The following is a 144,179-nucleotide window of genomic DNA, read 5'->3' on the forward strand; positions in this document are numbered from 1 at the left end:
GTTTGCCAGGGATTAAGCACTATTAAGCTCTACAGGACCCACTTCTGAGTAAAAACCCACAGGACTGTGCCACAGGAACATTTAGAAGTACCATACCTGGTCTGCCACCGCAGCAGAGCAAAACACAACCAGCTTCAGGCAGATGGGCTGACTATGTGTCCTGCCTTATAAAAGACAGCCCTGAAGGACTGGCAGAGGACAGGCACCTTTTTGATAGCACCCTATCTTTGAAGAGCTGTACAGTTGGAGAAGTCCCATGAGAGGAGGAGGAGGAGGAGTTGGAGGAGTCCCTTGAGAGTCCCATGGACTGCAAGAAGATCAAACCTCTCCATTCTTAAGGAAATCAGCCCTGAGTGCTCACTGGAAGGACAGATCCTGAAGCTGAGGCTCCAATACTTTGGCCACCTCATGAGAAGAGAAGACTCACTGGAAAAGACCCTGATGTTGGGAAAGATGGAGGGCACAAGGAGAAGGGGACGACAGAGGACGAGATGGTTGGATGGTGTTCTTGAAGCTACCAGCATGAGTTTGACCAAACTGTGGGAGGCAGTGGAGGACAGAAATGCCTGGCGTGCTCTGCTCCATGGGGTCACGAAGAGTCGGACACGACTAAACGACTAAACAACAACAACAACAGTTGAAGTACAGTATAAAGATAAGCACCAGAAGGGACAGAAGGGGCTTGGAACCATCTTGGGCGCGAGTCCTAGAAAACCTGCTCTTCCTTACAGCCTTTTTTCACCTGGCCTGGGAGGGCGGAGCCTGACTGACTCCAGCCACAAACGCTGAGGCTGCTGAACCGACTCTCGGGTTGGGGTGTTGCTTGAGATTTTTTGTTGGGTGGGGGTTGTTGCTGTTGGTTTTTTGTATATTTATTTTGGAATTTGTTATTTATGTGGAGATTGTTCAGTTTCGTTGTGTATTTTTTAATGTCTTATTTACTGCTTATGACTACTTTTATTATGCTGTAGTTATGTCTTTCTTGATGTTGTAAGCCACATTGAGCATGGTTTGAATTGTGGAAAAGTAGCATACAAATAAAATTATGTATGTATGTAAGATGGCCATCAACAAATAGCACTTGGATATCAGAAAAAAAACAGGCACACAGACCAACCCCGGCTTACAATGTTCTCCACTACAGGAAGGTGTATTATATTTCTATTTTACTTATAGTAATTATTTCTAAATGTGCAACTACATATAGAAATTAATACATTTGGATTTTATGCAGAACTTTGTCCCCCTTTTCTGGTGGTGCATTTCTGCTTTTGGGGTGATGGGTTAGTGGCCACCACTTCAGGTGACATCATGAAGGCATTAAGCAGTGTTTGAATAGTGCAGAAAAACAAGTGTTGGCCCTATAATGTTGGCCCTATAATGCACACACAGGCTATGCTTCTAGCAGCAAACTGCATTGGGCTGGCACTACAGCTTAAATTAAAACTCACCTTCATTAACATATTGAATTTTCATCTCAGAAGCCTATCTGGTTGACTTTTCAAGAGTCCAGCCTCTTGATGTCTCTGCGATGTGTAAAATATTGATCTGTTGACATTACAGGAGGTGAGTAGTTTCTGTTTCTGCAATTCTTGAGTGGTTCTGCCTACTGAAGTTGGTGATGGATTTAGGACTAAGCAAGTGGTGTGCATGCACCGAGTGCTGAGCTGAGAGGGCACCATCTCAAAGTCCTGTAAGCAAGTCCAGTCCTAGAGTCCTCCACCGTCCTTCCCAAAGCCTAGTTAGAGCTTCCCTAGCTTTGGGGAGGAGGTGGAAGGACTGCAGGACCCTGGCAGAGCCCTTGTGCTTCCTTTCCAAAGCCAGGTGCTCCTTTACCCACTTTTGGGAAGGCAGCACAGGGGCTGGGGGCGGGCAACAAATTTTTGCCTTGCACGTTGCGTCCTAGTACCCAAGTATGCCACATGGTTGGGTTTCTATGTTTCCTAGAAGATTCGTATCCCTTCCATTCTTATGCTTGCATAAGGCACACCTGACTGAGATAGAACTGCTCTCAGCTTTGAGTGGTCTAGAGGCCATGTTGTTAGAGCCATATCAGACTGGGTGAACTGGAAAAAAAATATGAAATACTTTTTGAAATCTGTAAGTTTAAAGGGCATAACTCCATAATCCAGCATTTGTCTAAGCAATTCATACTTCACTATTTCTATGCTGCTTTTGTCTGGTTCTTTTTTGTGACGAATAGATTGCTTTTTTGAACTAAATGGCTTATAACCAAGCAAAACATGACAAATATTGTAATGAGAGTTCTATGAAAGAACCAGTTTCACACACACGTCTGATTGAACTGGTTTCTTGTGATATGCTTCTTCTTCCTTTAAAGGATCTCTTTTTGAGACTCTGTATCCCCTCCCCCACTGATAGAACTAAGAAATTTTGTAGACAGCAATTGAGAAAAAGTCCTTGCTAAAAGCTTCAGTTGCCTATAAAGGGCTTCGATGGATGTTTTACTTCAGTGCAAGTTCACCCAGGCGTTTAAAAGCACAAGAAGGGGGCAGGGGGAGAAAAAACCCCCTTACACTTACATAATTCCTTCTAGGCTAATGATGGGCAAGGAGATTTCCCATAAATCAAAAGCCACAAGATAAGGGGGAGTGGGATCCACACTGTGCAAGCACCCCATTTTACACCACTGCTGCACTGCTGATTCTTGAAGCATAGACTGGAGGCTTCTGTTTGGACTTTCATTCATCAGTTGCCCATCCCTTCATTGGACAGAACAAAGATAAACAGCCTAAGCTACTAAGACATGGGGGGGGGGGGCAAACTAATCTCTCTTTTACCTGCAATGCCACAGACAGCGCACATAGCTGGCCCCGCTTCCCTCTGTACTAAAGTCCTAAATTGTATAGGAAATGGAATGTTCATAACATTTTAAATTTTGCTGCAAGCAACAGCTTTTGATCTAGCAAAGCTCTCTCATAAAAGAAAACAGGCACGTATAATTGCATTGGAGGGCATATAGCTGTTTGGAACTAGTAAGAAAAAGAGAGAACTTGATTGGCCGCAGTCTGAAGTGAAAGTGAAGGGATGCCCTAACAAGCAATGTAATTTGTACAAACCATGTCTGAAATAGCACCTAATTTAGAAATGAATGGCAGGCCTTTCCCGACTCTTCAGAAGAAACAGTCTGACACAGTTTTTACACAACAGCAATTTGGCAAACGCTTGCGAAAGGATAAATTGTGATAATTGTTACATTGCTACTAGAATTTTTGGTTCCTAAATGTCTATCAGTTCGAAACATGCAACAAGGTGGATTCTGCAGGAAAATCCATTAAAGGGCCTGTCGTTTTCTTACCACCCCCTCTGCAGGACAAATATCATCTTGGCTATTATAGTTCCACAGACCTTCACCGGAGATTAAAAAATAGCACCATTAAATGTCTTTACAAAAGCAATTAAGGTGTATAAAAAAATTGTGTGCACAGTTATAAACTTTGCTCGTTCCTTGTAACTCAGAAATCTTGTGCTGTTATTTTCCATTACCCTGCATGCAGGTTAGTTAGGGTGAAGAAAAGCAGATAGAAAAAGAAAGGAAATAGTTTATAGGAGTATGAGAGACCATATACCAAAGTTAATTAAATATGGACTAGTCACCTCTTAGCTCATTTCAACTACCCTTTTGTGCATACAAATTAGAAGGATTTGTTTCCCCTACTCTTTCAGTGCATTTGAGTGGAGCATTGTTTTATTCTGTGCTGCTGATCATACCAAATCAGCAGTGCTGGGTATCAGGATTTATTCATCCATAATAAAAGGTCGTGGCCTCATGATTGTTTCTTTAGTTAACACCCAAGAGAGCAGATGAATGGAAGTCTCAGGGTCAAGCTACATATTACATTTAACATGTAGTTACATCTTGTTTTTCTTAAATTAATTGCAGTCAGAGGAGAATTGTTCCAGGGATTGCAGCATATAGGGAGAGGCGGTTTATCCCTCCCCTCTGCAGTTGCAACCCCTCCTGAAAGTCTGCTCAGACTGTGAGACTGAGCAGAAAGATTGTGGTAGGGTGTGTGCTTTGCATTCGAAGTCCCCAGCTTCAATTCCCACAATCTCCAGGTATGACTGGGAATGTCCTCTCTGAAATCCTGGGGGCCAGCTGCTGGTCCTTGTGGACAGTATGATGACAGATAGACCAATGTTCTGAGAGACTGATGCTGCATTTAAATCACATGACATCCCCTAAAGCAGAGGTTTTTGAGTCCATGGCTCCCTTGACCAACTACACTCTTTCTGTGGCACCCCTGTGGGGCTCAGGAGCCCAGTTATGCCACCCCTTGCCTGCAGAGCTGGTAGCCTCTCACCCTTTTTCAAACACCCTCCCTTGGGGAGTGTTCCCTCAGCCTCCTCTCCCTCTCCTTGGGAGTCCTCTAGGCAGCTGCCACCACTGGTCTCTGAGCTGTCCCCCTTGCCCCAAAGAGAGGTGCCTCCTCATACTGTCCCACGGGGCACAGGATTTGTCTGTCCATTCCCAACAGCAAGGGCAGGTGGACTGGCTGACTGGGCTCCCTCACCCACTTGCTTGCTTGCTCCGAGACCACCTCAGCTCCTGGCAATCAGCACCCCCTGGCCAGCCCCAGGGGCACTATTTGCCTGGGGAGCTTGTAGGCAGGGCTGCTGCAACAGCCACACAAGCCTTTTGGAGGCAGAGAGGACATCAGAAGAAGGAGGGAAGGAAAAGAACAGAGACCAGTGTTGCCTGGGCCACCCCTGACCACCATTCAAGGCACCCTAGGGTGCCACAGCACACTGGTTGAAAACCACTGCCCTAAAAAATCCTGGGAGTGGTGATTGACCTTCCACAGAGCCACAATTCCCAGCACCCTTAAGAAATGACAGTCCTGTGGATTTTGGGGGGCAAGCCATGTGCCTTCAATGCATGGTGGGTCTCAGTATAAGGTAGCATCTGATGTCCCTAGACATCCACTTAACTTGCAGCTTCACAGGGGGTGGTTTTCACCTTCTGTTTGTGTCATGGCTGGGATGGAAATGGGTCAACCTTCTCCCAGCTCACTTATTGCTGAAATCCTGGTATCACTCTTATCTCTTTTGTGGTTGTAATTAATTAAAGAGAGAGAGGGAGAGAGGGAGAGAGAGAGAGACTTAGCTGCATACTATGGCCAGATCCACTTCATACATTCAAAACACATTATTCTGCCCCCACCAAGAGTCTTAGCCCACAGCAGCCAATGGAGCAAAAGAACAACGCCCTTCTGAGGCATGAATGAAATCTCAAATTCTCAGAAAGTAATTGTTACTCTTACAGGAGAAAATGCCCACCCCTTTTCTAGAAGGACCTCACCTTACTCCTCCCTTCCAGATACTGCCATGAGGACAAATTCTTACAAAACACACTCTGCCAGACCTTTTCCTACATACATGTATTATATTCCATCTTTCTTACAGTTGCAGGACACGCGACCAAGAAGCTCTGAAGTAAAGGATTTGATTGCCTGGTTTCCCCCTCATTGTGGTCATGCTCAGAGCAGCTGTACAGCAGAGCTTGTGAGCCCCATGAGCTGGAAATCACATGGGAACTTTAAGCATGGAATTCCTGGCCCAAGCTTCTGGTTCTGACATCTACACACACATTACATCACTGCTAATCTATAACTGCAAGAGATCCTTGTGGTGAACTGTAGGTAAACCTTTAATCTTTTTCCTGTCTTCTGGAGTTTCGTGCCAAATTGACATGCTCCTACCCCTTTCCTGCTTCACTTTTGTAGTACTGTATAGCTTTCATTTTCTTCTGAGAATTGATTCTTTCCTTAAGGTTGTGAATGTGGTTGAGTATTAGGTGGGATGCACAAGGGAATTCATGTTTTTTTTTATGCTGCACTGTCCTGCTGTTAACAATACAGATGCTCTAGTATTCAAACCTGAGTTTTGTTGGTGTGGGTGCGAATTCCTGGATTCTGAATTTCCTAGACATGGTCTCAGGTTGGCATGTAGTTGACCCATGTAAAAGATTCCACCCTGATACTCTTGCCTTTCAGCTACAGTTAATTAAAATAGGGAGACGTTTTGAAATCCAAGGGTTGGTGGGCAGTAACAATATTGGCTTAGGGTTATTAGTGAAGTGGGGTTGAGTTGTGCCCCTCACAAACACTTTGAAAGAATGCATGGAGCACCACCCTCACCCAGCAGCGATGAAGTTGTGCACTCCTGGAGCTTCTCCACACACTGGCTGAATGTACAGATGCTGGGGTGGGGTAAGGTGGCTGCAAATGTGGCGATGGAGAGCAGCAGAGGGCAGGGCAGACCACCTGGGTCCTTCACCCATGGGGCTTCATCGAAGGCAAGAAGTGCACTGGCATTTGAGATCACAGGCGGCCTGCTGTTCTTCAGGAGAAACAGAAAACCCCCACAAGCAAGATGGTCTACATTGAAGAACATGTTGAAGACAAGATTGTCATAGGATTTTCAAACTACAATATTACAGCTGTATTAAACTCTATATACACCCAGGCTTTAAGAAGACAAGATACAGAACACCTTTGTTTTACAACAAACGATTCAGCTCTTTAAAAGCAACAATTTCAGATAACTGTACAAACATCCTGCTCATGTGGAGAAACTTAGCGCGTTTTCAGTTGAAATGAATTGCCCCAATGTGCCTCCTTCGACATTGTGCACTGCAATTTGACCTTAGTAATTTTCCAGTCATTTGTATTGTGATAACTTCATATACACATATATTCTGGTTCAATTGACCAGACACAGGAGACCTTAACCTGGCAAACATGGGTTCACAATAATAACTTCAGCTCTGGGTATAATGGCATATGGCCCTAACCCAATGAAGAGGTGATCAGAACATGATCAATACTTTCTGCATGGCAATTTCTCCCTTCCACTTATAGGATGTGTGGAATGCATCCAGCACTCGTGCTGACAGAGGATAGATCCACATGCAGCAGTCTGTGGATGCTGCCTCCCTCCCCCCAAATGTTCTGCTTGTAGCACACCCCAAACACTCTTGTTTCCTTCTCCTGTAGAGCATCTGTTTAGCACCAAGGAGGAAGTTAGGTAGATCCAAGGGGACCTATAGATTGCAGCATAAAGTTGTAAAGCTTTTCATAGTTATAGTCAGGGTAAGACCGTGCATGAATTTGAATGTGAAGCTCATTCTACTACTGTACACCAATACTTTGTATAATCTCCAAGACATCTGGTATCACATTAATCTACACAGAAAGAGTGGAACGGTACAATGTAAAGGTTCAGGACTACATTCTCCAGATTATGACAAAAAACCACTTTCTTGTGAAAGTTACTTAGATACAAAATTTGAAACAAGAAAAGAAAACAAAGATAATATACATCTACCCCCATTAATCTTTTAAAGATCTGCCGCCTGTCTTCCTCCAACCATGGCTTTGTTAGATGTAGGATATCAAATTTTTGTTATTGTTATATGGATTGGCAGAGGTTGTGCATTTCATCTTAATTGGATAAGATGCCGATTGAATTTTTTTCCCAGATTTTCTGCCAGTGCAGCTTCAGTTGCAAGAAAAACCTAGCAAAACCTTATGCATCACCTAGATTTAATGTCATTGTGAATCTACAATGCAGCATTTAATGTTGTTGTTTTAAAAAATCCTTCCTAGAGCATTCTGCTTCCCACATCCCCCACCCCCAAATGCATTACAAAAGATGTTCCAAACTGGACTGAATTAAGAAGAAAGGGGGAATAAAGGAAGTAATAGGTGTGGTCATGATTCTTGTTTACGTCTCTGTTCTTTACTCTCAAATCCTGGCAATGGGGCTCATTATTTGTTGTGGCATCAAACCTGAAATGTTTGATTAGAGTCAGAGCTGCAATTCTGTAATTGACTGAAAGCAAGATATAGCTCAAGGGGAAGTTGCTATTGGAGAAAGCAATGATGCCACCATCACAGCTCAAGACTGGAGTTCATTAGCACCAGTCCCTCTAGTGGGGAGAAAAGGTACTTGAGCTTGCAAAAATCCCAATTTCTTATTTCTGTTGAAAGAATTCAAGTTTTCCAGATAGTGCATGTAAGGCATGGGACCGGTTTCCCCTGAAGATAGCAATGGCTTCTTGGCTCCGATCTCACCATACAACTGTTTCTGTGGCCCAAAAATGTAGGGGAGGTATAAAGGTAAAGGGACCCCTGACCATTAGGTCCAGTCATGGCCGACTCTTGGGTTGCGGCGCTCATCTCGCTTTATTGGCCGAGGGAGCCGGTGTACAGCTTCCGGGTCATGTGGCCAGCATGAGTAAGCTGCTTCTGGCGAACCAGAGCAGCGCACAGAAATGCCGTTTACCTTCCCGCTGGAGTGGTACCTATTTATCTACTTGCACTTTGACATGCTTTCGAACTGCTAGGTTGGCAGGAGCTGGGACCGAGCAATGGGAGCGCACCCCGTCGCGGGGATTCGAACACCAACCTTCTGATCAGCAAGTCCTAGGCTCTGTGGTTTAACCCACAGCGCCACCTGCATCCCTCCAGGGGAGGTATAAGCTTATCCAAATAGCAACAAGGGCCACCGAGATGACATATAGCTAAAGGAAGGATGCTATTAACAATGGGCTACACTCAGATCTCCCCAAAAGCAGTTGCCAAGGGCAGCTGCCACCGGTGGTGGCTCTGATGCAGCTCCCCACTCCCCAGAGTTCTCCACATATTGCAGAGAACATGGGGAAGGACTCTTCTGTCGCACTGAGCTTCAGAAGAGACATACATTGATGTGTATCCCAAAGCTTTGCACAACTTGTGACTTCCTGCTCCCTCTCCCAAGTCTTCTGCATGTCCCAGAGGGCTTTGTGGGAATGGAAAATTGGAGACAACTGCAAAGAATGGCTAGCTACTAAGCCAAGCCAAAACCTGTGAGCCCCTGGTTCCAGTGATGCCACATTGAGGCACTGAGTCAAGCAACATGGAGCTTGCAACCAACCAGTTGACTTGAGTTGTTTGGCAGTGACCTTTCTTCTGCATCCAGCTCGAATGGTCTTTTTGTGTCTGATTTTCCATATGTGATACAAAAACAGGACAACAACAATAATATTAACAATAATAACCATATGAATAATACAAAATAATTATCATTATATTCTTTTTTGGAAAATTATTAACACAAACCAGCAAAACAGATTCCGCTCCCCACCGCCCTCTGCATTGGATTTAAAAAATGTGAAGATGTACACTTGTAGAAAGTTCTCAGTACAAAAAGAGGGGGAGACAGCTGGCAAAACGGATAGCTTTCTGTAAGGCAACACGTTACCTTTCTCCTACTTTCTCAAGTTACATTGGGATTGTTTGGTGTTTTTAGGAAATGTCAGAACTTGGCTTGCTTCAGTTTATCGATGTGGTAACAGAGTTTCAGTGCCGGTCCCAGCTTCAGGCCCAAATATTTCATGATCATGTCGCTTTTCAGTAGCAACAAAGCATTGCCGTCAATCTCCTAGTTTAAAAAGAAATGAGGAAGGAATCAAAAACGTGATGTGATTTTGACCTGTGTTGAATGGGAAAAAAGCTACTATCCCAATGAGCTCAAAAGGAATGGCCGGCAGCAGCTTGGATGGTGTTGAGTTGCTTGAAATTTAGGTAATTTAAGATTTCTTTGAAAATTTGGAGAAATCAGGTGAACTGCGGCCCTCAAAATCCTGAACGTTCCACCTGGCATCTATCCAACTAAGTACGGGAAATTTGTATTCTCCTAATTTTATCTGTTCTTTAAATACTGTAAGTCTAAAGTTAATTTCCACAACATTGAGACAAGAAAGTGACACAAGTGTCCTTGCCTAGTAGTATATCAGAACTCTTATTCATGACTTGGTGAGTATTTGGTGACATTTTGAGTGGTTCTAATAAAAGCACAGCCCGACTATGGATTTTGGAGCCCCTCCCCCTCCCCCTTGTAGACCAACCTGGCTGTCTTTGGTTTGTGTGAATTAATATCACTTAGGGCCATTTCAATGACTGCATGCACTTCACTGTTGATGCAGGTTGACTACAGCCATCTTCCCCAACCTGGTACCCTTTAGATGATTTGGACTACAACTCCCATCATCCCAGTCAGCACACACACACACACACACACACACACACAGAGAGAGAGAGAGAGAGAGAGAGAGAGAGAGAGAGAGAACCTGGAAATAAGTCACCATATGCATTTGTTCTAAAAAAAGTCACTAGTTGGCTCTTCACCAATGAGCCATCAAATGCTTATGTAATTCTTGGGAATGATGTTAATGCAGCTTTTTGTACTTCTGTTATTCTGTATGCTGCATAGTGTCAATTATACGGATGAAACTATATAAATAAAGACAACAACAAATAATACACGGGTGCACATATCAGGATTCAAAACATCCATGTGCCTGCATTAAGTAAGAAATCCATGTATTTCTTGATGACAGACTATTTTGAACTCAGGAATTAATACTCAGCTATAGAAAAAGTATGAGAGGTGCACCATTGAGTACATATTATAATAATTTCCTGATTGCTGCTCACATTTATTCAAAATGCTTCTACGCAGCTTTCCTCAGCTGAGCTTAAGGAGGCTAGCAACAATGAATTAGAACTATTTTAACAATTATAAAACAAAGGCAAAACATTAATAGCAGCAGTAAAACATGAGAATAGCTGTAAAGAACAACCTATTAAAAAAGGCCAGGAACCATTAACAATTTTAACCTAACAGACAGGTTCTAGTAAAGCTTTCTAATGAAGCCCACATGAGTTACTAGCCTTTGTTTTGTTTTGCTTTGTTTTGTTTTACTAAATACAAGGTTAGTAGCCTGCATTTCCATGCTGACGGCAGAAGAAAGGAATCCCACTCCTCCACAGCCAGCATAAAAATCCAGGATAATAGCAGCCTAGTTAAACACAATGAAAGAAAGGCTCTTTTGACCAAGTGGACTGGCAGAGCGGGGTTTGTGTCTGTGTGTGACAGGACCAAGAGATCCATCCCTTCTTTGGGATCCTGCTCAGTCACCTGCATGGAATTCCTGGCTGCTTTTTGCTCCCAGATACTGTCGTTTTCTAATCACCCAATGGAAGGCCAATAAAGAAGGGGAAAACCAAGCCACTCGTAAGAAGGAGCTTCAGAGCTTGGGCACAGACACGGAAAAGACCAACTCCCTTTTCCCAGCTTAAATGTACTTCTAGAGATCCTGGGACTCAGGCAGGGCGGAGGGGAGGGTTCTTGTATTTTACAGAGAACCACATATTTTAAAGGAATGCGTGACCTAAAATACATTTATGTACAATTCTCTCATGAATAGGGTTGCCACATCAGGAGCATCCTGGACCCTGCAATTTCACAGATTGAATCTGAGGCCAAAGACCATTCCCTGGTAGGGCCCTGGAAATGGAGGTTAATTGGAAGAGAGGAGCAGAAGAAGACAGACCTCACCCCACTCCACCAATAGTGCCTTTGCTCCTGTTGGGCTGAAGTTTGCAAGCTACAGCCATAGCCTTCTTTAATTATTATTATTATTATTATTATTATTATTATTATTATTAATTATTATTATTATTATTATTATTATTATTATTATTATTATTATTATTAAAGACGCTCATCCATCTGGAGATTCAAGCCCTCCACCTGCCCCCTTGAGGGGGCAGGCAAACCTGGAGACTTCAGGTCAGTCCTGGAGGTCTGGTAACCCTACTCTTGAAGGGAGAACACATGTGTTTTGCATTTAGGTATATATATAAACCTACAAAAGCTAGAGGAGGTTGTAGTCCTAAATCTGGCTGTGTAGAATGCTTCCAATCCAGAATTTTGGGGTTAGGAAGCACCTTATGAAACAGAAACAGCATGACATTTCATGACCTGCTGTGACTCCTCTGTCATAGGCCTGGTTCAATTATAGATCTGATCTGTAGTAATAATTTCTGTTGTGGTTTATAGCTGCTAAGGCTTATGACCTAGACTAGCTTCTCGGAGCCTGCTGGAAGGCTGCAAAAGAATACAGCATCTGGAAGTATTTCATGCTGCTTTATTAAGATCTAATCCTGTGAACACTGATGTCGAGCTTAGTATTTCAGGCTTAGTGCTGAACACTATGATAAGCCCACTGACCAATGCAAACGGATGCTAAATCTGGAGGCTTGGCTTCAGCGTGATGCCTTGGCATACAACACTGGGCTCGGTAATGAAAAATCCTTTCTTTTTGTTGCTACTGAAGCAAAAAAGATGGACTTTGCCTGGCAGTAAAATCACTATTCAAGAAAAACTGTAAAGGGAGGTAAGCTAATTGGAAGAAAGCTGAAATAATCAATACCAAGACGTATCAGGTTTATGAAACAATATGCGCTTTCAGTGATAATATCCATCATTGGAAGAGTCAGGATATAACTCTGAAAGAGCAAGTTTAATTGGCCTCAACTCAAAAGCTTTACTCTCCCTTCAATATTCATTTTTCCAGTTACAGATCAGAGCAGCCCGTTGCATTACTTTGCTCACTCATCTTGGATTGGCATTCTTGCTGGCTAGTTCTCCTTACTCTTAATCTGAATCCCACGTTGCTTCCCTTCAAATTCATTCACGCTCCTTTCTAGGTCCAATCCCTCCTGAAATTCTTCTGCACCTTCCTCAGAAATGCCAAGAGGGCAGCTGGCTAGCCAAGAAATCACAACTACAATTTGGGCAAGTGCCAGTCACCTTCTTTTACATCTGGCCATCCTGGAGGAATGAGCCACTATTTACTCATAAGCTTTTCTACTGACATGAACTAGGATTCCTTGCAGACAGTAAACATGTTGTTCGTCTCTCTCAAGGCAAGCTGTTTCTGTCTTAGTATGAAAAGCACCGGGAAGTTAAACTCACAAAGGTCATCACCACCTCATTCTGCAATCCTGCGCTTGTCATCAGCTGCAAAAGCAAGGATTTCAGGTGCCGGTTGGGAATGTCAGCAGCATTCAAGGCTTCCGACTAAATTATGCACCTGCTCCTTAGAATCATTTAACTCACAGGAAGACATGGCTAAGGTTAAAGGAGTAATCACTTGTCTCTCACCTCTGGGGTCTTCATGCTAATCCAGTTTAGAAATGAAGGTTAAACAATTTCAGGGAAATGGGTTATTCAAAAGCATAATTGAGCAGGATTGGGTGATGGCCTTAATCAAGCATCAGACCTCCTGTATATATCTCTGTGAAGCTGACTGAATATAAGCAGCAGGTTAGGGGTGCTTTGATATGGAAAATTTAGAGCCCATATTATGTTTAAACCACATCACCATTATCAAGGACTGCAGCATTGCACAGAATGCTAAGTTGTCGGCTACTGAGCTGAGAGCATAAGAAGCTTCCTGGGTCAGATCACAGATCCAAATGTCCAACACTGTATTTCCCAAAGTAGCCAATGAGATATTCCTAAGGAAGTCCACAAAAGGAGCATAGATACTCTTGTTGCAACTGGAATCCAGTAGCCATGGAACCTTGAGGTTCTCTTTAGTTACCATGGCTTAATCGCCATTGTTAAATCGATCATCAAGGATGCATCCAACCCCCTTTCAAAGGCTTCTAAGCCAGCAGCCATCTCCATGTCTGCTGAAAGCTTTTCTATTCCACTAGGACTAGGGCAGGTATTTAAGAATACATCCTTTCACAATGGTTTGTTGATGCCTGTATTTAACTTTTTGTGGTTTTTATGGCATGGTTTTATTGTTGTAAACCCCTTTGCTATGTTTTTAATGGCACAGTGGTATACAAATATTTTAATCAGTACATAAATAGTAAGAAGTGTCTGTACACCTATCTTCCTGGGAAGGTCACTGTTGGTCACTGTCAGGAAGAGACCTAGGTGGCTTCAGTCCTGGATTTCTTGACATTTTGTGTCCTTAAAAAACCTTTTTAAAACATTGCTTACAAGGCAGCTGGAAACACTGCAATGCACAGTGCAAGTGAGACCCTGCCTACCCTGAGGCATCTCTGCTCATAAATTGGCATATGGAAATTTTAAGGATGTGTGCCATGGACCCGTGCTCCAAGCCATTTAAGTACCAGGCAACACGTCTCATGTATCACGTAACAATTTCCCTAGCATTAGTGAGTGCAACAAACCATGATCCCTCGCTTAGGGCTAAACCATGATTCCTGGCTGGGATGCTTTCATTCCAAACAAACCTCAAGCCAAGATTTGTTCTTGGCTGACCAATTATAGGATTTTTAGGGGGAGGGAAACTAACCATGATCATTGGTTTGGATAGATCATTAAGCTAGGGATTGTGGTTTGTTGCTCTCAGTTGGGGCTGGCTTTAGGTTTGATGAGGCCCTAAGCTGCTGAAGGTAATGGGGCCCTTTATATGTCCAGCTGTCCTTTGTCAACAACAAATTGTCAGTTTTTTGTGTTGAATATATGCTATATCAGGCTTCCTCAACCTTGGCCCTCCAGATGTTTTTGGTCTACAACTCCCATGATCCCTAGCTAGCAGGACCAGTGGTCAGGGATGATGGGAATTGTAGCCTCAAAACATCTGGAGGGCTGAGGTTGAAGAAGCCTGTGCTATATGGTAATTTATGGACCTAATAGGTATCTAAAGCCATTTGCACATAACAAAATTTGTCTTTTATCAAAGTAATTGTTGAACTGAAATACAATTAAGAAGCATACACTGTATGTAGGTTTTATTTTATTTGTTTTTTTATCTTATATTTTGGAAATGTACATCCAGATTTTTTTTCTTTAATTTTTTTTGGGGCCCCCAAGAGAGTGGGGAAGTAAAAGAGGAGCGAACCATTAATTGTGAGGTGCAAACTGTTTCTTTTGTTTATTACTAGCCTGTGCAAGATGTGTCTCAGGAAGCCAAATGCAGGCCATTGGCCACGTATGGTAGTGTGTCAAGCACTTCACAATCCCGTTTTCACAGTCCCAGGTAAATAGCACACAATGTTCTGGTGGGCTTCATTGGCTTTGTGCAAATCGTGTTTATTCACTTGAACATTAGCCCTGGATAATGTAATTCCATCACAGACAAGTTCCTACATACGTGTTTTCTGAAGAGCTCCACGTGGGGTCCCAAAGCGTGAGGGTCGGCATCCTTTACAAACCAAACCACATCATCAACGGTCCAGGTCAAAGGATTCTTGCTTATGGGCCGAGCTGCATCTTGCCTTTCTGGTGAAGGACTTGAGGCTATTTGAGGAGAAAAGAAGCAAACGAAAGAACCCGGCACATTACAAATAAACACTGATTAACTTGTTTCTTCAGCAGTAGCATGGCAGTCATTACTTGCAAAACCAGTGTATTTGTAATACAAATGACCTGGGCTGCATTTGCATGGCTAGTAAGTTTCACAAATGTACTTTGTGCCGTTCATGTCTGCTAATCTTTGAACCGTTCACATGAAGGGAGCAGTGAATGCCAGGAAGGGAGTATATGACTTTTCAAAGTGCATCCACAGAGAGGATTTATTATGCTGCAAGAAGCAGACCCAGGAAGAGCTCAGGGATATCCATACATGACATGGGCTTCTCCTGGTAGGGTGTGGGGAAAGAGCCATCATTACAAAGTGCATCTCTTTGGCCTCCAAGCAAAGAGCAGTAACCTTTAAATTAGGTCTACTGGTTTTTCCATGCTATTGACCATTCCTATTTAGGTTAACTTGGAATTAAGTCCTCCTATTAAGTCCAATGGGACTTACTCCCAACGTGCATAAGACAGCCACCTAGTATCTGAGCCTTGTATGGAAGCAAGCCTAAGGCAGCCTTCCCAGCCTGATACAGTGGTACCTCTGGTTAAGAACTTAATTCATTCTGGAGGTCCGTTCTTAACCTGAAACTGTACCACTTTAGCTAATGGGGCCTCCTGCTTCCACCACGCCACCAGTGCACGATTTCTGTTCTTATCCTGAGGTAAGGTTCTTAACCCGAGGTACTACTTCCGGGTTAGCGGAGTCTGTAACCTGAAGTATCTGTAACGCAAGGTGTTTGTAACCCGAGGTACCACTGTACTATCTAGATATTTTGGACTACAACTTCCATCAGGTCAGTCAGCCTGATGAGAGTTATAGTAAAAAACATCAGCCACACACACACAGAAGGGCATCAGGTTGGGAAAGGCTGGCCTAAGAAGTGAGAAAGCAGAGAGAAGTTTGGACATTTTGGATTTGATTGCTCGGCAGAAGGCATGATGGTTAACCCTGGGTTATAAAAATGCAAAGGACTCACTTTCCTGCTGGGAGAGAGAAAATATGCCAGCTGCCACAGTCTGAAGGGAACAACCGCTGCTATCATAACCACAGGCAGCAGAGATAGTGGCTCAAGTAAGCACCATCTTCCCATCTGGAATTACAAATGTGAAGCTGCTAATGGAACAAAAGAAAAGGTAGGCAGGGACAAAGCAGGGCTTTGGCAAATGTCTCCTCTGTAAGCCTTAGACTGAGGGCTGCTTCACAGAAGATCTACTTTACAGGAGGGTACAGAACCACCACCAAGGCCTAAGCATGAAAGGACATGGGATGGACTGATTAGGTAGGCCTGGAAACTGGAGCACCTGGCAATGTCTAGGTTCGTGTCATCAGGGGAAAGGAGGCACTTTCCCTGTTCTCCACGCACAATGTGTGGGCACTTTCACCTATATTCCCATACCTGCATGCACACTTGCCCTACTTTTAAGAACACAGGAAGCTGCCTTATAGCGAGTCTGACCATTGGTCCATCTAGCAGAAGATTGCTTTCATTGACTGGCAGTGGCTCTTTCTTGGGTTTCAGGTGTGTGTGTCCAGGATTGAACCTGGGAACTTCTATAGGCAAAGCAGATGCTCTACCACTGACCAAACAGCCCACCTGTAAATTTGCATTTGCTCTGTGTAGCAAAAACGCATATTGCATGTGGGGCAGCCCTAACACTTTCTACAGGATCAGGATATCTTCCTGCTCAGTATCCTCCTAATCACCAGCTTTTATGATGCAGTGTCCCCAAAGAACACCTATTTGGAGAGCTACTAAAATTGCACAAAGATGAACGTTGTGCATGTGACTTCTTAATGGCATCAAGGCCGAGATGATTTAAGGTCGCATCAGCTCCTTTCAACATTAAATCAAGGCAATAAAGCACACTGGGATGAAAGTGCATTTATGTTTTTTATTCTTTAGTCTCTGCAGAATTATAAATCTCAGTCGCTATCTCTGTGCCGTTTCCTTCCCAAACTTAACCCCCTTTATTTGCTCCTCTCTCTCCTTGGCAGTGCTGCATTATGGCTGAACAAACAGAGCCTGTTTGGCTTTTAGCTATATCGCTGGTGTGTGTATTAAAGTGAGTATGCACACACGGAGAAGCAAAGGCAAATGAGCTTAGAAGAGGCGGCACAATGTGAAATGAAGTTAGCCTTGATTTGACACTGGTTGCTCTATCACTCCTTGCTATAGTGCCATTAAGAAGCTGCTGAAAACAGCACAAGCCGTTTGCACAGGAGCAGCTTCCCAGTTTGGTGTCTTGGCATGCAATTGAAAATGCAGGAATGGAGCAGGGGAAAGATGCCACCACTACATGGTCTTCTGCTGCGTCAACATCTTACAGTAGCTCTGCACTTTCTTTGGTCTGCTAGGTGGACTATAAAGAGCCATGTGGTATGTGGCTTATCAGATGCAGTGAAGCACCCAACATCAGTGCTCCCTCATATGTAGATGTCTGACAGACATCTTTAGGATAGATTGGGACAGCAAGATTGAGGATGCCAGTGGCACGGAACACTTAAATTGCAGAGTGGTTTAAGACAGAGGTGGGCAGACTTCAGGCTTGGGAGATTCCCTTTGTGTTTTACTAGAACCACAGGATCCACTGAGTTGTATCAGTGCAAAAGGCACCCACCTAGAATTAAAAGAACATGGTGCCTCTGAGCTGCTGCTGAACAGAGGGATCTGTTCTGAGTATCAGCTGAGCCAAGTTCATAGTCCTCCCCCACACAAATCCATTAACCCCAGCTTCCTTTACTTTGACAGTCTAATTGAGGTGTGAGTAATTTGATTGCCACTGTTATTAAACTATTGGGAATCAGAGATCCTTGCTCATCTACTACAAACTACCCAGAGATCAACCAATAGATCCAGATCAAACTTCTGCCCATCCCTGGTTTTGGAAAAGAGGAGCTAAGAGGTTCAAAGAGACTGGCGAGCCTGAATTCAGGAGGACCATGGAAGCATCTGAACAGGCATGGTCTTCAGCCTGTTTTTGGTTTTCTTGCACATAAGTTAGACTCTTGCACATGGTTTTCTTGCACATAAGTTAGACTCTATTGTCTTTATTGAGCAATCACTGTGATTTGTGTAGGGGGCTGTTATAGCAGTACTTTGATAGTGATCCTCAGGTATCAGAGCCAATGCAAAGAAGTCCCTGTGATGTTCCGTACTGGATGGTGCTTCATGCAAAAATGGGACTTTAAGCAGGGCCTTCCCAGCCAATCCTGAGGAGACGCACTCTGTCAGATACATTAGAGCCACACATAACATAAGGGACTTAATAAATTAAAGCCAGCACTTTGAATTGGGTTCAGAAGCTAATTGGTAGTCAACAAAGCTGTTGCAAAATTGTTTGACTCCTCAGGTCTTGCATGCTTTGTTGGAGGAGCCCTACCTGTATATAAATCCTGCATTAATGCATCTGAAATTTATTCACACCAGGGATTAAATACATTAATAACGATCTCATCTCTCTCATGTCAAAGGTATCCTAGGGCATTGTGTCATCAGAATTAATCAAGATGATAAAGAATGCTCAGATTACAAAGAGAGAGGATTCTTCAGTACCAATAATTATCCTTAAAGATCATAATTTAGGTAAAATCCAATTTCCTGGCTTTGGCAGGTGGCAAGAAAATATGTAAATGAACTGCGCTTAAAAACTTGTGACGCAGCTTAGAGGGATAATCAACCTATTTTTTATTTTATTTGTACTTATTTTTAGAAAGATTTATATCCCACCTTCCAGTGCTTGTGCAGCAGCCAACAATTAAAACAAACAATAAATGCAACAGCATTCCAGAAATACAATATAATAAAAACAGTGACAGATACAGCAGATAAAACAGAATCATTTGATTATATATACATATATCTTCCCAATAAAAGAAAACAGTTCACTGGAACTGTCTGGTGGTATCTGGAACTGTCTTTAGATTTAGGTAAAACACAATGTAACAGGACAGATTTAGGTAAAACACAATGTAACAGACAGAGGGCTTGACCACACACATGTTTATCTCAAGTGGTTTTACGTTTGTCTCACCACTTTCCCCAGGAAAACCCATTGCTTATCGCTGAATCAGAACAAATGTCAATCTGCATAAAAACGAACATTGTTATTTGTTCTGATTCATTGGTAAACAGCTGATTTTCTTGAGGAAAGTGGCAAGACAAGTGGGAAGTATGGCTCTGTCCTGAACCTCAGTCACTCAGGCCACCCAGTGGCTCCAAAGATGAGCTCAGGCTTGAATTTAGATTTCTCTGGGTCACACTAACCACACTGAACTCAAACAGGAAAAAGGAAATAAATGAAGACTCAATAAAATAGAAGTTTAATGAGAATTATTACTGAAGCAAAGAAAATAACCAAATGTGGTGTGAGACAACAAAAGGCCACAACAAGCTACAGCCAAGCAACAGGCTGAGGAAGAAAGTGCCTCAAACAGTACCTCAAACAGATTAGAAATATTAAGGGTTCTATTAGGCCCATTAATAAATTAGATAGGGAAAGATATTCATTACTTTAAAATGGCCAAGATACCAGGTTACTTGGACAAATCTTTCTTTGAAATGTAAAAATATATATGTCACATTTGACAAATTAGAAATGAATAAAGTTTTTGTTGTTGTTGTTTTTTAAAAAAGATTGCTACTGGTCAGACCATGAACAGAATTATTGTATCCAAGTGCAGAAAGGGAATTACTGCAGGCTCATTTAATAAAACCAAGGAACTGTTTTTGAAAAATTCTAAATAAATAGAAAGATTTTCAAAACCTAGAAAAAACGGTATGTAATTTCATTTTTTAAAAAGAAACACATATTGTACATGGAGTAATCTTGGGTTCTGTTAGAGTCTGGCACAGATCTAGCTCTTACGTTTTGCCATGGTTTTAAAAAACACAATATTCATTAATTAAGATTCAGTTTCTTTTCCTGGCTTGCAAAAAAAAAAGTTCATGTAATTATTCATAAACAGGTTAGTAAACTATTTTAATCCCAAGGTTTGAGCCTTTTGGAATACATATTTCAAATGTTTCTCTTCTTCTTAACATAAACAAAATGAAATAAAAAGAAACTGCTTTTTTATTGTAACTTATATGCTTACATCAGGCCCACACAACTTGTGATGCGTGAGTGACAATACAGCCCATCAGTATTGTGGACAAAGCCTCCATTTCAGGGTCATACTATACAAGGCTGCTGAGTTGCACTTGGTTGTGAGTGGCCTGGCTCATAAAATGATATACCGTATTTTTTGCTCTATAAGACTCACTTTTTCCCTCCTAAAAAGTAAGGGGGAATGTGTGTGCATCTTATGGAGTGAATGCAGGCTGTGCAGCTATCCCAGAAGCCAGAACAGCAAGAGGGATCGCTGCTTTCACTGCACAGCGATCCCTCTTGCTGTTCTGGCTTCTGAGATTCAGAATATTTTATTTCTTGTTTTCCTCCTCCAAAAACTAGGTGCGTCTTGTGGTCTGGTGCGTCTTATAGAGCGAAAAATACAGTAATCATGACAAGAGTTGGTCTTTAAGGAAGAATAGAAACTTCACAGTATTCAACTTCACAGGTAGCAAAGGAACTCAACACATCATCGGATAAAAATTGAATGTAAGATGTTACCACTTCTGTTTCCTTCCATGTAGGTTCCATTTCTGGTTGGGCTTGATGTCTGATGCCTCAGAGCTGCAGCTGATGGTCCTCCAGAGGCCATCTGGCCAGAGCGATGACTGCAAGAGGAAGATGACCCTCCACCGTGACGCCCATCGCCAGAACTCTGCCTCATAGAGTATACGGATCCCATACAATTAAAGGCAGAATCAGAGGGGTCTACGCTGTAATGCTTTGTGTTCACTGGATCAACCAGGTAGTCTTCAGGTATGACTGTTTCTGTTCGAAAAGAAAGGATCAGGGGTTAATGAAATAACATCATTGATTTTCTACCGAAGTGAAATTACTTTTATTTTTATTTTTTTCCTATTTTCACTCAGTCTTAAATAGCAGACAGGCAGCTAAAACCCATTAGCAAACTAAAGTGTGAACAGAATTAGAAGAAACTGCAGTATGTGGGATTTAATTTATCAATGAGGATTTATAATAGGAAATGGATTTGAATTAATTTATGGGATTGTGACTTTCTAGTTCTGAAATTAATAATATATGTAAGTCAACTTCACTCGAGGCTTTGGTTGACTACAGTGCTTGGTTTGCTTCAGAATGATTTTATGCAGTTACAGAAAGTATATGATTTTAAAGATGTTTATATATAGGCCAAATGGATTCAGGGTGTTGGGGTGAGGCTTGAGCACAAGGCTTATTTGCTTAATGCAGGGGAAGCTAACCTGGAGTTCTCCAGATGTTTCCAAACTACTATTCCCATCATTCATAGCGAAAAGGCTGATGGGAGTTGTAGTTCATCAAAACCTGGAGTTCCAGATATTTAATAATACACTCCAGGCCAAATAGTACAATTTGAGAAGACAGGGAATTAACCGGCCATCAAGTCCACTATTTACTTGTACTTACAACATGAAGGTGTAAATAAAAAGAATAATAATAGTACATGTGGCTAATTGATTAAAAAAAACCCTGATTGCTTTCCTCTCAAAATGTTACATATAATGCATGTGGTTTGTTTGTTTTTTTAAATTGAGACCATGATTTTAAGAACAAGTCTGGTGTTTCTCTGTGTGTTCTCTATTGGCTAGTTTCCATTCAAGTTTGTGTCCACGTGCTCCTTCCCTCACATCATTTCCCTTCTGTTGCATAACATGAGAGAGTGATTCTGGGTTTTGTTAAGCCCTTGTTTCCTATTACATCTGAACTGGAAAATTGTGGTTTAATCAGTGCTTACTCTCCACAATCTGATCCTAGTTTCATATTCTGCTTGTAAAAAAGAGTTTCTATGCTTGTACATAATGGGGAATTGCGGTTTAATAAATCCTGATAGAAGCTGGGCTGAAAGTGGACACATAAGAAGAGGAGGAGAACAAGAATGGAACACAACAACACAAGGTTTGTTCTCAGCCTAACTTATAATTGTTTATTAAATTCAGATAGTTAGTGTCTGAACTGGTCCTTAAACCATTGGCATAGGTCAAAGTTGCAATCCACAGGACTCATAACAAGAAGCTGTTAGCAGCTCAATCAAATGCTAACACAGTATTTGTGACAGTATTACAAGATTTAATTAGTTTTGTTAACACCACATAGCAGTACACAAATATTAGAGGTGGAAAAGTAAGCTTTAGAGGCTGAAGGAGATTTAATATGAAAAATATTTTGTGAAAATTGTGAGGAAGCCAATATTTCGCCTAAAATGATGAGTCCAATAAGTGGAAAGGGATACTACAGTCTCATGTATAGATCATCATTGTGGATGTCAAAAGAATATAAGAGGGAGTGATGAGCAAATTGGGAGACATTAATTCCATTTAACAGAGTTCTTTGCCATCTAGAATAAGGGCCCTTGTTCTAGTCCTGCCTTCTCCTCACTTTCTATCATCATTCTTTTACCAGTTCCCTAGCTGGCATTTTTAAATAACAACCACTAGCCATTTCTGAACCTGGGAGTTGAGAAGGACATAAGTATAAATATCTTTACACTCTATAATATCTACACGTACTCCAATTTTTGGTGCATAGATTATGCACATTAAGTATACACACAATTTGTTTTGTGCCTGCAGCACCCATGTGGGCATCAGGAGTAGGGCAAGTATGCAAGGCAGGAGATACCAGGTGAGAAAAACCTGCCAAGACTCAGTTTTCACCACACACATTTGATCAGCTATGTGCAGAGGCAATACAGATGTTAGACTCTCACCTCACAAACTGGATGTCCAGATCTTTAATGTAGGATTTCTCCACCACCATACACCAGGGCAAATGTTCCACAACTTATATTTTCATTTTTAAATACAGTATTTTGCACTATTTTTTGCAGGATTTCCTGATTTATGCTGTCTCGGCTATATTTCTCATGAATATTCCTCAGGTCCACATTTGCCTCTCTTTCTCTTCCCATTGCTCATAATATTTCATCCTGAAATCACCCCATGACCCCACCCCTCTACCTTTTAAAGTGCTATAATATTTTTCTTATAATGGGATGGCCAGATGTGGCCCATCTATTATCAGCCCTATGGTCACACAGCCCTGCCCTTCGTTTGAGCTATGCCATTGGCTCATCTACCGGTAATCGTCAGCTTCATCTAACCACCTTCCTTGGCATTGTTGGAAGAGATTAGAACAGCCTTAAAGCTGTATTCCAAAGACGGCCTCAATAAATAATATCTACTTTTATTTATTTATTTATTTACATAATGCTGAGACTGATTTAACATCTGTGTCAATTCTGAAGTCACCTTCAAATTCTTATTAGGGGATGCAATGTGTTGAAACAGATGGCCTTCCAACTCCCTGAAATCAACAAACTTCAACCCCAAACTCCTTGTTATTATCAGACTGGTGCATTAAAAAAATGGATTGGAGCAATAGTTTTACAGGAAGATCTTTATTTTGACCTTTCACCAGATGCGTGGAGATAGATCCTGAGCCATTTTGTACATTCCACAGAAGCAGCAAGAGAGGAAGCTTGATTGACTTCTTCCTCCCAAGTACTCACCCCAAACTTATGGGTTTCCTGGAAGAGGACAAGATTAACGCCTCTCTCACAGGGACCCAGGTATGACGAACATTTCTGACACAGGAAAGTGCAATGAGGATTACTTCAAGGTGTGACCCCTGTGAACATTATTCATTTGTTTGCTTGAAACATTTGTTTTCTGTTGTTCATCATGAATGATTCATTGTGTATGTGTGTGTGTTTCCTATGTTATTATTATTAATCATAATCACATAATTTATATACTGCCTTCCATTTCAAGAAGAAATACCAAGGCGGTTCACATACAAATAAAAGCCAACAGCAAAATAATGCAAACAAAACCAATTATAAAAAATAGCTACTTTTAATTAAAATGCACAGTAAAACAACTACATTAAAACATCCACAATTAAAACATAAAAAACAAGTTGATTAAAACAGTATAACAGTTAAACAAAACTCAAAGCAGGAGATTCAAATCAAAAGATCAGGGGAATGCTTGTCTAAACAGGCACACTGCAGAACAGAAATTTGGAAGCATCAGGTGAACTGGAGACCATAGCAGTTGTTGAATTATGGGGGCCTCACCTGAGTGACAGTTCCCTTGGCTACTGTTCCAGGATGTTCCAGGGAATTGTGATAAAATTTGAGAAAGGGGATCATGGACTGGGGCTTTGAATTTCCTACCTCTCCACCCCACATAATTTGAGCACTGATCCACACTTGCCTGTTGCTGCTTTGTAATGCTGCCACTCCTGCTCAGCATTAAAAGGAGGATCCCCACTTCCCCTTTCATGCTCAGATCTAGCCACCATCCTCACGCCCTGCCCCAATTTATGATAGCCTACACAGCAGTCTGAACCAGCCGGGTGATACTGACATTTCTTCTGCAAGCCATCCCTATCAGCAGTGTGAACTGCCCTAGATGTGCACACGTTAAAGCCCACCAGTGTGCCTGAGCTATGGGGATCAGTTACTTGCAATACTAAAAATAAGCATTATGCCATAAGGATTATGGTTTGTGCTGCAAGCAAACCAACACATGGTCGGATATTAACAAGAAAAATACCCAGCCTGGTTGAAAATTTGCCAGGCAGCATCCCAGTGTTGTTCCACAGGGACACTAGACAGCTGTCATGAATAGAACGTAGTACAGTAAATAAATGTCAGTTTCTACTTTGTGCAAAGTAGATGTTTACAAATGGCATATTATGCTAATGTAATGTCCTCTTCACTGAATCACTGTCAAGCAGTGTCTGAATTGGGGGTGTAAAGGTGGCAGTGCCATAACCCCACTTTTGACTGCAGCTCAGCTGTCAAAAGGGATGAAAAATCCATGTATACAATCATCACATTCCATCTCATTTCAAACACCGAAGATAACATAATGACCTCTTCTCCACAAACCTTTTTAGATCAGGCAAATAGTTTTCTATTAAATTTTGTTGTGGTTGAGTGCATTGCACAGATCTCCCATTCCCCCTTTAAATCTGACCTTAATATTTTATTTATTGTTTAAGGGATAATGTTCGTGGCAGAAGAATATATGAGGCAATAAATGGCTTGTGCAGGTAATTAAATGCTGAACCAAAGCCGAGACTACTGATAACCATAAAAGCCATTTATTTTGACTATGTTCCAAAGCCATGTACTGCAGTTATTATACAGGGGAAGGCAAAATCAAGTCTGCCACAGAACTAAATAAGAGTAAGAATAACACAACACATTTATTGCTTTTGAGATATTGAACTCATGTTGCCTCCCTCCTCCCCTTCAGAAGATCACTTTGAAATCAGGCAGGAGACTCACATGTCTATTTTTTCTAAACCTTATAAGGTTTTTAATAAAGTCCTTGATAGTCTAAAAATAAAAACTTTAAATGGCATAAGCAAAATAACAAATGACATTACAAAGCTTAGCTCTCAAAACACTCCACCCTCCTAGCTTGTATCAGTTGGGCATAACTGTGACAGTGTGACTTGAAAGAACAGTCCTCCAAATTCATACAGCAAGAGACAAAAAGCATGTTTTCATCTTTGCAAAAGGAGGCTGGACTTACTGTCCAAGATTCAGGATACATCAAAGTGTCATGTGTGTACAGTTAAGTGGTATAATATCCACTTCTAATGCAAATATAATACCTGTCAGACTAATAAATCTGTGTGTCTCTCCAAGATCTCACAAAGGTAGAGGGGAAACTAAACACTACAAGAGAAAAATTGGCCTCCGCGTGTTGTGTTTTCCTCATAACACTAATGTGGATTAGGAGGCAAGAATTTGCTGGAGATAGTAGGTGGATAGGAGATTTGAACCCTCCACACACTTGCTGTTTCTCTCCTGCAGATCTCTCTTTCTGTTTAAAACTGTTTCCCCTCAGCTGGGCTCTAAGATCAGAAGAGGTGTGGTTGGGAGGGAAAGCAGTATTTGCTGTGAAGAAAGAATAAGCAGGAATTTGTGAGGAAGAGTTAACGTGTGAGAAGGGTTAAGAACCTGCTGTCCCTGATTCTCCCTTGAAAATGGTAGTCCAACACACAGACATGGATTTCTTCAAATACATATTCAAAAGTCATAAAAAACCAACTGACCTGATTCCATCCGTCCATTTTCATATTCTTCAGGGTTTTCGGCAGTGTTGTATTGTGGGAAAGGTTGATTGCTGAAAAGATTGTCACACAATAAGCTACGGCAAAGCTTTTTGAGAAACCGCAAAACATAACCAATGCTGTTCACTACTGGCAGGCTCAAGAGGTGCTGTTTCCCATCAAAAGAAGCAGAAACTGGGGGAGAAATGAGGAGGAATTAGAGGGTTCTCCAATATAAGCAGTAGTTTCTTTCATAAAGCAGATGGTTCTCTTAACAGAGCACACATTCCCTTTTTTACAAGCCACACATCTTTTGAGCAAATGCTGATACCGTGACTCTTTAGGCCATTCACTAAATAAATACAAGAAGGATGAAAGTAGTACAGAGTATCATTGATTTTTGTTGCTTTAAATATTTCACAGAAAGGGAAGAGTCTGAATCTCTCTTCCAGAGTCACAATGTGGATTACCTTCAAATCCATATACAAACTTCTCTGTTACTTCATCTCTCTGTGCTGAGCTAAAAATCAAATCACCAGACTCTGATGAAAGCTGTACTCTGAATCCTAGATCGCAGGACCAATTCACTACTTTGGTGAAATTTCTACCCACCCAAACCCCAATGTATGGTGACATATACTTTACAGATGACAAAAGAGCATGTCACTGCTAATTGTCTTTTTAAATAATTTGTAGTGGCACCATTAACTGGAACCTTTGCAAAGAGGTAGCATACATATTTAGGCTGAGGTTTCAATTTTGTTTCAGGTTTATTCAGTTTATGCATTGCTTCCCACTAAAGAAGTTCCTAAGTGATTTGCCACCAAAGTAAAAAAACAAGCAAACAAAACAATTAAAATCACATAAATATTATTAAAACAGACTTAGCAATACCATGTTGTGTTATTTTAAGAAATAAATAGATAACTATATGGATCTGTAAAGTGGAAAATGTTGCAACGGACTGGAGAAAATAGCATGAAAAATGGTTGTGCCAACTGATCCATGGTATACATTCAACAGATTGGCCCAAAGTCTGAATGGGGACCAACATTTTTTTTTTTAAAGTACCGCAGATAAAGCTTGCGCCAGAAGCCAGTGAAGGCTGGTCCACATGGGCAAATGGAGCTCTCTCCTCAGCCAGCCCCTCACCCCACATGCCTTTTTACTTACAAGCAGTCCAGGGGTGTGACATTGCCTGCCAGCTTCGTCCTCCTAGGTTTTGTTGTTGCCCTTGTAGGACTCAGCAGGGAAGATTATGGGGACCAAGCTATCGTTAGTTGGCTCTACCTGTCAGTGGCTCTGGTGCCACCTGCTGTTGGCCTCCTTGCCTTCTGCCCAAGCATTCCCACTGCCAGAAGAAACGTGTCCAGTGGGGAACGTGCACAATACTAGCTTGCCGGCAGCAGGGGGAGGGGGAGGAGAGGTTGGTGCAGTTTGGGTGCACTAGCAGAGCCAATCTGGCACTCCTGCCCATGCATCCCCATCATCTCAACCTCCCCACCACATTGACTCTCCTGGTATGCATTGCAGCTTCCCACAGAGGTGGTTTTAGGGGAGCACATTCTATGCTGTAAAATGGAGTGTGAGAGGCGGGGGCACCCAGTTTTAGCATCACACAGATAGTCGGCCACAGCTTCCCCCCACTGTGCAAGCTGCTTTGGGCATGTGCCACGTAGTGATGTAGATCTATAGAAGTCCATCACGTCCATTTAGACCTGCTGGGAAGTTGTGCTGGAAGTTTATTAACATCTCTTCGGCTAGGATTTGCACTGGTAGCTTTTGAGCTTTGCCTTTTACTTCTAGCAGAGAACCAGCCAATGATCTCAACAAATATACTTATCTTTCAGCTTTAGTGCTTCAGTTTGAGTTTATTCAGAGGACCGAAGTCAAATGAATTACAGCCTGAGCCCATAAGGCTATCATCTCATTAATGTTAATAGGAATTTAATCATATCCATACAAGAAGAAATAATGGACTTTATTGGACACAACTGATTGGCATGCTTTCAGGAACAAGCTGAAATAATTTCTCAAACATGTGTAGCTTTTTGTTTCTTTCAACAAGGATGCAAACTGGGATCAGAGTGCCTCGGGGGGAAATGAAAGTGGAGACAGAATATAATTAAATGTTGCACAGCAGGATAAAGCTCAGGGTTGCACAGCATGGAGGAGGGTCCCAAGGATGCGGCAGCAATGGTGTGGTGATCACTGCCAAACATGTTTTATCTACATCCACTTTCAGGGAACTAAATAGTTCTTAACGTGTATTTGTTCTTCACCTTTTCCTTAGTAAATTCAGCTAAAAATGTTAATGCCCAATTTCCAAGTAACTATTACATAGCTTAAAAACAAAAACAAAGCAAAAATCTTGTAAACGTTTGAGTCAACTAACATAGAGGCTTAAACATTTCCATTATTTCTCTCTCTATCCTCCTCACAGAAACTATCAGCATTCTCCAGGAGGTCCAAGACAAGAGTCTTGTGGCACATTGAGGACTGGCAAGTTTATTACAGCACAAACTTTGATTGACTAGAGTCTATCCTCAGTTGGCAGATACATGTGAGTATAGAGCAGGGCTGGGGCACCTGTGGCCCTCCAGTTATTATCAAACTCTAACGCCCATCCTCCATGACCAATGGCCATACTGGCTGGGGTAGATGGAAGCAGGAGTCCAGCAAGATCTGGAGGACTGCAGTTTCCCCATCCACGGTGACATCCTCATCAGATGGACGTTAAATACAAAAACATACAGTGTGCGACAATTACCTTGCAAGAACAATGATTCAGAACAGCAGTAATTGATGCTCATTTAGTTACTCTACTTAGTCATTCAAGCAATCACTTCACCTACTTGTCAAAGCAAGACACACATGGCTTGGAAAGGAGCCAGGAAGGAGCCTGAGCACATCCGTAACTTCTTGTGGAGGTCCTGCCTCACAATATGAGGAAGTGACTGTGCCCTAAGGATACTTCCATATGGCAGATGATTGCCGACTTGGTACTGCTCATGCACTCAAGCTTTGTGCAGCATCCACGCAACCTCATCCTCATAACAATTCCATCCTGTATTATTTTCTCATTTAATTTCGAATTACCATTTATGCAGAAAATCCAATACATAACTAAATAACCCATAGTAACAGTAAAAGTATATTATATTGGGTGGGTGGAATATGAAGTGGCATTTTGAAGAGGACTTCTTATGGTCACTATGAAAATGTTGCATGCATGAACAGCGCCGAGACAACAATAAATTGTCACGTGCAAGTAACCTTACCGGTGGATCAAAGTAACATCATTAGTTTGTAATTTACCACTCAGCATTCCATTTGCTTCTCTTATTGCTTTTAATGCAACAGCTCCATTGAACATTAAAATATTGGCATGAAATTTGATACATCTGGGAAACAATTATGCATTTCAAGTTTAAATCTAGTGCCACCCCTTCAACCATCACCAAATGCAAAGTGCAATGCCAAGTAGAATAATTTGTTGATGCAGATTAAGGGGAGGATTTCAGCTCCCCCATCTCCTGATCCAGCTGCCAGCTACATGCTGTGATCCAGCAGTAAGGCCCAAGGAAACTCCTCCCGCCTCGCTGCACGCTCCTTGGGTATAGGAACCTGACATGTGCACCAAGGCCCCATTGGCCAGTGTGCACCCCAATGCACCTGACAGGCCCAAACACCACTCTGTCTCTGATATTAGTTGGATTTCCCCCCAAAATCCACTCATCAACCTGGAACAAATGCCAATTAGCCATATTCAGACAACAACCAAAAGTGTGAAGCAGAAGAAAAAGATGTGACACAGGCCAATTAGTTTCTCCCCAAAAAATCCTTCTCAGTCCCCTCAATGAGAAGAGGGAAGAGTGCAGGGTGGAACTGGCTTAAATTGCTGGATCTCCACTTTTCCCCTACAGGGAAAATCACCCCATTTGGTTGCCCACGTTACCCCTGCAGCAGAGTCCATCTCTCCTCTTCTTGCAGGGGTGGAGGGTGTGGCAAATGCTTCCCCCCTCACAGACACAGGGAAGGAACAGAATTCCAAGGGAGCCATGCAGTCCACTTTGAAGAATGCAACATAGAACGCTTGGTGCATGCTTAGAAAACTATTATAGATTTCATGTTTGAAGACCAGCTCATGCTCAAAAAAGGTTGCGTGGAAGAGTGCAAATTCTACTTTTAACTATGGATCGTTATAACGACTCTCATTTTACATACCAGTGAAAAAAGAGGATGTGCCCTGGAAAAAGAAGACATATGGCTACCCTAAACACAACATACATTCTCACCTGACACCATTTCACCTCCGTAGCCCTGCTTGACAAGTGAGAAGACGGTCTTTTGCTGGTGTGCACAGTCAATGCATGCCTGAACTGCCTGCTGTAGCACCATCGAAGGCCGCTCAGGTCCAAAGTGGTCTGGAAGTTGCTGCACTTTCTTTCGTTCAAGGTATGGCCCCACATTTGCTTGCTTGTTGACATAAATGCAGACTGAACAAAAGGAGAAAGATGTCACTGTAACAACAACAACAACAACAACAACAACAACAACAACAACAACAATGTGTGAAGACCCCCAAAACCACCCCCAAATGAAGACACAATAGACACAGATTTTAGTTTAAGGTTTTTGGCATTAAATTTTGGCTACAACTTTATTGATTACAGCATGTGAGTGGTTGCTTAGGCATTGGTTCCAGACTACCTGAACCTGCACGGTGGCAGGAACAGGACTGACACTGGGCACCACCATATGTCAGTAAGGGAAAGCATCCTGGGAGAGTGAGAACTCCTTCGATCTTACAGCTCACCCAGATGCTCCCAGGGACTCTGGCGTGGCCCTAGCCCCTTGACAGGGTTCAGACAAAAGCAAAACAAGCCCCTGGATTTCTTTAAGCCCCTGGATTCCCTAGCAGCAGCAGTGGAGGGGCAGGCACAGCCAACCAAAACATTGAACCAAATGTCTAACCGCCAACCTTACAAAGTTTTGCTACACAGTATGCAAATTACGATTTGCTACACAGTATGCAAAAACCAAGTGGCACCAACCAATCAGCCAAATGGCAAAATTCCTACCGGGCCCCTGCTCCAAAACAGATGACCCCTAGACAGGGATAGCAAGGCCATAAGAACAACCCTACATATAGGGAGAGGAGGGCGGGTGATCCACTGCACGTTGCAGGAAAGTGAAACTCTCCAGCGATGTGCAGCAGCTTAAGCAGCCCCTCAGCAGCCAATACCCAACCCAACTGACCAAATTTCTGCCCCAGCAACAGAGGGGCAACCAATGGAGTGTTGTGGCCATCCAAATGGTCCTGCCCCACAACAGGGAGGCAGTTTCTGGTGATCTCACCACAACACGTGCCCTCCATGATGGAGGACCTGACTAATAATAATTTTATTATTTGTGCCCCGTCCATCTGACTAGGTTGCCCTAGCCACTCTGGGTGGCTTCCACTAGTTGTCCCAGGAAAAAAACCCATAAGAAAATGAAACATATTTTTGGTCTGGCAGCACTGATTTGAGCAAAGGCAAACAGCTTTTGAATTGCCATTTTATCTGCTTCTAATAATAGGACAAGATAGTGGTTTGGATCCAGGGCTAGCTCAGGTTTGAGACGCCCCCTTCTTGTGGGGGCTCCCATTGCACTTACCTTCTGGTAGTAATATTTTATATCTCTGGTAGGTGATTGCTAGCTGCCCATTACTTTACCCACAGTACTATTGACATAGTGTTGTTCTGAGACACTGTAGGGAATTAAAATAGCAGGTGGGTCACAGAACCAGCTTTATGGGAAAGGGGAGAGGCTGGTTTAGAGGTTGGTCCTTCTTGGGCATGGGACCCCCCTCCAGCTGCTTAAGATGCTAGGTGCTGACTACAAAGACCATGAGGCACCCTATGTACACCTGTGGTGCTTCACTCCCAGGTTTGTATTTTAGACAGAAGTTTTATGTATTAAAAGGTACACATTTAGAACAATCGATACAGAATGCATTACAAGTAATTGTGACATTTGTTCAACCTTTTTTTGAAAACAAAAAAACAAACAAATGTTTTTAAGAGTTTTAATCTTCCTGCAACACTGAACTTTAATCCACAGGAGTGAATGCCAAGTGTTCATTTACAGGAGAAAATAAAGTGGCAAATAAACCATTGAAGGGGAGGGCTAAGCATATTTCCTGCTGAACTCCAGGGACCCCCCAACTATTGAGAATTAAGCCTACCAGTATTTGTGTAACCCTATCCTGGATAATTTCACTGATAATTTCAGTATATTTAATGTTTGCTCCCAATGTCTGTGCAGAAGTTGCTTCAAGGCTAATTTTAAAGTTTACATTCTCAAGAAAGAAGAGTTTGCACAGTTCTGCATGGCAGATTTCTCTGAAATCCATAAATCCACTTTTTAAAAAACCTCTTATCTGAGAGTGAAGGAAACAGAAATTGACCTAAGCTGTGTTCTGAGAAGAGATAGCAAACCGTAAGGAATTAATTAACAGGCTGAAGGTTCAGTGTGCACTATATTTCATCATGATATCCGCTGTTCACTGGACATATAATTCAGACTGCAGTGCTAAACCCTCTTTCCTGGGAATAAGCCCCTCTGAACCTGCTACTAAGTAGGCATAGGACTGTGTTGTAAGGAAAGCATTTGAAATGGGGAGAAATTAATGCAGTGGTCTACAGATAAGAATATGGTTAGAGAATACTGTCATTTGCACAATACAAAACTGAATTTATTGATGAAAGGCCGTTTACTAATAAAAGAAGTTTATTTGGTTTTTTTTAACTTACTTGAAAAGTCATATTTCATTTTCTGGTAGTGGTACACCTCATTCCTAGTATATGAGAAATCTTCTTGTAAGAAAGCACAAAAGCTTTCTCCCATAAAGTGCTTTAAGGATACAGTATAGGCAATATTCAATGATGTTCTCCAGCTTGCACACAGTTAACCTTCAGTTTCCCTCCCCCCAGCTCCCCTCCCCATGTGACCTCAATATCTTCTCTGGAGGATGCCCTGCACCAATGTTTTGGGGCATGCAGGGAGCAGAAAGGAAAGCCCAACGGCATGAGTGCAAACCTCAAACTATATTGCATCTCATCCTACGGGTCTGTACTTTTAAGAGGTTTAATTTGTGGTGTGTTGCAATTATATTATTTTATTGTCGCTTGTGATTTATTGAATTAGGTATGTAAGCCACCTTGAGAGGACATTGTTGAATAAAGCAGCCCAAAAACCTTTTAGTTAGTTAATTAGTTAATTAAGAGGCCACTAAAATGAACTACTGAGGAGAAAGAAAACCAATCTTTGATACTTATGCTGAAATCTATCAACATATATTTTATCTCTTCTCCTTGTACTTAAATGTTCAATAGAGGACAATGTTGAGGCTAAAAGGACAACCCAGCTTTTACATATTGTTGCACGGATTAATAACATGGTTTATAAGACGATTAGGCCTCTGTAGCATGAGAATCCCTGTTAACATTTTACATACCGGAACCTTCCTGTTTTAAGGGATAGCAGAGGTTCCAGTCTTTCTGGCATGCGTGCTTATTTTATAGGATTGTGTGAGTCAGCCTAAAGTAAGACACATTGTTATTGCTGGCTGCAAGCGTGCTAGAGTTGTCATCTTTCAGAACATATAGCATTACCCTGTGACAGAAATCAGATAGGTGACAAAAGAAATTATAACAGAGCGAAGGACGTGGATGATGGCTGAGCAGTGTTGGGGATAATATACAGTTAGTATCACACCATAATGAAAATCTAGTGCTTGAAGTGTTAACAGCCACTCAGCCTGAACAATAAAAAGACTCAAAGCAATCTATTCTGGGTAAATAGGACTATAATGGCAATAATAGTTAGCATTACATAGCACTTCAAGCCATCAAAAGGCCATACAAACAAACAGGAGAAACCATTACAAGCACGAACGAAGGACATGAACTGCATTACGGAGATCTGATGACAGATTTATTAATACAAAACAGCACAGATTTTTGCTTCCTACCGATGAGTGACACAGTGTTTCTTAAGGCAGAGCTGGGGTGTGCTTTGTTTATGTGTGCGCAGTTGATTTTCTATCATGTACAGACACGGTAGCCGGAAACAAAATTGAGAATATAAAGAGAATGAAGAAGAAATCTAGATAGATCTCCAGCAAACAATTGATAACTTGTCTTTGGAGTTCAAATATTTGCTTTACTTAAACAAGAATCACTGATGAACAGTACAGCTCAAAACATGTATAGGATAGTGGGTTTTTAAAGTTCAGTAAAATAGTTTTGATGGAGGGGGGTTGTGTCCTTATCTTACCTAAAGCTGGGAATTTTGCATGCACTTTATCCTAATATGTACATTTTTAGAATCAATTTTCCCCAGTTGAATGCATCTTTGTATGCTATTTTCACCAAAATGCATATTTTTGTGCACGTTTTCCCCTAATGCACACATTATGGTACATTATTTTGGTTGGAGCACTGCAGCACAGAATTTGCAGAGGTGCAAATTGAGAACGCAGCCACCTTTTAGTTCATATATTATATTGGAAAGTGAAGTGAATTGAATCCCCCTCTATCCCTGGGATCTGGTTGAAGAGCAGGTTAGAAATCCTTTAAATAAATCCATAAATGAATACTCCTGATGGACTGTTTCATTTCACATACCTGTGAGGGCTTGTGGGGCCGCTGAGTTGGGGATTGTAGCTGCATCCTGTGGGATTGAGCTAATATCAGGTTCCGGGGTGCTTCTTGGTGGGGAAATCGCTAAAGGAGTCATTAGAACACGAGATTTCAGCTGGAAGACAGAACCAATTTGGGTAATGAAAACACATGCAGAATCTGTTTTATTATACTACATATTGGAGCTCTTTAAACTCCCACACTACAGCAAATTACCACAGTATCACATTCATTCTTAGACACATTAATGCTTTCAAGGAATACAGGGAATGGAACTAAAATGTTAATGTATAACGCAATTGAAGTTGCAAGAAACAAAATATTATGCAATTCAAGGCATAGTTATTTACATCTTAGGAAAGGTCTATCAAAGTATTGCTTATTTGTGAAAAGATAACTTTTTCAATGCAGATGTAAAAATTTCTTACATAAAGTGCAATGCTGGAATGTTAGACCACACAGACTACTTGAAAATTGCTGGTGGTTTTAACAGACCACTTAATTATTTTTCTGCCTGCATTAGCAATTGTATTGCGCTGTGCTAGATGCTGTATTATTTTTAATTGTATTTTTTGCTTCTTTTACTTCTTATATTGTATTTATTGTATTAAAATTTGCATTCTATAGATTTTGAAGTTGGCTACAATAAAATCCAATCTAAGAAATAAAAATACTATTAAAAATCAATGTGAATATTTAATACAGACATACCATGGACCATCTGAATGAAACTTGCAGACCACAAGTGATTTATGGACCAGAGCTTGGGAACCCTTGACATAAAGTTGTCATTTACCATTTGACCCTTAGCTGCACACGTGTAACTCTCTTGCAGTTGCTGGTTTGTTTGCTACCTACCCTTTACCATTAGGTCCTTGAGTGGGTTACAACATTAAAACACAATATTTAAAACCGTTTACTGATTTAATCACAAAAATATACACCTCAAGTGTGAAAGTCATTTTTTATTTTGCTTTAATAAAAATGTATCCATATTTGCACCATATTAGCCCCATGCAGAAGGGAACCCTTAGGTAATGCAGTCATTGCACAACAAGCAGAGATTTAGACCCCCATCCAGTTTTTGGCATGTGTGTGTTTTAAAAAGAAGGCAATAAGATTTGTCAGACAGAAGGGCATAAGGCTTCATTAGCGTGAACTGACTATCCTTCCCTAGACACTTAAATCATGAATTATTTTTCTAAATTGCTGCATTTTGGACTGGCCCTTGTACTGCCAGTCTTACATGAAAAAGATAAATATTCCATTCTGCAAAAGAAAGGCATCCTGTTTGGCTTGTCCCTTAATGACATGGATTTGATGTGCAAGCTTCTCCGCAATGGTGATGTCCCAGAGTTTGGGACCACAGTAAGTCTAATTTACAATGGCTGCTTGCTTAAGCAGGGGACACTTTCTCTTGCGTCAGGAGAGAGCTCCTGATTTTTGCTAATTCCCCACTCCAGCTTTACCCGCATTCTACAGCCAACAGCATTCCCAGGGATCCCCACAGGAAAGTACAACAGAAAGAGAGACATGGGAAATTCTGTTTTACGAGCCCTCCTTGTTCTTAGAAACCAACATATAATCCTACCCGTTATGTTTAGAGACATAGACGAGCCAGAGTATCTGTAACTATAATAGGATCATGCCAGCATTGATAGTAAAAGTGAATGCTTGTATTATCAAATGTCATTATTGCCTAGTTCCCATGAGATGTTTGATCTCCCAACTATGCTGGGGGTTCAGACCTACATCACAATGTTGATGTAGCATTCTGCACCATTTCTGAGAACGAACCTTACATTCCGGCTAGTAATTGGTTTCCCTCCATTTATTGCAAATGACAAAATAAAAGATGCTGTAGAACAAATGCACGCACAAATGTAGGTTTGCTGGGAAATTTCAGATCCATTAGCTTTTAAACAAAATGTTTGCTATTCAGCAGCTATATCATGCATCGCTCTGGGTGTGAAAAGAAGGGGAGTCCCTACATTGTACTGAAAGCAGAGAACAACAAATAATAAAATCAACTCAGAATGTCTGAAAGGGCTTGTTCTCTCTCTCTCTCTCTCTCTCTCTCTCTCTCTCTCTGTCTCTCTCTCTCTCTCTCTCTCTCTCTGTGTGTGTGTGTGTGTGTGTGTGTGTGTGTGTGTGTGTGTTCAAGAATGCAAATACAAAGCACTGGGTCTGCTACAGATCAGAATCAAACCCAAAAAAAGAAAGGTCAGGAGAGCTGCAAAAGAACCGTAGAAGCAACTACCTACTTACCGCATCCAATTATATTTTTTATCATTTATTAAATTTGTTAGTCAGTTCATTTTGCCCAAGGCAAATCAAAGCGACTTCCAGCAAACAAAAGAAAACCCTACACAGATACATTAAAACCAAGGGTGCAGGACATTGAAAACATCCTGCCCACTTTTAAAAGACCACAGGCTTGGTTACAGAGGAAAGTTTTTGCCTGGTGCCTAAATATATGTAATGATGACACCAGGCAAGAGTATTCCACAAATGGGGAGTCACCACAGAAAAGGCCCGTTCTTGTGTTTCTGCCCTCTAGACCTCTCATGGACACACAAAGAAGGGCCGCAGATGATGGTTGCAAGTCTGGATTGGTTCATATGGCAAACTTTTACGGTTTTAGGGAACCAATGAGCCATGGGGTGATCTACATACATAAAAATTATCCAAGACTATGACATTTCCCCTACAATTCCAGCCTTAGCTCAAACAGTGAATCTGTAGCAGGCACAAAGGGATATTCCCTTCCCTTTCTTTCTCTTTAAGAAACAGAACAGTGATCTGGTTTGGACAGGGACTGGCAGTGTAGATAGGTCCACTGCTCCTTTGCCCTAATAGTATGTCTCCCACCGTGTCATTTCTAATCTAAGAAGGACCAATCCATCCTTTAAGGGTGGCCTTATAAAATAGACACCTTGAGCGCACTTCTAAGCACAAAGCCAGGGCTACTGTCAAACGCTTATGCAGAAAGCTAAATACTGTATTTCATCTTATTTCCCCCATCACTTTCCTGTCACTGCCTGACAACAAAATTTATGCCCCTATTTATTACCCATTAAAAAGTAATATGACAACAGATAATATGAAAAGGTACATTTTAAAAGTCAATTGACTGAAATCTACATTTTCAAAAGCACTTCTCCTGCCCTTTCAAATGCCATTCCTGGCACAGCATGTAAAGACCGCAATGAATTTATTGGAATAGAAATATTCCATTTAGCTGAAACTTGTGTGCTTAAAGTGGGTATAGGCATAGACGTATCCTTCTGAAATGAAAGTTCCTGTAAATATATTTCACCACATCTTCACAGGGGCCAACATCAATACTGGGGTGAGGGGGAGAGAGATGCATGTGTATTTAAATATCTCTCATCTTTACCATAAGAGCTACAAGATAGTTTTGTAATCAATAGATAAGGAGAACATGAAATGTGTATAGCAAAGGGCACTTTGACTCACTTGGGGGTTGTAGTCCAAAACATCTAAGGTTGGGAGAGAGTGGTCTAGTGTTTGACAGATGTTTAGGCTAAAAAATGGACCATCTTCTAACTAGAAAGCAGAGTGAATGGCACAGTTGAAAGTAGAAATGGAGGGTGATAACTTAGGGCTGCCATACGTCTGGAATTTCCCGGACAGACATCCAGGATTCATCCGTCAAAACTGGCATCCAGGTGGAATTTTTAGCAATCAGTTAAAATGTCGGGGGAAACCCGGGTGTATCGAAAGTGTTGATTTTTTGACAAATTCCCCCCAAAATAGCCGAAAAACTTCATTTTGTGTGTGTCCTGATTTTTACTTTTTGAAATATGGCAACCCTACGATAACCTTCTATGGTGCATGCACATAGCATTCCTTTTGATTCACTAAATCAATACAGCAGAAAGTGGAATGAGTTTTGTTTTTGTATTTATTATTGACTTATTGATTGCTTTCTATACAATTATCTAGGGAGATGTACAATTTTAAAAAAGAGGAAATAGTTTAAATACAGTTTAAAATGCCACAAGCAAAACCCAGATATATTTAAAACTAAAACTAGACACACATGGGGCAAGGATCCATTTATCTTGCTGGAAAAGCCCATTGGAACCAAAATGTCTTCAATTCCTTCCAGAAAGTGCAGGTAGTGGGCACCTGTCATGTATCAACAGGAACACTAAAAGTCTGCAGAGTAGGCATCTGAAATCTTTGGAACTTTGGAACTCTAGTCTGTTATATATTGCATGAGTTTGGAGTATTAATGCATTTGGATGACTTTGGGTGATTTTATTGTTTAAACTTATGCCAATAAAGGCTAATAACAATAACAACTTGCAGGAGAAACTCTCCTGCAAACTGCAGCAACCTGATAGGTGCATAAGGGATAAAGGGGTCTCTCAAGTAACCTGATCCTGAGTGGTACAGGGCCTTATATGTTATACCAACACCTTGAACTTGGTCTGGTAGCAGAATGGCAGCGAGGGCAAATCCTGACAGTAGGGTGTTGCATGCTGACGGGAGTCTGCCACCTTGAGCAACTGATCCGCCACATTCTGCACTGCCAAATGAACCCCAAAGTTAGCCCCACATAGAACACTTGTTCTTACCACAAATGGTAGTACTTCCTTCAAACTAACTTCAACTCTCTAGGCTAGGGAGAACTATAAAGTCTCCATGCTGAAGTTACTGTTATCTGTAATCTCATCCCCGGACAAATACTTTATAAAGAACGAGGTGATTGTTCAGACAACAAAAATTGTTTTATAAATTCATTAGCATTTTGGTGTACATTTCTCTTAATATGCACATTTTTGTATGTAAATTTGACTAAATATAATGCAATTTGTGTTATTTTCACTATGTATTTTCATGTATACTTTCTCTCATTTCTTGTGCTCCACCTTGGCCACTGAGATCTTCTCATGGGGCAGTTTTGGTGGTCCTCCATACCTCTGAGATTTGTTTAGCTTTTATGAGAAACTAAGTAGTCAGGGGGGCAGCTCCTGCCCTGTGGAACTCCTTGCCAACAAAAGTTCAACGGGAGTCATTCTTGCTTTCTTCTCAATGTCTTTTCAAAACTGCATTGTTCAGACTGGCCTGTGGAAATCTTCTACCAGCCAATTTTTATTTATATGTTATTGATTGTTTTTACTGGTGTTACTGTAATGTTGTGTTTTTGAGTTGAACCCAGATTTTTTATATCTTATATGAAAGTGTGATGTATAAATATTTAAGTGAATAAAATAAAAACAAGATATGCACATTAATGCACATTTTTTGGTTGGAGCACTGCCTTGCAAAATTCTGATGGATAGCTGTGTTTTGGTTCATTTATTGTTTCAGAAAGTGCAAATAGGGGAGGTTTGCCTTTAAATGCAACCTGAATGGAATTGCTACCCCACCCTTCCACAACACAGATCCAGTGTAAGGGCTCTGCCTTCTGCCTAAGGCTTCTGTATCTCTTGAGCTTAGGAATGATTTGAGAAACCTGTACATCTCTGCTTTCTGCGTAATAAAAATATATTTATGTAATAAAGACATGAGTATACAAAGCTGTGGAAAAACCTATCCAGTGTAAAGAGACTTTTCAAGAAGACAATCAAAAGCAATGGAGGAGAAAATTGCATGTTACAAGTCCTAATTTGGATCTGATGAAGACTTCACGGAACACAATAAATCAGTAAGTGAAATGATCCCTTTGTCTGAGAAAACGGAGATCACCGGATATAAGTAATGTGCTTTTGCATGCTCCCTCCTACCTCTCAAATACTTTTTTTAAAAAATCAAGCAGGAATAACTAAACAACTATTTTTACTCTGTTATGTTTTCTCCCTCCATCAACGGACATAAAGAAGAACCTATAAGGATTCCTTTGGACATGAAAATGTACCTGAAGGCCACTTGAGAACTTATGCTGTTGCAACTTGTTACATGGGATTTCAGGCTCATTGTCATTTTAAGCAAGACTTTAGTCACCCCTTTGGGGGTTGGCCCATGACAGAACCCTGCCACCTCACACTATGCCAGTACCAAATAGACGGTTCTTGAGATCTGGGAACCCACAAGTCATTAGCACCAATAGTCTCTGCAGCTACATGGGACACGGGTAGTGCTGTGGTCTAAACCACCAAGCCTCTTGGGCTTGCCGATCACAAGGTTGGCAATTTGAATCTGAACAACGGGGGTGAGTTCCCATTGCTCTGTCCCAGCTTCTGCCAACCTAGCGGTTCGAAAGCTTATCAGAGCAAGTAGATAAATAGCTACTTAATCCTCCAGGGGTCCTTTACCTTTACCTGCAGCCACACAGTTCTTAACACTATCCCAACTTTCTGTTGCAGCAAGGTGGAAAGGCCTTTAGGCAAAATTCAACCAGCAGCCAGGTGGCTGCAGGTGGGAGGAGACAATGGGAACCTTTACTGCCATGAAGTTTGTTAAGTTATCACAGGACCCAAACTTCATTGTCTCAGCTGCTCTCTTACATGTCCTTTATTAGTGCGGTTTGTTCCAACCAATATCCTAACACTTCATGTCTCAGCTGTTCTCAGTCACTCACAGAGTCTGCCAAGCTACTTTGTCACTGCCACAGTGGAAGTGACAGCTACCCATAAAAAGCAATAGAGAAAGGCAAGATTTTAGCACAGCTGCGATTGGATAGCAGTGTCTGCTCCTGTCAAACAAAGAGAGGACTTTCTTTTGGTGTTCAGCCTGGAAGCTCCCTCTCCAGACAGAGATGAGGTGCTCCGAAATGTTCTTACCTCTATGCTCCCAACCTCAAAGGTCCTGGTCCCTATCAGCCAATGTTTGGGCAGTATTATCCTTATTTCCTTTTAAATTTGAAAAAATTAAGGATATCCCATGATATCCTTAGGGAATCCCTTAGTCACATAGAAACCACTCTTATTTTGGGGTGGCCCCATACAGCCCCAAAGCATAGAGACACTTTACTGCAACTCTAGATGGGAAGTTATTATGCTAGAACCCAAAGAGTCATTCCATGAAACAAAGCTACTAACCAAAATGATGGGAGTTTATGTGGGAGTATCAAAATGTCCCAAGTTCAATCCCTAACATCTTCAGGTAGGACTGGGAGAGACTCTAGCCTGAAACCCTATAGATCTGCTGCCATCGGGGCAGACAATACCAAGCTTGATGGATCAATGGTCACACTCAGTGTGATTTGCTATGTTCCTAGAAACAAGGCTTCATAAATACGATAGATATTTTATGCCAGGGATGGGCAACCTGTAGCTCTCCAGATGTTGTTGGACTCCAACTCCCACCATCACCTTGACCAAAAGCCACACTGGCTGTGGCTGAAGGGAGTTGAAGTGCAACAACATTAGAGTGAGTGGGGGACTTGAGACAGGCATCATGGCCTTATGATAAATATCACACAGATCTGGTGGTCATTGTTGTTGTTGTTGTCATTTAGTCGTGTCCGACTCTTCGTGACCCCATGGACCAGAGCACGCCAGGCACTCCTGTCTTCCACTGCCTGCCGCAATTTGGTCAAACTCATGTTCGTAGCTTCGAGAACGCTGTCCAACCATCTCGTCCTCTGTCGTCCCCTTCTCCTTGTGCCCTCAATCTTTCCCAACATCAGGGTCTTTTCCAGGGAGTCTTCTCTTCTCATGAGGTGGCCAAAGTATTGGAGCCTCAGCTTCAGGATCTGTCCTTCCAGGGCTTTTTTCCTTAAGAATGGATAGGTTTGATCTTCTTGCAGTCCATGGGACTCTCAAGAGTCTCCTCCAGCACCATAATTCAAAAGCATTGATTCTTCGGCGATCAGCTTTCTTTATGGTCTTTCTTTCTGGTGGTCATAGCACATGTTAATGACCTCCAATTTGTCTGGAGCACTTATCCTGCCATTTGAAACGGCTTATCCTGTTTTTGTTTTCTTTAATGCTGATAGGATTTAACTTTTGATATGTTTATATGGTGAAGAGAATGACAGCACAAAAGACTACGCACAATACCCAAGGCACTTGCTCCAGTCAAGTGAAAGAGGCAATGTGGCGAGGGCAAGAAAATGACACATAGCAGAAGCCGTCAAAGCCAATGCATTCCTTCAGCCTCAGTTAAGAGAAAGGTTTAGGCAGGAGGGGAGGGGAGAGAGAAAAGCCATGAAGCTAAACAAAGGCAGACATTTACAGCGGTTATCTATTAAGCTAAACAGAGGCAAACGTTTATAGTTGTCGGCTGAAGGAATCTTGATAAAAATCTTGTAAGAAGGCTGGTGCCAAAATGAGTAAGTGTGGGTGCCTAATATACTGCGGCTGCTAAATAAATTTTAGCTAGTAGTAAGCAGCAGGTATAACATCAGAGGGAAGATATTGCAACAGCCGCTGCTTTCTGTACTGCAGAGGGAAAGAAACTTTTTTTTCTTTTTTGTATGCTGGGACTCCTATTGCTCCATTTCTATTCCATCTGCATGGGCTGCCTATTTGATTACAAGCTCAATTTATTGTACAGGTGTTAAACATTAATGGTATAAAAGGCTTGGGGCCAGATTACCTGAGAAACTGGCCTTCTCCCACCTGGACTTTAAAAGCAGCAGCAAAGGCCCTGCTCTCTGTCCCAGATACCTGTGAGATCAAAATGGTGAGGAGGAAAGACAGGTCCTTTCCAGCAGCAGTGCCAGCACTATGGGATGCTTTGCCAGCAGAGATCCACGACAGCTTCTTCCATCCTCTCCTCTTCTTCAGTGTGGTGTAGTGGTTAAGAGCGGTAGTCTCGTAATCTGGTGAACTGGGTTCGCGTCTCCGCTCCTCCACATGCAGCAGCTGGGTGACCTTGGGCCAGTCACACTTCTCTGAAGTCTCTCAGCCCCACTCACCTCACAGAGTGTTTGTTGTGGGGGAGGAAGGGAAAGGAGAATGTTAGCCGCTTTGAGACTCCTTCGGGTAGTGATAAAGCGGGATATCAAATCCAAACTCTTCTTCTTCTTCACCTGTTTTCAAGCAACTAATGAACACTGTTTTATGATGTAGGTTTTAAATTTATTCACTTGTTTATTAAATTTATACCCCAACCTCCATCCCAAAGGACCGCAGGGCTGCTAATGCTTTCAGATTCTTACCTATATCTGTTTTAATTATTCTGATGGTTTTAATGCAGGGCTAGAGAACTTACTTTTTTCAGCCTGAAGGCTACAACTTTCTATGGGCCTGGGCCTAATAATAATAATAATAATAATAATAATAATAATAATAATAATAGGTACGTTCTTCTCTCTATAAAATTTTGGTTAGTAGAAGGGGTTGGAGTGATGTTGATTTGGGGATAAATGCTGGCCATGCCTGCTGTGCTTGCTATTCTTCCCTGTAATATATACTCAGCCTATACATTTGCAAAATGGTTACAAAGACACCACCATGTACAATATTTTCTCCTTCGAAGGAAATTGATCCAGCAGTATCTGATTTATCTAAATGAGCTTTCTTGGAGATCAATTTCCTGATCGATCAGTCTCCATGGAGATCAGTTACCTGACCAACTAGAAAAATATAATTATATGGATGCATTTAGCACCAAATGTAACAGAGGGGTGCCACAATGGAACTGAAATGCTGAGTTGGGGCCATGGCTCCATTCCATGAGTGGGTTAGTAATGGACATCAATAGCCTCTATAGGCTCTGAGGTCTGTGTAGATCAATTGTTTCAATGCAACATCTTGGCTATTCATCTTCCACCAAGCAATAGGCTTTTAGGCTGCACTCTAGGTTAGATGCACACAACTAACTAGAGTAACCCACAGGCATCAGTGAGAGACCACTATAAGAAAAAATGGGGAGGGCGAACTAAAACTTCATGTCTGTCTTTATCTATCTATAACGTGCTAATTATTCCAGTCGTGAAGGTTTAATGGTAACTGGAAAAGTCAGATCTATACAGGGGACAATAAAGATGCCTTTGTTGGCATCTATGGATTTATTGCAAACTTCCATCAAAATAAAATTTAACCCAGATTGTAAATTCATTTTTTTGTAACGTACAGACACAAATTGATCCATCTGTTCTGTAATAATCCAACATCCAGTTGCCATAAAGAAGTTGGTCGCCTGCCATTTGAGCATGCAAGAGCTTTTAAAAATGCACATAAAAGTCTCATGGAAGCAGGAACCCATGCTATTTGGGAGCTAATTAAATCAAGAGATCTACCCGTCACAAATGTATTCTGACTCTAGCAGCAAGTGCATTGTGATTGAGAGCTGTATGCTTTAGCAGTGGGGACCATATCCAACAGAAAGGCTTCTTGCTGAAATGTTGCTTCGATGTACAAATCTTCCAATGCTAATGAAAAGCACAAAGTCAGATGTGTTGAGCATTACAGATTGCTGTTGTCAGCCTCAGAACCTGGAGCCATTGTTTACTAGAGAATGTCTTACTTTTGGTCTCCATTCATCAAGAAACAGCATCACCCCCGAACTTGCTAGTCTTACAGGTTAGATGACAGAAATGATTGCATTAAACCAGTCCCCATAAATAATGAATGATCTTCAATTTACTGCCTCCTTTTTTTTTTTTTTTTGGTTTTTTTTTTTTGCCTCACTTCTATATTTGGTAGCAAATAAAAGGCTTCGCACATGAAGAAAAGGGCATGCATCTTTGTCAGGTTTCACTAAAACAATTATGTAAAACACCTCAAACTTTCCTTTTGCTGGAGGAGGTGAAATTTGACCTTGCAAAGATTTGTCCCAAATTCTATTGTTATAGGAGCACAGAAAACCAAGTACTATTTGGAAGTGGCGATAGGAAAAGCTGTAAATTTTGGTTTCTCGTTTTTCCATTTTTCCATTCAATTCATCACATTTCCACATCAGCTTGCAATTTTTGAAAAACCTCATCAGAATTTTGGTGTGAATTTTTCCTAATGCACATATTTTTGTATTATGCAATAATCACACTTTTCCAGAGTCATTTCTCTTTTATGGTGCATTTTGTATGCTTTTGCCAATAATATGTGTATTTTGATGCACATTTTACCCTCGTAGATGAACATTTGTATGCATTACAATGGTACCTCTAGTTGCGGACACGATCCGCTCCAGGGTGCCGTTCGCAACCCGAAAAGTCCGCAACTAGAGCAGCGCTTCTGTGCAAGTGCGGAGCGCGATAGAGCACTTCTGCACATGTGCAAAGCGTGCAGAACACTTATGCGTGCGTGCGGTGAAACCCGGAATTATACACTTCCAGGTTCGCCGCGTTCACAGGCCAAATAGACGCAACATGAACTGAACGCAACATAAGGTATGACTGTACAGTACTTGGTTGGAAAACTGCATTTCAAAATATGGAAAAGTGTGAATTATGAAAGATAGTTGAGTTTTCATTACAGTGGTACCTCAGGTTAAGTACTTAATTCGTTCCGGAGGTCTGTTCTTAACCTGAAACTGTTCTTAACCTGAAGCACCACTTTAGCTAATGGGGCCTCCCGCTGCCGCCACGCCGCCGGAGCACGATTTCTGTTCTCATCCTGAAGCAAAGTTCTTAACCCGAGGTACTATTTCTGGGTTAGTGGAGTCTGTAAGCTGAAGCGTATGTAACCTGAAGTGTATGTAACCCGAGGTACCACTGTATTGTATTGTTTCAGAAAGTGAAAATAAGGAAGGTTTGCCTTTAAATGGCACTGAATTGAATTTCTTCTCTATCCTTACTTGGAAAGCATTTAATAGTGGTTTGAATTTCTTGTGCCCCATAATGCAATGGACAGCAGCTTATACAGGACACATGAGTTGGGTGCAAAAGTTCCCTTTCTCTCTCAGAAGGAGCCCTCCTTTGATAAATGGATTCCTTTCACTGAATGAAGGTCTCCCTTCTGTCAGAGGAAACTGCTTCTGGCTGAGAAAGGTGACCTTTGGATGTAACCTAGCTTGTCAGCTGCTTTCAAAGCAGTCTATAGTCTACACTAGAAATCAAATATCTGCATCAGTCTGGATTCTGTGACCTGCATAAACATATCAATTTAGCAAATGCAGATTTTAAAAAAACCAAAACCCAAATGCTTATTTACAGCTTCTCTTCCATCTTTCCATCCTGTTGGGTGTTTCAAGTGGCTCACAACATTTTTGAAACAACCAATCAGCTTCAATAAAAGTGCATTAAAATAGGAATCTGAAACCAACCACTGAACTCATTTATTCCAAGCAATATCTTGTTTGCCTTCTTAAGTTCTCAGCAGATTTTGTACACCAGAAAGAACCCTGAAGTAATATTTCATGGTCTATCAGTTGCTAGAGTGGTTTATGCTTGTTGGATATGTAAGGAGATGCCTGTGAAATAAGAATGGCTTGGGAAACTGTGGGATATTATGTAAATGATCAAATGCAGGAGAATTCATTAACTAATTATAGAGCCCAGTAGTTGTTTTTAGTTTTGTGTTTTTTTAAAAAAAAAACCACAACCCAATGTGAATAGTGAAGCCACTTACAGAGGGTAATATTCTGCTTATCATTAATTATTTTACCTTACAGAAGTATGGTGGTATATAAATTACCTAAATATGGAGGATAGTTTTAACTTTTGTGTGTTTTGATAATTCCCTCTCCTGAACACTTTGACCACGAAATTATTGTCTTAAACCAGAATCATATCTCAGCAAACAGAGCTTTCTTTGAAAAATTTTCACAATAGCCATTTCCCATTGCTGGACATGTGCTCTCCTGTTTGGTTTAAAGCAGTGGTTTAGCTCTTCAGCAGTCAGAATTGCTGTAGCGAAAAGGAAAAAGAAACACCACCTGAAATCCTTGGTACCGTGACTGAACAGCAAGCAACCAAGGAAGAACCAGTGGTGGTGGAAGACTAGTTTGCTACACTGCATGTCCATAGAATCTTCTGAATGTCTGTACTGGCATGAGCCAACGAGGGTGTTAGCCTGAACAGGCTGCTAAGGATTCTGCACTACTGCCCTTCCTGCTTCTTAACCACACAGCAGCAGCAAGAAGGAGGAGTATGAATCTCCTTCCGCCTTCTCACATTGGCACATGTGTTCATGCCACATGGATATATTCCAAATATCAAGGAGAGGCTAACATGTGGCCTTCAGGATTTTGATGACCTGCAGCTCCTAGCATCCCTGCCAGTGGGTCAAGCTGGCTGTAGGCTGGTGGAAGATGGAGACCAGCAATATCCAGAAGGCCACAGACTAGCTACAAGACAAAAAGACAAACATCATAGCTACTTAATGAGCCGGTAGGATGGCATACCTTGTATCCAGGTTTCCTCCCTCGCTTCTTTGGAATCTTCACAACAGGCAGAGAACCAGCTGGTGCAGAATAGAGGTTATGAACAGCCATTTTCATAGGCGTCGAATGGAGCGGGGGTCTTCCTCTTTTTCGACCTGGTATTCTGGGAGACTGCATGTCCACAGTATCCAGTCTTGGAGGCAGTGATGGCAAATGATTCATAAGTAAAGGAGCTGTAATTTAATAATAATAAAAAGTTATATTGTTGAAAATGGGGGTGGGTGGGGAAGAGAGAACCACAAACAAATTTTGTAAGCAAGGTAGAGAAATGGTCACCATCCATCTCCCATAGTGGTCCCTCCCTCTCCCAGCTAGCACCGCAGGGGTGTCTGAAGGACCATCTTCCTCCATTACATTTTATCGTTATCACCAATGTCATGGGAAAAGTAATGTGCCCATCCACAATGACAGAACACACTTCTAATCACAGTGGGTTCAATCCAGACTGCTATTTCTGAGCTGAAAGGCCCCTTCTGCTCACAGAAGTCTTTCAATGTAATGGAGGAAACCCACGGGAAAAAGGGGATGAATCAATTTCCTCTTATCCCCCCTCCCCTTCTCTACAGTCCCCACCCTGTTGTGGGAGCATGCCTCAATCCCTCTAGTCAGATTTTTGGAAGGACTGTGGGGCAGCGAAATAAGCAAAGGTCTCTGTAATGTATGCATTATCAACTAAATACTTGAAATATGGCCCCTTTAAGAGAAACAGCTATGACCCAGGGGGGCCAACTTCTGGACAGCAGACTCACAGGTATCCCCTGGCTAGAGTGTTAGTTTCTGCTTCGTGCAGGCTCCCAGGCCTCATCAAGAATAAAACTCAATAGCCATTACCTCAGCTTCTAGTGTGTTCCTATAGAAGGACACCTGTTCACCTTCCACTGCCCAGAGGATGCTCCTGCTAGTAGGAGCAAAACCTGGAGCCAAGCCACTAACCATGGAAAGGACGGTTTCTGCATGGCTGGAACAGAGACTTCTGTATAGATGTAAAACTTGTATCTGTTGCTCCACCCACTTTTTTACTTTAGTCATGGCCACTTTTGCATTTGGCTGTTGACAGGTGGACCCAGGACAGTTGTCTTTGGACTGAAAAAGGTTCCCCATTCCTTCTTTAATCTATGGATTAAGGACACATCTGTCTGCAGCTTGCACTGTGCAATACCATCATGCCTCATAGCTTCCCACATCTTGGTTAAGTTTGGTGTGAATGCTCAGTTCTAGGAGATGCTTGCATATTAGGTGTTGCCTATAGAATTGCCATACTTTATTGACTCCATTTCTAAAGAACTTCTACATGATTTCATCTCAGGTCATTGTCCTCCTGCAACTTTCCTATGCTCCATTTGTCCAACTTTTTTAAAAAAATAACAGAACACTAGCACAATTTCCACAGGTCTCTATCACTACCCTTCCTTCTATTTAAAAGATGCGTCATTTTGATGTTTATAGGTTGAGCCTATCTCTTGCATCCATCCTTCAGCTGCCACTATCAGCCAGCACCATTTCAGCCATGTATTTCTTAAATCAGCACTTCAATTTCTGCTTATTTTACTCATTCTTTAAAAACTATTACAATATTGATGCAATAATGTGCTTTAGCACACGCAGACAAAACACATTTTTCCCTCCACAAAGCAAAGAGTAAACAATCCTTAAATCTTAAAATGAGAGATACAACTGTTTGGCTTGACCTGGAAATTATCATTTTAGACCTCGCAGCTCTTCTTCTCCATCTCTGATGCACACAGGCTAGCTAAAGTTATCCAAATGGTGAGAGAAATGCACTTTGCAAATGGCTAGAAAAATCTCCATGTTACATGAAAGTTCCCAGACTGATTGTTGGCATTGAAAACTGCTTTTGGCCTCAGACAAGGTGAGACTCAGGCACAGTGACCAATGGCTTGTTTGTAGCATGTAGTATTAATCCCCATCACATTGAGGTTAATATATTGGAGAAGCCAGAAAATATGACATGAAATTATTGTAGATGACACCAATAAGGCTTCCATAATTATGAATGTATTTACGCAAAATGATCCTTAGAAAAAGGTGCAGAGATGACTCCAATTTTGTGCTGAAGCAAATGCATTTGTTTTTGAAGCTACTCAATAATAGATCTTTTAAACAGAGTTACAGGCACTTACTCTGCTCAGATAGATCCATTATACGCTGTAAGATTTGAAGATTGGTTATAACACCATTAACACCAGCTGTCCAAAACTCTCAAACACATGGTAAAAGGTCTAACATCATATAAAACCACATGCTGAGTAAAGAAGGATGGTAAATACAAAGAGGCTAAATTAATAGATTGCCTAGAAATGATGTGATAAGGCTGCAGAGACAGACCCCACCAGCTTTTTACACACACATTCTATTGATATAATTTTTTCTCTTTCAAAGTAGAGATTTCCGATAATTGTGCAGGACTTTTCCCCTCCTCACATCCAGACATAGTCACAATAGGAAAAGCACACAGAAAGCAAAAGGTTGGTTCATAAGAGAAGATCAGCTCACCAAAATCCACATTTGGGCAATACCTTTATCAGAACTAACAAAAATGGCATAAAATAAGGGCAATTTTTCTCCAGCTCTCTTTGGCAAGATGTTACACAAAGCAGGAAGTAGTGGGACAAGGAAAAATCCTAAGAAAAAAATTCCAGCAATTAGGGTCAGGTGCTCTAGCCAGCAGTCAGCTTTCAGGCTCATTTCCAAGATGGAAACTACATACCGAATAAGTCTCTGCTGGGTGGTGTATATCATACAACAAAGATTCTGAGACACAGAAACAACGGCTGCTCTCCGTTTTTGAAAGCACAAAGGTTACCCAGATCTGTGGCATGCCGTAATGGAAACACATTGGTTCCTGGTTAGACAGAAAGCAGAAGTAAAGAGAGGCTGGGCCTTTGTGGATTGGTCTTACACGCAGGGATATCTGCAGGAGTTTTTCCAGAGGAGGGCAAGGTAAAATATGGAAAGTGAGGAGCAGGCTAGCTTCTCAGAAAAAATGAGAAGACTATGCCAGAAACATACAAGGAAGGAAGGTAGGAAGGTTGGGATCTGTGGATATTGGAAGTGCAATTTCCCCTTGACCCTAGTCCCTGGATGGCCATGCTTTAATGTAACAACAGTTTCTTACTCTACTTTTTGAAATGTCAGAGTGTGGTGCTAGAAAGTGTTGTAGCTGTATTGACATTTAAAATTGTATTTTATGTCTTCCTGTTAGAGTCACTTCTAAAGAGATTATAGTTTCTGCTTGCTTCTCTTCATACTGTTATCGAATGTTATATTCAGATTGTTACTTTTACTGATTGTTTATTTGCTTATGCTGATTGGTTTATATTGTTAGTCATTTTGGGTTTCTTTGGAAAATAAGTTCTAATATAATTTATTGTCACCCTCATTATGATAAAGAGACACACAGGGGCTTTAGAAAGACAGGGTAACAATCCTTATATAGATAAATAGTCCACAGTTCAATTCCAAATGGTTCTCTGGGCAGGTAATATTTAAAACAATAAATTGAAAGAATAGCCATCAATATTAAAATATAAAGCAGTGAGACATTAAAAACAGTGGCAGTTCTGAAAACCAAGCAACAGCCAGTAGGATTTTTTAAAGCACCAAAATATATAGCAATAACTAAAAAGTCTCAGCAAATTAAAAAAATTAATTACCTTATGCCAGAAAATAATAAGGAACGTGGATATATTCAAAGTTGGTATTCAACTTGATGGGAAGCCTAGTGAAAGAGGTGGTAGTCGGATCACAGCCCATCTTTAGGTGTCACCAAGATGGCTGGTAAGCAGCTTTATCACACTTCACACAAAATATCTAATCATATTTAGAGCTGGAAAACCCTGAGTAAGTTACTAGGTTGAGCTCTTATTTCCAGGAAAACATCTTTATTATATATTTATTCATATCCCATCTTTTCCCCTGAAAGGATTCAAGGCTGCTTAAAAATAAGAATTGCTAACAACACAGGAAAAACAGTAATTAAAAAACAATTAAACATTAATGGGATTAATGGGATTAATTAATAGAACTAAAACGATATACATAGATAAAGGAAAGCAAAGGAAAACCACCCTGGCCCCAACCATTGCTACACTTTCACCTAATCTACACGTTTGTACACATTAATTGGTAGGAGAACTGCATTGCAAAATACAGGAAAGTGTGGATTTTGAAGGATGGTTGTATGTCAGTTTGCATATTGTTTCAGAAATTGTGAATTAGGTAAGGCTCCCCTTAATTGCAAACTGAACCAAATTTCCCTCCCACCCCTTTTTTAGGCATCTGCTGAGTAATTTGCTTTTCCATGTCATTCATTTTGACTCCTGTGCCATAGAGAATTCCTGATATCTCATCATTACTATTTAGATTCCCTCTGCCTTGTCCCCCCCCCCCCCATTTGAAGCCACCTTACATATATTTGTAAAGCACAGGCATTTTTCTGTTCATCTCATAATCTGGAAGCTCTGAATGTTCCCAAGTCATGTGGATAAATGGGAAACAGAAGAGAAGAGCAGGGGCCATAATTCTACTGCTCATATGTATACATTTGGTTAAATTGTGTCATTTTTTAAAATACTTATTAACTCAAGGCTTGGACCTGTGAAGCGGCATTCCTGCATTGGCAATGTATCCAATTCTTTGGAAGTATTAATCACTAACGTAAACAGAACACACAACCAGATTGGAAATCAGCAATGTCCAAAGAATAGCATCTAAGTTCCTGTCTGCCTTCCACCTCTTGCTAAAAAATAATATGCACTATGTCCATATAGCATCTAACTGATCAACAAAAAATCACAAGCCCAAGCTAGTAAGGAGACAGCAGTTAATTTTCAGGTTCAGTTTCACAGAATAATACTTTCCTATATAGTTAGCTTAACAGAGTTAAAGGTTCCTTTGGAGGACAGGAAATTTGATATTCAGGAGATAATACTTGAAAGAAGCAGAGTTCCTTTCATGTTTCTGAGCCTCATGAATGTGAGAAGTAGTATATAAATTAACCTGTGGTAATAGGCAGCATTAATGCTTTTATGGACTTTTGATATCATTTGCAAAAGGTCAGGATTGTGGAGTTATAAATGAGTTATATTAACCTTCCACTGCAACTCGTATTAATTTTTAAACTTCCAGCTGTATTCCAAGGCAGTGATTCCTAAATCTGGGAGTCAGAGCCAAGGAATGGGTTACTAGAACTTGCTTGCACGTCGTTGTCCGCCCCCCCCCCCCAGCTACATGTTGTTGGTATCCTTGTTAGCAAAAAAGAAAAACCTCTCTATGGGGCTACTCTACAGGTAAACTACATGCAGACTTGCAGTCCTTGGCCAGTACACACAAAATGGCTGCCAAACAGAAGCCATTTCAAACTTCTCCCACCATGACAGATGTCACCACTTTCATACAGGGCTCACTATGTCCGACAGAGCAATTTTTTTTCCACATCTGTATTTGCCCTGGGATTGGAAACATTTTCTCTCTCTGCATAAGACCCTTCTTCATTTTAACTGCTTACTTACTGAATGGAGACAAGACTAGAAGGAGCCACAAAATGGCACACAGCAGCTCTTTTGCTTCCTACACTGTAACAATGAGTAAAGAAGCTGCCATTTTGTTGAAAGGCTATACTTGGGGACAAGAAAGGTATGCATAGTTGATGTATAAGCAGGGGAATTTTGTGTCTGTGGTACCTAAGGTTTTCTTCTTTTTTGCAAGTTTCTCTCAAAACTACTTGTAAAAAGTAATTGCAATCACCACCTCTTCTCGTAAAAATCTCACAGGGAATGACCACAGAATGGAACAAACTATATTTGTTTCTGTTCTTTCATTAATAGCATCCTATGTGCATTCATCTCCCTGCATTCTGAAGTTTCCACTGAGGAATTCAAACAGTCGATGGAGGGGACGGAAGAAATGTTGAAACCAGTGATTTTCTCGTTGTTTCAACATGACCTAATTGACTGCATGTTTTGATATGTGACAAATGCACAGTGCGATTGCAACTTTCCACCTCCTGGCGCAAGCCAAATTTCATAAATTTCTCAGGAGGTGGTGATTTTGATCTTGCCACACATCTCTGATATGTCAGGACATTCAAATCACTTGTCTCCATGCCCACAATTTTATCACAGGTATTTTTATCACGTCGCACACCACTTCAGCTGTTCACCTGAATATACCCACAGAAAATTCACAGTCCAGACATGGGAGTGGGGGAAAGGAAAATAAGATATTATTAATTACAGATGGGGAGAACACATCCCCAGCAGCCTTCTCCATATCATTGTTTTTACTTCTTCTAGGCAACATGGTACTTGCACAATGAGAAATGGGCAGAGCTGAAAAACTATGACAGTGTTAAATAACCTAGCACACATTATGCTTGCATGCATGACAGGTTACATGCATGTTGAAGCCACACAGAGAACTTCACGTCTTTTACGTTCCTGCATGTGCACAGCTCCCTGTGAGGGTGGACTTGGGAAAGTGCAGCACATATAGACAGGGCAGGGATGAATAATTCAGGCAGAGAGAAAAATATCTTCATATTTTCATTTGTGTGTTTGTTTGTTTGTTTGTTTTTTTGTTTGTTTGTTTGTTTAGGGAACCGGGGGGGTTAAATAAAAGCAGCAGCAGGATAGCAACAGCAGGCAACAGGCAGAGAGGAACAATATTTCAGTTCTATATATTGTTGCAGAGCACAGAGGAGCGGCTTCATGTTGTGAACAGTTGACTTGGTGGCTGTGACAAAGAACAACAAGATTACTTCACAAATTGAATCCACACTGCATGCACCTGGTTTGGGCTGAGCTTACTAGCTTTTCATGGTCACCATGTCACAGGATATAAATTATCCCACCTGCGTTTGCATTGAAGCAGAACCCACAATTAAAGTTTTCTGACAGTCCTCAATTGCACCTCCATAGAGTCGTACTTAACTGAGGAGGATTTCTTCCCCAAATCCACCAAGACTTCAGAATTAGTGCTCTGACTGCCTTTGTTCTTTTCCTCACTTCGGGGAAGAAGGAGAATGAGAGTGAATGGGTCCTTGGTGTCATCTCATAGTACATTTTTTTAATAAAAACGCTGAATTCACCAGCAGTGGCACTTTGCTGTCCTTTAGGAGATGTTTCTTTGAAGTATGACACTCCAGTGACAGAAGGAAGAGCAGTAGCTGAATACGCCTCTAACTCAGGTTTGGTTAATGAGCCAGAAGAACCTGAAAGAGTCTTTGAAGGAATGGGACCCAGAGGAGTAGAAGTGACCAACTTCCATTCCTACAGTCTTACCTTTCTTCATTTGGTCTGACATTTTTGTTGAAGACTAGCAGCCTATGGCAATGAATTGACGATGTAAAACTCTACAGACAAGAATGATGTAGACAGGTTTTTTTTAGAAAAAGAAGTAAATATATGAAAAATGTAGCTGACAAGGTCACGTGATTATCAGGATTTGCTAGGTAGTTTGAGTGCATAAAGAGAGAACAGAAAAAGAAAGTATCAAATTCTGGTTTCAGACTTTAAGGGGGGCGGTTGACACACAGGTATATGCCCTATGAAAGAGAGAGAGAGAGAGAGAGACAGAGATAGAGACAGAGAGAGAGAGAGAGAGAGAGAGAGAGAGAGAGAGAGAGAGAGAGAGAGACTAGAATTACTGTGAAATTTTTTAAAAAAACAACAGATTGCTACAGCCAGTCTTTCAAGACATAGACTGAAGTATTTTCTTTATTGTATTTATTGAAATATATGACCCCCCCCCTCTTTTTTTAGTGATTTTAAAGGCAAATCTCATTCTTGTGCCTTTGCAACACAGTGACTCACATAACTGTGAGTGGTCTCTGTCATAATGTTCGGTGAAATTAAAGAAAAATTGCTATGAAACCCTTTCCCATTCTCAACAGTGAGGAACAAGGCCGTACAGTTACCTGGTATGGACAAAGAGTGCTGGTATGATCCAGCCACGGTTAATCCAGCCACAAAATCATGTTGATTTCCATTTGATGGATGTAAGCATATGCTGGTAAATGTTCTTTCCAAAGTCATAGAACTTGGAAGGGACCCTGAGGATCATCTAGTCCAACCCTTTGCAGTGCAGGAATATGCAACTGTCCCACATGGGGAGCAAACCTGCAATCTTGGCGTTATCAGCACCACACTCTAACCATCTGAGCTATATCTTCAGTTAAAGTCCCTTTATCCAAGTTGAAGAAAAAGAAAACACTGAAAATATAGCCATAAGATGCTGGGAATTTTCTTTGCCTTTGTGAATATGATTGATTAGTTATGATTGATTAGTTTAGCTCATGCACTGAGTTCAAGGCCAGTTTTGTTCACTAATAAAATTTATGTTATCATTGTTGCTGCCTACTAGAGGACTAACAAAATTGAGGGGAAAATCTTCCACTGCTGTTCACACATACTATTGTTTACTTCTTAAGTAATCAGTGAAGTGTCTGGGGCTATGCGAGCTGAACCAGTTCTTGGAATATCCCAGGCCATCACTCAGATGTATTTATTATATTGGCATTTGCTCTTCCATGTCTTTTTCTTCCACCACCTCACAACTGGGAGGTTTTTTAAAAAAACAATTAACCAACAAGTAAATATAGCTTGTCACCCAGTGAGTTTCAAGGCTAAGGGGGATTTTGAACCCAAGACTGACTGAGGTAAAAGGCAAATATTCTTGGTGGAATCCAGCATAGCAATCAGATAGCAATCAGATAAACATTCTGTCAGGGAAAGAATTTCCACTTGTGCCACAAAATATTCTTCCCCTCTCCTCCTCCTGAGTGTCCCTAAATCTGTTCTAGGGGCTCCCCCAACCTTCTGGAATGGTTTTGGGGAGGGTGCAGGGCACCCACGTTCAGAGGAAAGGAGGAAAGTCCTGTTACACAAACAGAAATCCTTATGCTGATAGCAGAATACCACCCACTGACTACTATGCAATTTTGGCTCTCTTGTGATATTTGTCACATTATCTAAGAGCTGAACTTGCAAGAGTACATATTTAATAGTGCATATTTTAAATTAATATATTAATGTATTTAAATTAATACACATATTAAATATATTAAGAATGCATATATTAAAAATGTGTTTCTTTCCATTTCTAGCCTATGTTGACAGTATTTTAGGTCTGTGGTGGAGGAACATGCATTGATTGCAAGATGATTGCAAGTTCCCTGAACAAATTGCTGGATACAGAATTATTAGCTTATGATCACTAGACTTATTTTAAGAGTTCAATGGTAAATATTTAATAAGTATTCAATAAGTACTTTGAGGGAGAGTAACAAATGCAGATTTCAGTATTTAAATAATATTTAATGGAGATAATATGCTTCAATACTCTGAATACATCTTCCAGAGGATTTTCTAAGCCTTAGCGGTTTGGCGAGATCCCCCCCTTTTTTTTCAGTGGACTGTTAAATGGACATTTTCGCATCACCCAAAATGAGAAAATGCTTCGTCAAAAAAAAAAAAAAAGACAGATTTGCATAAAATTCATATGTATAGATGCAAGTTTAGAAATAATTACTATAATTTAAATAGAAATACAATGTGAGCAGGTCACCTGCATGCCTGCTCAGTCTGCTACCCAAAGCCTCACCGTAGACTGGCAACTTCAAGGTCTCTCCTGGGCTCCATTTTTATAGCTCATAATCTTTAAACCAGACTTGGATCAGACAGCTTGTTTAACAGACACTCTAAATCCTGTTTAGGGAACACATACCCTATCGCGATAGATAGATAGATAGATAGATAGATAGATAGATAGATAGATAGATAGATAGATGATAGATAGATAGATAGATAGATAGATAGATGATAGATAGACAGACAGACAGACACCTGTAAGACTGTTGAAGGCAGTGTCAAAAGATTTCTGAGTTATTGTTCTCACTGGCTGTGCACATACTACCAGCTTAAAATGCAGCCAGGACATTCTGTCTCTCAATTCTCTTTTCTTTTCTTTTTTCTCATATGTCATGTATTTTGTGTTTTTATACTATAAACTGCCCTTTGGATGAAGGGCAGTACGTAAATTTAATTTATTTTAAAAAATGAAATTCAGATTGAAGCTGTTTTGCAGAAAAACACAAAAAATGCAGTATTTCATATGAGACAACAGGATAGATGTGGATTGTGTACACCACTGCTCAAACCAGTGGCCAGTGTTTCAATCTTCTCTTAATTTACAGTCTGCCTGAAGCATATGGTTAATATGTTTCTGCCCCCTTATGTAAAAAAAAAGAAAAGAAAAGAGGAACTCTAAGTAAAAAGGCAGAATGCATTAGGAGGGTTAAACCTTGCCCTGGAGAAATGGCTATATATTTATAATTATTTAAGTTTATTTCTGCAATTTATATAACTGCTTGATGTACAACAAAAACTCTCAGTGCAATAAAAATGAAAGTCAGTAAAAATCATGAAATCAAATTTAAGCAAGATGCTTGCTGGAATAAAAAAATACATTAAAAATGTATTCAGTAGGTGAGCAGCTCTTCTATATAAAGATGCACAAACAGGAGAGGTCCTGACCAAGGAAACGACTGATTACAGCTTGCTTACTTCAGGGCTGACAGCTGGGATAAATATCCCATCCAGTGAACAGATGAGCTGACTTCAAGCGCAGACTACAGAGCCTGTCCTTTTCTGAGAGAAGTAAAACAGAAACCATTTACTTATGATATCTGAGTACTTACTTTTAATGAGATGACATTGAAATAAATGTGCTGCCCTGAACATTCCAAAGCGGAAACTCTTCTTTTAAACTTTAAGCTTAATTGATCCTGTGCCATGAGAAATCTTATTGAAATCGAGGGGTTTGTACTGTTAAGCTCCTTTTCATGTACTCAATCAAGTGGCCGCAAGGACAAATGACTTTATTACTAATCAAAAAGGAAGATGTCTGTGTAATTTTACAAATTGCCCTGTTATGAGCACCATTCTGCCATTCATTTTGCTCAAGAAGAGACTCTCCTGCTGAAACGGAATCAGATTTGCAAGTTACCATTTTAAGCAAGAGATGCCCTAAGAGCTTCTCTGCACTGCAATCTAAGATCATCAAATCATAGACCGGTGCTTCTTGAATGAACGCCACAATGCTGCAGGATGGCTATTCAAGGAAACAATGGCCAATGATGACATCTGACGGTCGAAATCTACATGTTGAAATTTGGGTTTGGATAGAAATCCTAGTTCTGTCTGACATATTTAGCAGAAACATTTCAGATTCCAACATAAAAATTGATTTATGTCCTGGGCTTATAAGGGGCATAGAATGGTAAAGCGTAAAGCAGATGTTCTGAGCCAGGATAGGAAGGAGAGTAGCGAGCTGGCTGGGCTGATGAGATTTCTTGTCCAAAACATCTGGTGGGCACCAAGTTGGCAATTGCTTCCATGGTGGTTTGATAGTGATTGACAGAGGGCTATCTGAAGAACAGCAGGGATGTGAAATACATTCTTAGAAATACATTCTTAGAATAATAGTTCTTAGAACTATTATTCATTTAGCAGGAGGTGAACTACAAGGAAATAGCTCTCACCACCACTTCTTGAGCTGTATCTTCATTTTATTTTGTCTTCATCACCTGCCGCAGAAGCTGTCTCCCTGCTCCCTTCAGTCCCTACAATGCACCTGTCCTGCACCATTCAAGTTAAAGGACAGGTTGCCACAAAAGCGAAGAGTGGATCAAATTCCAAGAACACAGCTGATCCCCCCAAACGGGTTATAGGATTCACTGTCGGAATCATATTTATATGCAGTCATATTTATAACCCGAAATTGTTCGTTAAACCTCTCTTCTCCCTTTCTCCTCCCTTGTGCAGTTTATCATTCCCCCATGCAGCAAAGATTTCTTAGCTCTTTTATCACCCTCAAGAAGGTTGGAGGAAAGATTTTAATCAAATTCTCATACGTCATTCGGACACCCTCTCCAAAAAAAAAAAAAAGAAAGCCAGAAGCCTGCAGAACCAGTGGCTTTGTGTGTCATCTGGATGAATTTTATACCATCCATTTTATTTGCATGATAGAATTCCTATTTATTTTTTAAATCCCTTATAGAGTATTTTTATTGACTTCATGCTTCTCGATGTGCTACCTGACTCTATAATGCCACACATTCACTTCACGCTCTGCCTTTCTGTCCAGTGCCAGCAGAATAGGCTGAATGCTACTATTGAATCTGAAACAAATAAGCAGTAATTTGGATTATCAAATGCTGCAGATGAACTACAAGGGATGATTGCCCTTCCCATGATGATATAGTATTTCCTTGTAAACTTCCTAGAGGTATTTGGTTGGCTTGTGAAGATTCTAGTCTAGTGCTGAACAATCAATTAAACATTAAACCCAGATGTGGAGGCAGTACAGCTCCAGCATGTGTGTGTATCTGTGTGTGAAAGATAGCACATCCCTTGCCTGAAGGTGGGAAAATTAAGGGCTCCATCACTTCCTGGAGCCTGTGATCTGGGCTCTAAGACTTCCTGTTGCCGTAACCTGCTGTGAAGAGCCTGTGATATAAAGCGGGCAGGTAGACAAAGGCTTGAAACAAAGGTTGCTAGCCAGAGGGTAGGTAGATCAAGGTGGCTCTCAGCATGGTAAGGAAAAAATATTTTAAGCCTGAAAGAGGGGCAAACAAGAAAGCTGATACTCAAGAGCAAGATTCTTCTGAAAGTCTGGTAGGGAAAGGGACTGTTTAAGTTCAAGGTCTGCATTTTAATCTACTTTTGGTTTTTGCTCGGTTGGGGAATTTGCTCGATTTCTCAATTATGTTTTCCTTAAAATTATCTCTTTCTCATTTTAGTAAACTTTTTCTACTATTGTAAACACCCTTATGCCTAGACGCCATAACCTTCTCTACTTTGCAAACTTCAGGCAGACCCCAGGAAAGTGGTTGTTGATTGATAAAGGACAGCCTGATAAGGCTCATCTTCCCCTTTATCTTGTAGCATCAAGTTCTTGGAAGAGGCAAGGTGGGCTGAACAGAAGGGCACACCCTGCAGATCCAGGAGTGCCTTACCCTCAGCCAGCATGTGACCCAGGGTGGGTGGGAGGTGACCATCACTGAGGCAGAAGATCATGGGTGCAACTTTCAGATTCTACCTAGCCAGGTGCAGTCAGAGGACTGTACCCTGGAATTTGCTGCTAGATTGCAAGAAATATTGGCATAGAATTATTGGATCGCATGGCATAGCTGATTGGGCAACAAACTGTCTTGAGTCAATGAGAGTTGCATCCCTGGATTTTTAGGCAAATTTGCATCCACATCAGAACAAAGTATAGATAGTCATATTGGCCTATAAAAATTTACAGTATAGCAATGTTTTTTATTAGGAACAATCATAAAACTTACTATTTCATGCTATTTTGCTTGGTCCCCTAGTAAAGGTCTTGTCCTACTGTGCATTCAGCATCAGAGTAATTAAAGGCCAGGATCTCAAAACCAATGTTAAAGATGTCAAGGATTTGGGCATGACCAAATGGAATGTTTCCTTCATTGAAAAGCAGGTCCCCATCCAACATCTGAATGTGGCTGTTTGCGAACTCAAGCACCAAAGCTCATTAGGTTCATGGAACTAGTTGCACAGTCCTTTGGATCCCAGTCATAGTTAGGCTGCAATCCTATGCACACTTTTCTGGGAGTGAGCCCCATTGAAAACAATGGGAATTAATTCAGAGTAACACCTAGGATTGCAGTGTTAGTCTACATAAATGGTTTTCTCCAGAGATGACTTTGAAAAATTCATACACTTTAAAATGCATACAAAGTTTAGATTTTGTACATTTTCTATGACAAAATTAAAGTCAACACAGTTCCTGTTGTAAAAAGCAGATAGTGCCCATAGCTCTTCTTTTCACTTGGATCAAAACACTCTATCAGAATAACTGTTCTGTTACTGGAACTGGGGGTGGGGGGGAGAGGCATAGGCAATGCTTTTCTGAACTAGAAGGGAAGGAGCAGCAGTAGTTGTTTTTTTTAATCTCATAAAGTTGAACCAGAAAACTTAATCAAACCCTGCTTGACCTTGAAAACAAGATTAAGTGTTTAATCTAATCTGGAAACACAATGCTCTGAAGAAACATTGCTGGAACTGGAGACGCTTAAATCAACCTTTGATAAAATAGTAACCCAGAGGGCAGCTTCCTCTTCATTCTTTGTCTGACCAATATAAGCTCTCTTGATTAGTTAGAAGCCTGACCACATACTGATCTGCTTGACAGAAAAATACAGTAAAATGGAGGTTGGGGGGGGGACCACCATTCCATTTTGCTTTTCAATCCATGCAACATGTTTCATTGCTCCCAGAGCCAGGAATCAAGACACCTGTATTTAAATAAGAATTTAATTGAGTTGCTGATCTACAAAAGTCCTTGGTTATCCACCCAAATCTTCAACTGTAAAAGTGGTACCTACTGAAGAATGCTTGGGTAACTTAACCCTGGTTCCAAGCCTTGATGAGAGCTGTACACTGCTCATAGCCAGCCAAACCTATCACTATCACTGTTACTTCTGTGTGTATATATATATATACACACACACACACTGCCCTTCATCTGTAAATCTCAGGGCAGTTCACAACATTGATTGCCCACTCCCTCACCATAGTTTTGCCCTGTTGTAATTTTTAATTTTCTCTTTAGAAGGCTCTTCCAGATTAAGTTTAGAAACACCCTTGCCAACTGCTAATTCAGATCACAGAGCAAAAGGTTCCTACTTTAGGGAATTTCCCGGACACATCCGGAATACTGCAGCCGAAAGCAGTATCATGCTGGAAATGGCAAAAAAAAGGTCTGGGGAAATCCGGACGTATGGCAACCCATGTAGGCAGTTATTGTGAATTTGCCAAAAAAAAGCTCAACATGGCAACCATACCTACTTAGTCCCGAGACAACAAGCTGGACCCACACTGCCAGGATCTGGCAGGAAGGGTAGTTTACCATCCATCTGCTGGAAATGGACAGACAGACCTTAAAAGCCTCTCCCATTCATTCATTTTATTTATATGTCACTTTTTATTTTTTAAAAAAAATCATGCTCAAAGCGGCTTACGACAGAAACTAGATGCATTTCAAACAAATATAACAACATACCAAGAAACTGCATTCCAATATTACAAATATAACAAGATCACTTAAGCAACATGCAGCATTTGATAACAAAAACAACAAGGGAGCATCACAGTTCCACCTTGGTCCTAGGAACACTCCTCCCATCATGTTGCTCATGTGACTTCCCATGTGACTTCTTATTGGATGCACGTCCGGTGCTGCATCTGCTTTTAAAGTAACCCTTCTACATTTGGATGGCCATCTGTCACAGATGCTTTTGCTGAGATTCCTGCATTGCAGGGGGTTGGACTAGATGGCCCTTGGCCAACTATGCAATTCTATCTACAAATTTTGCCATGGGAGGCAAAAGGCTGCACTGCTGCCACCCCACCCTTCCAGTTGTGAACTCCAGGCATCCAGAGTCTAGTATTTTATTTATAACTTGCACTTCCATAAAATATATCAAAGCATCTGAGAGAGGTGCTGGGAGTTTTAAGTAAGAAAAATGCATAATAGTCACGCAAACTATCAGTGCAAAAAATCCACTTCTCTTTCCTTATGCTTTTCTCTATGTGCCAAAAACTCCCTCCCTATCCTTATGCCTTTCTATATATGCCAAGAAAACATTCCCTCAATTTTTTGGACACTGCCCCTGTGAACTGGCACTTTGGTTAAGACCAGTGCTTTTTGTGGGGGGACGCAGGGGGACGCATACCCCTAAACATTTTGTGAATCTAAGTTTGGCCTCATTGAGGGGCAGTATTTCAATATTAGTAGGAAAATGAGAGTATCCCTAAACATTTTTTTAGAAAAAAGCACTGGTTAAGACTGTACACACACATATATATATATATATATATATAGGCAGCTATCACAGAAAGAAGAAGAAAGACCATTTAATTAGTGTCAGTAAAGCCAAGGGCAATGTGTTAGGGGCTGACCTAGCACAAGCACAGATCATGAAAGTGAGGCAGATGAGAAGCCACAAGTGCATTAGCAGTTACAGAATAATGTAATGAGAAAATGTTTATGGACTTGTGGAATGGTGCATAACTGCACTGGGAATTAATGTTTGCCATGGAAAGGAAGATGCACAATTCCACTCAAATTTGGTCCTTTTTCAGACATGCTGTGCCTTTGGCCATCTGTTTCAGGTCCTATTCCAGCCTAGATTTTATTTCTCCTGGTTTGCTGGGTAAGAAATATGCTTCCTATATGTACTGTTTATAATGGGCAGATGAAGATAGGCTTTCTGCCTTTAAAGCAACACAAGTTTTGAGGGGGGAAATCATTTGGTTTTACAACTGCTTTCACAAACATGTTAAAATCTTCTTCATCCACCCTTTCACATGTAGCCTAGAAACTTCATGAGTTATACCTGGCCTTGCCTTATACATCAGAGCCACTTCTTTCCAGCCCATCAAAAGCCTATATTCCCCCTGCTCCACTTCTCTCCCAGATTCTATTACCCTCCTGTTTACATAAACCAAAAGGGTCCATAATAGCAAGGAGTGTGTGACCCTGCTCCTTGGTTTCAGACAGCAGAGGTTATGAATGTGTGATGCACACCTGAGGAAACCCTAACCCTTGGTTATTTGCAGGTATATTACTCTCCCTCAGCTTGTGGGTTTTTGCTCTCCCTTGCACACCTTCCCTGACTCAAGAAGCGTTACTTGAAGACCTTTATGTTCATTGGATATGTGGGCATTCCACAGCGAATTATGTAATTCAATGAGTCCTGCATTTAAAAAAAACAAAAACCCCACTTTGAAACCTTCAGTCATATTCAGTATACTTTTATTCAGGTGAATGGCTCCATTAACATCACTGGGATAGGTCATTTTAGTCAGAAGGCAACCATCATGATGAATTAAGACGTGTCCCATTGTGTGGCTGCTTAGTCCATAACTGACCTCTGCAGCTGAAGCACAACCCTTGCCCACGGTATGTAACTTGCCATCTGACCCCTACATCTTAGCATCATTCAGGAACATACTGGGGAGCCGGGGATTACAAGCTGCAATACTGAATGATGGCAAGGATGAAGGGAGGGCTCCTTAGAGCATACCTGAAACAAAGATTTGCCTGAATCTAAAACTTGAAAAATCTGAATGCAAACTTTGGGAAATGGCTCCTGCCCTCCTTCTTTCCTTCACCCTACAATTCAGCTAACATGATCTTACAATGCTCCACTGTTACGAAAAGAGAAAGAGTGTAACAGGAAGTGAGGCGTCTGGAGGAACCACTCAGAGTCCTCATTTAACTGCATTATTTTTGAAAAGCACAGTTGTGTCTGTCTCAGCTGGCATAAACCAGTGGGTGAACCCTACCTTTTTCAAGGTAGATTTATTACAATCCCATGTAGAATAGTGTCCCATATTTAAAAGCCTGAGATGTTCTCAAGCTAAAAATGAACTCATATAGAATTAAATGCTTACACTTTGGCAAATTACTGGCTAAGAATCTTACGAAAACAATTATGATTTTAGGAAGAACATAGAAACTGTGTTCTCCTGGTATCTTTGATCCCTCTAGCTCAATGCTATCTAAACTGACAGGCAGTAATTTCTCAGGGTTTCAGACAGGGGTCTTTCTTAGCCCGACCTGGAGGTAGGGAGGCCAGGTCTAAAAGAACACAGGGCTCCTCCACCAGACCAGTAACTTTTGGCTCATCTCCAAATTTGTCTTCTCCTTCTGTTCACTACAAGATCTCTGTAGTACTTGAGTTTGCTTTTCTCTTCCTCCCTCCCATCCTACTTTTTTGTGTCTTGTCTTTTAGCCACATGTCAGGGACTATCTTCTGCGTAGGAGCCATCTCCTAGGGGCCCCTTAAAATATTTGAGGGGGCTGCCCCCACCCCAAGTTGATGGGCATTGCCATTCAAATGGTGTGTGTGCACCACGTCTTGTGATCAGTTATGCAGGGTGGAGCTTACCTGCCCCCCTCCCAATATTTTATTCAAGTTGGCATCCCTTATCTTCTGTCTGCATTTGTAAGCTACTCTGGGAACCCCCCTTTTTTTGGCTGAAAGCAGGATAAAAATGCCACATGATGATGACAATGATGATGATAGAGAGTGAAGTTCATCATGTGTGGCTTGTCAACTTGGAGATGGCTCCTTCTGCATGGAAAACATCTTACCTACCACTGAGCCATAGTCCTTTCCTAAACATATTGACTCTGGTGTTTCAATAGGAAAACTTGGGTGTAGTTCAAAAGGAAAAGATGGAAGATGGGCTAGATTAGTTTCAATGTTCATTCAAAAAGAAACAGATAGCTTAATCAGGGAAGCATGACTTTTCACTGCGTGCAGTTTTGGTTTTCCGTTCAAGCTGGTTACAAAATTAAATATTTAAAAAGGATATTTATTTGATGGCCTCAATTAGCTCTGTCAGGAACACACACTGTTTTATTCTGTCTGGATGACAGTGTACCAATAGTCATTTCTACAGTTGCAGAAATGTCTGTCAGGCCCATGGTATTTCAGTGGGTCGGCTGTTTGTATTTGACCACTTCTACTGTGACCAACCTTGTAGTGCAGCCTGTTTCATAATTTACTGATGGCACAGAGTAGTTGTTGATAAGCCTTATTAGAATTCATTCATGCTTTTCAAGAACCAAAGCTAACTTTCACTTAGAAATTCTAAAGGTTCTGTGCTGGCATTCTTGCTACACAGGAAAATGCTGGTGAAAAAAATGGCTGCTGAAATGGCAATTATTTGCTGAGTTGTTCACAACCAGATGTGATGAGGACATCTCCAGTAGATGTTACCTACTGAGCACTTGATGAAACATCTGTGTGATGTGACATTTATTACACTGCTTACTGGTTCACTGTAAGGGCAAACTGGGTTCTTACCTTCATAAGGGCACAGCGCCTTCAATATCCAACAGGCAGGAGTGCTTTGTTCAGCAGGCCAGCAAATCTGCTGCTGTTGAAACAGATAAGAGGACAGCACAATGCACATTTGATGCAAGAAGTATAGATTCCCTGGGAATCTTGCACTTCAGAACATCAATTTGTGGTTCGAGGACCCGACCCCGCGAAGTGAAATGAAGACACAAGGACACGTGATATAAGGTTAATGGGCTAGAAAAGGCCACAACTTTATTGATTACAGCAATGAAAAGGTATTGGCTTAGGCATTGGATTGAAACAAGTGGGTTTATTCACCGGTAGGTGGAGCCTGTTGATGCTGATCCAACTATAGGCTCACCTCCTGCTGTCACCGAGGGTCGTGCCATGGCCTCCCGCCAAGCAGGCATCGGACAGAATACACGACCGCCAGATTCCTTTAACGGAATACCCCTAAACATTGAAGGCATAGGCGATGGCCACACCTAGCACTTCGACACACCACAACACATTATTCCAATGCCTAACCTACCCACCAATACCACAAAAAGTTGTGACGATTGCTACGAGGTAGGCGAAAAAACCAAAAAGCCTAATGCCAAATGGAAAAACTCCTACCAGGCCCCCCGGACAACCAGGGCGACCAACCTAAGGTCCATAGCAAGGCCAATGACCTAGGCCCTAACTAAAAGGGAGTGGAGGGTGGGTGACTCGCCACGGGATGACGATGAGGAATGAGGCCAGGGAGAGGCTAGTGCTGCAGCAAAAGGCTGCTGAACACGCCCCCTCCGTGGCACCTGGTTGGATGGCCACAGGAGGGGGCGTGAGCACCAGCCAGGTGAGCTGGAGGCAGGGGGCAAATGCCCCCCTGCTGGGCGGTGCTCGGGCTCCCGCCCACAACCACTCCCCTCTCTTTCAGGGAGGAGAGTCTATCTTGCAAACACTCTCTCTCTCTCTCTCTCTCTCTAACACATTATACAAATGATGAATTATGCAAAATGGTTTGATTTGTTTTTGTTTTAATTACTAGTGTATTTTTTAATAAAAAAACTTTTAGTCTCATATACCTCCTAGCACTATTCATACCAAATAAAGTAGAATAATAAACAGCATTTCAATTTCAGCTTGTCTGTTCCTTAACATAAGAGAAACATATTTCTATGCCCTTTGGAAGCTGGCTGATGAATGATGAAAGAGGCATAAAGAGAATAGCACTGGATTTCAGAATTAAGTTACCAAAGCTAATAGTCAAATAAGAATCCGTGTTGCATGGATAAGATGGGCAGAGATGTGAGAAGCTGGGGTGAGTGAACCATATGGATTTTTTGGCAATTGTTTTACTAGTTAAGATTAGGGATGTGAGAGAAATCCAAGTCAGTTTACACTTAAAGGTGATCTTATCTAATTCACACTTTCCAGACTATCCATGAAGCATAGCCATAATTTGAAATTCGCACTTTCCCAAATCTTGGAGTGCAGTTCTCCAACCAAATGTGTACAGAAATGCATTTAATAGGATAAACTGTGCATATAAAGGAATATATTGGTGAAAGTGACATACAAAAACACATTATATTAGGGAAAATTGCTTTTGCAAAAATGCATCCATTAGGAGAGATTTGCACTAAAACGCTGAAGTTTCATGAGGACTTTTTTTTTAAATCCTGAAATGATGTGGAAATATGAAGAACCAAGCATAAGACTGGAAAAATAAGAAACAGAGAAAAACCAAAATAGACATGTTTGCCCAGTTAAGAATGAGAAAATCTCTTCCCTTTGCAATAATAAATATGAGAGGATAACAAATGTGAATTATCTTTTCCGAATGCTCTGGCCAATAAGTAGAGTCTTTTAAAAATGAAACAAGGATTAAAGGCCTGACATACTGATGTTAATTGAAGCAATGCTGAACGGACGTGCTTTTTAGCAGTGACAAATAATTTAGTCTTCTTGCTGGCTCCATACAGCTTGTTGGCTCCGTATGACTCTTCTAACTATGTATAAATTACTGGCTAAAGGTACAGAGTTCTATATCCCCCCCTCCCATTTTGCAATAGTCTTCAAATTGAGCAGCTTTGGCTAACGAGGAATCATGTATGGCACCCACAGAAGGTAAATTTAATATAGGCATTCTGAATACCTGCCTTTGCACAAATGTTACTGTCTGTACTATTCGTGTCAATAATAATAAAAAGCTAATTCTAAAACACCTGTTAAAAACCCTGTTGACACTAATTCCATGTCCAGCTGCTTGCTCACTGCAAGCACAACTTCATCCTAAGCCTTTGGGGGGGGGGACAGAAAAGGAACTGCTCTCTAGCAGGTCTTTCTCAGATGATGGAAACTGGGCTAGCTTCATTTAAATTAAGCCACTTGTGCCATGCATGAATTGGATCCCAGCTGAGGACCAGTTTACTGCACGTGTTTGGTATAGCTACTCAATGGACAAGGTGCCTAGAAGATAAATTACCTGAGAAGAAGCCACAGGGAATAGGAATACTGACTTTGAGGAACAATGTTTAAGGCTGCAGTCCAGTGTATGCTTACTTGAGGTAATATTCTCCTCATTTAATTCCAGTTCAAGAGCCAACTTTGCCTCTGCCTTGCCCATCCCTCTCTGCCTCCTGGTAAGTAGCAGTGACTTATTTGACTGGCCTGGTCTACATATGCAGCAGAATTAGGTGGGTATGAAGTGATAGGTTGAGCAGTCTTACCTCAGGTTGTAAGCAAACAATCACTTTAAAAAAAAAAAATTCCTTAGCAAAAATAAAGAAAATGGAAAGAGAGCAGAGAAGGGAGTACAGTAGTTATACTGGAATAATTCTTCCTGATGACCTAAAATTTACCTGTAAGGAGAATTTTTTTTTGGGGGGGGGTGTCACAGGTGGGAACCTTCAAAAGTTTCACATGCACACAGAGAGAGACACATACCGCCTTCAGCCTGAAATGCATAGTTCCCTTCACCACCGTAAGGGGAAAGCCAAGCCCCAAATTTCATAAAAACATAGCAGAAGAGAAGCAGTATGTCTTTCATTATCCTTAACACAATAAGGCATTAACTTACCTGTCTGTAATCTATTTTTAAACCTTCTATGCCTACAAGAGATCCATGTTGAAACACACCAATGTGAGGAAACCAATTATCCACCAATACTGACTGCGCTGCTAAAGAAAATGATGCCTTTTGAAATACTATTTTTGCTAATGTAGGTGGACAATAAAAAGGAGAGCAAACTCTCAGGAATCAGCAGGAGTTTGAAATGTAGACAATTTGCTTTAATAGCAGTGTCCTCTTGGGGATACGTTCGAAGATCTCTGATCCTCCTGTCATTGATGTCTAGGAAGCATTTCCTATGGAAATTGAATTTTTTAAAAAAGACCAAGCCCAATGTGGGAAATGTTGGACTAGATGTAAACCTGTGACAAGCTCCACGGCTTTGATTATACAGAGACCGCTGGAATTTTTGAAATATGGTTCTTTCATTTTGCCAGCCGTGCACTCCAAAACAGACACACACACCCCAAAAAAATACTAAGGGACACCCAGTTTTCCTTTATATCATCCTATAGGGTCACACTCAAACTCTGAATTCAATAACCAGAGCAAAATCTCTCTGCAAAACATTTTCTCTCCAGTATAGCTGACACCCAGTTAGTGAACAGGCATAGGACTGAGCTGTAAGTCCTACAGATGTCAGTGGTTCTTTCTTCCAATTGTGCATAGGACTGTAGCCTTGGGAAGGAGCACCAATTGAGCCCATGTTCAATTCAGTGGACTTGTAAATGAGTTAAAATGAAGGGTAAAATGTTCACTATACACAGCGAGCTGTTCAAAGGCTATTTAAGCTTGTTTGGCATAGCAGTGCAATAAAGTGGCGTATAGCATTCTCAAGGACGTTTTCAAGGTCACAGAGCAACGCAGAAGCAGCCTTAAGGTTAGCATCCTTACCCATTGCTTCATTACCTGTCCAAGGCCTTGCCTATTACACAACACAGCCCTGCCTTTCAGGGGATAGTGCTGAGGTTTGGTTTTGCCTCAAAAGAGTAGTGTGGCAATTTATACATTCCTGTCACTTTGTAAAGACATTGGGTTAACTCAGATGCAATCAAACTTACTGCCAAAGGGGAAAACAAATAAGGTAAACACCAAAGCCACTTGCTACCCATACATGACAAACCCTATCGAGCATGAGAATTCTCCTGAAACAACCATTTGCAATTGCCTTTATGAGAGGGGAAGGGAAGGGTCTCTGAACACAGCATGGAAGCTTGGATTGACAAACCAACTTTTTGCACATCCATCAACTGGCTGATTCATGAAGCATTTCTGACTAGAAGGGACCACACAATGGTTCTTGCGATCACGCTGAAAGTTGCGAGAAATCAAATTTAATTTGCATTACAATGCACCATTTTAAAAATTGCATTACAAAGTAGTCCTCTCACAGGACTCCCATGACTTCCTTTCCACTTATTTGAAAAGCAGACAGCAGACAGTGAATTTAAGCAGAATTTAAGAGACACCACATTCATTTTTACCCTAAAATGAAGCCAGGACTCATGAAGTAAACACAAACTGGGGGGGGGGGAGTCAATATTGTGCAGACATCATAAAATTACTGCAATCCCACAAGTTGTAAAACTGGCATTTTGTACAGGAAGGAGAATACATGTATAATTTTTTTTTTAGGATAATGGTACTGAGTTTAAAGCACTATATTCAGTCCAAACATACTTTTCTTCTCTAGGGTTGAGCTTTTGCAGGGAGTATCAGCTTTGCAAGTAAGAATCAGAAACTGTGTAGGATTCCAATTGGCTGCATTCCTGTGTCATAACAAAAAAAACTGCTCTATTCTTTTCTTAAAAAAAAAGTTTCCTTTTAAAAAATTAATAAGGCAATGAATGAACAGATAAAATATGAATATTTCAGCAGTGGTTTAACATTTTAAGAAGGTGGACAGTTCATCTGAAGCATGATAATGAATGTTTGTCACTGCAAAGCCATGAGGAACCATACTTATCCCACAGCTAAAGGATATGCAGTGATCTGTTTTTTATATTGTGTTTACATCACCCTAATAGGGTAAAATAATGACATAAAGTACCAAGACTGGATTACTGCAATGTGTTCTATGTGAGATTTCCCTTGTGCTTGATCTGGAAGCTGCCCTGGTTGCCGATTTGCTACTGGACCAAGTTCAAGGTGCTGCTACTAGTATATAAAGCCTTCAACAACTTGGGACCAGTACCTGTTAGACAGATCACCTTACTCCAAATATGCCCACTATGCCGCTTTGATCTGCAGAACTGGCACTGCTACACTACAGGTATTATATATTACCCATTCTGCATTTGTAAGAAATTGATCTTTCAATGTGACAGCACCAAATTTTGGAACTCCCTCTTCTCAGAGCTTGCTTAAAAAACCCTTTAAAATGCCTGCTGAAACATGTAGAATGTTGGTGCGTGTTTTAATTTGTTTGTTAGCCTACACCTTGGTGTGAACCTCCCCATGGCAATTCCTACTGGTTGCCCAGCAGGCAGGCTGGGTGGAATCCCAGTGCAGGATATGGGCTGCCTAGAATAAGGTTACCAGATTTTTTCCAATGAATCCGGGGACACTTTTCAGCTTCCTAATAAATAGATGGATTTTGTCAGGGAACTGATTTGTAAATCCGGGGACTGTCCCTGGGAAACAGGGAAATCTGGTAACCTTAGCCTAGAAGCAAGAGAGAAGATCCTTGCCTTTATGCAAGATCAAACCCCAATGATCCTGTACCCAATGAAGTTTTGGCCTCGTTGTTCTTGTACATGGTTCTAGTCTGCTTCCCGCACTTCTGCCTCTCTGCACACAGCTATATTTTTGGTGCACAGACTTGCATATTCAGATGGGAGTGTCAGGATTGTGGCAAGTGTTCTTTCCTTACATTAAAGGATGAATATGCCAAACAATGAAATAATTTCACCATTTTTTAGGAGAAGGTTTCAGTTGAAAGCAAGAAAGGAGAAAATGTATTATTTAATTTCAACAGTTAATTGACTGGCTGAAAGAATCGCATTTGACTTCAGAAGCCCTTGAATCAGAGACTCAATAAAACAAATATTTGCCTCCATGATGGCCCAGCTTCCCGAATTCATGCAGTTATTTTGTTAGTGTTAAGGGGCCTTGAAAATATCAATCCTAGGCACGTTACTGATGAACTAGGCCCATTGTGAAGTATTTTGTAATGCTACACTTAGCTATGCCACTAACTTAATATGCAAATAAATTCAAGTATTTACTGAGCCATGAGAGAGCTACTAGGCACATCTCTCATCGTCATTGATAGGGAAAATAGATGGAGGCTACCAAATGGAATCGGGAGATAAGATATATGCAAAATATTTATCTGTTGCAAAGGCAAAGTGCACAGCTGCAGCAACATTAAGGATAAATAGATTTTTTTTCATGATAGTCTCTTATGAACATATTTTTCTCTGTGTGTGTAAGCAGTTATAAGCTGTGCCATTTTCAGATCATAGAGTCACTTGTACTGCAAATCTCTCTCCACTGGGCTGGACAACATCCCCGCCCAGCTCCTGAGGTTTCAGAGCACTGCTCTAGAATCTCAGGGCTCATCCAAACTTCTGCTTGTCCCATGCCTAGAAAACGTGGAGCTCAGTGGTTTTCCCCTTGTCCCATTCATTTCCCAGGAAAAACCCACTCTTTTGTGCTAAATCAGAGCAGACCTCAATCTAGAGCAACCCCAAATTTCCATTTTCTTCGATTGAGTGCTAAAGAGCAATTTTTCCTGAGGGTAAACAGTGGGACAAGAGGAATGGTGGATAAGCCCTTAGTCAAGTTGCCTCTACAGCAAAACATGGTAGTATGGAATGCCTCTGCTCAGGGTCCAGCTCAAACACCATGCCATTATTATTATTATTATTATTATTATTATTATTATTATTATTATTATATTTATATTTATACCCTGCCTATCTGGCTGGGCACCCCAGCCTTCTTCCAGGATATGCCATAGATAGATCTGAGCATTTTCATCAAATAGACAGCAGAAGATTCTAGTTCCACACCCCACAAGTGAACTAGAAGCCACTAATAGGCAGCCATCTTCTGATGCTTCAGATGCAAATTTTGCATAGAAACTATTTTTTAAAAAATAAAAAAAATAATTACAGACCTAGAGATAATGTGATGACTTGCATTCTGTTACTAGTACAGTATAGTCACAGAAGCTTGCTGCATATCCTGTATGCTTTTCCTGTAATAAAGATCTGTCAATCATCTTTCACGAAACAATGAATGTAGCAATAGCTAATCTTTTTAAAGTTCCTTCACAATTTCTGGTTACCTAGGCGATACCTGTGATTAGAAGATTCCTCACAACATTAGCATTTTCCAATACTCAAAGTCCACTTGTAGCACACGGCTATAGACTTGACTATTTCTCTCTCAAATAGCATTTCTCCTCAGGGAAATTCCCACAGATGGTGCTGGGAAATGGCAACGTCTTATATCTTTTATAAGAACCTATGGGATTTAATAGAGAAATCCAATCCTGGTATACTATGCATATGTATACCATATTCTATATACTAAGAATTATCTCTCAAGTTCTGTAGGAGGTGCCTCGCTATCATTTTAAATCTTAAGTTCCCCTTCATATTTGGTATTTCAAAGGGTGAGTCTCTCACCTTTGTTTAGCAACCTTTTGACTCATTCTCATTGTCCAAATACAATCTTATCTACCTGCCTACAGAAAAGCAGGGGGGCAAGTTACCTATACCGGCAGTTGCTTCACCAACAGCAAAACTGGGGTGAAAAACTAAAAGTTCATACTCACACACCCCTAATTACCTAAAGTTTTAAGTCTTAATTTACTGAAATCTGTAAGGGTTTAATTGATTCGCATGCACATTTATCCTATTTCTTTCCCCTGTACAGTTCTGTATTCTCACAAAATTACACACCAAACCATCTCATTCTGGATGACTGAGATATTTGTATCTTCAGAGTATTTTCTACATATGCAGAAAAATCTGTTTTAAAATGTGTTTTAAATGGGGAGGTTAACAAATCACTGTTTCACTTATCAGCATATTAATACACCTATATATTAACAGCAACTTATTTCAAACATTCGTGCCATTTGGGCAAGGAAGTAAATAGATATTTTCTCTTTATTCTCATCTTTTGGAGCATAAAGAGGAGATATTGCTAAATGAATAACAGGATTTTTAAAAGACCCGTTTAACAGGAATACACCTATATTTCTACCTGATTATTGTTTTTAATTATGGTTGTTAGACATTCTGGAAGTCTTCAGTGTGAAGAGCAAAATATACATTTATGTATAAATAATATATACATATATACACACTAGTTATTCTGTTCAGCTGAGACACATATGAATGTTTGGCTACATATCCCTTCTGGTCACTAAATTATACTAAACATCAGTTCAGCAGATATCAGGTCAGCAACTAGATTTTTTCTGGATGGCCACTCTGAGAGGGGGGTGAGTAGCAGACATGAACCACCACCACCCCTCTCCAGAGGGCTGGCTTCCAAGGCCTAATGTCCCTGGTGCCTCTCTGGTTTGTGAGGTATTCCTCCTGGCCCAGGGGCTTCTGATCTCTGAAACCTACTGCTATGCAAATTTACTCTGCTACCTTTCACGTAGCCCTGTTTCAAGGCTACTTCATCTTGGCAAAATTAGCTGCTTGAGAATGAAGACTGAGAAGCTCCTTGAAGCCTGGTGTGAGCTGCTGAGACTGCTGTATATTGCAACTCAACCCAAATTTAGCATTTCACCACTCAGCCTACAGAGCAGTCCTTTCTATCTCTTAAGCTGTAACTAAGTGATGCAGAAGACATTCTATATGCCATATACATGTTAAGGAAGGAAGAGTAAAGCTTTGAGATATTGGACTGAATTGCACAACACTATAGTTTTCCAGTACACATCTGTGTGACTATATAAATCAGATATTGGGTGATATCCAACAGTAGTCATAGGGTAGATCCACTGAAATCAATGGAGTTAAATGACTTAAGTTCATTGATTTGAACAAATGTACTCTGAATATGACTAAGTTGGATATCAGCCATCATGGATAGTATAATGGAGAGAATGCTTAGTGTGACTGTTAGATACTGAGGATTTTATTCAAATTCCTGTTAGGTATATGTTTCTTGTCTTTGAGGAAAACTGCTGTAAATAACAAAATGAAAAATAACTTTTAAAAAATTAAAACAGGCACATTCTCTCAGCAATCCTTATACCCTCTTTGTGAGTCACAGCAGTATTCTTATCCCCACAAACTACATATTTGGGAGGAGGGCAGAGCAGACTGAGGAGTGGCTTGCCAAAGATTCCTAAATTGATAGCAAACATGTTATTTGACTACACTGTGTACATACTTTACCTTTAAAGCACATTCAAACCATGTTCCTTCCCTCAAAGAATTCTGGGCACTGTAGTTTAGCCTTAGCAACCTTTAACAAACTACAGTGCCCAGAGGTTTTTTAAGGCAAAGAATGTGTTTCAAATGTGCTTTAAGAATATACTGTGTATACAGTCCATGTCTCTTAGCCACTATGTGACAATTGTTCTTACTATTAGCCTAAAAGATACAAGCATTTTAAATGTGGGCTCAAGCTTGCAGGGTCTGTTCTCTGTTTTATATATATATATATATTTTAAAAACACATAAAAATCCTGAAATATTTAAACACCATGGCATGTTGTCATGGGTCTATTCCTGTTGTAACCTTGCTCTTCCAATTGCTTTAAGCACTCCGAGTCAACAAAATAAAACAAAAATCCCAATTTCATAAGACAAAAGAAGGGACATGCAAACATAAGAAAACTGCTTCTAGATCAGTCCAAAAATCTATCTGTTTCACCATCTTCCACCCTGCAGTGGCCAAGCAGGTACAAAGATGTGAAGGCAACAGTCCTATCTTGTCTCTAGAATCTAATACTAATAATCAGAGCTACTGCATCCAAACATGGAGGTTTCATTGAGCTATCATAGCTAACTGTTCTTAATAGACCCATACTCCATGTGTTGGTCTGACCCCCTTTAAATCTACACTGGATGGGGGGGGGGACTTTAGTACTATTTTTTGTTTTACCAATGCAACCTGATATTAATTTATGGATAAGCAAAATGAGTGCTGCATAGTTGAAAATATGCAGGGGGAGAGAGAGATGCAGGTTTTATATCCTCATAGCGTCTTTCTAGTACTGTACTGGATCCAAAACTTTGAGTGGATAGTGAAAAATGTAACTGAACAATGCAGGCTGCAGGCAAGCAAAAGGGTGGGGTGTCACTGTCTGTAGTTTCCTTATGCCAGCTCAAAGTAGTATCATTGCTAGGGTTGCAAAGGGAGGGGAATTTGTATGAAAGCAGAAAGGATGCTATGCCACCTCACTTTCAAATAACTGTTCTCAATTTGGGGACAGTAAAGAAGGAGTAAGGGTCAAAATTAACTGGGGACAATCCCCAGGTAGAGGTATCAGTTAAGCTGTCTTGGTAAGTGCCTGAGGGGGTGGGATATCCCTTATTGGTTGTGTGGTCACCTTTTGTTCATTCACAGTATAAACTGTTGCTGAAGGCTGTTCAAACTCACAGATCAGCTTGTAGTATTAATTCCGTTCCCCATGGCATTCACCTGTGTATTACAAAGCATTCTGGTTACAAATGCTTCAAACAGGTCTCTGAAGACGCAAAGATATCAAATCTATCCAGCTGCCACATTTGTACAAGCCTGTGTGTCAGGATTGATTCCGACAAGAGATTAGACTCAAATTTTTGATCTAGCCCAGGAATTTTTGATCAAGCCCAGGACATAGATTCATGCTTTTTCTCCAGGAATGGAAATTTAACCACTCTTGACAAAATTGTATAGAGAAAACAACCACCGTAAGACAATTCTTTGAAACATACACATGGGAGTGAATAAGCAAGAAATATATTGAACCTAATATTGCCAAAAGATCTCTAAAAGCAGGTATTTTAAAGGTCAGTAAATCCTCTGCTGGAGGAATATGCTACTGAAACATTTTCTGCCTGATCCACAGATAGGTAATATCAGTGCAGAAGCACAGAATTTATTGGACATAAACTCAACCTGTATCCAACTTCTCAAGCTCTGCTGGCTCCAGGATCAGAGCCACCAATTCACATCAGCATCAGATTTGTCCCTAAAGACTTGTCCTAAACTCAAGATAGTAATGACTGAATCTCTGAGAAAGCTGCAAGCAATTCAGTCCAGCTAAATCCTCTGATTTTCAGGTTGCAGCTCTATATATGCACAGAACAAACACTCGGCATTTTCTACTCATTCACTCCTGTTGTGTCTGCTTCCCCCCATCCCCCCAACCTCTATTTTTCTGCGGAGCCAGCCTTAGAAGCCAAGAGCATATAATATTTTTATTTTATTTTTAAAAGCATCCACCCATCAAGAGGCTGCTTGACCACAAATCCACAGGCATTTTGTTTAAAAATAAAATTTGAATTTCAGGAACATGTCACACATGAGCAGGAAACTCCATATTATCCCTCCTTAATGAGATGAACCTATTCACTGAAAGCCCATTCATGGACTCGTATTTACAAACGGGGGTGGGGTGGGGGGAGAGAAGCAACTTTGAGAGATGCTCATTGTTCAATTACTCATTGATAATCCCCTTGGTCTAAGGTGGAAGGTAATTGTGTTAGGGGCATCGGAGAGGCTTTTTCATGCAACAGATGCATTTCCCCTGACTCAGACGAAGACTGTTTTTGTTTCTGGGTGTTCCACTAAATAGTCATCAAATACACATTTCCATATACATTTTAAAACATATAAAATAATATAGTACAGGTAAACACATCCAAAGCTAAAAAAAAAAAATGGTATTCTCTGTAAGTTCTATGTTTTACACTCTCCAAGTTAAAATCATGCTTAAAATATATACAGGGCTTCCTGTGAATTTCATTAAGGGTACATCAGCATAAATCTTCAGGTATAAATAGATCAGTTTTGGACAGAATGTTTAAAGGGATTCATAGCCGTAACAGCAAAATCTAGGCTATAACCACACTGTTTATATTCTGGTATAAGCAGTTTTCAAAACACACACACACACACACACACACCCCTTTACTTGTCAGAAATGGGGAAAGTCCACTTTGACAAACATATGAAAAACCTTCAAGACATTCATTTATCATCAAAACCACAGAATTAACTACACACACACACACACACACACACTTTGATACTGACAAAACAAAACATGCAGAAGGCTTTAATAGGATGCCTTTCCATACGGAACTGTTCCAAAGACAGTACTGATAATTAGCATTAAGGTGGTTAAACTTAAGGCTTGAGTGTTCCCTGAAATTGTACACCAGGATATGTGCATATGCATACATGTATGAATCACATTAAAAGGCTGTAGAAATATTGAAGTCGATAGCATGGCATGCTGATATAATGACAGCTGATTTTTTAATAACGGGATGACCCAGCAACAGCAGCAACAAAGCACAGGGAAAACAACCACCACAACAACAACCCCCCTCCCCTTACCTATTGCTTATGTTTTAATGATGGATCAGCTTCTTTACAGACACCAGATATTTTGGCCCAGAGAGTAGAGGACTTGGAGCACGTGCACGCAGACCGTTCCACAAGCCATTTTCCCCCTGTCCGTTAGCACACCGTACATCTCCAGCAGCTCCGCTCTCCAGCTGCAAACATCTCATTAGACTAATGCATTCAGCACAGGCAGAAAACTCGATTTACCATAGCTACAGCAATGAATTTCCATTACGATGACAGCTTCAACCACATCATGTCCGGAAAACCAGCCAACCACTGCCTTTTAAAGAACACACACACATACACACACATTTTACAAGCAGAAAATGAGGCCTGTGTGTGTGTGTGTGTGTGTGTGTGGTGCTGTGCTGTGCTGTGCTGTGCTGTGTTTTCTTCCGCTCGCTGCAGCTAAACTAAAGAGGGAGGGATGTGTCACGTTATAGAAAGTCTGCATAAATAGGTAAAAAGCATTTGTACTTTTAAAATAATGTCCCTTACAGTAACAGGAATTCTTTGACAATGATTACAGTGGGTGTTAAGAACCTCTCTCTCTCAATCTTTTTCTCTCTCTCTCTTTCTCTCTCTCTCTCCTTTTTTAAAAACTATCCCTCCTTTGTTGCCATAGTAACCAGACTGTATCATCATCTCTTTGTCCCAGTCATGCAGCAACGTGGCCCAGTATTGCGCTTTAGACGACATCAGCGACATGAAGGATCTGTCGTTCGTTCGACTGGCGATAACGACAGCAGGCGGCTGTGGCTTTTGACGCAACAAATGTTTTCCTCAGTTAATGGCACTGTTTATGCAGGCTAGCCATTTTATGTACTAACGCTTGTGCTCCCGATCTAGGGCGTATCAGGTGCCTACAATGCAACAGTGATGGGCACAAAACGCTATCTACAAAAGTTGGTTAAAATAGCAGGCGAGGATGGGCAGGATGGAGCCCAGGGAAGTTGCTCCCCTTTCCATCTTCATCACAGTCTCCCTCAGTGAGGAGGAGATCTTATCTTCATTCACCTTCCAAGGCATAGAACAGGCCGGTAGCATTTGAGGAAAACTTCCTGCAAATAAAATTAAACAACAATCATCCTCCCATGTACCACTGTGATGTCTGCGATTAGATTAGGTTTTATTGTGGCTCTAAAAAAGAAAAGAGTGCAACATCCCTCATTCACTACAGGCTTATATATAATTTGCTGCATTCGATTTGTTATAAATTCAAAAGGCAGTCCCCAGTAATATAGGCCTCTTTGGAGAAAAATGTTAGACAAAAATGAACACAGCGTTGTTGGTTCAGACCAAGGTCCATATAATCTCGCATTTTGTTTACAACCAGATGCTTCTGGAAAGCTTACAAGCAGGACATGATTTTCAGGGTTTCCCAAACTTGGGTCTCCAGCTGTTTTTGGACTACAACTCCCATCATCTCTAGCTAGTAGGACCAGTGGTCAAGGATGATGGGAATTATTGTCCAAAAACAGCTGGAGACCCAAGTTTAGGAAGCCCTGTCCCCAGCATCTGATAATTAGAGGTAAAGAGGTACCTCAGGTTAAGTACTTAATTTGTTCCGGAGGTCCGTACTTAACCTGAAACTGTTCTTAACCTGAAGCACCACTTTAGCTAATGGGGCCTCCCACTGCTGCCACTGCGCTGCTGGAGCACAATTTCTGTTCTCATCCTGAAGCCAAGTTCTTAACCTGAAGCACTATTTCTGGGTTAGCGGAGTCTGTAACCTGAAGCGTATGTAACCTGAAGCGTATGTAACCCAAGGTACCACTGTATACTGCACCTAAGCATGAAAGTTATATTCCTCCACCAAGGTTAACAGGCCTTGGAAGACCTATCCTCTGTGAAATTAATTTTGCATTGAGTACTTTCTTTTGCCTATCACCACCATTATATTTACTGCTGCAGTTATATACACTTATATATGCTATTATTGTAATGAACATCTCTGAGAAAGCACACAAAAGTAGCCTATAGAGGTTTGAGCAGGCTCAGTAGCCATGATATGCTGAGTATTTGTCAGATGGACTGACAGAAAACTGGAGAGAAGGAGGAATGGAGTAACTTAGAAGACATTATGGCTGGCTGGACTGCACAAGTTGCAAGTCCCACTTGTGAACAACCTTGCTGGTTAACTCTGAGTTCTAGACCTAAGAACATGGGAGAAAAATAATTATATACATTTTCTCCACATTGTATACTGGTTAGTAGGGTTGCCATAGTTCAAAAGCTTTTTTTAGGAAGACATGTAGCAGCTCTACTGGTTACAGCTCTTGGTAAGTGTGGTTGGAGCTTAACCTTAAGTCTCAGTTCATATGGCATGCAAAGCCAAGCCTTAGTTTAGCTTTGCTTGACATTGCTGTGGGTTCGCAATGGGGGGGGGGGAGTGTGTTCCCTGAATGCCAAGATCAAAGTTTGGGGCAAGTACTCTTTGGTGAGAGAACCCATGTAAAATCACGAAATGTGCAGTAAAGTGTGGAAATATAGGATGTTAGATGTTTAAAATATGTTATTGTGAGTTCCTTCTGAAGTTTTCCTTTTCCCCTTGCATAGAAAAAGACCGAGCATTTACTATGTTAAAAATGGTTTACTTACAAAGGTTTGCTCTCCAAAGGTCAGGCTCATGTGTTTTTCCATACAGCATTCAGAAAATGTTGCACAGGCAGTAAAACGTAGCTTACTTAGAGTGGTTACAGTTCCAAAATTACTGGTATATGAATGCAAGAACTGCTCATGTAAGCCATACAGTTTGAGCTTGGAGCAACTTACTCAGACCTCTACATGCTGAGCTTCTCAAGTAGACTGCAAGAGAGCAATAGACTTGATTACCTCCCTCCCAAAGTAAGGAGGGGTGACCTAGCTAAACCTGGCAGGACACCTTGCGCTATGGTATTAATTCCCTTCATGCCTTAATGGTTATATGAGACTCTTCATTCCACAAATAGGAGAGAACAGAACCAAGGAGGAGCAAATTGGCTGCAAGCTCATCTCCAGGAGCCTGACAAATTGTGCAGTTGGGCAGTCTTGCTAAGCCAAGGTTCAGCTTGGGGTGTTATGTGAACAGCACTCTGGTTGGGCCTGCTCCTGAAGTATTTAAAGATGTGTATCTTTAGCAATTTGCTCTTCATATGCCTTCATTTTCACTTTCACTTTTGCAAAGAAACCTTTCTTGCCTGTTGTATAAAATCTTCCTCTTAAGTTCTTCCACATTAGGGGTTTAGTTTGGAATTGTCATGCCTCATTCACTCATATTTACAGGAAGTTCATGCAACTCAGTTGTCCATTGTAATGCTTTTCTTTTACCCAACCTTTTTCTTATCGCAAAAATATCAAGTTTTTCTAAAGAGGGGAAGAGCAGCACAATTTCCGCAGATGTAGATGCACTTAGTGTGATGCTTCCATCATTTTTAAGAGGCACAGTTTTGATGTGAACAGTGACCTAGTAGGCAGGTTAGCCTCTCACTGCATAGTACAAACTCACTATCACCTTTGCAGCATGCATAACTCCCATGTTTGTCTTCTTTTTTTAAAAAAAACACAACCTTTTAATCAGTGCTAAAATGCATTTCCAGATACAGTGGTACCTCGGGTTAAGTACTTAATTCATTCCGGAGGTCTATTCTTAACCTGAAACTGTTCTTAACCTGAAGCATCACTTTAGCTAATGGGGCCTCCCGCTGCGCCACCGGAGCCCGATTTCTGTTCTCATCCTGAAGCAAAGTTCTTAACCCGAGGTACTATTTCTGGGTTAGCAAAGTCTGTAACCTGAAGCCTATGTAACCTGAAGCGTATGTAACCCGAGGTATAATTATTTAAAATATTAGGGAAATACAGCTTAAATGAATGAGTGTCGTTGTGTTATAGCTAATGAAAGGAAAACACAGGGGGTAAGCGATAGAAGGACGTGTCAATTTCAGCTCTTTTGGTTTCTCACTTTTCCAGTCTTAAATTCAGTTGTCCACATTTCTTCAGTGATTTTTTTATTTTTAAAAATCCTCATGCAAATTCTTCAGCATGTTAGTGTGCATCCCTCGTAATAAACATATGGTTTGGACTCATGTACACATTTTGCAAGCAAGTTCTCCTAATATAATTCATTTTTATGTTATCTTCATTTATATGCACACTTTGCTCTAATATATGCATTTTTGTAAGCATTGTTCGGTTGAAGAACTCTCTTGCAAAATTCAGGTAAGTGCAAATTTTGAAGGATGCCTATATTTTTGTTCTCATACTGCTTTAGGAAGTGCAGATTTGATAGCTGCAGCCTTAAGTACTATATATGTTATATGTTATATATGCTTTCAATTTATTATATATGTTTTCAATTTTTCATCTCAAATTAAACGTCTTTCATTATACCATACATTCAGTGACTTCCTTCCTTCCCCTTCCATGGTTATCCACCATTCCTGCATATTTTGCTGTAACCATCTAACCCAGTTTTCCTATCTTACATCACTCCAATATTTATTATACTGTTGAATTTACCCTAATACTGCCAGCGTTTTTCAACTGTGCACAATTGTTTTCTGTATACTCAACAAAAAAATTCCACTCCTTTTAAAATACCTGTTCTTTTTTCTCTCTTATTCTATTTGTTAGACCAGCTAACTCTGCATATTCTGTCATCTTAAGCTGCCAATCCTCCTTACCTGGGACCTATCTCACTTTCCATTTTTGGGCTAACAAACTCTGAGCCATCATTGTTGCATACACATATAAGTTTTTCTGACACCTGGGGACCTCTGTCTGAACAATTCCTAACAGAAATGCCTCCAGGTTTTTTGGGAAGTTTGTTTTAAACACTTTTTTCATCTCATTATATATTATTTCCCAGTATTCTTTAACTTTTTTACATGCCCACAACATACGAAAAAAGTTCTTTCCATTTCTTTCCATTTCCAACACAAATCTGATTCTACTTTATACATCTTAGCCTATCTGCTCAGGGTTAAATACCATCTATGAGTCATTTTCATGTAGTTCTCTTTCAGTGTGTAGTAAACAGTAAATTCCAAATCGTTCTTCCAAAGTTTCTCCCAGAGTTTTAATTCTATATTATGCCCTATGTCCATTGCCCAGTGGGTCATTAAAGCTTTAACCAGCTTGTCCTTTGTTTCCCATTCCAGTAATAATTTATACATTTTAGACAGTAGTTTTTCCTTATTCTGTAATAACTCTCTTTCAGATTGTGATCTTTGGTCCAAAACCCAGTTTTTTTAATCAAGTTTAAACATATTGTGTAGTTGGTGATACTGTAACCAATCCGTAACTTAGCTCCTTAATTCTTCCATTGGCTTCAATCGAGGTTTTTAAAACATTAACATATTTTTTTAAAATATTAACATATTGGAAATCTATTGTTTGAATGAATGAATGTTAGTGCTATAACACTATACTTCAAATGTAAACAAGAAAAGAAACTGGTCACCACCAGTTTAGAATCTTTTTTCCAAATTTCATAAGACCATTCTGATCATTGGACTTTTCCCCTCCATGCTCAAAGCACTACATCCCACCCACTGTGATTGATGAAAAAGTTCAGTAAGTTATAGTGGACAGCCAAGTGGAATTTTGCTAGTAACAGTGGAGGAGCAGTGATTTAATATTGCTAACAGCTGCCCATCTGGAAGCACCCCTTGATTCTGCTTATTGTTAACCATGCTGCCATATTTATTTCTGAGGTGATTTGTGCCCTAGTTCGTGGTTTATTTAAAAAAAAAATCTATTGCAATGGTTTTAAATAATCTCCAATAAGGATGGGCAAATCCGTTTATTATTATTTTGAAACAAAATAAAAAAATTCATTCCAGTAGCGCCTTAGAGACCAACTAAGTTTGTTATTGGTATGAGCATTTGTGTGCATGCACACTTCTTCAGATACACTGCATGCATACGAAAGCTCATACCAATAACAAACTTTTTTATTTTTTTTTGACTACGGCAGACCAACCCGGCTACCTACCTGTAACTACTACTACTATTATTTTTTATATCTCTGTTTCTCATTTGTGCAATCTTTAGTTCAACTCAGTTCCACATCAGTTTGCAAGTTCTATTTTTTAAGTCACTGTGAAAATTTGCCTGCAGATTAGTGCCAATTGCTCCAATTGCACACAGTTTTGTATGCAAGTTTGCCAGACCCCTTTCTCATTCATTGCTCCCTTCTTCGAATCCTAATCTTCTCTGCTCCTGCTCCAATCTCTAGCTCTTCCATCTACTGCTCCCTGAGATAACTTGTCTGGAGCACACATGAATGTTGCCACAGGGATGCCGTTGAAGGCAGCTACAGGTGATTCAAAAAAGTAAGGTCAACAAAAGTTTTCCATTCCATTCCTGAAATACAGATTTGTCTATTGGTAATGCTGAACTATATTCCAAAACAACGGTATCCAGCTCAGACTGTCAAATATTTTGAACTGAGTCAGTGTTCAGCTGACCAGGGACCCACAGCCACCTGCCCCGATGCTCTCATTGATTATTGTGCAGCTGCATGACCTACAAAACCAGCAACACATGCAAAGTTTGAATACTGGTAACTGATAAAACCCTTCTCGTATGCTGGAAATTACATTACCAGGTTGCCTGACCCATCAGCCTTTTGTCTGGGGAGTAACCCATTCATGTGGGTCAGTTTTCTTGATGGCTTCTTGAAGATGCCTTATGTAGTTCCTCCATCTCATCCAAATAAACACTCTCTCTTGCTGCTAGATGTGTATGTGTTTTAGGAGGAGGGTTTTAAAAAAGTGTTCTCAGATGACCTTGAGAACACTGCCTGCTTCCTCCACTTCCTTCAGCCACAGCACATAATGGCTCCTTATCTTTCCCTTGTCTTGTGAGTTCCATTGCTTCACAGACCTCCATGTTTCAACTTCCCTCCCTGAGTCTGTGTGAAAGTTTGGCCTGCCAATTCTCACAAGAAGCTGCAAGCTGATATTGTGAGCTTTTTTCCCCCGGAGCAGCCAGAATGTTCATGAACATTCTGCAACAGCCATGGCTCACGGTATTACGGTGTGAAGGTAAAAGATATTTTGTTGTGTAGAATGACATCAATAAGATTGCTCATTCCAAAGCTTATGACTTCGTAACAAATGAAAAAGTGCTAAATGCGCAAGTGCTTCCCTAAATAGTATATAAGGATGTTTTTAATGTTTGATGCTTTGCTGTGGTTTTATGAATTGTTGGAAGCCAGAGTGGCTGGGGCAACCCAGTCCGATTATTATTTCCAAAGGCTTCACTTTGCTTAATTAATTGGTGCATATTTAACACCACTATGTGCATTATGCCATACAAACCAGAATCTGCTCACAAGCTTTACTCCAACATCCCCTGCCCTCCTCTTCTGTGAGACAAAAATGCATTCCTCAACAGATTCTTACGAAAAGGTTATTCTTTTTTTCTTCCTTCAGATTCTGTAAAAGTTTTTGACCATGATTCCCAGTCACCCCTGTCTTTTTGCATTTCCTCAGCAGATGTGTCATTGTTGTGGCTTGTCATGTCCAGTTACTTCAGCCCCTTCACACTACGTTACCAGTGTCATGTAACATGAGCTGGCTGACACAGCAGGCTTCTGCCTAGTGTTCATTAAGGTGCGGGGAAGAAATTACCCTTCCCCACTCCCCGCCACCGCAATGCTCGCTATCCTGGTTTTAATTGAATATCCAATTCTTAAATATAAATGAACTGCCATAATTTCTTTGGGTGTCCAGGCTGCTTTAAGAAGGACAGTTTTAAGTCTCTTTGATTTTAGTCTTAATTTCACTCTTAACCATTTGTGGATGTGGTGTGCAAAGTATGCCTTGGCCCCCATCTGCACTATGCATTTAAAGCAGTATCACATCCCTTTAAACAGTCATCATGGCTTCCCCCAAAGAATCCTGGGAGCTGTGGTTTGAGTGCGCTATTCATGTCACAGAGTACAATTCTCAAAGTGGATTGGAAACCACTCTTCCCAGGGAATTCTGGGAACTGAAGTTCTGCGAGGAGAATAAGAGTCTCCTAGCAACTTTCAGCACCCTTTACAAACTCATTTCCTAGGATTTTGTGGCGGAAGCCATGGCTGTTTATAGTACAGAAAAAATATACAGCATAGAAAAATCATGTGGGGAGGCATGGGGGAGATGACCTCCAGCCCACAGGCCTCCCCATTTGACCCTCAGTGTCATTTTGGCCAAGCTCCTCCTACCTGCCACACACCTGATGTCATATATGACATCAGCTGTGGCATAGCTAACAGTAGGGCGTAGAATCTTTTGGGCAAGTTGTAGCCATTATAGTGGTATAAGTTGCTGTCACAATACCTTTTAGAAGCTGTGCTTTCATCGGGGCTTGCTTTTGGGCTTGCAAATCACATTCTGGTATATTTTCACTGAAGGCCAAAATCCCGTAGGCTTTCTGCAAGAACCTACGTGCACATCACTGACAAGGCTTAAAATGTAGCCCATCATTTATGGAACAAAGCCACAAACCCAAATCTGTGTAGAGAGTTCCTTTTGCCACAAATCTAGCCTATCCATTGCTTTTAGCAACAAAATACCTGAAACGTCAATAGCACCTAGTGGAGTCTAATCAGTGTAAGTCTGCAATCATATGCTCCATCCTAAGACTGGGAGTGAAATGCAGGCTCTGTGGCTTCCACATCAAGCCAGCTTTTTTCCACTTTTCCCCACATTCATTTTGCTTAGCATCCAACCTAAGTGAAGAGCTCTGGAGCAATAAAAAGCTGCTTCACTATATACTGTGCCATTTTGGTTTGTCCTAGAAAGATATTGCCTTGCTGTGGATTTTGGAATTTCACTAATGGACCAACACAACTTCCTGTACTTTTTTGTTTTGTTTTGTTTTAAGTGAATATTAGGAAGTAACAGCCAAACGGAAGAAAATAAAATTCTATGAAATCATATATAATTTCCTCCAAAAGGCAGAGCAGCCTTCATTTACATCCTTTAATTCATCCATCCGTTTATTTATTAGCTGGGGAGAAAGCCTGCTGTGTCAGTTAAACAACAGAGTCCTGTCTACTCATTTTATCACAACACATTGTGCTTGGTTATAGGGCATAACGTTATCCTTTGCATTGACATTTATAGGTCAAGCTTTCGTAAGAATCTCAAACCCAGCCTCTCATTTTTAATGTTCCACTGACATATTTATGGTTATACGCCTTTTGTGAAGTTTCACAATCTTCAAAACTACACTTGTCCTTTCAAATATGATTTGCATGTGAAATGCAAAGCACCTTAGCAAATCTGGATAAATGTCAGAGTCCCACGATACCTTAAAGACGAATGCACTTATTGTAGCATGAACCTTCATGCTGATTCTTCTCTAGGTCAAATTTCATCTCTACCTGGGCAGGGTAGTGTGATGTTTGTTCTAGAACTTGGAATATCAGTTGCCCATCAGTGAATGAACAGGCATCAGGAACGAGTGTGATTTCTAGCCTTGCACTGTCAGACCATAGGAAGTGATTACAGAATACATGTACCAGAATGTCAGGTTCTGGTGTGCACGTGCAAGGCACAGAGTTACTGGGGGATGCAGTGTCTGTCTCAGTTGCACATCTCTTTCATGGGAATAATGCCAAGTTGTAGTGCACACAGTTAAAGTATTAATGGTAAAACACATTAATCCATCTAAATAATAATCGCCCACTCTCTCAAATCCATTGTCTCAGAAGCTTAACGTCTGGCAAGAACACCTAACCACACACACTTTTGCAAGAAAGTCAATGGCCAACCATCAATGACCGCTCCCCACATCAAATGGGGGCGCCTTTTGCGTGGTCGCATGCAGCCCCCACGATCCCATGTGGCTCCCAGCAGTACAGCCTGGGTTCGTGCCCCTCCCCCCCAGGCTGGACACCTGGAGGTGGCCGCCTAACTCTGCCAGTTACCCAATCCCAGCTGGGAGGCGTTGCCAGGAGAGAGTTGGCCAGGTAAGGGGAGGGATCGACGTGCCCATACAATAGTCGGTGGAACTTACCTGGGAGTTCTCAGTCGGCTTCAGAGCTGTCAATAAATTTTCACAGCTTTTAAAAAAGCCTTTGCCTTTCCTTACTTCTGTTTCTCTGCTCAACAGCAAGCCGTAAACATTAACGAGTGTGGCCATATAACACTCTGCGAAATATTTACAAGTGGCTGTACAATGACACATAATGAACAAACAGCATGTTCATTCTGTTCTGCTTAGTTGAATTACATTCTTTTCAGGTCTGCTCAGTAATATTGTTCACCATAAAAAGATTTCTTGCGACTTCTGAGTGCGGAACAAACGAAGAACAGGCATGTTAGCGGCTAATAGTCAGTATGGCTACACTGGAGGAGTGGGGGACATTTTCAAGACTCAGAGCCACATTCCCTTCTGGGCAACCTTGCAGGGGCCAAAAGGGCAAAAGTGGGTAGAACAATGAATTTAAAACTTTGTATGTTAGGCAGATTTCTATACCACTCACACACCCTTCTCCAACCTCCTTCCAGGCAAGCAAGACTCCTTCTCCAGGTTCAAGGGCAGATTCCAGTCAGGCAAAAACACTCAAGGAGGATGTGAAGCAAGGCTGTTGAGCAAGGAGTGGGGAGAAATTTAACTCAGTTTGATTCAGATTTTCCCATCATTTTTCTTTATTGCAAAAGAATTAAGATGTAAATAAAATTACAATCAGTGTTTTTTGTAGGGGCAAGCAAGCTTGATGTGCAGAAGTGCCAGATCAACTTTAATTGTGAAACCTGAATTTGCTGGTATCTGACTGAATCCTACCCCAAAAATATCAGTAGCCTGGAACTACCTGTGAGAGCTTCTGCTTTTCAGTTGTTTTCTCTAGAATCCCTTAGTTCAATTCCACCTGAGGAGCCCATTGACCTGATCTAACAAAGAATCCCACAAATACTTTAAATTAAAGCGTTATGGGGTCTTCGTGAGCCTTAAACAAGCAGGATCCAATGTACTTGGTTTACTTTTTTAAACTTGCAATATAGTATTTTCAGAAAAAACTAGGGCAAATTGAAAATTACATATGCATGTGAACTGCTCCGTTGGGTTTATGGACCAAGCGGAATGTGTTAAACAGTTGTCATCTGCTCAATAAAGCCTCTTGCTGAAGTGGGCCTGGTATACAATATGCAGACAAACATGTCAAGTTCCACCCAGATGACATTCCCTCCCCACCATCAACTAATCCTCAGAGCAGATACACAAGTAAAATTAATATGCTCCCACAGAATGTCGTTTTACATCAAACAGTACCCTATAATTTAAATAATTTAAAAATTTAAACTAATTAAGTCAAATTATCATAAGCTTTTAGTAGAAAAATGAAGCTGTCATGTTCAGTCAAAATTCAACGTATAACTGAAATCAGTCTAAGGAAGGACTGAGATCTGGGGCCAAAGCAAAAGTGTGTAGTATGAAGCCCTACATAAGTCAAACATCTTTAAAGAAGTACATATCATCAGGTCTGTGTCAAAACTCCCATTGATCTGAATAGCTCACAGTTTGCCTTAAGGCTGCAGTTGCGATTTGGTGGCCTGGAAGTGAGCCAGACATGCAATGAAGTTCAGCTCTTTAAAATGGAGTGGTAGTTCTGAGCTATGGAATGCAGGGAACCAGAACTATATTTTGACATAAGCAGGTGTGAAGCTAAAAGTCCAGAACCTGTTTTAGCTACAGATTTGCAATCATAGGCCAATGTAGATTATAAAATTGTACGCTATGCTCTCAGTCTTTAAAAACAGTTCTCCCTCATGATCCATCACCAGGTTATATATATGCTTGTGGCAGAGCAAAGCAACAGCATAAACCGTCCACACATGTTGTATGGATAAGTCTACGGGACTTCATATCTCAGGCCATGCTTCCATCCACTCAAGATAGAGCATCATTTCAGTGAAGAACTACATTGAAAGGAATGTCCTGAATTTTGCTTTGATTAATTGGATTTCTAGCTTACTTCCTCTCTTAGAACCTAAGTCTTCTGACGGTCTTGCTAGACATAAACAGGCAGTATCAATGTCCAAGAAAAATAAGGTGCATTCCAGTTAAAAGCTTCACCCTTGCCAACAATGGTCTATCAAATTTTAAAAGTCTTATGCTACTTCCCAAAGTGACTGTTGCTTTTACAAGCTTCTGTAAAGAAGGAATATGGGGCAGCCATGAGTATAATACCTCCATCAGAATGCCCACATCATCCAAAATTGCTCACATTCACTGGTAAACATCAGTTTTCCCCTAAAATTTCCCTCTGGGTTTCTTAAGACTTACCAGTAGATATCAACATTGACCAAATTATTGGAACTTACTGACAGTAGACAGCAACATAGCTATATCAGATGAAGTACACATGAAGTACACAGATGAAATACAAGACTGAACTTACACATGTTGGCATGTGCTTTGTATTTGTACATCTAATAGCACTATTCATGCATAGAATCATACTTCATAAAGGAAGGTCCAGAAATAAGACCAACATATTGCAAGGCCCCGCTCTGTGCACAAAACACTTATAAACAGAGGAGAGGGGAGTACATTTCCTCTGCTACTTCTTGGAGCAATTCACCACACATGGTCTGGCACACATCCTGGCATTTTATTAGCCATTAAATACCTGTTCCACAGAATGTTTTATTCTTGTATTTAAAGGCAATTCTGTCTCGCTGCTAGGGTTGGCACAGTATCTAGAGGGGTTGCTTATACACTCCTGGGAAAAATGAATTAGGCCTAGTTTAAGACATTTGTCTCTTTCCAATTATTTTCTATTATCGCAACTGTTTTATTACACAGTAGGCTGTAGCTGATTACCACAGAGGTAAGGTTTCATTTCATTTTTAGGTTGTGATGGTTTAAAGGCAGAAGATTCAGGAATAAACTTCTGTCAAATAAGAAAGGTGCATTTCAAGGGTAATACTTAAGGGCGGAAACAATTATTATTTTTGAGAAAGAGTTGAAAGTGGCATGACAGCACCATCATTGCCCAGGGTGTGCTCATTCATTTCTTTTGTTCCACAATCATTTCTGGTAAAACAGGGTTTTGTAGTGTTTTAAAAGCCTGCAAAAACTGTTGACTCCAGACAATAGTAGAATAAAAGGAAGGAGTACACACACACCATGGAAAATGATATATCTCGCATATCATTTTCAATTCTCTGTCATCTCTAAGACAAAACTATTGTCTGTCTGCAGCCCAACACATAGCTTAAATTTCAAGCACCAATGCATTTTTTTTTAAGTGGAAGATATCAGCAAACCAACATACAACAGCAATACAGAAACTTGCAGCTTAGCACAGAAGGAAGACTCACTGTTTCTGAGTAAATGTGTTTAGAGTTGTATCAATAGACTTGGATCCTGTGGAAAGGCCTTTTCTAATTCCTTTTAAGAACATAAGAAGAACCCTACTGGATCGTGCCAGCCCTTTGTGACTTCTGAAAATCTACTCCAGAGGTTTGGGACATCCAGCAGGGGATAGGGGAAGCAGCAATAATTGCCTTCTTTCCACTTCCATCAGTAGAGCAAAAGCGTTCTGTGGACAGAAAGTAGAGCAGGAATTCTAACACAGATGTCCATCTTGAGATCCTCCCCCCCAACAATATGTGTTTTTACAGAATTCAAGCCATTAATGCGTTCATCTGAACAACCTCTCTTGTATGACCAATCCCTGCTGTGTTGCAAGTAATGTACATTTGCAGCCATTACTACACAATCTCACCAAACTTGATTTACACAGAGTAATTACAGAAGCCTTGAAAGCTAATAAATCAGTCATTCCACATGAATACAAATCATGGCGATTAATTAAATTATGAAAGCATATATTTCAGGAGCACAGGTTGACTGTAGAAAATAGAAGCAAATAAAAATAAAAGTGCTAAATTAAATGCACCAACACCCAGTGGTGATCATGAGAGATGCTGGTGCTCCCCCTCCTCATTTAATCCCCACAATGACCCTGTGAAGCAGCTTAGGCTGAGAGGCAGTGATTGGCCCAAGGTCACCTAGTGAGCTACATGGCTAAATGGAGATTTGAACCCTGGTCTCTGAGGTCCTAGTCCAACACTGTAACCACTACACAACACCAGCTCTCATTTTGCCTTCAGGGCCTTATTTCTGCGTTGATCCTGCAAATAGCCCTTTGGGTTGCAGAGAATTCTAATGAATTTACTAGGGTTTACACTCAATTGAAGTAGGTTACTGACCAAGTCAGCCGAACCTTACTATCAGCAAGTTCTCTGGAAAACCACAGTCCCATGCAGTTGTATATTGCAGAGGAACATAAGGCACACTGGCCAAGTTGTTTCTCAGAGAAGCTTGTCCGTTATTAAATCTTCTTATCCAAAGGTACCTAATAAACTCCAGGTGTTGTGACAGCTGGAATTGGCTCTGGGCTAAGACTGCATACAAATCCCTGTCAGCACATACTAGAGAAATATATTTCAAAATAGTCCTTGGTTGGTACCTAACCCTAAAGCAAATTTCATTTATGCACTTGAGTTATCCCCCATTGTCGGAGAGGATGTCAATTACTAAATACAAATAAACATATGTGGTGGGACTGCCCAAACATTCAGCATTTGAGGAAAGGGAAGTATTTCCTGAAACTGTCCTAAGAACTAAGCAACCAGTTTCACCTTCTCCTTATCTTGCACTTTTAAATCTTTCTATTGACAAGGATAGAGGTGTTAAAATAAATAATTCATTAGCCATCTGTGCCCCAACTGCTAAATTTGGGAAAACTTTTAAATAATCTAGATTATTAGTACAGCTAAGTGTGGCAAACTTCCTCTACTAGAGGAAAAAGCATACATGACAATTTCACTGCCGTATGGTTTGACTTCATTTCATCTACACATAAGGCCCCAGCAGTTGGTGAGATGGTGAGGATGAGGCACCATGGCTTCCCAAGCTTCCCAACATGAGGTGATGGAACCAATCCAGTGCTCCTGCCATGGAGCACCAGGCCAAGCTCCCTGCACCTCATCCCTCCACTCTTCCTCTCAGAAAGCGAAACCGGGAAAGCAATGGTGATACAAGTGTGCTGCCTCACTGAAATATGGCAGAACACGGTCATTTTCTTCCCACAATTTTTGTAATCATTTGGTTGCAATTGTAGGGGCCAGGATGTCTCCTTCCATAAACCCCGTTGTAATAAACACAGAGAACATGGTTTCTTTCCTTCTGTACTGTATTGCGTTCATGTGTTATAAAACTCAACATGGAATATGGTCTGAAAACCATTGGTCTATCAGAACTCACCGTGAGAGTGCCCCATACCTAAGTGAGGTGGTTTGCATGTGGGGAAGCAAAGGTAGAGCCTCCCTGGTGGAATTCAGGCAGGCAAATACTGTAAATGTGGGCAGCTGCTTTATCTCCTACTAAATTCATTGATTGCTCTTTTTATGCCAGTCTCCCCCATCACTTGTAAAATTCAAGGATAATCATAAAAGTTCAGGCCAATTACTCCTTCTGGAAGTGTTAAGGCAGCAGATAGTCAGCTAAAATGGGAAGGAGATTCCTCTCCTTCTCCCACTACAGCAACTAGCCAAGAAGTTGGAATGGTTTATCAAAAAGATACAGTGATCTATTGAAAAACTATTCCTCAACTTTACTGGGAATAAATCAACATAAATGCAAAGGAGTATCTTCAGATTTTACAAAGAACAGACAGCACTGTTATTTTCAAAGTCATAGCAAACAAAAATTTTTCCTGAATTACGAAATGTTGTATGGAACACGCTTGGTTTCATGTACACTTTAAAAAGACAAATAGGGATTCTATTCAAAATAGGGAAATAATGCAAGAGGATGACTCAGACTTTGAGATTTGGTTACTGGCAGCCTTTACCTTCTGCAAAAGAGGAGGAAGAAGAAAGCATTTACCACACACTCTTGAAAGAATAAATTATAGCCAAAGCCAGTGCATGCAATTTGACAAGAGAAGATTCCTAATACCAGCTTTGAGCCCACTGGTGCTAATTACATAAAATTATACTTCATATTAAACCTCATTGTTGCAAATAGCTCAACCACCAAGGAGGAGTAATTAAATTAAATCCAGTTGCTTAAGCATTTAACTGAATTGCAGAAACCAGGTTAGTATGGCAGCAGATTAGTTCACATTAAAAGCAGGTTATGCTGGAGGTGATGAATTTTTATTTTTTTTAAGCAGCACAACATGGGTGAGGGTTAGGGTTTTGCAGTTGTCAGTGCCTACCAATGTCACTCAGGCTCAGTTATCCACCTAGACCTTTCAGAAACTTTCAGTACAACACACAGTTGTATCTTTCTAGATTGCCTGTTCAGTCTGGGAATTGGAAATACTGAACTGTAGCAGTTCCATTCTTATCTGATGAGAAGATTCCCAGAAAAAAATTACCACAAAACTGGAAAGGCGCTACAGACATAAAAGTGAGACCATCTCTGTGTTTAAGAGAGAGTAAGACAAAAGGTTTGACTCTGTCCCTCAGCACTGTGTGACATCACTTCTTATCCTCCTGTCATCTTTCTGGTACAGCCTAACTACTATTTCATTGCTTTCTCTAGAACTACTATTTCATTGCTTTCTCTACTATTTCATTGCTTTCTCTAGAAAAGCACCCTTTTGGAAGAAGCTCTGCTCTTATCTCTGCTGCTCTTCCCAGAATATTCTACAAGGCCACTGTGCTACCTTGATGAAACAATGTGAAGCTTGGTGTGCTACTTCTTATTTTGAAAAGGTGCTAGTTTCTGGGAGAGTTTTATGGGACAACCCAGAACAGAGCTAAAGTTGCATAGGAAAACTGTTTCCCTAGGCATTTGAGTTCAATTCAAGTCTTGTTTTGCTCCAGAAAGGTTTATCCCCTGGACACCAATAAGTTGTTTGTAGACATGGATAGAGAGGTTTGCAGCTCAAGCAAGCAAGATAACAACTCCATTAGAGCTGGGTGATGTTTTGATACATCGTCCAAAATCGGTTTGAAGTCCACATCATGATAGCGGTTTCATAATATCCAACATTGTAATATACCATGAATCACAATGTGTGTGCGCACATGTAAAAAATCACGATGTGGGAAAAACCGTGAAGCCGGTCATTGCTTCTCTCATGATTCCTGCTGCCCCCGTTATTCTGTACTTTAAAATAACAGTGGTAACAATACAGTGGTACCTCTGGTTACAAACTTACGGTAATTCGTTCTGGAGGTCCATTCTTAACCTGAAACTGTTCTTAACCTGAGGTACCACTTTAGCTAATGGGGCCTCCTGCTGCCGCCGCACGATTTCTGTTCTCATCCTGAGGTAAAGTTCTTAACCCGAGGTAAGAGTTTGTAACCTGAAGTGTTTGTAACCCGAGGTGTTTGTAACCCAAGGTACCACTGTATGTTAAAGTTAAGTAAAAAAGTGTCAGATTTAGACTCCCTAAGTAGTAGCAGTTGCCAAGTAGTAGTAGTTTCCCTTTGAATAGTTCCATCCTTATTTCAGACATTGTGATATATTGGAATTTTGCAATGTTTAGCTGGTGTTATGTCACGATGTTAAAAGCCAGACATTACTCAGCCCTAAACTCCATACAGTGGATCATTGATCTATGGAATTTCCTGCCACCAAATGTGATAACCACTGGCTTAAAACAGGAGTTAAACAAAATCACAGAGGAAAGGGCTTTCAGTGGCTACTAGTGAGTCTGTTAATAGTATGTTATGACCCTTAGACTATGTTCTAACCCCTAGATTAGAAGCAGCAAGCCTCTGAATACTAATTACTGGGCAACAACAGTGAGAAAGAACCATGATACTCGCATCCTGTTAGTGGGCTTCCCAAGTAGCATCTGGTTGGCTAACGTAGGAAACACGATTGCTGGACTAAATTATCCAGCAAGGCTCCGTGATGCTGCATACAGATTCTTATACTCCTCTCTTTTAGGCAATAATTTTAGTAACAATTTTTAGAGGAGCAACCATCCTAGTCTTTTGCAGCAAAAACAGTCCTGTGGCACCATAAAAAAACAAGACACTTGTTTGTTTAGGCAAACTTTTGGGAAGCAAAAAGATTTCTGACTTTCTCTCTCCCCACCCCTCTTTAAATTGCAATGTATTTTTTTTCATAGTGGGTTTTATTTTATATTGCATGCTTATAATTGCTAGATTAGCTGCCAGATTATTATGGAAAAGGCAGAATATAGGTATTTTAAATAAACAATTCCAACATCTCCTTCCTGGTGCAACTCCAGCATGCTATTCAAAACCAGTCTTGCAACTAAAGCCACAGCATTTCACGTCTGAAATGCTACATGAGAAAAGAGCAGCACAAGATTGCAATTTTACTGCATTCTGCCTCTTCGGTTGTCATGATGTCATCTTACATCCGCTTCGATGGCAGGCTATCTTGGAAGCCTTTGAACCTTCTGCACCTCAGTCATATAACATCAGTTGTTTTACAACAAACTGCAGAGGGAAATACAAGGAGATGTCAAACACAGCACATGGAGACTTGCAGAGAAATCATGTGGTGGGGACAGGGCTGTTTGGTTTTTGCCAACTTCAAGCAACAGAAACCTGAAAGTAGGAGGAAATCAGACATACACAGGATAAAAAATCCAGAGGCTTGTTAAAAACATATTGGTTGAGCTTATTGTTGGGTCATATTCAATGGTCCAAGTCTTTTGATAAGGGACATTCTAGTTACATTAGAACCACCTACATGTTGTTGTCAGACAATGAAATACAAAATTTCAAAAAAGTTCAAACAAGCCAGAAGGTAAGGCAAGAGCCGACCCATGATTTCTTCTTTAAACCTTCCCTAATGCTTTTTTCTAGATTTATAGTGACAACTATTGCATGTTTCCAGGATCTTGCATGAAACTTCACTGCACGAGTTTAGCCAACACAAGTGATTATGAAGAATCCAAGTTTTAAATCCCCTTTCCCCATGAAGTCTTTGGCACAACTCTCTTGTTCAAACACCTTCTGTTCCTAAGTCTATGTGGTGTAATTGAAACACTCTTACCATTTATTCCTTCATCCATTTCCCTCGCCTTCCCATTTCCTATGCTGAATTTTAGATTTTAACCTCCTTGGAGCATGGACCTGCCCTTGTGTAAAGTACCGTGGAGACTGATGGGACAGAAACAGCTATTAAGTAGGATTATGGCTACACAGAATGATCAAAATCCAGATAAAATTACTTTCAATTTATTATACTCAGTGTTGACATTAGTCAAAGACTGGCTATCTCGTTCTTTTAAGAGCAGAGAGCCTTTTTAAAAATCTCACCATTATTCTGAGCAAGCAACCTTTTTGTTTTCCTTATTATAAAATTATGTGCTTGTCTCCCCCTACTGGAATGAGGCGCTGCAATAAAAGCTTTCAGCAGAGATGTTTGAGCTGCGCTGTTTTTCCCCCCCAAGTATTTGATTGATGTTGTGGCTAATGAGGTTTTTAGAGAATATCATTTTTTGTTTTGAAGTTTCCTTACCTGCTATCAGACAGAAATTGGAACAGTAACATGTTACTCAAAAAATACTTTGAATCCAAGATGGGCATGAATAAAGTGAGTAGGCATTGAGCTGTACCCAAATGCATGCTGTTGTGAAATGTATAAGAGTTGCAGATGCAGAGGAAACAGCAAAGAGGAGAAATGCAGATGAGAAACCAGGGCAGGATAGCAGCTATGTGCTCTGGGATGGGTTAAAATGTGTTTTCTTTAAGTTGTAAAGCTTCACCGACAGCAGGAAACACCAACATGATGCCGTCCAGATGCCAGCCAGCATTGCCAATTCTCATGGCTTGTAGTCCCACAATATTAGAAAGAACCATGTTGGCTACCCTTTAAGGGCACTCTTGAAGAGTCCACACCAATGGAAGGTTAAGTGTAAATATGACAAACAGGTGTTTTAAGCACACTGGTAGCATGCAGGTGTACCTATGACAGAGCGAGGGTCGGCCATAGCTCACTGTAAAGGCTACACTCTGTCCTTGAAGAAGCAGGTCAAGCAAAAATACTTAAGACACAGGAGTTGAACAAGCCTGCTAGGTTACTGCAACCTATCCCATAACAACGCATTGTCAGTAAGAATAAGGCCTGGGCACTGCCTGACACGAGGGGCCCCTGGGAAAACTAATTTCCCAATGTTCTGGAAGCATAAGCAGAAAGAAAAGCAGGGAAATGAAAGAGATATTCCAAAACATATGAAAGGCACCACATTGGGGAATACTGTTCTACCCTGTAGTTTAAGTCAAGGCTTGTTTAATTCTGAAGCCAAGGATGGTTAATTTTCTGCCCCAAGCCATTTTGTATCATACATTTTTTGTTGTGCTCTGACACTTAATGGTCTGACACTTTAGGTGTGGTGTGCAGCTGGAACAGAAAACTGAGCCCAAATCTTGAACACATGTTTCTATCTGGCGCACACACATACTTATGGACTGCATCCATTCATTACAATTTAAATTGGAAAACATCTTAGCACAGGGTTTTTGCTTTTTTTTTAATGAAACCATTTTCGCATTTAGGACATTTTTCAAATTTTATTTGCAACTACTGCAATTACAAAGAAATATTATCAATGTAAGTTTGCATTTAAAGTGACAATCCTCTATTTCATAAACAAGGTCACAAATTAGTGAGCAGCTCATTTGGCTTTTGGGCAGCTTCCATTATATGGAAATGTTCCTGTTATGACAAATTCATTTGTCACAAATGTTTTACAGTATTTCAGTCTTGCAGTTCCTCAACATATAGTTATAAAAATCTTACTACATGATTGACATTCAGATGTATTTCTATAGCTTCTAACCACATCAATAGTTATTACCTTTACATGTGGGCAGAAAGTGAAATTCGTAGTAAGTTTTTGCTTATCCTTCACAGAACGCTCCAGAAATACACTTAAAAACCGAAAGCAATTATTTATGTTGAGAATGAAGCCTGGTTCTCCATGCTAGCATCCCTGTTCGGCCCTCAGTAGAGAGGAAAAATGCACTGTTGTAATGCCGTTTTCTCAAATTTAGTCCAGTTTATTTTGAATTGTTCTCAATAAATACAAAAACATACCATCTTAGCGTGCCTTATGTGTCTGTCCTAAAAGGCTTCTGACAGTGTTAAGGTAGATTAAAAGCCAAGAATATCAGCTTTGATAATTGTTACCTTTTGTAAAAGGTGTTATGTATTAAGCCACCACATTGAGTAACATATGGTCCCACAGTCATTTGATACATACAGTTTTATCAAAATAAATAAATTCTGTATGATTTGCTGATATTAGTTGCTTAAATATGCTTTAAGCCATTGAAAGATTCAGAAACACTTATAACCTGCATGAGAGTATGGGGCAAAAGTTCCCCTCTGCTTAAGGTAGATTACGTCTTTTTAAAAAAAAATCAGCCCTCATGACAATATGGAATGTCCCCAACTAATGGTAGGATGCCAATTCTGAAATCCAAAACAAAACAGAAAGTTTAAAGCTATAAATCTCAGCTTCAGTAATGTTCATGTATCACTGCAAAACTGCTTTTGGATTTTACCAAAACAGAAACTCAAGGGGGTGTTAATTTGAACAGGAGACTTCAACGTATAAAATAAACTTTCTAGTGTGAAAAGTTGATTTAAAGATTGCTTCTATTTAATAATAGTACCTCTTAATATATTGGACCAAAAGTTGATCAGACAACATAGCCCACACATCTGGACATTTAGAATAAAAAAGCTTTTATTTTCAGTTGAAATAAATGCACCGTCCTGTACTTAAAGGCTGTAAAAGAGCCCTATGCATCTTCCAGGTTATACCAACTGATCAAAAGACCTCCACTAAAGCACTCATAATTGGTAAAGAGAAACTTTTTTAAAAAAATCCATCTTCAGTACTTCTGCACTGTTTTTGTTTTATCCCTTCCCAGGTCAAAAGTTTGTAGAGATATCCTGTGTAACACAAGTTAGTTCATGGTACTGTTTTAGTCATCCTCCTCTTCCTCTTCCTCCTCTTCCTCAAAACTGTCTTCAAAACCTTCACTGTCTTCCTGGTCCTCATCTCCCTCTATTGCTGTATCCCATTGTGGATGGTTTTCTGGCACTGGTTTAGCTTCATGAACTTCCAGCTGCAAAAAGAGTTTGAGAGATTGTCCAGAAAAGGATGGAAGCGAGTTAGAACACAGAGATGAATTATTTTATGTAAGTTGTTGGGGCTTACATAATTATGAATTATGTTACAAGGCCAATAATAATAATAATAATAATAATAATAATAATAATAATAATAATAATAATAATAATACTTCAATAAAGTACTTTGTACACACACAGCAAGCCTAATGATAAACAATAAACTTCAAGGGAAAGTGCAGAAGCAGAGAAGCCAAAAGACGAAGCTCAGTGACAGCCCAATGACCACAATAATTCTGTCTCCAGGGCAGCTGTCTACCAGCTCCATCTGGTACACTGGCTGAGACCCTGTCTGCCCGCGGACTGTCTTGCCAGAGTGGTGCATGCTCTGGTTATCTCCCGCTTGGACTACTGCAATGTGCTCTATGTGGGGCTACCTTTGAAGGTCACCCAGAAACTACAACTAATCCAGAATGCGGCAGCTAGACTGGTGACTGGGAGTGGCTGCTGAGACCATATAACACCAGTCCTGAAAGGCCATATTGGCTCCCAGTACATTTCCGAGCACATTTCAAAGTGTTGGTGCTGACCTTTAAAGCCCTAAACGGTCTCAGCCCAGTATACCTGAAGGAGCGTCTCCACCCCCATCGTTCTGCCCGGACACTGAGGTCCTCCTCCGAGGGTCTTCTACTGATTCCCTCACCGCAAGAAGTGAAGTTACAGGGAACCAGGCAGAGGGCCTTCTCGGCAGGGGTGCCCTCCCTGTAAAACGCCCTCCCAACAAAGATGTCAAGGAGATAAAGAATCACACAACTTTAAGAAGATGTCTGGAAGGCAGCCCTGTATCAGGAGGTTTTTAAGGCTTGGTGTTTTATGTTTTTAGATATACTGTAAGCCACCCAGAGTGGCTGGGGAAACCCAACCAGATCGGCAGGGTATAAATAATAAAATTATTATTAAGGGGCTCCGTCAGCAGGAGTCAATCAGCTTTAGCTCATATAAATGGCTCATTTACATACTACAATTATTTTTTAAAAAAGGAAAGTAGACTCCTAACTAGTTCATTTTTACATCCCCGGATGTCGCACTGAAGTGGCTCTGCAAGTAGACCTGCTATCCTGGATTGTATCTAACGCTGGATAAATGGAAGGGCCACTTGCAAAAGGGAATTACTGGCACTGTCTTCCCCACTATGTTCCCCAGCACTCTTAAATAGCCCCTTGTGAGGGACCCCTGACCCCACTCCCTCTGATATATCTGAATCTCTCTCTCGAGAGAGAGAGAGAGAGAGAGAGAGAGAGAGAGAGAGATAAATGTTTCCTACCAGTATCTTAATGCATGCAGATTGTAATCCTTTAGGTCCCAGCCAAGGAGGAACAGAAATAACTGCTCTTGTAGATATGCACGCAGATGTGCACTGCCACAAGAATGAGGTAAGAGGGGAAGCCTTTTGATCAAGCAGAGCTCATTTGTGGAACAAAATCTCTGGGAAAAGCTCTTCTTCCAGGCAAGAAACTACACTACACACTTCCTGGGAAGGCACTACTTCCACCTCCTTCTTCTAACGGAAGTGCTATCACTGGCGAGCAGATGCAGAATCGCTGGTCCCAAGGGTATGGGATGCATTTACACAGGGAAATGCACACACCAAAATTTCTAGAGCTGTTTTTGGTACCTCAAAGGCAGTTTTATCTTAGTTTTGCATTGTAAATGGCTCTATCACTGATCTGTGTGTGATTGCATTGATATGCATGTATTTGGGTAGTAAGCCAAGTTAGAGATTTTTTAAACTTGCAGTTGTAAATGAAGTCGCAATCTTTGGATCTCGCTGCTTGTGCTTAAGCAGAACTTTGTTCCAAAGATAAACGAGCCTTTGGTTAAATGAAAAACCCAGCATTGATGAAGAAATCACAATTGTGGAATAGCACAAGACTGTGTACATTAAATTCTATATAGCAACAGTCAACTTCAATCTCTGCAGTGAATTTGCAAAAACTCCCCTCCCAAACCCGCAAGTGTTAAGAGAGCATACCTTCAATGGTTTAATCTGGTCCAAGCCCATGTAGGAATCTGATCTTAAATAAACCGTATATTGGTAGTTTCCAGGTTTGCCAGGTGCAGGAAACTTTAGTTCTACCTAGAGACAAAATCAATCCACAACAACATCAAGTTATAAGCAGACATTTACAAGCAGAGCTGTGAAAAAGTTTTGATAAAATGAACAGAAAAGCCCAGAGTAATAATAATATTATAACAATATTTTTAAAATTCATATCCTGCCCATCTTGCTGGGTTTCCCCAGCCACTCGGGGTGGCTTACAACATATATAAAACACAAAAAGCATCAAACATTAAAAAAGAAAATATCCTATACTGTACAAGCAAGAAATAAACTAATAAATCAATAGAAACCAATAACCAACAACAACAATAATGGGTGCCCCATGACCCCTCAACAAGTTAAACAGCAGCCATTATTAGTTCTCTTTTATTAATGATTTGTGTCTACTTTGAGAGGTGTAGCTCCTTTCCCTTGGAAGAGTGGGGAGACTTATACTGGCTGGGTTTGGGGGTGTTTTTTCAAGAATAAGAGTGTCAATGGAAACCAGTATCTTACTGCTACACCTGTGGCTCAAACAAATGTTGGAAAGTAACATGATACTTTACCTCTTCCCGATCTTTTAGTGTACACACATGATATGGCATAGATATTAGTGTTTGTTCCTTCCTATCTGCTATATATAGCCACCACCATTCTTGCTTTTCCTGTTCAGGAGAAAAATAGGGAGGACGTTAGGGGGGGGGGGGAAGAAAGCCTGCCTTACCCTAGATCAGTGAAACTGAATTTTCAATTTGAAAACTTGCGCATTTTTGTACATTCAGCTGGAGCTGCAAGCGCTTTGGTTGAATTGGCTCATCCCAAGAAAGCTTTCTTAGCTTCTTCCTCGTTGCACCTCACTGCCCTTAATATAGACCAGGGAGTCAAAATATTGCCATTTTAGGCAGTGAGGTTTTTGGAAAGCACAGATGAAGTGCTAAGTTTGGGTCTCAACTATACTACTTCATTTAGATCAGGCTTCCTCTACCTCGGCCCTCCAGACGTTTTTGGCCTACAACTCCCTAGCTAGCAGGACCAGTGGTCAGGGATGATGGGAACTGTAGTCTCAAAACATCTGGAGGGTTGAGGTTGAGGAAGCCTGATTTAGACTCAGGGTAGCTGCTGTCAATATGGATTGCCCCTTTATGAATACAGAAAGTTAGATGTTGGGAAGGAGGGTTCTATCCCCAGCTTTCTCCTTTACAAGCTTGTCTTCTGCGTCAGAATCTTCTGCCCAATCATATGAGAGCTGCCACCTGCATTACAAAGGGATATAGATCCCTTGACTCTTCACTGCTTTAGTCTCTGACTCCTTCTTGTAAACCATTTCGATATTTTAGATCTAGTAAGTGTTGCGTAAGTAGACAAAATAAAATAGTAAACTAATAATAAATAACATACTTGGCACACCGATTTATCGCCTTACCAACTGCTTGAGATAACTAGACCTAAATTGCCTAGATTAAACGCTAGTTAAGAAGAGAGATCTAGAGAGTCCATAACAGAGTCGTCTCCATGACCACGCCAGTACTGCCTGTCCTGTCCTGTCCGTCTTCGGTATCTACAGTGGTGCCCCGCAAGACAAATGCCTCGCAAGATGAAAAACCCGCTAGACAAAAGGGTTTTCCGTTTTGGAGGTGCTTCGCAAGACGAATTTCCCTATGGGCTTGCTTCACAAGACGAAAATGTCTTGCGAGTTTTTCTGACTTTTTTTCCTTCCCCCCCCCCTTTTTCTAAGCTGCTAAGCCGCTTATCCGCTAAAAGCCGCTAATAGCGCTAATGGGCTTGCTTCACAAGACGAAAAAACCGCTAGACGAAGAGACTCACGGAACGGATTCTTTTCGTCTTGCGAGGCACCACTGTATTTGCTCCTTTTAATAGTGAACTCAGGTGTTTGAGTGCCAACATGATTGAGCCGAAATAGGGTCACAACAGGAACAGACAGGTATCACATGCTCAGGTGAATCGTGAAGTGTCCATTTTTACACGTACAAAGCCCCCCCTTCCCCAAAATATCCAAATAGGGATGGGGTGCTCTGTGACTTCCAGGAGTTTTAGTAGGTTGAAAAACTGAAAATGAGAGGGGAGGGAGTTAAGCTGGCCTGCTTGAGCCCACTACACGTTATAGTGACCTCAAAGAGGATGCAGCTGGCATCCTGACCATGAGCACTCTGTTAGGGGTCAATATTTCTACCTTTCGTAGAAGGGTGTGCTTGTTTCAGTTCTGTGGTACTTAATTTTGTGTAAACAGAATTCCAGTGTTTCCAATTTCCACAAAACAGATCTAACTGATGTGTCTTAATTTGCACTCCCAATGGTACAAAACACTCTCTAAATAGGGATTAAAAAGAGAGCAATTGTTTTAAAAAAATAAAAGCTGCTGTGTTATTAAAATATTAATCACAATGGCTAGTTCTGCACTCTAGCATGGCAGATGAACAAAGAATAAACTGTTCATATGGCAAGCCAATATTAATGAGATTGGCACAATTTTGAAGAAACAGAGCAGTCTTAAGTGTCAGACAAAACGAAGCATGTTGCCCAATATTTGGCACTGCTTGACAAGAAAGATTTAGATTTCTGTTCTAAAGGTTTCCTTTTTAAGCAGATCACTGTTAGAATAGAGTGCATGTCTGGATTAAGCTGGCACACTACCTGTGGAGTGGGCAATGCTCTTTTCAAGCAGATGGGTGTAAACACAAGCATGCCAGGAAATCAGTATGTTTGTGGAACTGAATATGAGGGCAAGGTTCCATGGCAACCTGTGCAATTCTTAGCTCCACTTATCATGAAATAGCTTATATAGTAGTATAATGAGAAGTAAGAAACAACCTCAGCAAATCCCAGCTCAACATTCTGCAGAGAGTACAACATGGAATATCTAAAGAAGTTATTGCCAAGATCCGCAGCAAAACTCAAGAGACTGCAGTTTCCTATACCACTTTACAAGAACAACACACTGGGAACTGCTCCTGAACAAATGGGGGAAGTGTAAGAGTATGGCTGTGCATAAAGATAGCCAGAGTTTGAAGTCTTCAGGTCTCCCTTACTTTGTGAACAACTGTCATGAAAAGATTTAATTTTTTTTAAAAAAGCTTTACAATATTAATTTCAGAATCAAGTTTTATACTTAAATTGGCTTTATAACTTGTCAAAAGGAGAATGCTCTGATGGTGTTTCCTGCTTGGCAGGGGGTTGGACTCGATGGCCCTTGTGGTCTCTTCCAACTCTATGCTTCTATGATTCTATGAATGATTTCAACGCAACATTATTTAGCTCTCCATCTGCTGACCTCAGGAAAGTAGAGACTGTACACAGGATGGGTTATTTTTGATTTGGTTTCCAAGAGAGCCCGTTCCTTGCGCTGTATACTCTGCTGTAATTCCTGCCACTCCTAATGGAGAGAGAAGAGGTATTCAGCATATTTTAGAAAGTAATTTCACAACGTGGTAGGAAGTGTAGGTGAATGAAAACGGGAATACAAACATCTCAATGTTACTGACAATGACGATAGGACAAAGTTTTTTAAAATCAGTTCTTACCAGTTATCATTGCCATCTTTCAATAAATCCCCCATCAATAAATCAATAAAAACGTATCTCCTTATTACAGAAATAACCAGCTTCAGAGCTTTATATTCTGCAACCAAGGCATGGATTTTCTCCCATGTCAACAATATCCCAATTATTTTCCTCACCCATCAGTCCTCCCTACACTTAAAATATTATAAGCAGTAGCATATACGTTGCTGAGACACAGTCTTCCAGAATTCTAGTTCTAGAACCAAGTGTGCACAAACTTATGCAATGCAATAATTACTATACAGTACTATCATAGTACTATCTAATGCAGAGTGGATATTTTATATGGGGAATTATACAGGAAGCTCATCCATTATCGAGACGTGCATACAAATGTGTGTGTGTGTGTTTTTCCAGCATAAGAACAGTCCTGGTGAAGACCAAAGGCCCATCTAATCCAGCATTTTATACTCAACAGTGGCCAGCCAGGTATCTATTGGGAGCCCACAAGCAGGACCCAAGCACAGCAGCAGTCTTTCCACTTGTGATTCCTAGCAACTGGTATTCAGAAGCAGTCTGCTTCTGATACTGGAGTGCTCATCATGACTAGCAGTCTTTGATTTATTCCCTTCAACGATGCTCTTAGCTGAGAAACAGCATTTCCCCCTTTTCACGGATGCAAGAACTCTGAGGGAGGGTCCTCTTAACGACAAAAAAGTTTTCCCAGTACACATGGTTATAATCAGCCGACCACCATCTTATTATTGATGTTACATTGCAATGACATCACACAATGAGAAGTGAGCCTTACAGCTTCATCATCCTTGCTTTGTTTCTCGTCTTGTTCTCTGTCGGAGTCTCTGTCGCTTCCATCATCTTTGTCACTTAAAGAGTCTCTATTAGTGTCATCTTCATCAGATTCACTCCCTTTATCAGAAACTTCATCATCGTCTTCCTTTACAACTTCCTACAGAAAAAGGACAATCCTGTGATTACTTTAATAACAGTACTCAAGAGCTCTGACACTGATGGCATAAGATGGAACAGAAGATTTGTTCAAATACTGCACTGAATCCTTCCATTTCGTGGATGGCTTTTCAGCACTGCAGGACAAATTTGATAGGCAGGCAGGACTGCCACCTGTCAATCACTCGATGTCACAATTATGCCAAGTGATTTGGGACTTCAAAGTGCCACATGCAGTCGATGCAGTAGGCTTTAGCTCTATCACCCAGGCAGGCATGGTTTGGGGAAAACAGCTTCACAGGCCCAAAGTGGCCCGCAGGTGAAAGGTTCCTGGCCTCTGCTGTAGCCATGTCCACCTCTTCCAAGAACGGTTAGAAAAATCTAACGAAAAGGCTGACAACTAATATTGCCTAATGAAACAAATGAAGCCATGTTATCAAATTCTATCTAAAATAAAAGTCTGATATACTGCAGTTTTTATTCATAGATAAACATATTTGTGTGTGTGTGTGATGTAATATAATATATATACACCCTCCCGTCTCCGCTCTATGAGTCCTAGATAAGGATGGACAGCAACATTAATTTCTGTCAACTGATATAAGGGCCTGCCTTCAAATCCTGAATAACAGCATTGTTTTTTCTAACCTGAGTAAGGTGATTTTACACTGCCTACAATGTGCAGCTTGTTGGCTTGATTTTGACTTCTAAAAGGGCTGTCTTAAACACTGCTCCACTTTTCCCCAGGATTTTAGCCAGTGCTCTCTGTTAGATCCCATAGCTTAGCCGCTCCTCCCCACTCCCATCTGTGCTGATACATACACTCCCTGCTACTCCATTTGCTTGCTTTTGCTTCTGCTGCTTCGTCTGCTGAAGAGGTGCTGGTGCAGGCTTCTTTTTCACTACTTTCTTCTTTTTTGATTTTGAAGCCTTCTTTGTCCCTTTGTTCTTCTGCTGCCATCCTTTGCTCTTCGTTTTGTTAGCATCGCCTTGCTGCAAAGTAAACAAGGGTTTAACGTCAAGAGTGGACGCTTCCACGTCAAGCTGCTTTCAAGTGTTTTAAAGGTTACAACCGATAACCTCAGAGCCTTTTAAGTTTGTAGCAAAGTAGCAAGCCTGCGGGGCAACAGTGTCTGCCAGGACACCTCTGGATCTCAGAGCGTTCCGTTTGATAGCCAGGCTCCCCAGTGCCAATGGATAACACATGCTACACGTCAGCTGGTGGAGGGAAAAGCCAAGGCAATGAGAAAAGCAAGCCAAGATGAGACAAGACACTGCATAACTATCATCAGAAATGGTGGCTGCACGCGAGATTTAGCAGGCGCAGCAGATCTGCTCGTTTCCAACATTGATCACACTGCTCTTGACAGCCGTGGTTAAATGAAACAGGGTTAAGTGGGATACTTATGCAAACAGCAGAGGAGCATGCTTTTAATGTAGCTGTATTTCCATTTATTTCTAACATAAGGAGCTCATTGAGTTGCAACATAGTCACCCAAAACCACTAGTTCTGAACTTACGCCATCCTCCGCAGGCTGCTCTTCAGCTGAACAGGTCGACTGCTCTTTTTCAAATACTTCCTGAATAGGGAGGCAAGCAAAGTCTATTAGTCTCACAATACCAACGACATGAATTCATGATCGACTCAATGTTCCAAATGGGCAAGGCACTAGCTCACTCCTCAAACATGTGAAGATTCTAGTTATTAACAGAGAGGCTTCTCGGTAGTGGCACCCGCCCTTTGGAACGCCCTCCCATCAGATGTCAAGGAAACAAACAACTACAGTGGTACCTCAGGTTAAGTACTTAATTTGTTCCAGAGGTCCGTACTTAACCTGAAACTGTTCTTAACCTGAAGCACCACTTTAGCTAATGGGACCTCCTGCTGCTGCCACGTCGATAGAGCCCAATTTCTGTTCTTATCCTGAAGCAAAGTTCTTAACCTGAAGCACTATTTCTAGGTTAGCGGAGTATGTAACCTGAAGCGTATGTAACCTGAGGTACCACTGTATCTGACTTTTAGAAGACGTCTGAAGGCAGCCCTGTTTAGGGAAGTTTTTAAAGTTTGATGTTTTATTGTGTTTTTAATATTCTGTTGGGAGCTGCCCAGAGCGGCAGGGTATAAATAAATATTATTATTATTATTATTATTATTATTATTATTATTATTATTATTATCCTGCATCCAGTCTACAAAACTGGTTAACCACCATGAAATCACTTGCTTTCCAAATGATTGGCAGCTGAGTATGTGAGGCTGACTGCACAAAAAAGTATGTGAACGTGAGATTTGAAATTTTCTTCTCTCTGGTGTTTTATCTTCAGTGACCCTTAATACATGAGAACATCGGAACTTGCCTTATATAGAGACCACTGATCCCATCTAGCTCAGTACTGCTGAGTTTCAGACAGTCCTAAGGTCTTCAGGTCTCCAAGTAGGGCCTTTCCCAGCCCTACTTGGGGAGGCCAGGGATTGAACATGGGACCTTCTGTAGGCAAAGCAGGGGCTCTACCACTGAAATATGGTCCTTGGCCATCAATGATGACTCAGGGCATATCATTGACCACTGCTGCTCAATTTATGAACCAGATGTGCAGTTAGATGGAAGTAAGTTTTTTTTTTGCTCAATATACATTTTTGAAAGTTTGAACCCAAAAATAATGTGTGCAAATAAGAATACTTACTGCCATTGTCTGTCTTGTTAGGGTGACCAAAACTGTAACGAGCGATCCTACTGTGATGTTGTTGCTGTCCTCGTCATCCAAAACTTGGGAAGGAAGAGGAAGGGGTGAAAGGATACATCAATTTACACTGGTTTTTCCCCCAATTTAATAGCTTCCTTGTAAATAAGCTTCACTCAGCTGTCAAATTTATGACTGCAATCCTACTTGAGAATATCTTAAAAGAAGTTTGAAAATGCAACTTAAAGCCCTCACTGGCACCTTTAACCACCCATCCAACTGAAAGTTAAGACTCAAGGGACTTTCTGAATGTGGCACAAGGAGTGTGGAGAGGTGTTTGGTTCACCAGAGTGTTCCTCACAGGAAATATGCTGCTGAGGCACAGGATTGGACTCTCTGCCCATCAACTGATGTTATCTGATGATGTCTTCTGATTGGTAAGTGGGCATGGCAAAGGAGAAACGACTTTGTAGGCCAAATTGGACCCATTGGCAGTCCAAGATAGGCTTGCAAGCTAGAGCTTTCTCAAACTCTAAATCTAAGACTACAGAATGCAGGAAATCTGCAATTCCTTAAGGCTAAATAATTTAAATTCTACAGACACCATTAAGTGCACCATGAATGCATACCAAATAATGAAGAGCGGACATTTAGAACACTACCTACCCTGGGGTTTTATATCCATGGTGATATGTGGGAAACTGCCAAGGACAGCCATAACATCTTCATATTTTTCATCTTCAAGGAAGTGCAGTAAATTGTGGCGATCCGATGCTTTTAAACTCACCAGGTCTTGGATGGTTTTGATTTTGTACTGGGTAAAAAAAAGAGCAAAAATTCTATTTTCCAAAAATAAAACCCACTACCACATAATTTATTGATATTGCTAACATCTATCACAGTGGAAACAGAAAGTATGAACAGTGGCACTCTCTGGAAAATTAAGTAACGGAATCAAGGCATTGTGGAATCTATAACTTTTTCCAAGTCATAGATAGAGCAAGTTAGTTTGAACATGGCTCCTGATGACCTACAGAACCTTACCTTTTTATGATTAGAAACCCGTCTGAGATTGTCCTCTTCAATGTGTGGGAGTTGGAGGAGTGGAGATTTAAACTGCTGAAGCCCTTGAACAGTCATCTGTGAAAGCTTCATACAGTTTTCCAGAGAACCCAATGATGGAGCACGAAACTCTCTTTCTGGAGGAATGGGAGAGAAGGAGAAAAATAATGTATACTTAACTGTTAGTGAGACATTTCAGTAACTCAGGAATTAATACAAGCGTTTTTACTAAATACGTCAATTCTCTAAGGTTGTACTATATACTTCAGTGAAACTGGAGAGAACATTAAAAGGGGGAAGACTGGTTTTTTTAAAAAAAAAATACTGTTTTGTTTCAAAGTTTTGTGTAGTAATGCAACACAGTTTAATACCCACTTTAGTATCTTATTTTCAAAATAAATATTTAGGGTGGTATGAAGTAGTTCCATTAGCACAAGGACTTCTAGTAGTGCAACAGAATTCCCCCCTCCTCACACTCTGTACCCCATAAATCTGTTCTGAAGGGCAAGGGGAGGAGAGGGGGGTTAAGGTCAGTTGTGCAAATGGAAATCTTTGAGCTAATGTAACTACTTTGTTGGAGACCTCCCTTATATATTGATTTGACATAAGTCAGTAAAAGTCTTTTTTAAAAAAAACAATACATGAAATGCCAACTTCACATAAGAAATTTTCTCTTTCTTTACAGAAAATTGGCTACTTCTTTCTATAACTATTTCCCTAATAAATTGCCTGTATCTCCTAGAAACAAATTATTCTGAGGGGGAGATTATCGATATCTTGTAGAATTCATGAGGGTGTGAAGGTATATTTTACAAGCTGGAATATAATAAAGCTTATTCTTACCTTCACGGCTACGTGCCATTATGATTAGTTGGCAGATTACATTAACCATTTCTTGAAGCAAAGCAGGACACTTTTTCAAAATAAACTGCTGATCTGCAAGACATAAGACATAAGACATTCAACAGTTCTGTATATAAGGTAAATCTTGCCACACAGTGTAGCTTTTGTCTCATTTTTTGATTATGTTATACTGCTATTAATATCTTCTTGCCAAATGTTCCTTATGTTTATACAGACAGAAGTGTCATAATGTGTGGCCCATCCCACTTTTTCGAAATCGTGTCATCCTTTAGAACAATCTTATACTTAAGATTTACCTAAAACTAAAGCATGATCACTTTCAATTGCTTTACTGTATGTACATCTCTTTCCTCCCTCCAGATGATGATGGTCTACAATATCCCTGATCACCGGTGTTTGTGGCTAGGACTGTAGTCCAAAAACATCTGGAGGGCCACAGGTTAGTCACCTTTGCTGTGTAGGCTAATAAAAAGGGAGGGAATTGTAGAAGGTGCAACTTGTCAAACAAGTGCTGAAATGGCCTCTTTCAAGCAACAGCAACACAGGGAGTTACCTCATATCAATTCAGACCATTGGTCCATCTAGTTTAGTATTGCTTACACCAACTGGCAGCAGCTCTCTATGGAGGCACCAGAAATTGAACCTGAAACCTTCAACATGCAACCAACAGATGAGCTAACACTAAACTAAGTCCCTTCCTTGGAGCTCCGTCCTCCTCTGTCACCATTGTGTCCAAATGAATTACAGTGGTACCTTCGGGTACACTTCGGGTTACATAAGCTTCAGGTTACAGACTCCGCTAACCCAGAAATAGTGCTTCAGGTTAAGGACTTTGCTTCAGGATGAGAACAGAAATCATGCTCCGGCAGCGCAGCGGCAGCGGGAGGCCCCATTAGCTAAAGTGGTGCTTCAGGTTAAGAACAGTTTCAGGTTAAGAACAGACCTCCAGAACAAATTAAGTACTTAACCTGAGGTACCACTGTAGACAAGATAGGAGCAGGTTTTGATTTTTTTTAATGGTTGGAGTTATCAAGAGCAGAGGGACTTTTTAGCTCCCCAACCCAGTAGTGTCTGAGTGTGCCCCTTTATGTGATCCTAAGTAAATGGATAGAAGCAGAAAGGTAAAATGCTGCACTTCGAAATAATACTGCAATGACACTGAGGAGGCCTAATCAACAGGAACTCCATAGGTGGGTGAGAAAGTGTTTTTCCTTTCCCTTCTGCAAAAAAAGGGGGGAGGGTTGTGAGAGGTGATATATTTGCAACACTTATCTCTTCTCAACTCCGTAAAAAAAAAACCAAAAAAAACCTTAAAACCCAAAGAAGTCCGATTCAAGAGGTCAAAAGAAAGATTCACAGTTTGTGACCCTTTCATACACAGGAGAGCCTGAAACTTCCAAATTGGTTTGTGTCCAATTTTGCCCCTTTGACTGGGTTGCCCCAGCCACTCTGGGCAGCTACCAACAGAATATACAAAAACACAACAGAATGAAAACAGCACATGAAAAGCTTCCCGATACAGGGCTGCCTTCAGATATTACGGAAGGTCGTAGAAGTATTTCTCTCTTTGACATCTGAGTGGGGAAGCCAATTTTGCTTGGTGCAGCTTCAGACCTCAGAAGCCAGAGAGGTTTTGATAAGCCCAGGGGTAGAGGCAAGATTTCAAATGTGTGATATGGTTTCCAGGACTAAAAGCTATAAATGATGCCCAATGAAAGTAAGTTATTCAGTGTATTTATCAGGCTGCATAATTCCGCTTTTCTTAGCATGGAATATGGACCCCTTTGTGGTTTTTCTTTTTTTAAAAAAATAATAATACAGTGCACACATGCCTGGCCATAAAAATCAAGAAAGTGATAAGACCAGAACATATGACTTGACATGCTCCACTTCAAGGCCTAATTCTAGCCTTATGATGTTGTGGTTTCTCAAGCAAAGTACCTTGTTCAAGTGTCTCAGGAATTTTCATTCTGGCAAGGTGAGCCAGTAAGAGCACTCTGGCCTTCAGGCTGTAAGGACAAGTAAGCGGAGGTTCGTTTTTCTTCAGATTAATGCTGCCAATTTCCCTGATTAGCTGAAATGACAAATGGAAGGGGGTTAACTAAATAATATTTTGGCACCAACACACGTAGTTTAACGTTTCTCAGCAATAGCAAACCTGTGGTATTTGAATGTTGTCTACAGGTCTGCTTGTTGCATCTTTATTATACTGAGGGTCAAATTCGGAAGCACCTGCTAAAACCATTATAAGCCCTGCAAAGAAAACCAGAATATGAATATAAATTTGGAAATACCCTTTTACTACAGTTGCCCAGCTCCAAAAAAAAGTGTTAGCATGCCTTCCCACTGCCAGCATGTCTGCTTCCAGACAAGGAAATCAGGATACAATAAAAGCTGGCGGGAGCTGTTTTCTCAGCCACAATGGGCCTAGTTCTCACTGAGGTAGGCAAGCATATATCTGAACTGTACCACTGCAAGGAGAAGCTCACATGACTGCTAAAAAAAAAACTGCATTAAAAACTGTATTTCACTGAAAGCAGTTTTAGCCTGGCTTTCACTCAGATGTGTTAATTCTTTGTATGTGGCAAGAGAGGGTTATAGGAGGAAGAGCATTCAAGTCATGCAAATCTCCACCTGAAGTCTAAAGTGGCAGCACCAACAGACACTTACCATACTAAGTTCCCACGTCTCCCTGAAGGAATTGAGCAACATTCTAAAGAAAACCCCTAAGCATACTAAAACATTGATCCATTGAATGCTTAGGCATTCCACACAGAGAGTTACATTTTTAAATGCTGAAGAACAGTCAAATGAGTGCAAAATTCAACAATTCGTCCTTTTAACTGGTGTTCTGAAACTTACTTTTCATATCCATGTTTCTTGTTTTATAAACAAAATAGGTATAAATCTGGGTGGTGCGGATGAGAATCTGGTCTCCACTGTAGCGTATTGATCGATACCACCAGGAACCCTAAAACATTCAAGACAGAAAAAGTGACAGCTATTAATTTCATTAAAATATGTCAAAATAATATAGCCTCCAGTTCTGACACTCTGCATTGTAAAAGTGTGCTTGCAGGGCCAATAAATGAGAAGGTGGAATATGGTTGTAAGCCCAGTGAGCCTGCAGCCCCAGCTTTTACCAAAATGCACCTTTTCCCTTTCCTAAATACTTACTACAACCACTGGAAGAATAACCATAAATGCCAATCCATAAACAAGCAGGACCTAGAGGAATATAATGGGAGAAGATCAGACATTCTGACAAAGCCATAAGTAATTACACATAGAGCAATCAGTCTTCACCATTACAGCCATATGTTAAGGTGTTTGAAGGACAAAACCACTGAGCGCTTAAAGTAAAAATTTCAGAAACTTACAAGCAATCAAGTAGGATATTTTAAGATTTGTACTGAAAGCCCACCTTAAGTTTTTCTTGCTAGACCATTTTAAATACTCCAAGGGGTGCACCATTCCAGGGCTGAAGCATTTTAGATGCATTTTAACTTTTTACAAAACTAGTCCACAACTCTGAATGGGCAAGTGCATAAGCACTTCCTCACAGCTGGTTACAGAAAAGCCAAGGCTTATAAATATCCTGCATGCATGGATTGTCACCTTTCTGAAAACTACTACAGAACCCTTGAATACTCATAAGTAATCTGCGCTGTGGTTTTCAGCTTGAACAGTTAAACTGGCAGAGAACAGAATGTTACCATACCAAAATAGAATTCTTCTGATCCACAATCCAAGCTGGCAACGCAATCCCAAAGCTTGTAGCTGCAAAGAAGAAGAAAACAGGTTATGAAATAGTAAGACAGTAAACTCAAATGAATTCATGCATTTGTGTAAGCTGTATATATTGTGGATTTTTTTAAAAATATCCCAGTACTTCCTGTATGTTGGGAAAACAGGAACTGAAGTTCTTGAAACGACCATCTGTGCAGTCACATAATAGAGTTTCACATTTGTGCAGAACAAACTATTGGGATATTCTAGAGTTCTAGCCAGGGAGCTGATGCTCAGGTTCTTAACCCTCATGGGAATCCTTTGCTACTGATGCATGGCTTGAGAGATTAGGGTAGCCCTTTCCATTCAACTCCCTCACATCCACCAAGAAACAAAAGGGACATAGAGGAGGAAGGGTGAGCCAATTTGTGTAAAAAAAAAAAAAGCAAAAAGCACAGATAACCACTTGAAAAAGAATTATGCACTGGCAAAGAATCCCAGCTGGGTCCAGGAAGTGGTGAATGCTGCTTTATGAAACTAATCAAATCCCAGCTGCCTTGAAACAGGAGGTTGTGAGATTGCTCCTAAAAGAACTTTTCCTTAGACATGGAAAATTGTAATAACTATTAGCTAGTTGCAAATAGCGCCTTCTTGGCCAAAGTGTGATCAGGTGGCTGCCATGCAAGCTCATCTGAATGATACTGATTATCAGAACCATTTCAATCTGGTTTCAGACCAGCTGACTAGCTTACTGAAGAGCAAGCTCCCGGTGCTGCTGACGCCATGGCAATTGGAACTGACAAGGAGGTGCTCACCATACAACTGCTAGCTCCCTGGCTAGAGCTTCACAGCGAGTTGGTTCTTTGCAGGCAGAGAACCCCATGTGTGACTGTACTAGAGTAATAAGGAAACTGCACATACAAAGTATTGCATATTATGGCTGCAATCTTTGCCTGCACATAAGCAATCATTTATGTCAGTGTTACTCATTTACATGTAATTTAATAGAATTAAGTGCTGGACAATGCTGCATTTGAGGTTCTTACCCATCAAAATCAATTCACAAAGCAAAACATGTAGAAATTTTCCAGGCTGGTTATTTGGATAATTAAGTTGGGGTGGGGGGGCTCAGTGAAAAATGCTAGATATGGGTGTATGGAAAAGTGCAGTTGGTGCAAAGATATGTAACAGTGAACAAAATGAATAAAACTCCAACCACCACCAGAAAGGACAAAAGTTGGAGTACTAAATAAACTCAGATATATAGATATAGATATATAGAGTGGCTGGGGCAACCCAATCAGAAGAGAGACAGAAGGGAGACAGAAGGGAGACAGAAGGAGGAGGAAGGGGAGGAGGGGGAGAAGTTGTTATAGGTCTACCTTGTGGTCCATCAGGATTGCCAAATTCTTCCCAATTCTTTCGAGATTCTTCATCAGTTAAACTAGCAAATGAAGGCAGAAAGCATGTTAGAAAACCCCTCAATACTTCCTTGACTGTTCCCTTAAGGGAACAGTGACCTCTGCTGTTCAGTGCCTACAACTTATTTGACCACCCAGATGTTCATTCCAAAGAAACAAAAGGGAAGTTTATCAGTAAAGGGCTACACAGAGTTCCAAATTTACCACCAACTTTATGGAAATCATGCATATTTGCACTATGTCTCTGGAGTTTTACAAAGTATTTTAGCAGAGACTGCAGTGCTAGAGGGTAAAGGTGGGGCAAAATGAGATTTCCTAAACCAATCAGATGAGATTTCCTAAACCAACAGACCTGAGTGCTAGAAGACGATATTAATCTACTTTGCAAGCTGTGTTTTTTCCAACTTCAACTTACTCATTTAGGAGGAGATATACTAATTAGCTAGGGCAAGACAAGAATCAGTACAAGCAATATGAGGTTGTTACTGCAGCAATTGCTGACATTGCATGATGAAGTGACTCAGATTTAGATCATGATGTTAAGTATCATCAAGTATTAGCCTGCATTATCAACCTCCCATCCTATATACAGAACTTATTAAGAAACTTACGCTGCATAAGCCTTTGCAATCCTCATAAACATAACTTCATCTCCTCCTTTATCTGGATGGTATTTCAGTGATAGCAAACGGTACTGCTTTTTAATTTCTGACACAGTTGCTCCCTATTAAGGTAAAAGTTTCAAGTTAGTTATATCAAACCTATTAATGAGAACTTCTACTGCTTAAGACAACTGCTCCAATTTCTCAGCACCACTCAATAGACAATCAAAGTGAAGGCAAAGATGTATCACAAAGGGTTCATGTCCACAGCTATATGCTGAAAGGACTCTTATTCAGTTAGAACCAAATTGACCACCCCAGATCAGTATGTGGTGGGGGAGGAAAGGGGGATCCCCCCACCCAAATACTTGACCTGATTATATGATCACCTTAGTATCATTTTCAGTTCGTCCCAATAGGTTCAGTGGAACCAAAGAATTCTGAGAAGCCCATAAGAATCAATGGGGATACAACCTCCCTGTTCAGGCCCAAGCACAGATTGCCCACCAAAGTCATGCCAGTCCAAAACTGCCAACCCAAACTGTAAAGGACTGAAGGATATGCCCCTATCAAATTTCTGCCATTGCTACCATCACCATCTTCATTTTATTGCTTATTGATAAATATAACTTACAAAGCACTTTGAATAATGAATCTTGTTTGAAAGCATATATGCGTAATTACAGGTGGGTTTAAATGTGAAAGGTGCCCCATATTTTTTTATTTATAAAATTTTATAAACAGAAAAAATAACTAAGGTGTATATGGTATTATTACATTTAGGCAGTTAAGCATGTTCAGATCTACTTTAACCTTCCCATTATTCTATTCTGTACATGTACATTTATGTCAAACTGAATTAAAACTATATTAAATAGTAAAGGATATTACTTACTGGGTCTAAATTTAATACTTCATATGGATTGTATTCTTGATATTCTCTGTCTGTTTTGGAAACTTTGTAAGCAAGAAACAAAAACAGTGCCCATCCAGCAAGCAGAACTATTTTCCTGTTGAATTTGAAAGACTAAAGTAAGAATTTCAGACATGTATGCAACCAGTTTGTATGAATATGTTGGGAAAAGACAGTATCACAGAAAAAAATCCCAATGGCCAAAAACCCATAGCTATTCCCTCTCATGGGAACAGAATAATATCACCAATGCAAACTGAATAAGCATTCCCCAGAATTTTATGCATCTCTCTTCATTTCTAAGTTATTAATTCCTATTCCTTTCATTGTGGAGGAATGCCCATCATGGGGCATGTGATTCCTCTCTGTAGCACTCTATAAAAAGGGAACACAAACATGGAAGGGTTCTGTGTGTGGTGCACTGAAGCAGATGACCAAGTAGAAGCATCTATATAAGCTGTCTTGCCAAGAAGGCGAAACCAATGTGGATTTCTCAATACATGCCTTCATATAGGTGTGGGGAACCTTTAGCACTCCAGATGTTGCTGAACTACAACTTCCACCAGCCCCAGCAAGCAAAGCCAATAGTCAAGGGTAAGAGTTGTAGTTCAGCAACATCTGGAGGTCAAAGGCTCCGCACACCTGCCTTAATAGAACAGTGAAGTAAATTCATTCAAACCAGTTAATTCATCCTTCTTATCTCAAGGAAACCCTCTCCACACACACTCATCTGCCAAGAGATCTACGGTGTCCATGGAACCCCATGCAACACAAAAGACTGTAGGATTGTTCTGCATCACGTTCCAAGTACATGTAAAGTATCAGGCCTACTGGGCCTCACCGTAATTTCACATAATTAATTTCACCTAAAATACACCCAACACCTCCCTGTGTCTAGACTTATAAAGATAAGATCAATAGTAATGGGTAACTCATCTTTCAGTGAAGTTTGTCTGCTACTTATGTTCACATTGAAGAACCCTCAATAAACTTCTTAAGAACCCCAGAACACAGTTTAAAATCAGGAGCACAATTCCTTAGTAAAGTTGCAGATCCAAACCATCCACTTTGGAGTCCCAATGGAATCCTTCCATGATGTGTTGTTCAACCCTTGATCTTCTTTATAGTTTCTTTATAGCTTCTTTATAGTTATGATCCCGTCAGTCCACCCACAAGTCTACTAAGACCTACGGGTGTAATACGAATGATCGTCCGGCATCATACTACAGGAAGCCACATTACATTTTCAACTGAAAAGTAACACTGCATTAACTACAAAAACAGAACAAAAATTCTAGATAATAAACGATACTTACTTTATGGTGGGAATTATATTCTGCTGGGGTTTTAACAACCGTAATCGATACCACAGGCATCTTCCATACACTTTTCTTAAATTCTTTAAGCGAATTTGCTCTGTGAAGGAAAAAGGTCGTTTTAAATTTTGGTAGTAGCAAAACAAGTAGTGACTTGGATTTCTTGAATCTGCTCAAACCTTAAAATAAAAATAAATAAATTATAATTTAACTATAAAGACTAAGATTTCAATTCTTTCATAGGCACTTATTTGCACACCATATAAATATTAATTAACAGTTTACCATGAATGTGCAAATAGCTCAGGCTTCACCTTTCTTCTAGAATGAGTGGGGATTACCAAACCAAGATCCTTGGCTTAGCATTACTTCCAGACTGCGGGTTAAGGTTTCCTCAAACAAGCCATTACATGAAGACAAGGGTTTGCTGTTGGACAAAACAAACTGCAATTGCCCAATTGGACATAAGACTAAGACAAACAGCCATTTTTGCTGGTGGAGGAGTGAAGCGAGAGTGATCTCTACATTCACAGTAAACCAATAGCTATTGCTTGCTGCTACATATAAACTGGGCCATAGTATCATCTTCAATTACAGGTTCACACAAAAGAAGATACAATAGACAACTACAATGTGTCCATATAGTTACATACTGCAACAGTCTAAATAAATTATCCATTTACTTATCAAAAGGAGAAGCACAACCTGAAGTCTTCTCCTTTAGTGATATTAAACATATAAATTAAAGCAAAATATGCAATTTGATATAATGAACCAGATATTTTATAGATACAGTATGAACCTCAGAGGTGAAAAGGTTGTTCATGCTTAAATATTATGCAAACCTATGTCCTCCATTATGTAAATCAACTCAGTTGTCTTGCAGTTATGTTTTAAAGAGGTTTTGCTTGGATATCACAATAGAAATGCTTGAATAAGCAAAATTTAAATAGGCTTTTAAATATCAAACTGAATTAATTTACAGAAAGCATTGTAAAGTCAAGGTAACTTGTTTCTTAAAATGCAGAAATATTTGTAAAATGCAGAATGCAAGATAAATACCCTTATTAAAGTGAAATTTTAACTGTGCATGTTAAGGACTGTGCTTAAATATTTTCCAACCCTCTGCAATAGAAGTGTTGTAGATCCAACTTTCAACATTAATTCTGGCACTGCAATTCTACATGCATGTGCAACATCCAAGCATTTAAACAGACTTATTTCAAAGAGCCTTAGAACAAAAGAACTTTATAGTTGTAATGCCATCTTGATAATACTACAGGTAAAAGAACTGAGCTAAGGCGTGTTTCTTTCCATCCTAAGTCGACCCTTTTATTCTGGTTTGGCATTACATGTAAAGGGCAGTCTTCAAGCCTGGTCCCTTTTAGCTCTAACTAATGGTGCTGCTATCATTATGTCGATAATTCCCACTATCTCTTTGATCCAGCAGGTAGTTATAAATGGTACTTGGGTAAAGTTAAGTCTGCTTTAGTCTTGACTTTTATGCAACCTGACATTTAACACATGTATTTGATAGGCATTCTGCCTGCAGCCACACTCCTTTCCTTTAGGAGTAAGGGAGCAAGTTTTCTCTTTATCTAAGGCAGGCAGGCAGGTCCAACAGGTAGATCGTGATGTACCGGTAGATCACTGGACATCTGCGATAGATCACTGGCTCCCCCCAAAGAAGCTGAACAACTGTGGCTCCCCTAAAAAAACATTTTACCTCCTCCCTGAAAAAACTTAACAACTTTGACCCGAACCCCAAAAAAGAGGGCAAATCACTGCCAGTTTTTGACTCTGTGAGTAGATCGCAGTCTCTTGGGATCCCAGTTTCTACACTTCCCGTACTCTCCTGGCCATGGAAATAGAATTAATAAAAATATTAGCTTTGCTTTTAAGGGAGGTTAAGAGGTACCATTCCCAATCATTTGGTCACAATCATACATGTGTGTTCTTGGTAACTCTCGGGAGTGGAACAAGTGCAGTCTCTCTACTTAAATTGCACATTCCTCTTTAATTATTTTGAAAGAGATAACATACTATTCTTTACCACTGTTTCAAGATGAAAATAGGTTCTTGAAACAAACAAAAAGTTTATCTTTCCAACTCATTTATTACTGTTGTGCGTCACTGGTTAAAAACATGATGGCTTGTTTTCGCTCTTCCATTACACAGTGGGCTAAATTGTAGCAAGTAATACAAACAAACCAAGAAGCATATGCAGTTTTTTTAAAGCACTTAATGATACTTGACATTAGAACTTTGAATTTTAAGTCTATTTTCTGTAAGGAATGTGCTAAACAATTTATTTAAATAATCTGCAAAGACATAAATGCCTTCATACAAGCATGGACCAAAGCTTTGGGAAACACTGGAATCCAACAAAAAGCTCTACATTTTTATGTTGCATGGGTTGAAATGTTAATTGAACAGTTGATGTTCTCCAAACACTGTGAGTAGCTTTCAGATTCAAGACAAAAAGTGGGATGTGATATGCAACTAGGGATAGATGAAACTGTCGATTTTGGTTGCTCCCAGGTCGTCATTTTTCCAATCTCAAGTTCAGTTCTCCACATTTTAATTTTTTTTAAGCCTAATGGAAATTCATGAGCATTTGTTGTGTGCACTTCTACTGATATATACATTTGTATTTAATTCTGCCCAATAGACATTTTTGAAAAGCAATGTTCCCCAATATGATGAATTTATATATGTTATTTTCAGCAATAAGTGGAGTTTTGTGCATATTTAACCTGACTGGAGAACTGCATTGCAAAATTCAAAGAAGTGCAAATTTCAAAGGATGGCTAGGTTAGGGTTTGTGTCTTCTTTTGGAATGTATGGATTAGGTGGATTTAAATGCAAACTGAATCCAGTTTTTCCCCCATCCATATATACAACTAGTAAATCAGTCAAATTCATAGGAAGTATGTAAGCTTCCATGGAACACTCATCGAGCTGAACCAAAATTGTAGCTTGAACCTATGATTTGGTTCAAGTATAGAAGACGCTGCAGTTTAAAGAAACAGAAAGCAGATCCACTGAGATCATCCAAGATTTTTCACAAGGCAAATGTGTACACTCTTAGAATTCGTTGCTAGCTGTAGCAGCTGCTTCTTGCAATTATCAAGTACATGTTCTTGAAGAAAGCACCAACATAATCACACCATACCGACCAAGAACAGATATTTTTGTGACATGCTCAGTGGATCTGTTCCAGTATGTTTAAGAGCTCTCTTATTTTAGTTAACACACACAAAAACTTGACACAATTTACACTTTTGTTTCAAATACAAGGTCAAATTAACTGGCAGAAAGCTCAGGGCTTATGATTTCTCAAGAAGTGTGTAAAAATGAAGCTGCATGTTTACAGGACTTTTAAGGATGCAATTTTAAATATGCATACAGAGAAGCAAGTCCCACTGAAATTAAGAGTTACTTCCAAGTAAACAAATGCAGTATTGCTGTTTTAAAAAAGTAGTTCAGATCCATACTAAAGCCCTATTGTTTAAGACAGTGATGGCCAAACTTGGCCCTTCAGCTGCTTTGGGACTACAACTCCCATCATCCCTATCTAACAGGACCAGTGGTCAGGGATAATGGGAATTGTAGTCCCAAAACAGCTGAAGGGCCAAGTTTGGCCATCACTGGTTTAAGAGTACTAAACTAAAGTTCTGTCATACCACAAGCACCTACATACACCTAGCAAAAGCAGGAAGACAAACTAACCCATGGTAATTTACATAAATATTGTGGTGCAACTATTCAGTCTTGCTTCATAGAAAACGCAAAACCATATCAGCTAAATAACTGCTCATAAACCAACCAACCTTGTCTTACAACATAATCCTATGCATGCTTATGCAGAAATGAGACACACTATGTTCAATGGGTCTTAAGTAAGGTGACTGACAGAGAGATAGGGCCTTGAATGTGATAAAAGTTTGCTTTGCGTAATAATGATGTTTTATATATTTACCCAAAATTCCCCCTCACCACTAGTTCCTCGAAATATGCTTTGATGAGTTAGGGGACATTCCGCTATTCATTCATTCCACCAAACAGACAATACTGGATACCACCCAATATAAATACATAAAATAAAACATTAAGATTTATTGTCTGCAGCCATCCCCCACCAGCATGAATATAGATGTGCAAGTTTGCATACTAAGGAGCAGCCAGAAGTCGGCTTGCTTGCACTTTTGTCATCTGAACACCAGCTTCTCAATACACCTCTTACACACACACACACACACACACACACACACACACACACTGAAGTTCATAATCACCTTAAGTCAAGGTTAATCAGAATTTACTATTTTTCATGATCAAATGGTTTTCCAGCAACTCTACACAGTAATGATTTTTACTTTGGTGGATGTAATGATTTATACTCAAATGATAACATGCATATTTTTAGAATAGCCCTACACAATATGTTAAAACTCTGGGATCTAAATTATCAGACAGGCACTGAGCTATCAAATGAACATTTACTGCTCAGTGCCAAGATAGCTCAGTTCTCTAGAAATACTGTAAACTCAGCCCAACAAGGCCCTATTATCATTCCCTAAGCAGCGCAATATTCTATGGAACTTAAACCAAAACAGAAAAATAAGTAATTATACATTCTGCTCCTGATATAGATGGATGGCAAGTTGAAATGCATGTTAATTTTCCATCATTAGAAGCGATGTAAGAATTTGAAGTGAACCACCACCTGAAGGGTGCTGAATTCAACAGGCTTAACGCCACAACCATTATGACAACACCTATTAAAAAAAGAAACAAGGAGTACCATTTCACATTCTTCTGTATGCACATATCATAGTGCAAAGGTTATAACATTTAAAGATTGTTAAAAATGCAGCACCACATTTTTGGACACCTACAACCTTTAGACATTGTTTCCTATTAAATTGAAACCCTATGATATGACTAGGTCTAATACACATTAGAAGAGTTAAAATAACTCTGCAAAATTGGATTGCAGTAAAGGTATACCAAAAGATACTGATACATAATAATGTTTGTCTGCCTACCTACCAGCAATGTATCTGCCTTAATTTGTGTTGCTCTCTGTCCCCCAAAATTAAACTTTGATTTGTCATAGGGGTGGGTTAATTCACCCACCACAGATGAGAAGCTATTTAGAAGCCGTCTGCAACCATAAATCAAATACATCCATGTTGTGCATCTGCAACATTAGAAGCAGGAAGGCTGTGATCCTAACCCCACCAACTGGGAGTAAGCTCCACTGAACTCAATAGGACTTACTTCAGAGTTAAGACGGCTAAGACTGAACTATAAAGCACCAACATAAACAACTTAAAGACAGTGGTGCACAATAAGATTTCCTCTCCTACAACTGGAACTTCTCACTCTTTCCTCCCTCCTGTAACTTGCACTCTCCAAGTCTGTTCAACCCTGATGAGTGTGATACAGCCCAGTATTCTTGCTGTTCATAGTCTTCCAAGAGCCAGTCATGCAATTCACACAACCAACCTATGTCACATTTCATCATTCTGAACTGCAATCTGAGAAAAACGAAATCGTAACAGATCTATAGGCACACATATATACAAAACAAGAATAAAGAGCATCAACATCACTGCTCTTTATCTTTATTACATGACGGATAGAAGTGTATCCTCTGTGCAATGGTGAAAACGATCTAAAGGAAACATTTTAGACAGCAACATGATTGCACAGCTTGTGGCCAACGGCTGAAGCGCAAGGTGCACCACCTGCAAAGCAAGTTCCGGCAGCGGCACAAATTGCAACATTTTCCTAAAACCAGAGGACGCCAGGAAGTTTTACTCAATCGGTTGTATAACCTCTTTCCCCATCACATTTTTGAAAATTTTGTCCCTAAAGCCAAGTTGTATATACTATTCAAAATGGCATGAATTATACATGCTGGCTTATTTAATGACCCTTTCAACCTCCAAATGTGCAATGTAGTCCGTTCCTAATATTTGGAAAATCAGGCTGGCTGCAGCTATGCTAAACAGTATACACCACTGAGCAATGTGAAGTGTTTCCGCAACACACAAACACACACAGGCTTTACAAGCATTGTGTGACAAAGCGAAGAAAACCCTGACACCAGCATGGCATGGCAGAGGTGGAAACAAGCAGCAATACCAGGTGGCATGCCAAGTCCCCAGAAAGTGCCTAACTCTGGAACACCATGTTTGGCAGAACGACGTGTATTTCTTCTTCCAATTGCCACTTTTAATTTATAAGCAGCAACATTGTTCAACAGCTGCTTCCACATACAGAATTTTAAGCAGCTAAAAGAAGATTTCAGACAGAGGTCTGATTTAGATGCAACGCTAGGCTGTGCTTATATGTCATGTGAAAAAGCCCCTGGTTCATGCACTACTACCTGCATGTCCACGAGCTTGGCCCAAAGGAAAAGACCAAAATCGTTCACTTTGCTTTTAACCACAGTATAGTGCTACATCTGAACCAGACACACTGTAATTATTCTTAACTGTGGTTTATGTCAACTTCAAACCATGGTTTATGAAGCTGGCTTGTTTCAAATAAACTAGCATTAAGATAAGCCAAAGTTTAGGGTTCACACACAAAATTAAATGGTGGTTCATTGCAAGTGGAACCAAAAACTTCCAATCTTCTCCTTGAAGAGGTGCAAGAAAAGGGGAGAGTGAAAAACTCACAAGTCCAAATACTGTGGTACCTCTGGTTGCAGACACCATCCGTTCTGGGGTGCCATTCACACCCTGAAAAGTCTGCAACCAGAGTGGCGCTTCTGTGCATGCGTGAACTGCGATAGAGCGCTTCTGCGCATGTGCAAACCGCACAGAATGCTTCTGCACGTGCGATGAAACCCAGAAGTAAACACTTCCGCGTTTGCAGCGTTCTTAAACCAAAAAAAGCAACATGAAGCGTTTGCAAGAAGAGGTATGACTGTAATGTAATTTTGGTGTTATGTCTGACCAAGGCCATAGACCAGGCATAGACCTTCAGATGTTTGGGGACAACAGCTCCCATCATCCCCAGCTAACAGGACCAGTGGCCAGGGATGATGGGAACTGTAGTCTCAAAACATCTGGAGGGCCGAGTTTGCCTACGCCTGCCATAGACTAAGTCCTATCTTATAAAACAAATGTTTTATTGTGATATATGGGTGACCAAAGGCAGGCTTTTGGTTTAACTTACCTGTTTGCCAATGAGTTGAAAGTCTGTCAGTTTGTTTCTAACACAATAATTACTCCACTAGGAATTCAGAATAAAGTTCATGGCACAATCTGGTAACTCAAACATCAGCTCAAGCCGTGCACTGGTTTTCAAACATACCGTTTACCTTAAGACTCAGGTATCAGAATTAAAAAGTTGGCGTGAACACTCAGGGCAACATTCTGTTTTTCAAAAATGAACTCTGCCTCAACCCCCACACTTACTTTAAAAGAGAGAGAACTATTGCCCAGTACAGCCATAACAAACCACAATTCACTGTTGCATGTGGGACAACAATGGTTACTTTTCCCCAGTAAAGGACTATGAAACTAAATGAAAAGAGGATGCTAAAGCAGGTTCTAATTCAGAGCCAGTCAGAAACAGAAAATTATTCAGAATTCCTTGGCAGTATCTCTTTCTTTTCAGGAAAAGGTTGGCTAGAAATCCGGCAAAGATACTTTAGATATATGCATCACCAGCCACATATCAGGAAACTAGACAGCTTCAATCTAGCTTCAGGATCCCATTAGACTAATGATTTCAGATGATGCTAAGGGATGAAGAAAAAAAATAGCCATAAAATCCAGGAAGACAGATTCAAAACTTAGGACGTGTCCTTCTTAGAGTGTATTGTATTACTTAACATAGTACAATGGTGTATTGTATGGAAGAATGCCACATAAGACAAGGATGGTTGCAAATACAGTTTCCCTCATTTTGGGACTTTTGCAATAATGCACTGGGTCGAATGAAAACTGTCTGCCCAGTTCTGCTATCAGTTCTTTTATCAACTTGTATCCTGAAGGAAACACTTATTATTTTAGGTGTTCTGTGTCCTAACAGATATTCTATTAGAATATCAAGTTAATTAACTTTCAAAATGTGTGCACAAATGCCATGAAGATCAAAATACGTGTTATTGGCTTTAGGATCAGCCATTGCTGACATCTGTAAACAGCTACTTTAGATACTGACATAAACTAATACTTGTTGCAGCACCTTAACAAAAAAATTCAGCTGAGCAAAGAGGCTTCTGAAGTGTAAGATGTTACAAAATGATTCCCTACTTATTTCTGCCTATTTATTAATAGAACCAAGTAACAAAGTTGGTTTTTTGGCTGGTTAGTCTTTTAAACCTCCATGACTTCGCAACCTCTGTAACAAGGGGTGGGTGCAACAAGGGATGCTCAGTATCTATGAGATACTATTATTTGCTGGCTGGTTTGCTGCAAAGGTCAGGAGCAGGTTTCTCCTCCTATCTAGCTTCAGAAAAACTCACAGCCTCTCGAACTTTCCAACAATGTTTGCATCCTTGTCCATAATGACATATGTTCTAAATACTGAGAAGCAGTAAACATTCCCCAATAGTCGTCTAGGAGCCTGGAAATTAAAACTACAAAGTCGAATGGGGTGTGGAGTACAGTGTACTAACTACCAAGTTCTCAAGTGAAGATTCGTTTTAGGCTAAAAGCTACACCGAAACAGAGCTTGATAGAAACCTATTTATTCTGAAGCACTCACTGAAATGATAGGGATCATTACTTCACATCTTTATCACGCTACAAGCTACTACAACTTCCTCCCAAGGCAGCTTCACAGTGCACAGGCAAATAAGCCATGTAATGAAGATTGCTTGGCCCTTATCTCTCTCATGCTCACAATCAGGAAGAAAAAAGTCTTCCCTTTCAACATGAAAGCTCCTAACCCACTTAAACAGAGCAGTCCGTGATATCTTCCCCAGATAGAGCAAGCACTGAATATAGGACTCTGATCTGGAGTATATAGTCAGTGAGTGTATCCAGCGAAGTCAACGAGGGCTGCCTGCTCCACGTTTACGTAAGCCTTAGGCTTTCATTCCACGCGTTAATATTGGCTTCCTTTCACACGTGACACCCCAAACGCACCTGATGTGCATTTGCAGGTCCTGCAACATGAAAACCTGCAAGCCAAAAACACCTACACTGATATGTTCCTTTTTAAAATAAATAAATACCCCACTCTTCTTCCAGGATTCCTCTGCCCACTTCCAGAGGCTCGAGCCAAACAGCTGGAGGAAAAGAGAGCCTCGACTGGCAGCCCTTTCCGGAGTGTGGCAGCGTCTTCCCAGCAGCTCAGCTGCAGGGGCTCCGGGAGGGAGAGCGCGAAGCCCCTCGGGGGGGGGGGAGCTGCGGGGCGGGAGGTGGGCTTCCCGGGACCCGCCAGAGGAGAGGGACGGGGCTCGCCACCCACACGCGACGGCGCCAGGCCCACCGCGGCCGGGGGAGCTGGGGCGGCTTCGCCCTCGCCTACTACTCACCCGAGTGCTGGTCCCGAGGCCACAGGTAGTAGGTGGCGGGGATGACGATGAGGGCCACGAAGCTGGTGAGGAAGTAGAAGAAGGTGTTGCCGCTGTCATCGTACTGGAACTGCTGCCCCGCCATGGCCGCTCACACGCCCCGCCCCCCTCGGCTCTCCTCTCCCGGCGCTCGCCGCTCGCCTCCAGCCAGCGCCAGGCCAAGCAGCGGCCGCTCCGGGGATCCCGCGAGAACAGGAGCAGCGCCCGCCCGCCCGCCTGCCTGCCTGCCCCACCCACTGGCCTCTGGAGCGCGTCCGCCCGCTTCGCCCCCCCGCCCCCCACCACCTCTTCCTCTCGCTCTCCCACTTCGGCCCCCAGCAGCGCCCGCGCTAGCAGAGGAGGGAGACGTGTCGCTGCGCAGGCGCCATCGCCACCATTGTGACGTCGGGCACGCGCTTCCGGTTCCTGGGCCCCGGTCGCCCCGGATTGGCTGAGCGGGGAGTCCTTTTCCCCCCCCCCAGCGGGTTGCGGGGAGGAGGAGAGAGGAAGCCTGAGCTACCAGAAGCATTCGGGTGGAGGGGGGGGGGCACTCGAAGGAGGGAGAGGGCGTGCGAACGTTTTTCTTTTGTTTTTCAGTCTTTTCCCCCTCTTTGCTACGACTTATTTGCAACGGATGTGTGATCTTGGTTTGTGTGTTTTGTTGTTCCCGCGGCTTGTAAACCGCCTTGGGGGCAATATAGGAAGGCGGCATACAAATTAAAAATGAAATGGGGCGGGAGGGAATGCAATGAGGGTCTCTTTCAAGTCTGCGCTGGCAGCTGGCGAACTTTGCCTCCTTCTGTCGCACTTTGACTCCAGAGAACTCTTATTAGGAACTTTTTAAAAAATGGAGGAGACGTTTCTGATCATACTTATCCGTTCAGAAAGCATATTAAAAATGCAACAGTGTATTTTGAATTATTTTAGTGGACCAGATGATAACAGCTGGTTTTTCCCCAATCTAGCCCCTTTTACTATGTGTGTGGGTTTGTCACAATAGCTTCTAAACACCCCTTTTCCCCCAGTAATGGCTATTCTATTCTACTGCTTGCAGCCTTCATCAGTGGGCAAACTTTGATAGAAGGTATCTGCCCCTAATTAGTACTCCCCACCTTCCATTACATTTTTGAGCAAGCACACATGTATTTTTGAACCTGTACAAAAGGGGAAAAAGACATGGGTGATGCTGTGGGTTAAACCACAGAGCCTAGGACTTGCCAATCAGAAGGTCGGCGGTTTGAATCCCCGTGACAGGGTGAGCTCCTGTTGCTCGGTCCGTGCTCCTGCCAACCTAGCAGTTCGAAAGCATGTCAAAGTGCAAGTAGATAAATAGGTACCGCTCCGGTGGGAAGGTAAATGGTGTTTCCGTGCGCTGCTCTGGTTTGCTAGAAGCGGCGTAGTCATGCTGGCCACATAATCCGGAAGCTGTACGCTGGCTCCCTCGGCCAATAAAGCGAGATGCTTTATGCTCCAGAGTCGGTCACGACTGAACCTAATGGTCAGGGGTCCCTTTACCTTTACCTTTACAAAAGCAAAAAAAGTGTGCACCTACAGTACATCAAGATTTGCTTGGGACCCCGCTGCAGCATTTCTGAAACAAGAAAACCTCAGTCCAGTGTGCTTCCAATTCTGCTCAGCAGCCAAATCTTATTTCAGTAGGGAAAGTACAATTCAATATAATGGGGGGAAATTGAAAACATCCGTAACTTTCACAGGTCTAGATGAAATTTGCAGGCATATTAGCCTTTCTGGAGTAGATAACATGCATCAAATTTCTCTCAATGGCTAACCAGATGCCCGTGGGAAACCTGCAAGCAGGACCTGGGTACAAAAGCGTTTTCCCTATTTGTGATTTCCAGTATTCAGAGGCATACTGCTGCTCTCCATGGAAGGAGAGCATAGCAATGGAGGCTAGTAGCCATTGGTAGCCTTATATACTCCATGAATTTGTCCAATCCTCTTTTGAAGCCATCCAAACTGGGGGCCATCACTGCCTGCTGTGGGAGCAAGTTCCATCCTGGCCACTGTGAGAACAGGATGCTGGACTAGATGGGACACTGGCCTGTTCAGCAGACTCTTCTTATGTTCTTTCAAACCCAAGGTTTCATTTCTAATCAGTAACCACCAATTTAGACCCTAATAGCATATATGTAATATTAGCTTTGTGATTGTACAGTGGTACCTCGGGTTAAGCACTTAATTCGTTCTGGAGGTCCATTCTTAACCTGAAACCGTTCTTAACCTGAAGCACCACTTTAGCTAATGGGACCTCCTGCTGCTGCCATGCCACCGGAGCCTGATTTCTGTTCTCCTCCTGAAGCAAAGTTCTTAACCTGAAGCACTATTTCTGGGTTAGCGTAGTCTGTAACCTGAAGCGTATGTAACCTGAAGCATATGTAACCTGAGGTACCACTGTATATATTTTTAAGTATGGCTCCATTGAGTGGGAGGGAGATGATTTAGTACTGATCCTTAAAAGGAACTGAGGTGATACTAGTGTTTCTTCATCTGTTTGTTGGGGAGTTCACACTGCTTCCAAGTTGCAATGCAGCAAGCTTCCTTGGCTGTTTGACCTCTTTGACAACAGATGGAAACAGAATATAGAGCTGGATTTTTTTAAAGCATTTATTTGTCCTTGTATACTTTAATATAGCTACAACAGCATTTACAGTGTTAAAAGTGTGGGAGAAAAATAATGAGATCTGTAACCCACATGCAGGTAATTAACAAAAGAGTATAAAGTATCATCCACTGCTCCCCTTCCTCCGGAAACCTGCTGTTTACCACCCAATTGGAACAACATTAAACAGTTTTTCTGCAGATTGACATTTGTTCTGATTTAGCGGTAAACAGTAGGTTTTCCCAGGGGAAATGGTGGGACAAACAAAAAACTTGGACTTGTGCCTAGAAAGCATGGGACAAGCGCAAGTGTGGACAAGCCCTAACAGCAAAAGAGGAGTAGCACAAAGAATCAACAAAAAACAGAAGGCTGATATCAAAACCAGAACTCCAAATAGTACTCATCTATTGTCTGTATACTGCCCAACACACTTCAATAACAACCTTCATTAAGGACAAATTCCATATTGTGCAGTGCAATCCCGTGCATTTTTACTGTGTGGAGTGACCAAGTATGTTAGGCATTGCAGCTTTTTCTGGTATCTCAGCGGAACAGACTACAGATTAAGACGTGTGAAACACCTGTAGAAAGTCAGCTACAGTCCTCAACATTATAATGTGCTGCAAGCATAAAGAATGTTACTGAACCACATGGGGCAATTTGAGTGTTAAAATAGTGAGTGCATTTGACTATCAAATAAAGCTCACTCCAGTCTTATGGCTACTTATTGTTTTCATGGGAAAGGTGAAATTTGAACCTGGTACTTTTCTTATTCTTGTCTCTTAGCTACTATGTACAATCACTCCTATGAAATTCTGCAGCCCCAGCCGGCATGGTCAGGAATGGCAGGAGTTGTAGTGCAGCAACTTATGGAGGACCCCTGGTTCCACAGCCATGGTCTGTATTCAAAAAATTAAATATCAAACCAACTGGGGGTGTTTCTATAGCTAGCATTGTTTAATATTTCTGAACTGGAATTTAACAACGCAGTGAATTTGGCCAGGGATCTGCAGAAAAGTAAATTGCATCTTGTTGGACATTTGAGAGGCCTAGCTGGTGACATTTGCTTACAGGCATTGGAAAGCAAAGCTGCCAACAGAACAATGAAAGGTGAGCAAGCAAAGTGTTTTGATAAACAGATGAGATTCACCACCAAATGTAGCACAAAAGGATTATCTAACCACAAAGACATTTACAAAGGATCATATAAAATGAGTATCTGTATTTGCCAACCTCCCATTGTGCAGAAGTCAAAAGGAAAAGATGGAAAACGGGAGGCCAGATTGTCAAGACTACCAAATCCAGGTCAAACCTGTTTGGCTTACAGCAAAATCTGGAGCTAGAAGAACAGGTAGGAACAGGAAGCATAGACTGAAACAAGCAAAGCTCAAGCCAGGCTGCATAGCAATTGTGTTGTGTATTGAGTCAAAGGATTTTATATCTGTACTGTATTATTATTGTCTGTATTTGCATTAGGGTAAAGTAACTGCCTTTTTTCCAGAGGGTACAGCTACTATTGGTTCATTTAAGCTGCTGTATTTGGATCCTCTGTCTTATTGGTTTCCTCCAAAAGGCAGGACTGTGATTGCCTGATATTGTTCCCTCCAAAATGTATCCTTTCTAGCTAGTTCCCTGTCCCTATAAATGTAGCTCTCCCCTCCTCAGGTTTCAGTCTTGTTGCTTTAATAAAGAAGTGTTACTAGAGAACTGTCTCCAGCATATTATGTCAAGAGAGCTGAACTCACAAACCCCACGTCACAACAAATTGTTTTACACAGATAATTTTATTCCTCCTTTTAAGGGTGTTGCGTAAACAGGAATATTCATTCAAGAATAGCGCTGTACCATAGCATAACATCACAACAATGAGCCTAGACACCCTCCAGGTTCCTGTGTTTCTCCACCTCCCACTCTTTATCTCCTGTGGCCACAAGGAGGAGTCCATAAATACTCACTTCCATTTCCAATTAACCGCAAAATGCCATGTCATCCAGAGCTGGTCAAACTGGCTAATTTAACCATTGTTAGTGGAAACAAGCCAGTTTCTAACAATAGATTATGAAGTTGGTTGGTTTTCACTAACCATAGTGAATATTAACTCCAATTTAGGGATCAGATGACTTGCTAAACTGCTGTCAGTTTAAAATTCCCTCCGTTACAGCCATACTGGGGGAGGAAGAGGAGAGTGCACAAGCTCAACAAGGGGGTAGGCTCATTTTTGCAATGATAAAGGTGAGTCTTCTGTCTGGTTTAGTCTTCTGTCCAAACAATGTCCTTGAAAGGGAACTTCTGTGAACAATCAGAATAGGTTTCAGAACAAAAGCTGGAGCAGGGCGTCTTCCATGGACAAAAGGTATGTGATTATAGTCCTGACTTCAGAATGCATCACTGTCACCTTGCTAAAGTAATATATGGTGAGGTAAAAAGGAAGAAAGCATGCTGCCTCCCAGGGCCGTCAACTCTTAGCTTTCTTTAAAATAGAATAAAAAGTTCAATCAGAATATTGTGAAGAAAGTTAAGAGCACAAAATGTGGAAGCAGCTCCTGGACTTCAATACTTGGCAGCCTGCAACATTGCTAAGGATGTTTATTCACTGTTGATAAGCAATCAGAAAAGTTGACCACTCAGGAGGAGGCCCTCCCAGAACAGCAGAAAAAGGACAAGCTAGATGGAAGATGATACTGGGGTGAGTTTGTTTAAGCATTTTGCCCCTATATGCATTATTTCATTCACTCAACAAGTGTGCTGCCTTTACAAAATGAAACACAGTTGGCTGGCTTTAGTATGTTTTATTGAAAAGTAATTCCTTGAAATAAATGAGACTTCATCCGTGCTTAGAAAAAATGATGCTATTGCACACCTGCACACTCAGGTTTTCCATGTCTCCCACCCAACCACTACTAGGCTGTTCATCATCACCGGGCTGTTATTTTAATACTGTGTAGTTGCCATAAACAAAAGTATAAAATCCAAAATGAATCGTGAAATGCCTTATACCCGCAGCAAGTTAGAATTCCTATAGACTAGAACACAGATAGCTTTTTTTGTTTATTAAGGTTAGCAAAACATTGTGTGTGCATGTTTTGCTGAGAGTTGTGGCATTGTACATGAATGTTATTTGTTGTGTATATTTGTAGCTTGATATTTCTCCCATGAACTCAAGGCTGTGTGCATTGTCCTCCTCTTCCCACTTTTATCTTGACAGCAGCCATGTGAAAATTCAGAAACCAAAGTGGGTAGGGAGCCTTAAGAGCCTAATTCATAAAACTCTTTGAATCTGCACCTGTCCCTGCTGAGGAGGCTTGCTAACAAAATAGGGGAAGGGACTCCCTGATATTGCTTGCTGGAAAGGAATAAGGTTTGGAAGAGGTGCTCCTCCATCACCTCTGTTGGTAGGGAAACCTATACCTCTACAGAGGTCCCTGCTGCATCCACAAGAACGTTTAGGGCCCCAAATGGGGTGTTCTGCTAAAAATCCAAGAGAAATCACACCAACCACAATGTTGTGCCCTTCTCAGCACAAACAGGGCTTGAGATGTGGCAGTAGATTCTGCATGTTCACCGACTTGGGATTCTTCTCTTAGTCTTCTTCTAATAAAAACCAGAGAGTGAGCGTGAAAAGGATAGACAGGTGGCATGAATAATAGTCTAGGGAGAAAATGTGGGTTATCTATGAAAAGACATTCCGTATCATTTAATTTGCTCCACTGAAATTGACAATTGATTTGCCTGACCTTTTTTTCCCAATTTCTCCAAAGTACAGAGAGAGTGAGAGAGAGGAGGAAATTGGCATCAATGCAATTGACAAGACTTTCCCTTGACCTTGTCACCTTCCCAGCAGGGGTGGATGACGGAAATGGCAGTGGGGCATGCAGTGCAGAAGAAAAGCGAGCAAGGCATTGTTCAAGCTGTCTCCAACCACAGCATGATGGAATTGCATCCATGGCCGCTGAGGCAGTATCCGAGGTGGGTAAGTCATGAATGCTTTCTCCCACATAGCTAGAGGTGGTTGTAGCAGTGAAAGCGAGAAGAACTCATGAGCTACAATGATGGCATTACCTGAAGTGGAGGAATAACGTTTGAGCGCTCATTGAAGTGAATGAAAATGTGTGTGTGACTTCTACCTAAGTCGGCTGCTTTGGTTTCAGGGCCCTCACTAAACAACAGCTCCAAAGCTGCTAGAAGTTGTGCAGAGTTCTCCGGAATTGCATGTGATCAGCAGATGGCACTCTAACTACACTAAACCTAAAGCTTCCTTGTCGTAGCTCTTGACAGCTAGGTCAAATTGCATGTTGCCTAAGTATGGTGCATCTAGGTTGTACAGGGAAGAATATTATCCTTTCCAATAGATTTAGGAGAAGAGCAAAAGGTTCCACCTAGACAGGTTTGGATGACACATGCTTCAGTATAATAATAATAAAAAATATTATTTATACCCCACCCATCTGGCTGGGTTTACCCAGCCACTCTGGGCGGCTTCCAACAAAATATTAAAATACAATAGTATAGAAAGAAAAGACAGAGTAGCTCTTTGTGAGCCCTCTAGAACACCTGTAACTAGGTGAAAGAGTCAATGGAAACATCACTCTTTTTGGCATAGGTGAGCAGTGGTTTTTTCATCCCTGATAAAACAATTTGTAAAATCAGCTTTCATTCATATACCCTTAAACAGTGTTTTTTTTTTCTTAAAAAATGTTTAGGGGTACTCTTGTTTTGACTCAAGAAAATCACCATTTTATAGTTCATATCGGGAAAAATACAGTAAATGGACAAAAGTACTGTACAAAGATTCACAAAATGTTTAGGGGTATCCGTACCTTTACCTTTACCTTACCTTATCCCATTTCCAAAATCCAGTAACAAGCAGATCTGTTTAACTTTGTCATATGTACATGATCTCATATGAGGGCCAATCTATGCAGTAAGAAAACTCATGTGAGAAAGCTTTCCTAGGACTTTACCCCTTCAGGCTGCTGAGTGTTGGTGGGTGCATTTTAATGCTACTAGATTGGGGGCTTTAGCAAATATAAAACTAGCCTATCTTGGAGAAAACAAGAATGAACCCTTGATATGCTACATGTTTATGGAGAGCAGGAGTGGAGAACATTTACTGGCCGATGGCTCAAACCCTTATCCCCCATACCCCAGTAGACCAAATTTGACAAGTGGGTGGGAACGTGCAGCACAGGGCTCTTTGATAACCCTTTTGCAAACAGCTCCACACACCTGAACCTCCATGCCTGTTCCCAAGCAGGGGAACTGGGGCATATAGCCAAAGTGAGCTGGATTTGACCAGCACTCAGCTGGTGAGTAGGGGTTAAATTCTGCTGCTTTGGCTGCAAGTACCACATGCTACTCTCAACTGCTAATGGTGAGTCACACCACCCTCAAGAAACTATGGAAGAATTTATCTTCCCCTGTGAGAAAGTTAGTGAAATTCTGCCTGCCCCCCAATTTGTCTTCCCACAAATAGGGTAGAGTTTTTAGAGGCCACTTAACTACAGCTTTCAAGATTCAGTTGTTTGGAGTTGGTCAGTTTGTTGGCCTGACCGCTTTCATTGGCTTCAACAACTTCCACAGTGAAAATGGCAGATAAGGTCTTCTTCTTCTTTCTTCTTCTTTGGCGATCACACGTAGCCACGTAAGATTGTCTTCCATAAACATGGTTTTAACAATGTGCGGCTTTCTCCTGATTGAAGTGCAGAGTGTTTGAGGACCGGGACATTCCCAGGGAAACCAAAATGCTTGTTTACAAAGCTATCGTACTACCAACCTTACTATATGCTTGTAAAACATGGACCACTTATAAATGCCATCTCCAACTCCTCAAAGATAAGGTATATCAGTTTGTATCCAAAGAAGTTGCCCCATATTCATGCAAGGATTGCCACTTATGCAGCAGAATGTCCACTCCTTCTTTGCCTGCACACACACACATCCCAAATCTGTCCTTGAAGTTACTCCAACCATCTGGAGCAGATTTGGAGGAGGTAGAGTGCAGGAAGAGGAAGAGCAAGAGTCCTTGCGCAAATGGAAGAGCTTTGTCAGATAACAACACATTGGTTTTCTTAAATAAGCTGGTCTTCCCCTGGTATTGGTTCAGCAAGCCTGGAGCTTTGTAGATACTTCCAGGAACTTACAATGCATTTCTGCCTCATATTGTTCCACCATCCAAGAGATGTCTCTCTCTACCTTTGTGAGACTTATTCAAGAAGAGGGAGGGGGAAGGTTGTGCACTTTGAGAAGTGTGGGATTTACTGCTGTGTTTCAAAGGAATTAGAACAGAGCAGCAATATTGTAAACAAGCACAATGAAAGCTGGAGAGGTCGCTGCTGCATCTTTGGAAATTAACGAGGGTTGTGATTAATTCTAGCAACTGGGGCCCTAGGAATTATGAGGACAGGCACAACAAAGATGCAGTAAGTAGATTATCTGAAAAGCCTTTTTTTCTCAGTTCCCCTTGTTTGTTTAAATTAGAAATTTTAAGCTAGCCTCTTAAACGTGGCCTAGCCTTTTATTATTATTCAGGGGCGGGGGAGGGTAAAGAAGTATATTTCAAAATGGAGTGATGCTGAAAGTCAAACAATGGGCATTCAGAAGCCTTTTACAGTGTGGATTTTGAAATTTGACCTTTTACATTGGAAAAGACAGAAGAGAATGGTTCACTAGCATAAGCCAATTGGTCAGATGTTTCCCAAGCTGATTCCAAGCTAGCAGCACAAATGATCTTGGCTCAATCTTGCCTTTTCCTCTTGATTTAACATTTTCCAAAAAAAAAAAAAAAAAGGTTCTTCTTTCTCATTCTGATCATCTGGAATCACTATTGTGATTTTAAATATTGTAATGGCATACCATTTGCATATTTGATTCTCAGGTTTTATAAATAAATAAATATCAAAGTTTACTTTCCCCTGTGAGATTTGTCATTTAATGTGGCTAATAATTCAGTCTTGAAGCAAGGTAGACAAAAGACAACCGATTCCATTTTTAATAGGGGATCCAGAGTTGGGATATAAAGTCACATGATTTACCAGTATCTTTGTGTATGTTGTTATTATTCTTAGGTAAAGGTAAAGGTACCCCTGCCCGTACGGGCCAGTCTTGACAGACTCTAGGGTTGTGTGCTCATCTCACTCTAGAGGCCGGGAGCCAGTGCTGTCCGCAGACACTTCCGGGTCACGTGGCCAGCGTGACGAAGCTGCTCTGGTGAGCCAGCACCAGCGCAGCACACGGAAACGCCGTTTACCTTCCCGCTATAAAGCGGTACCTATTTATCTACTTGCACTTAGGGGTGCTTTCGAATTGCTAGGTGGGCAGGAGCTGGGACCGAACGACGGGAGCTCACCCCGCCACGGGGATTCGAACCGCCGACCATGAGATTGGCAAGTCCTAGGCGCTGAGGTTTTACCCAGAGCGCCACCCGCGTCCCCCGTTATTATTCTTACTGCTATTTATATTGATCGGTAGGATTTTCCACATGTGCGAAGAATCAATAGCCTTTTCTACATCTTACTACTGCTCATTCTTCTGGGCTAGATGCCAATATTGCTTTCGCTAGCTAGGGAAGTAATTTTGGTAGGTGGGTGGCGGTTGAGGGCTGGTTACAGGAACAGCAGCTATGAAGTGGTAGAAGGGATTGTGACTCCTGCCTCGCACAACCTCTTTTTTTTGTTCTTCTCTGCATATAACCATTACCAGTAATTGGAGGGTGGGGGGGCGACTAAAAATAAAACTCCTGCTGCAAAAGAGTGACCTTTGTGTGGGAAAGAGCAAGTGCTTTTTTGCAAAGCAGAAAAAAACATTAAAATTCATACTGGAGGAAAAGAGCAAGCAAACTGATTCTCACAGACCTGGTCTTCTGTTCTCACATCACAACTATCCTTCTGCTACACAACAAGCCACCACCCTCCCCCACTGGCTGTTCAAGATGGCTGAATCATCCCATGTTATTCGTCCTGCACCTGGGATGGGCAAAAGGTAGATGGGGTCTGTTTGGTACACCGCCGCATAATTTACAGTAGCTCAGCCAGGGTTTCTAAGTCCCAATAGCAGCAGGAAAAAGTCTTCATCCCACACATACCCCACACAAAAATGGGAACACTAATTCAGATATGGATTCCTTTAAACTTGTATCGCAAAGCCTGTGTATGGTTCGTGAAGTATGGTCCATGCTTTTTTCTGGGGGTACTCAGGGGTATGCAGTACCAGCACCTTTTTTTCCTAGAAGAAAAGCACTGATACATCCGGTGCTTTTTTTCTGGGGTGATGCAGGGGGACGCATACCCCTAAACATTTTGTGAATCTTTGTACTTTTGTCCATTTACTGTATTTATTTTTCCCAATTTGAACTATAAAATGGTGGTTTTCTTGAGTCAAAATGAGAGTACCCCAAATCTTTTTTTAGAAAAGTAACACTGGATACATCAGTTCCACTCCCTGAGCCACCAACTTGCTGGCTTTATCAAACACTGAACCAGTAATTTGCACCTGGCTCTGGTTGGTGGACCTCAGGTTTGTAGTAATGACAACACCCCAAACAGATCCTGCAAGATCGAAGTGGAACCACACCTTCCCTCAGCTTAATGGGGGTTGATGGGGTGGTGGGCAGGGATGGGGAAACCAAAAAGGTCATGGCATGTCAGGTGAAGGCATCCCCATCCAGTCTCATACCCCAAAAGTGACTATTTTGTGAGGTCTACAGTAGAAATACTGGTTTATGTCTAAGGTACCCTACCAATCAGGGACGCGGGTGGCGCTGTGGGTTAAACCACAGAGCCTAGGACTTGCTGATCAGAAGGTTGCCGGTTTGAATCCCCATGACGGGGTGAGCTCCCGTTGCTCGGTCCCAGCTCCTGCCAACCTAGCAGTTCGAAAGCACGTCAAAGTGCAAGTAGATAAATAGGTACAGCTCTGGCGGGAAGGTAAACGGCATTTCCGTGCGCTGCTCTGGTTTGCCAGAAGCGGCTTAGTCATGCTGGCCACATGACCCAGAAGCTGCACACCGGCTCCCTCGCCCAATAAAGCGAGATGAGCACCGCAACCCCAGAGTGGGCCACGACTGGACCTAATGGTCAGGGGTCCCTTTACCTTTACCTTTACCCTACTAATCAGAGTGGAGTTCGGTTTCCCCAAACCCCTACATTAAGCGGTGCTGCTGCCTGATAGTCAGCCCCACCCGCCAGCCTTCCTTGGGGATCAGCGTTTCCCTACTCAACTGCCCAGTATCTAAGCCCTGACCCTGTGTGCATCCAAAATCCTCTCATTTCCCAAATCAACTTGGCTATTCATCTCCTTCCAACTACACTAATCATACCCTGCCATCCACGTTTCCTTCTCTACTGGTCATACCACCCACCGTTCCATCCCCTTCCTGCAAACATGGCCACAGTGGAAGGTCCAAATTCTGCTCTGCTTCGCCCCAACAGACTTCAATCTGCCCTCCTAAACTTTCTGTACTCCTCCATGGCATTTCCACAGCTGCTTTATAGGGAGAGGCTGAGGTATGTGGCACCAACCATTGTTCTGTAACCCTTTTTGCTTGGCTAACTGCCCTCACTTCCTAGTCCTGAAAATGGTGTAAATACTTCTGTGGGTTGAAGCAGGAAATCCACATGCTGCATCGCAGACCCTCCAAGTGCCCCTGTTTTCCAGGGACGTCCCTGATTTAGAGAAGCCGTCCCGGTTTCTGATTTGATCCCGGAATGCCCTGCTTTTCCTTAGGATGTCCCTATATTCATTGGAGAAATGTTGGAGAGTATGGAGTTATCCGACCCCTGAGCCATCTGAAGGCAATCCTGTAAAGGGAAGTTTTTTAATGTTTAATGTTTTATATATGGCTGCCCAGAGTGGCTTGGGCAACCCAGTAAGATGTGTGGGGTATAAATAGTAAAAGTATCATTATGGCAAAGGATGTCCCTATTTTCATTGGATAAATGTTTGGAGGGTATGGCATTGGGGACTCCAAGGCGCCTGATAAGTCTCCTGGGCCTTCCATTTAACAGCCCTGAAGCCTATTAACTCTTAAATATTAAGTGAAGCCAGCCAGCAGATGGCAGCAGGACACATTACAGTTGTTTTTAAAGAAATTGGTAGCTTCAGAACACAACCTTTGCAGTAGGGGACACCATACTAAGGGCACAAATTACCGTATTTTTCGTCCTATAGGGCGCACCGGCCCATAGGACACACCTCGTTTTTTGGGGGGGGGGATGAATAAAAAAAATTATTCCCCCCCCCAGCCGCGGCTGCCGCCCCAAGCCTTGCGCACACCTGCCTGAAGCACGAGGCACCCTCCAGAGGGCTCCGCGTGCTTCGGGCTGCAGGCTGCGGCCCCAAGCCTCACGCGCCCGGCGGGACCTCCCGCTGGTCGCACTAGGTTTGCGGACACTCGCCCAAAGCACGGGGAGCCCTCCGGAGGGCTCCCCGTGCTTCAGGCGACAGGCTACTGGCCCAAGCCTCTCCCGCCGGGCGCGCAAGGCTTGCAGACACTCGCCCGAAGCACGGGGAGCCCTCCGGAGGGCTCCGCGTGTTTCGGGCGGCAAGCTGCCGCCCCAAGCCTCGCGCGCCCGGCGGGAGGTCCAGCTGGGCGCGCAAGGCTTGCGTACACTCGCCAGGGCTGCAGGCTGCTGCCCGCAAGCCTTGTGAGCCCGCGGGAACTCCCGCCGGGCTTGCAAGGCTTGCGGATAGCTTCCTGAAGCCTGGAGAGCGAGAGGGGTCGGTGCGCACCGATGCCTCTCGCTCTCCAGGCTTCAGAGAAAGCCTGCATTCGCCCCATAGGACGCACACACATTTCCCCTTCGTTTTTGGAGGGGGAAAAGTGCGTCCTATGGGGCGAAAAATACGGTAATTTCTCTCTTGTATAATGATGCTGTTATATCTTGTTCTGTATTTTGGGGGGGGCAGCTTTTGCAAAATGTGCTGAATCGGAAGAAATAAAAACAAAGCAACTTGAAAGCACAGC

General features: G+C 41.1%; 3 protein-coding genes across 5 annotated transcripts in view; 1 reads left to right on the plus strand and 2 right to left on the minus strand.

Moving 5' to 3' along the window:
• Positions 1-8,434: 8,434 nt before the first annotated feature.
• Positions 8,435-80,369, minus strand: SCML4 (Scm polycomb group protein like 4). 2 transcript variants are annotated; one of them, XM_081857277.1, is made up of 9 exons: positions 79,811-80,369; positions 67,231-67,303; positions 48,267-48,478; positions 35,046-35,175; positions 30,669-30,869; positions 26,374-26,565; positions 20,803-21,069; positions 14,990-15,135; positions 8,435-9,447 (listed from the first exon to the last, which is right to left on the minus strand). In XM_081857277.1, the coding sequence occupies exons 3-9, from the start codon at positions 48,465-48,467 to the stop codon at positions 9,322-9,324; spliced, it is 1,263 nt and encodes a 420-aa protein (XP_081713403.1). In that variant the 5' UTR covers positions 48,468-48,478; positions 67,231-67,303; positions 79,811-80,369; the 3' UTR covers positions 8,435-9,321. The 2 variants fall into 2 exon arrangements, with proteins under 2 accessions (XP_081713403.1, XP_081713402.1); XM_081857276.1 differs by lacking the exon at positions 67,231-67,303 and having other exon boundaries at positions 79,811-80,368.
• Positions 80,370-101,489: 21,120 nt separating this feature from the next.
• On the minus strand, positions 101,490-130,849 carry SEC63 (SEC63 homolog, protein translocation regulator). The gene is made up of 21 exons (XM_081857025.1): positions 130,582-130,849; positions 121,071-121,170; positions 119,737-119,851; positions 118,851-118,963; positions 118,201-118,262; positions 116,811-116,869; positions 116,267-116,317; positions 115,952-116,060; positions 115,248-115,342; positions 115,031-115,163; positions 113,069-113,161; positions 112,208-112,362; positions 111,830-111,977; positions 111,167-111,249; positions 110,002-110,061; positions 109,304-109,474; positions 108,327-108,482; positions 107,287-107,388; positions 104,564-104,662; positions 103,929-104,033; positions 101,490-101,892 (listed from the first exon to the last, which is right to left on the minus strand). Exons 1-21 carry the CDS (start codon positions 130,703-130,705, stop codon positions 101,749-101,751), a joined length of 2,277 nt encoding a protein of 758 aa, XP_081713151.1. The 5' UTR covers positions 130,706-130,849; the 3' UTR covers positions 101,490-101,748.
• A 265-nt stretch (positions 130,850-131,114) lies between these two features.
• LOC309339318 (uncharacterized protein) overlaps positions 131,115-144,179 on the plus strand; it is a 13,867-nt gene continuing 802 nt past the window's right edge. For both annotated transcript variants that reach the window (XM_081857533.1, XM_081857534.1), the window contains exons 1-4: positions 131,115-131,246; positions 134,006-134,116; positions 135,824-135,905; positions 136,978-137,189. In XM_081857533.1, coding sequence (XP_081713659.1) covers positions 131,234-131,246; positions 134,006-134,116; positions 135,824-135,905; positions 136,978-137,189 — 418 coding nt within the window. In that variant the 5' untranslated portion in view covers positions 131,115-131,233. The remainder of the gene's footprint in view (positions 131,247-134,005; positions 134,117-135,823; positions 135,906-136,977; positions 137,190-144,179) is intronic.

The sequence above is a fragment of the Podarcis erhardii genome, assembly GCF_964252035.2.
Source record: "Podarcis erhardii genome assembly, chromosome: 3".
Lineage (NCBI taxonomy): Eukaryota > Metazoa > Chordata > Lepidosauria > Squamata > Lacertidae > Podarcis > Podarcis erhardii.

Coding starts and splice junctions, on each gene's coding strand:
- SCML4 (XM_081857277.1), bottom strand. CDS start 48,467: ATGAATCATTTGCCATCACTGCCTCCAAGACTGGATACTGTGGACATG. Junction 26,566..30,668: donor CGGAGGTGAAATGGTGTCAG/GTGAGAATGTAT, acceptor TTTCTCCCCCAG/TTTCTGCTTCTTTTGATGGG. Junction 21,070..26,373: donor AAATGGACGGATGGAATCAG/GTCAGTTGGTTT, acceptor CTTTTCGAACAG/AAACAGTCATACCTGAAGAC.
- SEC63 (XM_081857025.1), bottom strand. CDS start 130,705: ATGGCGGGGCAGCAGTTCCAGTACGATGACAGCGGCAACACCTTCTTC. Junction 112,363..113,068: donor AATGGCACGTAGCCGTGAAG/GTAAGAATAAGC, acceptor CCATTCCTCCAG/AAAGAGAGTTTCGTGCTCCA. Junction 104,663..107,286: donor ACAGTCTCTACTTTCCTGAG/GTCAGCAGATGG, acceptor TCTCCTGAACAG/GAAAAGCAAGAATGGTGGTG.